The sequence below is a fragment of the Gorilla gorilla genome, chromosome 12 (genome assembly GCF_029281585.2).
Source record: "Gorilla gorilla gorilla isolate KB3781 chromosome 12, NHGRI_mGorGor1-v2.1_pri, whole genome shotgun sequence".
Classification (NCBI taxonomy): domain Eukaryota; kingdom Metazoa; phylum Chordata; class Mammalia; order Primates; family Hominidae; genus Gorilla; species Gorilla gorilla.
In genome coordinates this window covers 51785528-51912867 of record NC_073236.2, presented here as the reverse complement: position 1 = coordinate 51912867, position 127340 = coordinate 51785528, and the positions used below count along the sequence as shown (strand labels likewise).

General features: G+C 39.3%; 1 protein-coding gene and 1 gene segment (V, D, J or C); one reads left to right on the top strand and one right to left on the bottom strand.

Moving 5' to 3' along the window:
- Positions 1-40604: 40604 nt before the first annotated feature.
- On the bottom strand, positions 40605-112959 carry LOC134756433 (immunoglobulin kappa light chain). 3 transcript variants are annotated; one of them, XM_063695722.1, is made up of 4 exons: positions 112917-112959; positions 112252-112548; positions 45338-45388; positions 40605-41130 (listed from the first exon to the last, which is right to left on the bottom strand). In XM_063695722.1, exons 1-4 carry the CDS (start codon positions 112930-112932, stop codon positions 40808-40810), a joined length of 687 nt encoding a protein of 228 aa, XP_063551792.1. In that variant the 5' UTR covers positions 112933-112959; the 3' UTR covers positions 40605-40807. The 3 variants fall into 3 exon arrangements, 1 of the variants encoding a protein (XP_063551792.1); XR_010129927.1 differs by lacking the exons at positions 45338-45388; positions 112252-112548; positions 112917-112959 and adding an exon at positions 44673-44970 and having other exon boundaries at positions 40998-41130; XR_010129928.1 differs by lacking the exons at positions 45338-45388; positions 112252-112548; positions 112917-112959 and adding an exon at positions 45146-45327 and having other exon boundaries at positions 41044-41130.
- Positions 67584-70001, top strand: LOC101150519 (immunoglobulin kappa variable 4-1-like). The segment is given in 3 exon segments: positions 67584-67681; positions 69164-69303; positions 69524-70001. Coding segments are annotated over 2 exon segments (384 nt in total).
- Positions 112960-127340: the final 14381 nt, after the last annotated feature.

Genomic DNA, 127340 nt, shown 5'->3' with positions numbered 1-127340 from the left:
TAACAATTAAATGTGTGCCTTTCTGAGTATCATGATGAAATCTTGCACTGTTCCACCCTGTGCCACCTGGGACATCATCCCAGTGAATCATCCTTTTGTTCAGCACATCTACACTGTCTGTGCCACCCATGTTAGTCACTTTGTACCCGTCTAGGCTATCAGATTGACTGTTGTGGTACTGCAGTGCTTGCATTCAAAGAATCCTTATTTTACTTCGTAATGGCCCCAAATTGCAAGAGTAGTGATGCTGGCAATTTGGATATGCCAAAGAGAAGTCATAGAGTGCTTTCTATAAGTGAAAAGGTGAAAGTTTTCAACATAATAAGGAAAGAAAAAAATATGCTGAGGTTGTTAAGATATACAGTAAGAATGAATTGTCTATCTGTGAAATTGTGAGGAAGAAAAAAGAAGTGCATGCACAGCATAATCAGGGTTCAGTACTATCTGAGGATTCAGGCATCCCCTGGGGGGTCTTGGGACTTATCATCCTGAAATAGGGGGAACCACTGTATACTGTCTTAGGTATGCTGAGGAATTGTTAACTTTGTATACATGTGATAATGTGAGAAAATTTGCGAGGTTTTCTGGAAACATACTGAAGTGTGTGGAATAGAATGACATGATGTCTGGAGTTTGCCTTAAAATTCCTTAGTGGGGACAAAGGCTAGATGAAACAAATGTGGTAAGATCTTGATAATGCTGGAATCTGGGTTATGGCTACATGAGGGCTTATAATACAATATTTTGTACTTTTAAATATGTCTTTAATTGTTCAATATGGAACACTTCTAAATGATTTTTTGAGATGATGCAACAACATAAAAATTAATGATATAATATTAAATGAAAGCATCTACATCCAAAATTATTTGTAGCATATTATATATATATATTTTTTTTTGCATAAAATTTATGTGGGATATGGAAGAAATAACCTGTCACAGGGATTGTGATAGGGCCTTGAGAATGGAGTGATTTTTTTCCTACTAGCTTTTTCTTCAGTGTTGCTCCAAGGATTTTACCAGGAAGAAAATTTAGGGGAAACACATCAGAATATGCTTGATCACAGGGCATTGTGTATTCTCCTAACACGGAAGGCAGTGAAGGGGAATACAAGGAATGATTTACTCTTGCAGAGAAATGTCTTCATTTTGGCCTGGTAGTAAACATACTAAGATAAAGAGTCTTGGTTCCATAGGAGCCTAGCCCAGGATCCCTCCCTGCCCAGAAAGACCAATTGTCCTCACCCAACCCAGGACGTCCACCCAGGAGGAGTTATGCTGCTGGTTCTTACCAGAACTCTCCAGGATTCAAATGTTTTGTAAAATCCAAACAAGGAAGACAACAGGAACACCAGGGAGATGAGAAACAAGGTGAGTGAGACATACATCACCCATCCTTGCAGCAATGGGTTTGCTACCTGGGTGGTGGCTACCAGGATCCAGACCCAGAACCCAAATATCTGGAAGATAAAAGCATAAAAGAAGGAGCTTCATTAGCCAGTATGGAGCATGTTTCCCTTTGCAGGGCATCTCTTTTCTGTCTCTAGTTAAAAGCTCAGGTGAAGTTAGGAGGGAACCAAGGGGGAAATGGAGCAGGAAGCCTGGCCCCTCTGAGTCATGGTAAAGTCAGATCCGATTGTTAGGAAATTCAAGGGGTTGAAAGGCATGGGCAAGGACTTCATGTCTAAAACACCAAAAGCATCAGCAACAAAAGCCAAAATTGACAAATGGGATCTAATTAAACTAAAGAGCTTCTGCACAGCAAAAGAAACAACCATCAGAGTGAACAGGCAACCTACAGAATGGGAGAAAATTTTTGCAATCTACCCATCTGGCAAAGGGCTAATATCCAGAATCTACAAAGAACTTAAACAAATTTACAAGAAAAAAATCAAACAACCCCATCAAAAAGTGGGCAAAGGATATGAACAGACACCTCTCAAAAGATGACATTTATGCAGCCAACAGACACATGAAAAAATGCTCATCATCACTGGCCATCAGAGAAATGCATATCAAAACCATAATGAGATACCATCTCACACCAGTTAGAATGGTGATCATTAAAAAGTCAGGAAACAACAGGTGCTGGAGAGGATGTGGAGAAATAGGAACACTTTTACACTGTTGGTGGGACTGTAAACTAGTTCAACCATTGTGAAAGACAGTGTGGCAATTCCTCAAGGATTGAGAACTAGAAATACCATTTGACCCAGCCATCCTGTTACTGGGGATATACCCAAAGGATTATAAATCATGCTGCTATAAAGACACATGCACACGTATGTTTATTGCGGCACTATTCACAATAGCAAAGACTTGGAACCAACCCAAATGTCCAACAATGATAGACTGGATTAAGAAAATGTGGCACATATACACCACGGAATACTATGCAGCCATAAAAAAGGATGAGTTCATGTCCTTTGTAGGGACATGGATGAAACTGGAAACCATCATTCTCAGCAAACTATTGCAAGGACAGAAAACCAAACACTGCATGTTCTGACTCATAGATGGGAACTGAACAATGAGAACACTTGGACACAGTGTGGGGAACACCACACACCAGGGCCTGTTGTGGGGTGGGGGTATGGGGGAGGGATAGCATTAGGAGATATACCTAATGTAAATGACGAGTTAATGGGTGCAGCACACCAACATGGAACATGTATACACATGAAACAAACCTGCACTTTGTGCACATGTATCCTAGAACTTAAAGTATAATAAAAAAAATAAAATAAATAAATAAAAAATAAAAAAAGAAATTCAAGGGTTTAATGCAGAAATCGTGAACAGAGGGACTCTCGACCAACTCTGGCCTGTGAATGTGTCTTCTTGGCTCAAGCAGTATTGGCATATACACTTTTAAACAATTCTGAATAAGTTGCCAACATTTAAAACAGGATATTTCACATGGAAAATCCATATTTGGGTCATTTCTTTAGAAATCCATGGGTCCTGGCCACAGTGTACCCATTTCTCAGGTCAGAGTAGGCTGGAATGAGTTGTGACTGTCTCTTTAAAAAGGACCTGGAGTCCTCAGTGGACCACATCCCCTCACCCCATTAACCTCACAGCATGCTGTGGCACATTCCCCGTTGCTCACTGACACTGTGGAATTGTTTACTAATGAGATAGAGCTTATTTTTGTATGTTTGTTAGCCATTAATATTTCCTCCTCTGTAAAGTCTTTTTTTAATCAGTTAAATATTTTAAAATAGATTTTTCTTTTTCTTATTGATTCATAGGAATTCTTGTTAATAGTGCAAATTTCATGGGCTGTCATAAACATTGCAAATATATTCTGCTAGCACTCACGTACTTTATGGCTTCCTTTGATTAATTAAGCCTGTAATTTTAATGCAGTTGAATATGTCAATCGTTTATTGACTATGTTTTTTATAAAGTTTAAGAAATTCTTCTCTATTTTGGGAGTCATGAAGATATTCTTGCATTCCAGATTTTCCTCCTGACATAATTTACTTTCTTCCTGAAGTGCACCCTTTAGTAGTCTCTTTAGTGAAGGTCAGTGGCTAGTAGTCAGTTTGATTTACTAGAAAATGTCCTTAAATTTCCCCTGACAATTATTTTCTCTCCACACTTCCAAGATATATTTCCACTGCGCTGTATATTTTTTCATATGATTCTGTTGTATTCTGGCTTCCATTGTTGCCGTTGAAAGGTCAGCTGTCAGTTGAACTCTTATTTTGTAGGATTCTGTCTTCCTTATTTGGCTATATTTAGTCTTCACTCTGTCTTTGGCATTCTGCAGTTTGTGAAACAGTGATACCATGTGTCGAGATGTGGATTTTTTTTATTACTCCTGCTTGGTATTCATTCTATATTCAATATCTGAAAATTCCATTCACTTGACCGTAATAGCTTGATTCTGCAATTTGTCACTTCCATTAACTTCCATTCTTGTTCACTTCTTTCCTCTTAGGTTTAGTGAATTTTGATTGGAAGCTCACATCTGTGGAGGTAGCTCAGTTCTGAATGATGTATTAGAAACTTTCTAGACCAAACAACTTCACTCACTTTTTTTTTTTCTTGAGAGAGTCTCTCTCTGTCACTCAGGCTGGAGTGCAGAGAGAGGTTCAATCATGGCTCACTGCAGACTCCAACTCCTGAGATCAAATGATCCTCCCACCTCAGCCTCCTAAGTAGTTAGGACTACAGGCACACACTACCACACCTGGCCAATTTTTGTTTTAGTTTTTGTAGAGACCAGGTCTTGCTGTGTTGCCCAGGCTAGTCTTAAATTCCCAGCCTCAAGAAATGTTCCTGCCTTGGCCTCCCAAAGTGCTGAGATTACAGGCATTAGCCACTGTGCCCTGCCTTCACGCCCTTCTGTATAGCTCAGCCAAAAGATATACACTTCAGTTCTGCTTTCCAAAACATATCCCTAGCTTTCTGGAACCAGCAGTTCTTATCTTACAACTGGCCAATACGTAGACATAGATATGTCACCCTTTCCCTTCTGAGGCTTCCACTTGCTGTTGTCTGGCTGTTGTCTTTGAATTTATGGAGTATTCATGGTCTCTTAAGGAGAAAAAAGAAAAGGGAGATGAGAAGCCAGAAGAGAACAGGAAGTTGACCACAAGGCAGAGACTCCTCAGCAAGGAGTACAATCACAGCTTTACAGGGCCGGAAAACAACTCCAGCAGCGTGGCTGCCTCTTAAAGCACCAGTTCTGGTAGCAAATTCCTCCTTAACAATCAATACCTAAGTGAATTTTGGAAGTCCTAGGCTGGTCTGAGACTGCCGGAGAATGAGTCAAGGCTAGATTGTCCCAGGGAGGGGGTGGTGAGGGATGGAAGCCGCTGTCCTCTGGCTCCCCGTCAACTGTGCTGTTGCATGTCAATCCCAGTGACAAGGGCTTCTGATGCTTCAGAAAGGTACCAGGGCTCAGCTTTAAAGCGCTTGCCAAGAAGCCATGAGAAGTGCATTAAGATGCTGGCACATGAACAGCACCCAAACAATGCTGGTTATTAGTGATTCACCAGGTGCTTTACAGTTAATAAAATACATTCACTCAGACTGCCTGGTTTAGTCCACACAACAATTCTAACTCCCTTAGAAAGACCAGAGAACTGCCATTTGATACCTTCCACTGCTTACTGCAAGCTCACCTGCACCAGGCATGGGGACAGCAAGGGAACCTCAGCCCCATCTTGCCAGTCAGTGCCTGCAGAGGGGTCCCGGTGCCCCTTTTGCCATCAGAAGCTTCCCTGGCCAGACACAGCCATATGCATGTTACTTACATTTGCACATTTAATCTTTGCCACAGTCCATGAGATAGTCTGTACCAGAGGGAACTGGGGCCTGAGGTCACACAGGCAGTGCGTGGTGGGACTCAGACATGGTGTAGGACACTTGTGGTTCTTGCCCCGAAACCAGATTTCAAGGCCAAGGGCGGGGCCAGATAGAGGCTCCTAGAATGTGCCAGAGGGTGGCCTGCTACAGCCTCAGCCAAGGTGGGCCTGGGGCATTAGGGGCCTTGATGGGGATATCACGCCTGCAGTCTCAGGGAGCGCATCAGCGGCCTCCTCTCTCTGGATTCCAGCTATGGCTTGGGGATCCCTGTCCTACCTTTCACAACAGGCCAGGGGCCTCTGAGTATTTGGGAATATGCTCAAACATTGTGGGAACCTTCCTGCAATGGCTTCAGTGTTGCAGAATCAATGTTCTGCCGAAGAAAGTCATTCACTTCTTATTTCTACACCCCTCTACCTCCTAAACAGTAGGAGGGACCAGAGCCAAGGGCTGCAGGTGGCTTTAAACCCAGTAGACTTAGTGATCTCATTTCTGTCTCCAGTAGCCTAGGTTGGATTCCTTATAGTTGTGAAAACTTTGAGTATTTGTTTTTACTTTTTCTTAAAGCTCGTATGGTGGCCTAAACTGCTTTCCCGTTTTAATGCTTATTTTTGTATCTCATCAGAGCTGGAGATATTCTTCAATGGTTGAGGCTGGCCCTAAAAGTGGAGAAATATTTGATTACAGTGAGCCATTTACAGCAAGTAGATTTCAAGCACAACATTGGCGAAATCCTTTTCTATAAGAAACACTGTCTTATATAGATTTTCCAAAAGGCTGAACTGAAACTTGAAAGGATGTCTTAAGGAAAGATGGATATTAACAATAGGTTTTTAAAACCTATTCTTCTCTAGAACATGGAGAAGAGCTCCTTCATGTTTAGAAAGTTGGTTAAGAACTAGAATATAAGAACTGGGGTAACAACACCCAGATTCAGCTTCCAATCTGGAATCTGGAAGTCCAGGAAGAAAGGGCTGATGCCAGGTTTGGAGAGGGAGGTTGAACCTGGATGTTACCACACCAGATAGAGAGAAAACTTCCAAAGGCTCCTCAGGTCCAGTCAAAAGGACTCGGCAGGCTCCTGTTGGCCAAAGATGGGACCGCTTGGGCTTCTTATAGCTACAATGGATTGGAATGCACCAACTAAGGTGAAATCCACGAGTTCAAAATGATACTTAAAACAAAAATTTCTTTGGTCACTTTCGGAGGATGCTTATTATTTTGAAAACTGCTTTAAAAGAAAAAGAAGCCGGCAAAAAATGTGTTGTGGGGGCAAAGAGCTTCTGAAATACGCGCATACCTGAGCACTACCCTCTGGGCAGCACTCCAAGTCCTGCTACTCCTAGAACCCTTTGGGGACTTCAAGAAAGCCCCAGGGTCTGGGTCCTGCCCCAGAGAGTCTGCTTGAACAGGTAAGGGAGCCTGCGTTGTTGAGAGTTCCCCAGGCGGGGTGGCCAGGGCTGAGAAAGCCTGAGGCCAGCTCTCTGCTTCTACTCTCACCTCCAGTCCATGCACCATGCAGCGCCATTCCTACTGGGTTTGAATCCCAGCTCTGCCTGGTGGGTAGGTCATTTAGCTTGTCTGTGCCTCTGTGTGCCTGTCTATCAAATAGAAGAGGTGGGGGTCTCACTGGCCCCTCTATCATCTGGCCCTTGTGAGGGTTTGATGAGTCTGTCTGGCACATGGTGAATGTTGGCTGTAGTAGCCATAACCATTTGGAATGGCACAGAGGGCAGGAAGAGACGTTCCATGAGAAAGATACAGAGGAGGGAATGTCTAAGAGAGGCCTCTCTAAAGGATGGGAAATTCACTTTTGGAAAGGAGAGATGGGAGATCAATCAGCTGGGTGGGCGAGATAATATTTAGAGGGCACAGACCCTTCTTATGAGTTGATGATGGCTTTGGTTACCAAGAAAAATGTACCTATACACACACACAACTTTTGCCTACAAAATCTAAGGACTCACAGACCCCGCAATGTCCGTCTGCAACCCCAACAGTTGAAGTCCATTGCCACCTCCAGGTTAAATAACTGTCATCAACGACTCTATTATTTTGGCAATATTGATCAAAACATTAAATGCCCATACTCTTCAACTAAGTAATTTCACTTGATGGAATTTGTCCTACAAATGATGCATGTGAGGAAAATGACAACTATAAAAGTTGTTTATTGCAGCCTGTTGATTACAGAAAAGCTAGGAAATGACCTCTTCATCCACAGGGGACCAGTTAAATCAATTGTATCTACAGAGTGAAACACTCTGCAATCTTCAAAAAAAAAAAAAAAAAAAGAGAAAATTCTATATCCCAAAATGGAACAAGAACAATCTCCAATAATTTGTAAAGGCACAGACCAGTGTACCCAGTGTGCTATGATTTGTGCAGAAAAATAAGAAAATGCATGTGTGAGTGTCTGTGTATATGTGCATTTGTTGAAGGTGAACAGAATATTTCCAGAATGAGACCCAATCAGCCAGTCAGTGCCTTGGTCTCGGGGAAGCAGAACCTCTTGTCTTGGAGACAGTTTTGAATGTAGGACCATATTCATGTTTACATTAATCCAAAACAAATAACAGGTACATTTAAAAAGAAAAGAAAGCCGCGTGGGCATTGGAGGCTCACGGAGAATTCTGAATGGGAAGAGATAAGGAGGATGGCCTTTGGGGAGAGTGGATCTGCTCACCTGAACAGAGCATCTGGAAGCCCCTCATGGGTGGGAGAGGGGCTGCTGCAGGGGCCGGGATCACACACTGAGGTTCTGAGACAGTTGCTGCCTGAGTAATGACGCCCTGGGAACCGTGAAGGATATGTCAAAAAGATGCATGGTCTCAGGTCTGTGTGGCCGGGCCTCCAGGCCATGGCTTGGAGGTGTGGGTTTGGGGTGGGGCAGACAAGTTGCTGAGAAGCAAAGAGGTGTGCCAGGGGTGGGTACCCGGTGGCAGGTTTTTCTGCATAGCTGGGCATTGCTTCAGCATGGCAGGTTTCATGTACTGCCAACCCCAAATTCCTTTTCTTACTGCTTGTCTTAATTTTCATGACAGCTTTGCCTCTCCTTCTCTTCCCTGGCGCTTAGGTGACCACAGGCTTCATAAAGCCTAAAAAACTTCAGGCTGAGAGGAAAAGACCCCAGTCAAGATGGGTGCGGCTGTTGTCATCAGCACACAGGTGAGCCGGGGTCTCCTGGTCCCACCACGGGCCAGGCAGTAATGGGCTCTGTAAAGGACACACATGGGCGTTGCCCACGGCAGGAACCTGGATGTCCCAAAGGCTCCCTCTGCCATTGTGATGTTTCAGGATGAAGGAAACGATTGTCCCTCACATTCAGGTGTGCAGAGTGCATGCTGTTTAAGTCCAGGCTCTCTTGTCTACTATATACCTCTCTCTCTTTTTAAAAATTGTGGTTAAACATATATAACAAAATCCACCATCTTAACCATTTTTCAGTGTACAGTTGAGTGGCATTCGTGTTCATTCACACTGTCGTGCACCCGTCACCACCATCCATCTCCAGAGTGCTTTCCATCTTGCAGATCTGAAACTCTGCACCCATTAAACAACAACTCACCAGTCTTCCCTCCCCACAGTCCCTGGCAACCACCATTCTACTTTCTGTCTACACTGGGTACCTGATATGAACGGAATCATGCCGTATTTGTCCTTTTGTGACTGCCTTTCTCGCTTAGCATAATGTCCTCAAAGTTCATCTGTGTTGTAGCATGTGTCAGAATTTCCTTCTTTTTCAAGGCTGAATAATATTCCACTGCATATGTGTGTCACAGTTGGTTTATCCACTCATCTGCTTATACACACTAGCGTTGCTTCCACCTTTTGGCTATTGTGAATAATGCTGCTATGAACACGGGTGTCCAAATAGCTCTTCGATGCACACTCCCGAAAAAGAAAAAACAGCTGGGTGCAGTGGCTCACACCTGTAATCCCAGAACTTCGGGAGGCCAAGGTGGGGATCACTTGAGCCCAAGGGTTCAAAAGCAGCCTGGGCAACATGGCAAAACCCTGTCTCTAAAAAAACACAAACATTACCCAGACATGGTGGCACATGCCTGTAGTCCCCACTACTCGGGAGGCTGAGATGGGAGGACCACTTGAGCCCGGGAGGCAGACAGCCTTGATTTTGCAACTGCACTTCAGCATGGGTGACAGAGAGAGACCCTGTCTCAAAAAAAAGCGAAAAAACAAGATAAGGCTTCTCCTGGGGCTGTGCTTCAGACCCCATTAGGCAGTTGCTCTGCAAAATGCCTCACAAGTCACAGCTCTGTCAAACAGATGTGCACATGTTCCTGCCACTGTAGCATCCCTTGGGGGTTTGGTTCTGTTCACGCAAAATGAGTGGGAGTTTGGTTCTGAACACGCAGCACTAAGGGGACCTCAAAAAGGACACCTTACAGCACGAGAACTCAAACAGGAAGGCAGAGTGTCACCTTGCTTGACCTCAGCTGGGAATGTGTGTTCATGTCTGGCAACTCAAGTTTTTCGCTGCTCTGAGCATGTCAATGGCTGTGAAAGTGCCAAGTGTATTAATTTGGGGGTTACAAATACATCTTAGCAAGTGGGTGAATTTGCAAATACAGAATCCAGGAGTTATGAGGGTCCACTGTATTTTCAGTGTCAAAATTATCTTCCATCAAGTTGATAAAACCTCATTTACTCAATTAGGCCCTAGTCAGGGTATGTGAAGTGTTCTAGCTTTTTCCTGTTACAAATGATGCTGCAGTGAATACCTTGCTGCAGAGAGAGTTCTCTCATTATAAACTGTTTCTCTGGAGTGAGCTCCCCAACTGGGCTCTCACCAGTAAGGGGATGTCGCTGCCCACGCCATTAGGCTCATCACATTCCCTACTAGGGACACATACTTGACTTAGTCCTGGTCAACGAGACAGAGGGAAAGTCTACCTGGTGCCTAAGAAGGGGGCACAGGGCACAATGGTCCCTTTCTTGCTCTGGCCATTACTGTGCAGTGGTGAACCTGGAGCTACGAAATGGAGGAGGAGAAAGAGGAAAGGAGCCTGCATCCCACATGACACGACCGAGCTGCTGACCCAGATCGCAGGACACGAGACAGTGCATTTCCCTTCTATTAAGGCCAGTCCCAGCCAGCGACAGCCCTTTCACAGCACTGCTGAGGAGCCCCTGGGATTCAAGTCTGTGCGGGTCACCCATACCCCTCACCCTCTCTTCAAACACTCCACTGCTTCACCTGACTCCCAGGCCAAACTCAGGACACCAACCCTCTGCCTTTATGCCGGGCTCCCCATGCCTCCACCACTTCCCCCAGTCCTGGGACTGGCAAACTGTGAGTGAGACTCATTCATGGATTGTGACTTCATTTAGAGGATTATCAACCGGCATTAAGAACTGAAGCCGACGGGGCATAATGGCTCACACCTGTAATCCCAGCACTTTGGGAAGCTGAGGTGGGAGGATTGCTTCAGGCTAGGCATTTGAGGCCAGCCTAGGCAACAAAATGAGATCCTGTCCCTAGAAAACATTTCAAAAAATTAACTGAGCATGGTGACGCACACTTGTAGCCCTAGCTACTTGGGAGGCTGAGTGGGAGGATCCTTTGAGCCCAGGAGTTCGAGGCAGCAGTGAACTATACTTGTCAGCCTGGGTGACAGGGCAAGACTCTTTGTCTCTAAAAACAAAACAAAACAAAAAGAACTTAAGCAGACTAGGATATAAAGTATAGGAGCGTATTGTGTACATGAACGGGAAATACTGTTTCCTGGATCTTTTGTTTCACTTACACACACACCCACACCCGCCTGTAGTGTACCAGGTTGCGATGGAAATCTCTCTCTTTCTGTGGATGAGTTTGTGGAAGCCCTTGCTCCAGCATGCCCTCCTTCCTGCCCACCCCTGGACCATTCCTTCCCTTCACAGCACTGTCCCATGGGTAGGCCACAGCCCAGCACAGGCCCCAGCCTGGCGACTGCAGCAGGAACCCCATCCCAGGGCCTGAGGGGCCATGCAGGGGTCTGGGTGGGAGTGGGAGCTGAGGAAGGTGAAGGGAAATGTGGTGAGATGACAGGCCCGCTGTCAGGGAGAGTGGGAGGAGCCCTGGAGTGACCTACCTCTGTGGGGCTGGAACTTCCTGTATCCGAGCTAGGGTCTTCCACACGCATGCTCCTACCCCAAGTGCCACAGCTGGAGGTCAGGGACCCAGCCAGGCTGTGCTGGGTGCTCCTGAGCAGGGCTCACCTGACTGCAAGTCTCCCTGTGGGTGGCTCAGAGACCCAGAGCCCACCTGGGTGCTGCTTACAGCCCATGAGGCAGCTCCCACCCCCGTGTCACTGGCCCTGCAGCCTCATGAAGCCTTCTGAGCAGCCATCCTTATCTCCTTTGTGCTTTGAATACGGGAGGATGCTGGCTCTAAAAGGCAGAGGGGCATCCTCAGTTACCCAGCAGGGGCGTGGCAGGCCTGTCTCCAGTACCCCAAGAGGACCCTGAAAACAAGTAGCATTGCATGAAAGTTCCACACTCCGCAGTTCAACCTAGCACACTTACAAACCCCGAGTCACTGCGTCCTGGCTCATGGAGGGAGAATTTCCTTTTTCTGTGGCTTTAAGGCTAGCAGGAAATTGCCAGCCCAGGCCCCTAAGGCCTCCAGTGAGGGCCGGGTCTCATCTCCCACTGGATAACAGTGTTGGCGGGAACTTCCATCCAGCACTGGCAGAAACTCCCGTCGCAGCTGCTCTTGACTGAGCAAGTCATTTAAGGGGGTCCTTGGCACTCATAAGCACTCGCAGAATGGGGCTGGCAATGCGCCCAGCCTCCCTGGGATGGGTCCAGAATGGTAGGAAGCGCAGTCCAGGAGGGGCCCTGAGTTAGGGCCAGGCATCCCCATTCCTGCTTCCTCCTCCCCGAGGACCACGTCTGCCCATTCCTCTTTTATTTTCTTTTGGTACATATATATATATATATATATATATATATATATATAAAATTTTTCACACCATTATAATTCCTCTTTTTAAAAAAATATATACGTATGTATAACTTTCTTAGTAATTTCTGTAGTTACCGAATCTGGAAGGAAAACTAAGAGGCCACGAGGCAGGCCGTGTGATGGAAGGAGTGAGGGGAGAAGGAGCATCCATGCAGAGGGAACAGCATGTGCAAAGACGAGGGTCAGTGAGGACGTGGTTTGTACAGGTAAATTCGAGGAGCTTTGAGGGCTGACAGGTAATGCTGGCTCTGGGGAGTTGTTGGGAGAAGAGAAGGGAAGGGAGGAGCCGTGTAATGAAAAGCTGTGCTCACCATCACTAAGGACTCTGGACTTAACCTGACAGTGGGGGTTTTAGGCAGTGGAGTGGCATGATCAAAGCCATTGCTGGCTGCAGGGAGGAGGCTGGGATGAATGAGGCAGAGTTTGGGCTGGGGCATCCGTTATGAGTCTATAGAAATGGTTCAGGGAGGAGTCTCAGCTTATTGTAAGGCTTTCTTTAAAGTTGATGGAATGTTTTCTTCCCAGTTTCAAGGCACAGCAAGTGTCGGTTGTGAGAGATGCTTCTGCTACCACTTCTATTGCTCACGGCAAGGCAAAATGTCAGTCTAGATTCAAGGAGGTGGAGAAAGAGATTCCACTTCCTGATGAGAGAAGGAATGAATGCAGAGTTTGCAACTCGTCTGTTAAAGGGAATGACAAAGATGCAAGAAGAGTTAAACTAAAGTTCATTCAGCTGGCGGTATCCAATCCAGTGGTGGGTGGCAGCAGTGCCAGGAATAGCATTCAGGCAGCAGCATTAATAGTGACATTTTTTGTTTTTCAGAATGTTTTAGGGTAGAACCTTGGCCATATTTCCAGCTTACCAGTTTCCCTTGTTTTCACCTATTTTCTGAGCCTGATTTTTCAGACTTCCCATTCACTTTGGAGTTGCATGATATCCTTTTAATAAATGCCCTTTCTGCTTAATTTAGCCAGAGGCCACTTCTGTTGTTTGCCTCTAAGGGTGCTGACTGATTCTTTGGTCAATAAGATAATCACTAAGGGCTGTACAGTAAAATAAACAAGATAATTTACTAAAGAGGAAATGTAGGTGGGTAATAACTCCTGAGAAATGTCTCACCTCACTTACGACAAAAACAAAACACATCTGAATTAAAACAGTAACAACCAGATGCCTTTTTGTTTTTGCCTTTACAATTTGCAAATTCATCTAATCACAGCTGCAGAGGGTATGGTGAGACAAGCTTTCTTCTACTGCTAGTGGGATAGTAAACTGACCTAACCTTTTTTCCTGTAGATTTCTTGGCTATATGTACTAAGATCTTAAAATGAGTTATTCTTTGTCACTTCCAGGAATTTAGTCTAAGCAAATACTTAGAAGTATGGAAAGAAATTTATGCACGAAGGTGTTCATATTTTAGTAAAAATTGGAAACTTGAATGAAATGAGGCAATTAAGATGTGATATAATAAGATAATAAGCAGAAGCAACCCTTTCTTAGAAAGGTTTGTAAAGAACTGAGGATTGGCCAGGCATGGTGGCTCGCGCCTGTAATCCCAGCACTTTGGGAGGCCAAGGCAGGCAGATCACAAGGTCAGGAGTTCGAGACCAGCTTGACCAACATGGTGAAACCCTGTCTCTACTAAAAATACAAAAAGTAGCCAGGTGCGGTGGCAGGTGCCTGTAATCCCAGCTACCGGGAGGCTGAGGCAGGAGAATTACTTGAACCCGGGAGGTGGAGGTTGCAGTGAGCCGGGATCATGCCACTGCACTCCAGCCTGGGTGACAGAGCAAGACTCCATCTCAGAAAAAAAAAAAAAAAAAAAGAAAGAGCTGACTATTATAGGAAAACCTTAATGGAATAATATTGAGTGGTACATTTTTAAGTAATAAATTAACCAAAAATTATACATGTGACATTTGTCATTCATGATCCAGTGGGGAAAATAAACTACCCTGGACATTTTAAACAAAGGGAATTTATTGTGGGAAATGCTTCACAGATGAAGAGCACAGACCCAATCATCATGGAAGCAGCCCAGAGATGAGTCACAGCAGGAAGCCACTCCACCATCAGGGCTGCAGAAAGTGGCATTGGGAGAGCCCAGAGGATGGGCACTTGGTGGCAGCTAGAATCATGGAGGAGATGCAGCTACTGATGCAAAACTGCTTCCTGAAGGAGAGAGAGGGTCAAGTACCCTGCCTTATCCCTTCTTTTCACTACCCTGTCTCTTGCTGGTGTCTCCCACCGGCCATATCCAGCCGGAAGCCAATTGCCAATGGAACCATGGACAGGAAATGGATCTGAGTAGATGGACAATGACCACCACACAGCATGATCTCGACTAGATAAACATGATGCATGTTAAATGCTATTACTTTTGCTGACAGGGCGATATATGGCTTTTAGTTTCCTATGTTTTTCTGTATTTTCTAAAGAAACTGAACAATATTATTAAAATTAAATAAATGGAAAGTGTGTTTGTGGCAGATACAATAACGTTTTTAAAAAGATAATGTGTACGTAGGGATAGATGGGATGTTGTTAAACAACAGACTTTTATATGCTGTGTCTCCCCGTGCTCCCTCCAGCTCTAGTCAGTGGCCCTAAAAGGGCTAGTGTCCTGGCTGCATGGGGCCAGCAGGGGGCGATCCAGTCTAGCACAAGGCCTTCCTTGACCTGCGGACTGTGGCTGGGATTTCCTTGCATTTCAGAGCAGGACCCTAGGGCAGGTGTCATCCTGTCAGCTAGCTCCTGCCCCCAAGAGGTTTGTCTCTGTCAGCCTCCATCTCAGAGCTGACCCTTCCTCCCATTTCAGGCAGGCTTTTACCAGGACTCATGAGAAAGCCAAGCCAAGCACCACTGGCACTCGAGGGTCATTCCTTGTCCCTTTGGGTGATTGGCACGGGTGTCCACTGAGCCCAGAGCCTCACTGTGCTCATTATGTGTAGCCTAAGGGCACTTGCATGGAGGTGCCAGTGGTCACTGCTTAGAGCTTTCAGCCCTAGATGGCGTATCACAGTTAATGCTCCATAAAACCCATCATGGCTTTTCCCTAGTAAGCCTCAAATCGCTGCAAGCAAGGCTTCATATATGAGAGTTTCTGCTGTCTCCTGGAGCCGTCTCACCCAAAGCCACTGACTCTGGGAGACCAGCCCAGGCCACAAACCAGCAAAGCACCAGTTATAGTTAGAGCTGCATTATGAAGTGGCCAGAGGACATTTCTTTGCAGTGAGATGTGTATCGTGAACGTTTGGGGCCTGTGCTCGCCTAGTCCTCATCTTTGCTCTTCTAGGTACACATGGCCATCCCATGGCTGCAAATGTTAGCTGGGCTGGGCTCCCTACTTGCCTCAAGCCCCTTCATAGACCCTTCAGGCACATGCTTTTCTCTGGACGTTTACAGACAGGTCCTCAGAGGTCAGAGCAGGTTGTCCTAGGGAGCAGGGAGGCTTCCTGGGGAGGTCAGACTCCAAATAGTGGATATGGCAAAAATGCAGCTGCAGCCTCATGAGGAGTCGCCCTGGGCTGCCACTAGGGCTCCCACAGTGTGCGCTGCCAACCTGCTGCCCGTGCAGAAACTCTGGGGTAAGAGCTGGCTCCTGGAGTCCCACCCAGGCTGTGTGTCCCTCACAGTCTGCTCTGTGTCTATGTGTGTGTGTTGGGGGGATATTATTGGACAATTCAAGGGAGGCTCAGTGAGGAGGAAGGAAAATTTCATGTAATTCTTTCTGGTTTGTCTTTCTCAACCCCCTCCTCCTGCCTACTCCTTAACTGAGAGAGTGTACTATTATTTGTGTGACCCTTTTTTTCCTCCAATACACATAGAAGGTTGTATAATTATGCTTTTCTGTTTTGGAAAATGACTTAAAATCATGTAAAGAAAAAGCTTACTTAGGTGAAATGTAGATAAAGAGATTGTGTCAGCAAAATATAATTCTTAAGGGTAACAAGGGCCATGGATGCAATTTTAATTGTGAAAAATAAGCAGGATTTCATCAAAGTAAACTACTGCAGGTGAGAAAAGTTGAACTGCTGTAAATAAGCATTATCCTGGGCTGATAATGCTTACAAATGTTGATCCTGAAAATTCTTCAGGTACCTTTCAGAGCTGAGAGTTGTGCTCTCTGGGGTGACACTCAAAGGAAATTGGGTCCTTTTTTAAGCATAATCTTCTTGGGTTTTTAGTACATTCTTATTTTTTATTGAAATATACAATGAAAATTCATCATAATACACTCTTACTCCTAAAAGAGATTGCTGTATCATAGGACATGTGTGCATATGAAATTTTATATTTATGTTGAAAAGTTTTGAGGAGAAAAGAAGAATCCTTTCTCTAAGTAACTTTATAGATTTTGTTTTTAATTGCACGCATACAACAAGTTCTCATTAATTATAAATTCAGTTCGTGGGCAAAATATATTTTCTGTGTGCCCCTTTCTATAGGAAACTTGCTGGATTATTTTTAATTCTGAGTCTGTATCTGAGTAATAATGACAATAAGTAAATGATCCCAAATATATTTATATAAGTAAGAGATTGCATTCTAGAACTTATTTTTTTGAATAATTTTCTATAATTAAAATGACAAACACTTTTACAATCTGAATTTCATAGTAAGGATAATTCTAAACAAATTTTGAAAGTTTTGGTTTTAGAAGAAGTTCAAGAACTATTTGGCTCTGCACGGAGAGCTTATACAAGTTGTACCCCTAAGCCCTAGCTTCTTGCTATGCCTTTATTAACATACCAGTTTTGGGGTTAAAAACCTACTTTAGAGCTAAAATATTTTATTAAAAATTTAAAAACCCTACTTTAGAGATAAATATTTTATTAAAAATTTCTCAGCCTGGGGGATATGGAGTGGTAGAGAGAATTACTTCCCATGGCTACTCCCTTGCACTGTTTGAATATTTTACCAAATGCATGCATTGCCTTTCCAAAAGAAATGGAAATATTTTCAATAATCAATCAGTAAAATTTCTCATGCTTTTCAGTTTTTTTATACCTACTTTTGCCTTTTTGAATATTCTCAAGAATGGAACTAGACAAACGTAAGTGATAAATTAGAGAGAAGTGACTTTAACTTAAACATGCATCTGTGCCCAGACATACCCTTGTTAATTTATTAATATTTTAGACAATTGTCAGAATCTAAAGTATTTCCAGTTCTCAATCTAGAATGGCTAAACTTATTTTTGTGGTTCTACATGCCACTTGACAATAAAAGATCATTTATGATTCTAAGAAGCATTTGTCTCTCAGGTGGCATTGTAAATCAGTACAATCTTTTGAAAAGGAATTTAGTAACACATTTCAAAAGCCATGAAAATTCCACTCCCTTTAAGTGAATGATTTCAGTAAATTTAAAAGTCAAACATTAGAAGGCCATGCCATGTTGCCTTTCACAAAAATAATTCTGCTACCATCCCTGGAAGCTGTTGTTAGAAGGTCATGTTCAATAAGCTTACAATGTTTTCCTGATCGTTGTTTGTGTGACCATTAAAATTTCACCAGTATTGGGGAATTTTTACCTTTCAGATCATTTAGTTCAAACTGTTAGGAAGCAATTAGCTCTTATGTTCTTCTGGTTAGTGAAAGTATTTTACTTTGGGTGCAGGAGTAGGGTCTCTGGGGCCATGGAATGATCCACACAGGCCCTGGCATGGGAGGGACTGGTTCCATCTCAGTCTGAAAATCAGACAAAGGTTTATTTCTTACTTCTGCTATGCAATGTTGGCAGGTTGTTCTGACTCTTTTCCAGTTCCTGAATATTACTTCTTGTATAATAAAAATGATATTCTAAATAAAAATTTTAAAGACAAAAATTTGCAATCTTGCAGTTTAATGCAACCATAGTCAGCATTTTTGTCTGTGTTCTCTTTTCAATCTTTGTTTATAAACACATATGTTTCTACATAGAGCTGATTGTAAGAGGTATAGAATTCCACACTTTATAAATGCCTTGTTAATTTATTGTTTTCCATGTTGTCACATAGACTTCAGGGGCCTCCTCTCAACTGACTGCAAATTACTCGCTGAGTTGGTGCCCCATTATGTCCTCGGTCATTTCCCCTATCGTTGAGCATTTAGAACTTTTCTAATGATTGACTTTTAAATTTCTTGAAATTATTGAGTTAAAGGGAGCAGAATTTTAGCAACTTTTGTTATGTGTCACTAAATCCCTTTTCAAAAGATTGTACTCATTTACAATGCCAATTAAATGTTTTACAAGTATTATTTTCCAACTATGTGAGGATTATTTTTGTTTATTTCCATACATCTCTCTCTCTCCTCTTCAACCAGCCAAAAAATAAAAATAAAAATAAAAATGAAAGTACTCAAGGGTGAGTTAGGATATAGACATACATATATGCTTATGTGTTTACATTTACTACGAATGTCTAAGCTTCAAATATTGAATTCTACAGATATTCTCTCACTGAGAAACAAGAATAACTGACTTATCCAGGCTGCAAGTCTGGTGCTTGTTCTATTTGATAGTCTGATGCTGTAAGTTTTTTGTCACAAACTCTGAAGAGTAAAGTGGAAACTTTGACTTTTTGCTTCTGATTGCAGATTTCTATCCAAAGAGGGAGTTGAGGGAAATTCTTCCTGTTGTCCTAATTACACAGTACTAAGTGAACACTGGATATGGAGTCAGAAGGGAAAGTAGACATGTGAGCCCATCACATATGGAGAAAACACTTTTGGTTCCCATTGTTGGCAGGGACAGGGAGGCAGGCCATGTTGCCTTTCACAAAAAAAAAAAAAAAAAAAAAAAAAAAAAAAAAAAATTCTGCTACCATCCCTGGGAGCTATTGTTAGAAGGTCATGTTCAACAAACTCGCAAAGTGTTTTCTTGATCGTTGTTTGTGTCACCATTACTCAACGTTGTGTAGAATGTAGTCAGGTGATATTATCCCCAATTTTATACCGAGACTTATTTTACGTGGATTATATGACTCAGTCAGAATCGCATCAAAGCAGAACCAGAACCAAGTTTGTTTTCAACTCCAGTGCTTCTTTCCAAAGTTTTATTTCCATTGTCAGCCACTTAACTATTTTAAAACATATCTTTTGGAGTAGGGATCTCTCAATAGGAATCCACAGCAAAGATGAAGAGAAAACTAGATCAGTTGCCTTGGCAATTTTGTCCACTCAGACCAGGACATTCAGGGATTTCTAGATTGAATTTGTGTTACCTTCCGACTACATTGTTGAAATAATCTGGATCATCTCCTAATCTTGCTCTTGGACTCTCTAGGTGTATTCTCAGTGTCTGTGAGGGAGGGCATGTGTTTTAAGCAGTAAATTCCTAAAGGCCTGTGGAGGCCCAAGGCCATGCACACTGGGGGAGTTGTGGATCAAGTTGCATGATGGGCCCAGTCTATTTCTGGCAGAGCTGTTATTTTAGCTGTTATTCTCTTTGGCCAGTTATCTTCCTTAGAGTAGTGCCTGTTTAAATGCTTTTTCATTTGGTGAAATCTAAAAATTTGTCTCTAAAAGGCATGCTGCCAGGCCTCTTTTCATATTAAAGTGGTCGTCTCCACATTGTAGATAGTAAATCATGTTCAAAGAAAAGACCTTAAAAATTTTTCATATTGCCTTGCAGAAATCACAGTATTTTAGATGTGTTGGGGAGCTTCACAATCACTCAGTTTAACCCACTCATGTTACAGACAGGGAAACTGAGGCCTGGTGACTTTCCCAGTTATTAACAAGGTAGTGACTGAGAAGGGACTTCAGTTCGCTGTTTTTAATGACTGTATAGTGAGCATCTGATGTTTGGTCTTCTACAGAAAGGGAACAGAGTTGACTAAAGTGAAAATACCCTAGTTCAGAAATCAGAGGCAAAAAAATTAATCATAATCACAACAGCACCTTACAGTTGTGGAGTCCTTTATGGTTTTTAGACTCTTAGACACAGAGAAATAGAGAAATATAAATATGGAAAATAAGGTTTATTTGATATTTTATAAAATGGAACCCTAATTCACCAACATTTTTACCCCTTTATAGTACTGCAATAATTTGTTGTGAGACTGAAATCGTTTCTGAATTATCAGAGGAAGAAAATCATTTAAAAAAGGAAACCAGAGCTACTGGCTCTATCTTACTTCAGTCATGGTCTTTTAAAATCTATTCAATTTATTTTAACTAGACTAATTCATTCTTAAAGTAAGTCAGCTAACATGGAATTTTCTGAGGTTACTTAAACAATTTTGGCAATTTCCTTAGCTCTACATGAAGTATTTTTATTTCTTCTTCTTCTTTTTTTTCTAAAGAAATAGTGTTTGTGGGTCTTGATAACTGCCCACAACAGATTTTAAATCATCTGGTTTTGATAGAGCAAGGGGGTCTAATGAATGATTGAAACTAACATTTACAAAATCTTTCAAATTTGAGAGGCAGGTTCTTGGAAGAAGGAGGATACAACAGAATGGCCTCTGTGTCACTGGTAGGACTCTGAAGACAGGACTTATTGCCTATGTTCTGACATGAAGAAACAGACTAGTGAAGTATGTTATCAAAACTTTGAGAATTGTAAAGCAATGTTCACAGGTAGGTTGATAAAAGTAACAGAAGAAGTTATGTTAACCTAGGTCCGACCCTAGGTGCTGTCATGTTGTCACTACCTTCATAATAAGCTTCAAAGAGGTGCTCTGTTATTATCTTTAAAAATTACAGATGAGGAAACTAAGGTTTAGACAGTGTTAGTAACTTGCTCAGGGCCAGTCACTCAATGTGTGGCAGAGCTGGATTCCAAGTCAGTGCTGTCTGGCTCTAAAGCTTAGATTCTTTTCATTGCACTTTTATTATTAAACCAAAGAACTTATGATTAAAATATTTTCTGCTTTCCTTGACAATTTATTTCAAGATCTAACCATTTCTTTTTCCTGGACATACTGAGCAGGGAGCACTAGCTCTCAACTTCCTTGCCTCTACCCTCTGGCTGGGCTGCACCTTCTCCTGCTGCCTGTTCCTCCTGCTTCATCAGCACACAGTGGGACTATACATTAGCCAGGGTGTTAGACAGGCCCTCCCTGGACCTTGTCTTACTTTCCCCCTTGTGTTATGAGGACAAACTCTGTAGTAACTACATTGAGAATCTTAGGAGCAAAGGCACCCCACCCCCATGGGGGCACGTCAGTGACATTTGGCTCCTCCATTTTGCTTAAGAAACCTGTGACCAGACCCTCACCCCAGGCCCATAGTGAGAAAAGCCTGTTTTCGTTTCTTCTTTCACCAAGCCCATCTGGATACAGCAGGTGCAGGGCTAGGCTCTTAAAATAGAAGCCCTTGTTTCATGTGACGTGGCACGGTGGAAACTCCCTTGCTTCCTTGCCTGTTGATCAGATTAATGAAATGATGAAGATCTCTCCCCTCATCGTGGTGTTTTATTGACTTCCTGTCATTGTCAGTTGACCTTTCTAGTTTCTTCATTTGTAAAATACAGGACTTGTTCTTCATAACCTCAAGGGTCCCTCCTATCTTTGATAATCTGTCTCCATGCTTCCGATTAGGGGTCAGATTTTGGAATTTACCATTTCTATCTTGTTTATTTCTCCCAGCAATATTATTCCAGCAGAAATAGCTGGGACTAAAACTTATTCTTGGTTAAAGCACATCATCTCACCATCTTGACATCCCATTTGCTCTATACCATCAACCATCTCTGACCCTGAACCCCAGTCTCCTTCTTTGTAAATTAGGAATAATAATACCTTATTCATGGTGTGAATCATATGAGAGAGAGGATTTAACATTGCTTAGCAAGTGATACACGTTAGGCATTCAGACAATGCTTGTTCACTTGGGGTCAAATAATAAGGTCCATTTTCTCTTCATGACTTCTAGCTATTGATTAGCTTTGAGGCTGAAAAATAAGTTTAAGATGGGCCCTCTGACCTCAAGAGGCTATTAATATTTTATCTTCTTTTTAAAGCTATCTCCTATAGGAAGGAAAGCTAGCAATATTTTGGATAAGACAAAATAAATACATATGAAACAGAGAATGGATTAAGTCTGGAAAATCCTTCCAATGCTACACCTAGGACAAGGTACCCCATGCAGAGCAGGTAAATTCTTAAAAGGATGGTCTCTGAGTCAAATTTTGGAGAGTGAAGTGCCAGCATAGCTGATCATCGTAAGAAAAAGTCAAGACTGCAAGTTATGGGTTCCAACAGTGGAGAAAAGGCTAAGGAAATTATGCAGTATTAGTAAGATAGAATGATGTGCACCATTCAAAATGGTCAATATGATGCATAAGTAGAAAAAAGAAGTGCTGTGAAACAACAGCAAGTGAAAGAATTTGAACACAAAATTCTAGTAATAGTGTCAATGACCCTATGGCTATGTATGAAGATACTCAGATAAATGTTAGAAAAGAATATAATGTGGGAAATGAAAATAATAGATGTGTTAGGGTTATGGGTTTTTGGATGAATTTCAAAAACATTCCTTTTATTAGGCTTTCACTTCATAAGTCAAACATTTTGAAAAATTTCACATTGCATAATGACTTGGATTGCATAATATACCAGTTCCTGGGCGAAGGTTCCATCTTTCTCTGGGGCAGGATTTCCTCTCTGGTTTTCATCGTGATCTCTGCCTTTGAATGGCTTGCTTTTTCTTTTAAGAGAAAAAAGTATGACAAATCCAGTAGGTGATGGAATCCTCTCTCTTCCGTTTATATTTCTGTGGATCTTCCTTCTCAAATTGCCTATAACCTCATATTGAATCTGAAGAAAGGGAGAGTTTCTAGGAGCCCTGATATAAGGGCTCAGGGATTTGTGCTGCCATTTCTTTAGAAAATGCCTGGTTTTCCCAAGAATGGGTCAGCTCTATTGGAGGTAACTATTCCTTCAAGGAAAAGCAGTCAACTTAGCAAACAGGTAATTCCAGAGGTGATTTACATTTTACTTTGGCAGATGGAGCCTTCATTTTCAATAGAACTCCCTGTGAACTTCCTTTAAAAGTGTTTTGACTTTTCTGGAACACATGGACTCCATGCAGTGACGTGCCCGGTAGGCAGTAATGCATACTTAGGGCTGGCCTTCCACAGCTTGAGTAGGTGGGTTCCCTTTAAATGAAACAATCTGAAGAGATGCAACACAACTGTGACCCTTGGTGGTCTTCCAGCTTTTAATCTGATTCAGGCCACTCATTTCAACCCTATGCAAGCCAATTTGACGCAAATGAGTCCAATCTAACCAGTCCAAAAAATACTTGGGTGTTTGTGCCAATAAATCTAACGATCAAATCATTCCCCCTTGAATTAGAAGTTAACAAGACAGGATAGCTCATACTGCCCTCTAGTCATTCCTGCCACCATTAAGAAGCCTGGGGCTCTTTCTTACCACATGTGCCAACTTCTCAGGGCCTCCTTGTCTAATTTTGCTTGAGAATGTAGAGTAGAGGAAGGAGAAATGGACAGACAGCCTAGAGAAGTGACTTACAGTCTGGGTTCAGCTCTAACTACTAATAGTGTTGAGGAAGTCAGTCAGCTTCTCAAAGTCTCAGTCTCCATATTTGTTAAAATAAAGAGGGTAGTCTGGTTTTTCTGGCCCCTTCTCTCCTGTCCTCCTAGTCTGTGAATTCATTTTTAGCTTTTTAATGCAAATTTTTGATTCATTAGAATCTAGCTTCTTCACTCTGCCACTTTTAGTTGGCTCTTCTTAGAGCATTAGTGCCCAATTTGCACTGTTAGAATTTTCCCTTGTTTGTACCCTTCAAAATTTTTCTTTTTTTTGGCAAGGATTGTATTTTTTTCTTTTTAACTGGCTCCTTGAGGATAGATGCTGTGATATCTGTGTGCTTGTATGTCCTCAACTGTGCCCTGCACTCTTAGGGCCCTTGTCAAAACAACACATTTCTCAGTGATTCTGAGACTCTTTTTCTTATCTATAGAAGTCATAACTCAAGAGTAAAATCATACCAATATTTTACATAAACCCTAGAATTTTTATAGATCTATTATTTCTTTTTAGAGTACATATTGGAAGTAACTTCACAAGGAACATTTTCTTTACTTTTTTTTTTGGAAAAAAGATCTATTCTTATAACCAAATGAGGTTGTTTGGCAAATTTGTCTGGAGAGACACACACACTCAGGGCAAATAGGCACTCCTTTCCTGGGCAACTCAATTACCGCTTGCCTCTGGTCAAACCACTCCACAAATAAAGTGGACTGATCCTCTTGACTCTATCTGTAAGTGCCCATTGTGTGTGCACAGAGCTGGTGAGAACGGCCATGGTGCTAGGTGGGGGTGGTGTTGGTGGAGTTGGACTAGATTATCTGGGATCATGTGAAATGAAAATTCATTTCTAGCTGGCTGGCTTCAGAAGGTGCCATCTTCTATTTTTATATGAAGCATGCTTTGGAACTCAGGGCAACAAAGGGTGGGTGTGCTGCACAGGACAGCAGAAGAGTGAGCTGACTGATCCCTGAAATCACAGTTGGAAAGTGGATTACCAGCGCAGTAGAACTCTTCAGGGAGGCCTGGACCATCAGGTCTAATGGTGTTGTTCCAGGTGGGTGGTCATGTGGAGCAAAAAGATTTGAAATCAGCGAGCACGTACCTGAGAGATGACTTTTCCACTTGGGCAAGTCTCTTGATATTTCTGGTCCTGTTTCTTCATCTGCAAACTGGGTTAGTAATGTCCCACTCTGTGAGTTGGTGCATCCAGATAACAAACAAACAAACCCACACACAGAAAAACAATCCCCATAAATGCCCTATAAACTTATATTAATCATCAACAATTCATTTATTTGTTCACTCATTTATTCGTTCACTCATTTATTCAACAAATACTCGTATGACCAAAGCACTGTGCTTTGTGCTAAGCTCTACTATAAATATAGAATTGTATAAAGATCAAGGTGTAAAAATTCTAGTTCAGGTCCTCAATAAATGATACGTGAATCATAGACTGAAACGTGGAAGTAAAGTAAGGAGGTCTTCCACGACTATTGTGATCTTCAAATGTTCTTTTGGGTGCAGAGTTTCCCCGGGAAACTGCCAGTTTCTATAATGGACAAAAGACTTTGCTTTTCAGGAGTATATATTTTGATAGGAAATAAAGATAGAAATACTTGGAACTTAGACAAATTAAATACATAAATGATGGATAGTATGTAGGGAATACAGTACTGTGGGGAATCAAAGAGAGGGTGAATTCTGGGTGAAATCAGGAGGGTTTCTCATTATTCACAGATGATCTCTTACAGGAGGTGGGACTTTTTAGGTCAGCTGGAAATGGAACCAGGCTTTCATGTTCAGATATACTTGAAGATAAACAACTCATAAGAATTATAAGACTAACAGCTTCGTTAGTTTACATTTGACAATTTATTTGTGCCTCATTATTTTGGGATGTGTCAAGAATCTGATAACATGGGGGATAATGCTATTTGCCACTGTAATATCAGGTAGTCCTAGTGAAAATGCAACTTTTAAGAACTTGTTTAATTGTATCTACCAACTCTTACTGCAGAATATAGACTTGAAAGAAGCACATTCCTTTTTCTTACATAATCATTAGGGGTTACTACATTTCTGAGCAACAAGGCTCAAGAGTTTCCAATGGAAATGTAATTTCAATTAGAAAACCAAATTGAGGTTGAGGGTGGAGAGAGCCAGCTGCAGAAGGTATCTGGACAGCAGCATGTATCTGCAGGCCTGCGTGTGTGCTAGGTTGGGGGCAGGGAGGGGTAGATTGTGTCATTTTCCGCATATGTTTATTTAGCTTCTCCTGTTTCAGGGACTTTGGGTTTTATTAATAGTCAATTTAGGATATTGTGCCTCCGTCCTCAAGCATTGTCAATCTTAAAAGGATGGGTGGGAGTGGTAGGCATTAAGCCTCAGAATCTTCTAGCCCTTTGGCTGGAGTGGTTCTGTCTGCTATTGCTGCAACCTGAGGAAATCTTTCAAATTCTGGGTGGGCTGCTGTGGTTAATATAGTGGAGACTCTAATAAAAATTATGTCATCCAGCAATAGAGCTCTGGTGCAGTGAGTGGCAGACTAACTGATGAACATCTCAATGCACAGCAATTCTCAGACGCCCTCCGCCAGGACACTTAGGGAGGGCCTCTGGTTACAATGCTCTTCAGAGCCTGCCCAGTCTGTCTCTGTTTCTCTGTCTTTTCTTTCCTTTCTCATGATTCCCATCACTATTATTTTTTCTCTTTCTCTAAGGTCTGTATATTATCCTTTCCCCTAGTTCTTTGAAAAATTTACTTCAGTTGCACACACAATGGAATTAAATGATAAACATCAATTTTCTAAATAAAATGCTGTGTACACCCACACTCACACCCACAGAGTATTTTCTATTTCTTAACAACAACAAGAAAAACAACAAAATGCATAGTAAGAATTAAAAAATCTGGAGGAATATCGGAGGCCAGGGCAGATTATTTGTTTAGATTAGTGATCCTTAATCCAGAATTTCCTCACATCTAGATTATTGTCTGGTGGATGACAAAGGAAAATATTTATTGGAAACCCAATTGTGGATCCTTGAGAATACAGTAGAAAGAACAGTGAAAATTGAATGGGAAAAGGTGAGAAAACCTTCTTATTCATGTCCAGGAACAGAATTGGGCTTGAATTTGGTGGCTGCAGCTCTGAAAGGACTCAAAGTGAGTGTCTGTAAATCCTGCTCAGCAACACGAGGACAGGGGTTGCCATGTCCTCCTCTTCCTTATGTACCTTCCCTCATCTGCCTCCCTATCTCTAGCACATGGACCAGGGGCTCATAAATGTCTATAGGTTGGAAAAATCTAGGAATACATGTGGGGTCAGAAGTCGTAAGAGATTGGGTTGAATATATTCTGATTCCCCAAGTTGTTTTTGTCTACTTATTTTCTTTTTCTTCTCTGTGATGGTTCTTTTTTTCTTGTTATTTGTATCTTTGCACAATGAAAGACAAAAAAAAAAATAGTTCTAGTCACTAGAAGACTTCAGTAAACACGCTATCACTTACCTGCTTATGAACCAAGAGGTTGGGAAGGCAGGTCTCAGTTGGCATGTAGCCCGAGAAGAGTTTGTCACATCTTAGAGTCTAGAACCTCCTTTCCCACAAAGATACAAAACACACAGTTAACTCACTGGTCTTTTGGCTGGGAAGATAGCTGAATGATAGCACCACTTTAAATCATATAGTGATGACTGCTGCTGATGATGCACATTTCTTTTCAGTATGAAATATTAGTTTTTTGGGAAATCCAATGTTCACCCTAATCTTGCAGCATTTTGTAATTTCCATCATGGCACCAAGCAGGAGGCAGGATGGGCTGAAGGGAAATACACTGAACTGAACTGAATCCTTAGGCCTGTGGGTGAGACACAGTATTGGCAGATAGTGCCTTCACCTTGTGGCTCAGTTTCTTCAGGTTTCAAAATTGAGAGACTTTTTTCACTTTTACATGTTAAGTAGGTAAGGATGAATGGAAGGATTGTGATGTATTGCATATTGGAAGAAACAAAGGTATCAGGTCAAAATTAAGAAGGGTTTCTTTGTGGAATTACTGCAGGGAGAATATCCACTGAGCTCAGCCATTGAACTCAAGAACCTGTTAGTAATTAAGAATATGAAAAGACTGTGAATTGAGCACCTTCTCTGCACCATGCCCCGTACAAAGTGGATTATACACAATATTTCATTTGCTGTTCACAGTGATGTTGACATAGAGGTTTATTGTTATTGCTTTATTATAAACTAGTAACCCCAAACCAAGAGGGGATAAAAAAGTGATAGATTCCCATGTGAGAGCTCACTAACCCATGGTATCCCAATCAGAGGGCTAGAGCATTGGAATGACGTGTGAAGACACTGTTGATGTTAGGTAATTCCCAGGTTGGTTAATGTTTGGGCAGGAGGGGTGTAACTTCTCTGGCCTCCAATATGTGTTAGGCACCCCTTCTGTGTGCTTACATAGAGCTCTGTAGGCACTCCTCTCAGCTCCATTTCTCCATGTTGCAATTTCTGGTTATTTGTTTATACACTACTCTAGGAGCTCCTTGAGGTCGAGAGTTCTGTCTTGTTGACTATGTTATCTGCAGATCTTCATAGAGAGTCAGGTACATGGAAATGCTAATACATTTCTATGGAATTAGTGAAGGTGGACATTCATACATCCAGGCATATGAACAGGTTTTTTTCTGGAGTTGGTGTTGTTTGGTGTAGAAGGGCTGTCAATGAGCCTTATGCCTTGAGGAAGGATCAACAGATGGGTGGATAGAAGTACAGATGGTTATATGCATGGATGGAAAGGGAATATGGTAGAAGAGAATGCTTCTGTCATGGGCTCTAGGAAGTTTACTGAAATATATTCTGAAAGGTTGATATGTATAGTTCATCCTTATTCTTCCCAGCCTCTCTTTTCTGAGATGAACAAACTATTCAACATAAATGGTTTCTTGCTGCTCTTAAATATTTCCAGGACACTTCTGAGTCTCCTGAAGCACCTGCTTGCTCACAACTTCATTCTCACGTGCAGTCTGCATAGGTCCTGTTACCATATCAGAACTCTTAGAGGACACTTATTCTGGGCTGAGGTTTTCCACGGTGAGAACTCCAGGACTGGAGATGGAGCAGTGCATTTAGGTGAAGTGATATCAAACAAGGTTGGGGTTGGTGTTACTTCCCATCCCAGTGCTGGACACAGCCTTGGCCAGGTTCTGTTGCGACCCCAGGTGCACGGGGCCTTGGGAACTTCTGAAAGGGTGTGGAGTGCTCCACCCAGCCCTGTTGGAGGAGGATGGGAGCGAAAGCAACAGATGTGCTCAAGGTTCTGTTTTCAGTTCCCCAAAGGGTCTTCTCCTTGACCAAAGCAGTGTGACGGTTGCTATGACAGTTGCTATCTTGGTCCCTGGGACTCTCCCTCATAAGGTAGCATTACTTTTTTTAATCTTCTCAGGCAAGTAACCATGAAACTCTGTAATAACCAGTCTGAGGTGGGGCTGGTTGGGGGCATGTTTGGGCCTGAGTACTGGGATGTGTTGGTGGAAGATGCTGGGGTACCAAGAGGTACCTTTGATTAATGAGTTATTTTTCCAAATTAGACCAACACTCCTCCTAGTTGTCTTAGGCTTGATGACTCTCCGTTTCTGCAGAAGTTCAGAATTCTTCCCTTGAGATGTCTGCAATTAGTTCATTGTTGCAAATTATAAAAACATAACAGGTAGAAAGAACACTGACCTTGAATCTCAAATCTGTCTCTACCAGGTCATGTCATTCAGTCTCTGCTTGGGTCTTCTCATGTGGTAAATGAGAGATTTGATTTCCAAGCTCCTTTTCACTCTGAGAGTCACTGATGTTTTGCCTCTGAAAATGGCAACCATGAAGAGTAGTTATTGAGAAACGAGCACCGTGTTTTAGAGTTAGGGCTCTTGATCAGGCTGCCTCATTTTGAATCCTGATTTGGGAATTTGTGATGATGTGATCTTGGACATGGTATTGACTCTCTCTAAGTCTTAGTTTTTTGTTTTTTTTTTTTTGTCTGCAAAAGAGGGTAAAACAAGCTAGCCCAGAGGTTGCTGGAAGATTCAGTGACACGTTGCTTGTCAGTGTTGAGACATTGTATCCATTACAACTAACATAGAATAAAAACCTGTTACAAGTTGGCATGGGCCGAGTTGCCAGCAATTTCATACATCTCTTTTATGCCTATTTTGTTTTTCATTTTGATCATCAATATTTTAATGGTGTGTCATAAATTAGGGGCTCTTTCTTATTTGTTCTTGGACCCATGGTGAAATAAAAGCTTGTATATTTTTTTAGAAGGATTCATAGAGATGAAAGGCCCTTACTGAACATTCAGTCTGACCTTATTAGTTTTAAAGGAGCTGACTGAGACCTAACTGTTATTATTACAAACTGATATTATTGGAAACCAACACAGAACCTACCATGTGCAAAACTGTGGGAAAGGCTTGGAAGTCTGGGTTTGACAACCTGAGTTTAAATAGTGATTCTTTGTCTTACTAGCTCCGTAATCCCAAACACGTAATGCAATCTTTCTTAGTCTGTTTCTTCATCTATGAGACAGGGCTAATGAGAAACATCTCAGTGTATGGTATGACAGCAAAGGGGGTCATACAGGTGACAGTGCTAGCAAATGTCAGTCCCCTCCTCTTCTCTACCTCCCAACTCCCTTGACCCTCTCCTCTGTCATCCCTTTTCTGGCTGCGTGCAGAGAATCTTGCTAGCTTTAGGGATACAAAAGGTTCCAGAGTTGGGAGACAGACTGTTCTCATACAGAGATCGATAACCACATGATATGGGTAGTAAGGGCCATTCAGATCCTGAGAAGAGTTTGGCAGGTCAATGGAGGGTGGAAAGGATGAGAGGAACTGGGGAGAGAGACAGAGAAAAGGGAAGGAAAAGAAAGGGAGAAAGGAGGACATTTTGTATCTGAGAACAGGAAAGGAGCAAGTGGAATGGAAAAAGGAGAGGGAAGGCAGCAGGTGAGGGCATGTCTGTTGGGGTGTTTATGGAGGGTTTTTTCAGGGAAAGGGTCTGCAAATGGAGCCAACAAGAAAGGAACTGGCAGGTGGTCAGGATGTCCTCCTGTGAGAGTCACTCTTCTCCCCATCCTCTCTCCTCTTAGCTTCACCCTCGCTAGACCTTTTCCTTGCTCACTTCAATTTTCAAGATTTTCCCAAGCTTCTAAACCTACAAAATCTAAGCAACACACATCTACTGGAGAAATCACAAACAGTTCCCAGCCCTCCTGTGGACCTCTCTGCATCTGGGCCCTGGACACCTCTTTCTCCTTTGTTTCTGTGGATGAAACATCTGTGTTCCTAGCTGAGGATGACACCTCCACCTGTCTTCACCCACCCTTCTCACCTACTCAGCAACATTGCTCCAGCAATTTCTCTTCTCTCCTCTTCAGCACCAGCTTTTCCCTTTCTACCAAATCATTCTTATCAGCACTTAAACATGCTGTCATTTCTCTCCATTTAAAATAAACCTTCACCTGCATATCATGTAGAACTATCAATAAGAAAAATATTAAAAAATAAGAAAATAAAGAAAAAAGATAAAATATATCCTCTGTAGAGCCCCTTTGTCCTTCCAGTGACCACCTCATTTCTCTCCTTCCCTCTTCTAATTCTCTCCTTGAAAGCATTGTCCATGCATGCTCTCTCCAATTTCTTTGCTCTCATTCTCTTTTGAACCCATTTGGATCAGACTTTTGCCCCTGGCATTCTATAGAAACTGCACTTGTCTAGTTCACCAGTGATTCCCAATATGGCTAAATCCAATGGCCCATTTCCATTCCTAATCTTGGTTGACCTGTCATCAGCAATTGACACAGTTGATCCATTTTTTTCCTCTTTGTAACATTTTTCCTCTTGGATCCTAGGATAAAAACACTCTCCTGTTTTTTTCATCTCCTTCTCTAGCCAGTCTATTTCAATCTTCTTTTCTGGTTCCTCCTCATCTTGCCAACTTCTTTACGTTGGAGTGCCTCCTGGCTCAGTGCTTGGATTTCTTTTGTGGTATGTCGTTGCTAGGTACTCTCTCCCAGTCTGATGGCTTTTTACACCATGTGTGTGGTGATGACATCACGTTTGTGTCTCCAGCACTAACCTCTTGCTTCTGAATTCTAGACTCTTATAGCCAGTTGTCCATCTGACATCTCCACTTTGTTGTCTAATAGACATCTCAGACTCAACGTACCCAAAACAGAGCTCCTAAAGTTTCAGGAATCGAGACTGTGTCTATTGACATAAGGATAATAAAATTGATCAGGGGAATTAAATAAAATAGAAATAGACCAAACTTACATTGTCAGTTGACTTCCAACAAAAGCAACAAAGCAATCTAATGGGAAAGAAAAGTCTTTACACAAATAGTGCTGGAATTTTCAGCAGCTCATGAAATGTATATATATTTTATGAAAAAAAGTAAAAATAAAAGTAAAAAATAGTGCTGGAACAGCTGCACATCCACATGGAAGAAATGAACCTTGACCCTTACCTCATGCTATACACAAAAATTAATTCCAGGTGAATTAAAGTTGAGCTCCCAAACCTATGCCTATGTTCTATAGACTTCTTCATTTCAGTTCAGGCAACTCTATCCTTCCAATTCATCAGGCTGAAAACCCTGGATTCCCCCTTCAATTTTCTCTCTTCCCCACATCAACACTAGCAGTGCTTCCTGGCAGGGCTACTTTCAAAGTAGCTTCATCTCCCACTTGGATTATGTAACAGGCTCCCAACTGGGGTTTCCACACTTCTTCCTTTCCCACCCTGGATGGGTTATTCTCATCAGATCACCCAGAGAAATCCTGTTTATATATGTCAGATGATATTATTATTATTATTTTTATTATTTTTGAGACAGGGTCTCACTCTGTGTCCCAGGCTGCAGTACAGTAGCACGATCACAGCTTACTGCAGCCTCCACCTCCCTGGGCTCCCTACCTCAGCCTCCCAAGTAGCTAGGACTACAGGCACACACCACCACGCCTGGCTAATTGTTTGTATAATATTTTTTGTAGAGACAGGGTTTCCCCATGTTGTCTAGTCTGGTCTCAAACTCCACCCACCTCAGCCTCCCTAAGTGCTGGGATTACTGGCGTGAGCCACCGTCTCCGGCCTCAATATTATTATTTTGCTCAAAGCCTACCAGCCTCATCTCACTTAAAAGAAATGCTTCCTGTGACCCACAAAACCTGACATGACCTGCCCTCCCTGTAACCCTGTGTCATGAGCACTCCGGGCACATGCCCACCTCAGGGCTTTTTATTTGCAGTTCCTGCTGTGCTCTTACCTATTTATCCACATGGTTTACTTCCCACTCCATTTAAATCTTTACCTGAATGCTACCTCCTTACTGACACCTTTCCTGATGACCCTGTCGAAACTTATAACCCTCCTCCAACAATTCCTGCCCTTGCTTTAATGCTCTGTTTACCCCGTCATTATCTAAAATACTATATTTTAAAATTTATCAATCTTTATCATTTATCTCCCCAGCTAGACGATAAGCTTCACAAAGGCAGGGAGTTTTACCTGTGTGATAGCCTCAGGATCAAAGACAGTACCTGGCACATTTCAGGCATTCAATACATACTTATTGAATGAAAGAATAAAGTGTGGCCGGGCGCGGTGGCTCACACCTGTAATCCCAGCACTGTGGGAGACCGAGGTGGGTGGATCATCTGAGGTCAGGAGTTTGAGGCCAGACTGACCAACATGGTGAAACCCTGTCTCCACTAAAAATACAAAATTAACCGGGCATAGTGGCACATGCTTGTAATCCCAGCTACTCAGGAGGCTGAGGCAGGAGAATCACTTGAACCTGGGAGGCAGAGGTTGCAGTGAGCTGAGATTGCACCATTGCCCTCCAGCGTGGACAACAAGAGCAAAACTCCATCTCAAAAAAAAAAAAAAAAAAAAAAAAGACTAAATTGTGATTGAGGTTTACAGATGACTGGTCAGTGTTTCCCATATCCCCAAACTGTTTTCCTGCTTGATGCTATTATTTCATGGGGCAAGTTCAATTTCCTTATCCATTGCTTGACTGTCCAATTAGATTGGCAGAGCGTTAATGGCAAGGACTGTGGATCTTATCTTGTACTGTTCTATATCCTCCACTATTGCTGCCATTGTGAGGGGGAACAAGGGAGTGGCTTCCCTCCGTGCAGTTCCCTACATCATATGTCATATCATACAAATATATTAGTATTTATAAATATATTAGGTCTACCTCCTTCTCACTCTGTGCAAAATAAGTCATATCAATATCTGAGTTCTAGTATATTCATATTCTTGGGCAATTATGTAATTATGGCTTATGTTGTCATAACTTCTATGCCCATATTTATAAGAAAAAAATATTGAGAGCATTTCCAGGAACATAATTGACTGGAAGAAGAGAGAGTGGTAGGACGGGCGCGGTGGCTCACGCCTGTAATCCCAGCACTTTGGGAGGCCGAGGCGGGCGGATCACGAGGTCAGGAGATCGAGACCATCCTGGCTAACACGGTGAAACCCCGTCTCTACTAAAAATACAAAAAATTAGCCGGGCGTGGTAGTGGGCGCCTGTAGTCCCAGCTACTAGGGAGGCTGAGGCAGGAGAATGGCGTGAACCCGGGAGGTGGAGTTTGCAGTGAGCCGAGGTCGCGCCACTGCACTCCAGCCTGGGCGACAAAGCAAGACTCCGTCTCAAAAAAAAAAAAAAAAAAAAAAAAAAAAAAAAAAAAAAAGAAGAGAGAGTGGTAAAAAGGAATTAATAGTGAGCTAACTATCAGGATATACAAGCCCAGCCTTCTAGGATCTGGATAACCCGAAGCAAGAATTTCTCTGTCAGTTTTCTTATCTGTATAATGGTGAGAGTGGGGGTGTTGAAGTAGAAAAATCCTTTGATTAATATTTATTCTAATCCTTGACGAGGTGCTCAGTGTTAGTCCAGGGAACTCTATCTTATTTCTTCATGGGCCAGCTTAATGTCAAGATCCAAAACTCTTGTGTAAAGCTTGGGACCATTTTCAAGGATACGTTTAGTAGTTTACAATAATCTAGATAACACTGACTGATAGAAATATGCAGGAAATACAGAAAATTATAATGTGATCCACATATATAATTTAAAAGTTTTCACTAGCCATGTTATAAAAGTAAAAAGAAATCTGTGCAATCAATTTTAATAATATTTTTGTTTGCACCCAAGATATACAGGGTAATCTCAACATGTAATCAATATAAAACATTAATATTTTACATGTATTTTTTGTACAAAATGTTAAAAATTGGATGTGTTTTTACACGTATAGCCCATCTTGGTATGGACTGGCCTTATCTCCAGAGCTCAATAACTCTGTGTGGCTAGTGGCAGGATATTGGATATCAAGTCTAGAACATATGTGAATTAATTCAAGGTTCAAGCACATTAAGGCTGAAAGAGTTATGACTGAAGAACAAGTTCAAGGAGGAAATCAAACAATAGCCAAATTTCACTGAGCTACTCCTTCCATTACTAATGATAACAAATATTTATAGATCCCTTAGTATATACTAGGCCTGATGCTTAGAACTTTATATGAACTGTTTCATTTAATCCTCACAGCAATCTTACAAGACCTCCATCCGCTTTCAGATGAGAAAACTGAAGCACAAAAGTGCAGTAACTTGCTATTATGACTTGTGAGCATATTTTCCCAGGCAATTATATGCACAGGATGATGTAGGGAAAGCAGCCCAATAATTTATTCACTATGTTTCTCCATGCTCATGGTAAGGGCTGACTTGATCCCTGGTGGTCACCCACTTGTGCTCCCTCAGTGAGGGAAGGGCTGCAGAGCCCCTGGCCCGTGTCCTAGTGACTCAGGCTTGAGATCTCCAGCAGCTGCTCTAGTTGACAATTTAGTTTAGTAAAATGTTAGATCCTACCCTGATAACTGTTATAAAAAATCCTCCTTCCCCTTCCCAGCACAGGTACCCAGCCCAAGGGGCACTTTCTATGGAAAGATGAAAAGAACTGGCAAGCACTTGAGCTCACTGGGGGTGCAGGTTTCAAGAAAGAACAAAGAGAGCTGTTAGGTTGAAGAGACGCAGTTGAAGAGTTAAGTCTTGGAATTGTTAATACCTGGAACAAGGCACGGTGTGAAAAGACAAAGAAACACACAAACATCAATCTGTCCTCCTCTTTTCTCTTTCTGTTTCATTTCTTATCCTCTGTCAGTCAGACTTTGCTTCCTCTTTCTCCTCCTTCACCTCCTCCTCCCTGCCCTTCCCAATTTCTTTCTATCTTCCATTTATTGTTCTTCCAAAATTCGTATACTCATCCTCTCTTCTCCCTTTCTCTTTTCTCCAAAATAATATGTTCAACTTATTGACTTGCTCAGGGACTTGTGGGGGCGAATGTATTAGCACCAACTCTAGGAAACATGGCGAATTCTAAAAACTTGTTCTCATAGAAAAAAGAGTTAAAAATAGAAAGCTACAGTCCAGTTTTGAAGCCACAGAAGACCTCACTCTGATGTATAGACATTAGAGTCAGAAAAAGACTTTGAAAAGACCAGTGAAGCTCCTTGTCCCACAGACAGTGTGAGGGAGGGACAAGGGGAATTGTGTGCCCAAGCGTACTTGGGATGGTGTAGGTGGCTGATAAGAGTGTCAGTGGAGGTGGTGGTTAGCATTTGGAGTGCCCCAATCTTGTGACACTTAACATTTATTGTTATACTAACCCCACTGTCAACTACCAGGAAGTTTTCATTTTTCTTACTATGTCTTAGTCTCCATGGCATCCATAAACTGTTTTCCCCCAATGTCCAGGCATCGTTCCTCTCCCACAGTTGATGTGTGGCTCTGTGCCATGGGTGTGGGCCTGCCTCTTCTCTCTCAGAATGACCGCTGTTTCATGCTTGGTGAGCCACGCAGTATGCCAAGCTGCCGTCTCTGACCTGGAGAAGGGACACCCATCCTACCACAGGTGGGGCATATCATGGGATGTCCTTCCTGGTTTTCCTTGGCAGACATATTTTTCTCACTTTTTTTTTCTCTCCTCCCTTCTCTTTTTCCCTCCCTCTTTGATTTCTTCTCTTTTCCTTTTCTTTCTCTTGCCTCACTTCTGCCCTAGATCTACCATGGGACCCAGGGAGCTTTGGAGCCATGCAACCCAGAGTGTGCTAAGCTTTTTACTCATGCTATCTCTTTTAATCTTCACAATTCTTTACCTATCAGGCATTACCATCATGATCTGCACCTTACAGGTGAGAAAGGGAGGCCCACACCGATTAAGAAATGTGCTCAGGGCCACACAGCCTGTACATGTCAGAGTAAGGGCATTCTCATGCCAAGGTTCATTTTCAGAGCCAAAAGCATACCACGTCTCAGGAGAAGCAGGCTAGATCTCTTGTCTGCTTGGCTTTTAACTCATGCTGACCTGAACTTTCTGGATTTGAGTAACTCTCAGACCTGTGGAGCCCGATTTCTGTGAGTGGATTTTGCCAGCCACCTGGGGAGGTGAACCCTTGCTGGGGTATGGCTCATCAGTGTAGAAGGGAGTTCCTTCACAGGTACGCTGTCTTCTCGGCCATCCCCATTGGAGTAGTTTCTTGGGTCTGCCCTAACAAAGTACCACAAACTAAGAGCCGTAAAACAACAGAAGTTTATTCTGTCATAGGTCTGGAGACAGAAATCTGAATTCAAGGCACAGGCAGAGTTAGTGTCTTCTGGAGTGTCCCACATCTCTCCAGCTTCTGGTGGCTCCCAGCAATCCTTGGTGCTCTTTGGCTCTCAGCTGCATCCCTCTGGTCTCTGCCTCCTTGGTCACGTGGCTTTCTTCCTATGTGTCACTGCATCTCCAATCTCCCTCTTCTTATAAGGACACCAGTCATTGGATTTAGGGCCCACTCGGATCCAGCATAAAAAAAAAGTTTAAAAAAAATTATTTGGAAATAATTATAGATTCACAGAAAGTAGCAAAGACAGGATATAAAGCACAGAGGTCTGATGTGTCCTGCACCCAGTTTCTCCTGATGGTTACTTCTTACGTAATTACAGTACGATATTAAAACCAAGAATTTGACATTGATAAAATAAGTGTGTACAGTTCTATGTCATTTTATCACATGTCTAGATGCCTGCAACTACCACTGCAATCAAGATACAGATTTATCCCATGATCACAAAGATCTCCCTTTATAGTTTCGTCTACTCTTCTTTCTCCACCACCCTAACCCCTGGCAACCAGAATCTGTTCTCTATCCCTATAATTTTGTCACTTCAACAATGGTACATAAAAGGAATCACATGGTTTGTGACCCTTTGAGATTGGCTTTTTTCACTCAGTAGAAAGTCCTTCAGAATCACTCCAGCTGTTCTCTGTATCAACACTTCGTTCCTTTTTATTGCCTCATAATATTCTATGGCATGGATACATTACAATTTGTTAGGCCAGTTGCCTATTGAGGGATGGGTTGGCTCTTTCTAGCTTTGGCTACAACAAATAAAGCTGCTGTGAACAATCATGTATGGGTTCTGTGTGGACATAAGTTTTTATTTCCTGGGGGTAAATTCCCAAGGAGTATAATTCCTGGGTCATATGGTAGGTGTCTTTTGTTTAGTTTTTCAAGAAACTGACAACTATTTTCTAGAGTAGCTATACCCTTTTATATTCCCACCAGCAATATATGAATGATCCATTTTCACCGCATCCTCAAAAACATTTCAGTATGACCTAATTTTGACTTGATTACCTCTGCAAAGACCCTCTTTCCAAATAAAGTCACATTTATGTGACCCATTTATGGGTACCAAGAGCAAGGAGTTGAGCATACCTTTTTGAAGGACACAATTCCACATGCAGCACCTGTCTTCACTTGCTTAGGTTATGGGTGGGTCTCACTTCAGAGTGTTATCTTCTGAGAAGAAGGTTTGAATTCATAACTGGATTATGCCTGCCTTTGATTGTTCAATTTGGCCCCCAGGGATGAGTGAGCAAGTTCATGTCATTGGAAGGGACATTACTGAGTCTCACCCCTACTCAAACCTCCAAAGTTTGAAAGATTTGATAATCATCAACATTCTCAAGAGGCAGAAGGGCAAGGTGCTTCCTTATGTAGTTTTTCCATGACTGTCTTTCCCCACTGTCCCAGTACTGACTGGAAAGAAAAACAAAGCAGGACAAAGGGATTGTCAGTCATTTGAGGGAAGGGATGCTGTGTTAGTTACTCCTGAACCCCTTCAGAGTGTAGGCAGAGAGAGGTACTTAGAAAAGTGTGTTGGATGGATGAGTAGCTGAGAGGGGCAGGGCCAGAGTGCCCCATAGAATGAGGAAGAGTCCTCATTTACGTGTGCCCTTCCCCCTTCCCAAACATGTGAGTGTTCATACATGGGTTTCCAGTGTCTGGGCAAGGTTAATTCTGTCCTCTATCCTCCTGCTGAAGGTCTGTTTCATTTAATTTCTATGTATGTGTGCTCCTAGCTAGCCAAACAGGGCACAGATGCCAGGAAAATAGCAGGCCTGTTGTTTTGTTGAGCACCTTGAGCCCTGGAAGGCAGACTCATTCAGGGCTCAAGAGGGCAGGATTAGGCAGGTAGCTATTGATCCCAGGCCCCCCCACTTACCAGCTGTATGGTCTTGACCTATTACTTATTCCTCTCCACCTCTTCTATCTATTAACTGGGTATAAGATGTTCTTTATGTGAAGTTATTTTGAAGCATAATGTGTATACAGAACAGTGCACAGATCATAACTACACAACCCCACACGAGGAACAGAACATTACCAAGACCCCAGAAGCCCCTTCTTGTCTTCTCCCAGGCACTAACTCGCCCGCCCCCAGCTAAGAGTAATTTCCATCCAAATTTCTAACTTTATTTTTACCTGGTTTTGAACTTTATATGGATGAAAACATACAGAACATATCTTTTGCATTGAGTTTCTCTTATGTAACATTATTTTTATGAGATTCATCTGTGTGAGTAGGTATAGTTGTAGCTTGTTAATTCCCCTCTTTGGGTATTCTAATGTATAAACATACCACAGTTTAATAACTCATTCTATTGTTGGACAATCGGGCTATTTCCAGTTTTTGGCTTTTGTAAATAAAGCTGCTTTGAACATTCTTGCATAGTTTTTTGGTGGGTGGGGACACTCAGTCATCTAGAAGTGGGATTGCTGAGTTATAGAATATATTTGTCTCTCAGCTTTATAGAACCTTTGCAACATTTTAATGAATGTTTTTAATCTCACAGTATAGTGTGGATTAAATTAGGTTGTGGAAAGTACTCAATACGGCCCTTGGCAGACAGGAGTCCCTCAGTACATGTTTAAAAATGTAAATAAGGCATGACATTCCATTAAGTCTAAGTACCATGATGAACTTAAACATTTCCCTATTGTTTGTTTATTTAATTGCTTTTATTGTGTTGTTATTTTATATCATGTTGCAATGAATGATTCTCTTTTTAGCAGGTTTCTTCTTTTGAAAAATTTGCTTTGGTTGATTCTCAGTGAATTGAATCAAAGGATATATGACTGTAAGACCTGTCACCCTTAAAAAGGACTATGAGGGCTTGCTGAGGAGGGGAAAACAAGGAAGCAAGTCTCTCCTACCATGGCCCAGGGGACTGTGAGGAGAGAAGGCTTGTGGGTTTGAGGGAGGACTGTCTTGCAGAGGATGATAGGGTAAAATAGAATGAAGGATGATTTTTATAAATGGTGATGCGCCTTAGGACAACTACATATTTAGTCCCTTATAAGAGAAATTGAGTAGTTGGTAAAACAACAGATAATAATTATTAAATGAGGAAAGAGAGAAACCACAGGTGCAAAGATTCACTTTATTTATTCATTCTCCTCCAACATTAGCATAATTAAAGCCAAGGAGGAGGAGGGGGGTGAGGTGAAAGATGAGCTGGAGGACCGCAATAGGGGTAGGTCCCCTGTGGAAAAAGGGTCAGAGGCCAAAGGATGGGACGGGGTCAGGCTGGAACTGAGGAGCAGGTGGGGGGCCTAGGGCACTTCTCCCTCTAACACTCTCCCCTGTTGAAGCTCTTGGTGACGGGCGAGCTCAGGCCCTGATGGGTGACTTCACAGGCATAGGCTTTGTGTTTCTCGTACTCTGCTTTGCTCAGCGTCAGGGTGCTGCTGAGGCTGTAGGTGTTGTCCTTGCTGTCCTGCTCTGTGACACTCTCCTGGGAGTTACCCGACTGGAGGACGTTATCCACCTTCCACTGTACTTTGGCCTCTCTGGGATAGAAGTTATTCAGCAGGCACACAACAGAGGCAGTTCCAGATTTCAACTGCTCATCAGATGGCGGGAAGATGAAGACAGATGGTGCAGCCACAGTTCCTGAGGAAAGAAGCAAACAGGATGGTGTTTAAGTAACAAAGTTCTGCCCTTGGGTGTGTTGTTTGCGGATAATCACAGGGCATGTTAGGGACAGACAGAAAACAGCATGCTTATCCCGGATAATTATAGCAAGGAGACCAAGAAGCGTATTTAAAATCTTGATGTTTTGAGTTTCTTCCTAGCTTCCCCCTATTCCTTAATAAAGTTCTAAATTGTTTTGTTGGAGCTCTTTGCAGCCATTCTGAGGCCTTTGCATGTTTTTCTGACCTTGCAGTAAACTCAATGCTTTAGGCAAAGAATGGCCACATCATCCGACCCCCTCAGAGTTTAGAATTCAGAACAGGTCTGAAGAAGACCAGGCAGCGGCTGAGTCAAGGAAAGCCTCCGCCCGCTTTTATTTCCCCTGTGCCTCTTCCAGGGCTATGCTGGGATAACAGGCTCCCGGGGGTTACTTTGGCTGGGCTGGGCTAAAACCTCCCTGCAGAGCAGGCCCTGAGCCCTGCCTCTGTGCCTGGGTGGTGTCAGCCCCTCCACCTTCTGACTGTTCCAGCAACTCTCTAAGCCCTCCCAAAGGCCTCAAGGCCTGTAACCATATGCAGCAATTTTCAGCCATACCAGGAGAGGTCAACTGTAATCTTGGCCACCTGCCTAAGAGGAAGTGGCTAGCTTCACTTCTGACCCTCAGCAACTGCCAGGTGGCCTCTTGGAAATCCCCCTCTGGGGGATTCCACCCGTCGGGTGGGAGAGCAGTAGTTAAAATATAAAATAAGAGTCTTTTGCCGGGAGAAGTCAACAGATAGGGAGAAGTCAGCTGATAACAGAAATAGTTTTTGTTTTTTTTTTTTAAAAACTAACCTCACTGTTAACCAAGCAGTTCAACATGAAAGACTGAACCTTTTATGTTTAATATTTTCTTCTCTTTTAATCTTCATAACTAATTTTTTTCAGATAATTGTATAAAATAACCATGGTAGCAAAATAATGTGATCACTGGAAAATAAGCAGGGAAAAACATGCTATGAAGATACTCCTATCTGGGTGAATTCTTGATAGCTTTACATTTTTCATCTGGCATTTAAACATTAAACAATTAATGTATTTGATATGAAAATTATTTCAAGTTATTAGTTTTAATAGAGTTTAAAAAGTGTTTAAAAGAGTTTTCAAAAGGCTCTAAAATCATTTTGAAATAGTTTAAAACAGTTAGTTTTGAATCCTTGTAAGTTAGTTTTAATAGAGCTTTAAAAAGGCCCTAAAATAGTCCTATCAAGTTGTTGCAGACCAAAATAATCTCCTTAAATATCACTTTTGAGATCAGCTGGGGTAAACGACAGCAACACAATGACAAATCATTAAACTATTTTAGAGATTATGAAATTAAAATACTCAGATTAAAATTTCCTATCACAGAATTAAGGTACTGGAAAATATGTTTAAGTTTTTATTAATCACATTGCTATAGGTTTAGATATTTTGTAAAACTGAAATATAATCACACACTGGCAGCTACATTTTTGAAAATTAAAAACATGGTCACAAATATATCTTATTTTAAAATCAGTTAATATACCTTAATGGTATTTAATGCCAAATTCAAAGTGAATTGATCAAGCCCTCAGTGGCCAGGTTATGGGTGTGATTTTTACTCTGAAAGAATTACATATTTCTTTCTTTTTGGTTGAGCTTTTGTTATTTAAATACATTTGATGAGAGGGTATTGAAATAATTAAATAGCACTGAAAAAAAAAAAAAGCTTTAAATTCTTTACAATCCCCTAATGGAAATTTTCACTAATGAGATATCATAATGAATGTGAATTTTATTTCTGAAATCTCTAATAAATCAGTCTTCTCCCTGGTTTTCCCAGCTCAGCGCCCATTATGTTTCTGTTCTCTTTCCCTTAGTGGCATTATTTGTATCACTGTGCATCAGGAAAGCTGGCTACGGCAGCATTAATCGGGCAGACACGGGGTGGCCACGGCCACTAGCGGCAAGGCGGCTGCCCCAAGAGCACGGTGGCATGGCCACCAAAGCCACTCAATCAAGAAAGACCGCGGCTGTGTCTACAGCTCGCGGTGCCACGGCCTTCTTGGCGGAATAAAAATGTAGACAAGTAATAACAGAGGATAATGAAAGAATATACTCTTTAAAATATTTCCTATTTTGTTCACAGACTCATGGTCATTAAAAAATGCAATTATTTACTTTTTTTCATTTAAACACATTTCTTTGAGATTGAGCTTTTGGGAATAACCACCTTTCCACCATTACAATAAGAGATAATTTCATGTTTAGTCTAATGTACAAATTGGATTTTTTAAAAATGAGCTCTATCTGTGAAGCTCTTATTCCTATAGCATGTGTCTTTTTGAGTTTATTACTTATTACAGACTCTAAAAACAACATTGCTGCTGATTTTCAAGTAAGCTGCCTCTTCTACATAGCAAATAGGTACACTTCACTTTTTCCTGATTTTTCTTAGGGCGTGCTATTGATTTTTATAGTTGTCTGACAAAATAATTTATCAAACAAAAGGGAGAAAGACTAAAAAAAATTTTTTCCACTTTTCTGTATCATGCATAATCAGCAACAACCAATACAATATTTGGCAAGAGTGAACAAAAATAAATTTACTTTTGCTCCTTAGAAATACAAGGGTTCCTTTTTAGTTACACTTTTTTTTTTTTTACTTTGTGTCATTCAGTTTAGAGCAACTTAATCTTTTTTTCTCCAAATCCATTTTTGAAGCTGAGTTTAACTTTTGCAACCCATGGCAAATCTTAAATGCCCTCATTTACCCATCTTTACAAAACTCCTATTTAAGCCTCTAAAAGTCAATACTGGCTATCAGACCCAAATTTCAGAAGACAATAGTGAAAAATTACTTACGTTTAATCTCCAGTCGTGTCCCTTGGCCGAAGGTGGTCCACAGTGTTAACTTAATTACTTTCCCCTTAACAAAAATCTCTTTTCGCTGTTAATATCACTAACCTGACTGATGCAGAGAAAATCTTGCAATTGAGATGCCTCACCTAACTGGCTAGCGCTTGGCTGTTCCTTAAGATGAACTAATTTTCTATCCCTTATTCATCTGACTTTTTGAAAGAATCTGGTACTCTTTGGAATTGACCTGAGCTAATATCTCAAACACAAAAATGCTCCAAATTTACAACCTTGTAAGAAAAAGCATTAGGAAAGTGCACTTACGTTTGATCTCCACCTTGGTCCCTCCGCCGAAAGTGAGCCACAGTGAGGGATCTCACCCTTTCCCCTCAACAAAAACCTCTCTTGAAGCCAATCATATGAGATAGGCTGCTTGTTCAGAGAAAAATCTAGCTATTTCTTCCCCATTTCCCTCGTGAATCCTATTCTCCTCTCAAACCCAATGATTTGTCTATTTGCTCAGCTTTTTAAGTTCATTTTCTGGTGTCCTGCTATTTACTTCTGGGTCACCAGGTTTATTTAACCAAAATATCACAAAACTTGCACAAATGATACAATGGCACTAAAATCTCACGAATAATTGAGACAGATGTACTTACGTTTGATATCCACTTTGGTCCCAGGGCCGAAACTGAATCACAGTGATTCGTCTTAACTTTTCCCTTTACAAAAACCTCCCTGAAAGCTCAGCAAGCCTCTTTCCCCCAATGAAGTTATTTTGATTTAGAAATCTTAAAAATTAGCCACAAGCTAGCCTCCTGTGGAACAATTTCCCCTCCTCTGTACCTAACCTGGGAATGAAGTTTGTTAGATCCCTGGCATCCGACTAATGAAAATCCACACAAAGGAACACAAAGTAAACTAATTAGCAACAGTGATGAATCAGTGGAAAAAAGTACTTACGTTTGATCTCCAGCTTGGTCCCCTGGCCAAAAGTGTACACACAATGGTTCCTCTTAACTTCCCTCCTATACAAAAACTCCCTTTCTGACAGTTGACCAAGGCTCTGTCCAGAACATGTTATGTTCCCCAGGACATTTCTGAAGCTATTACTTAGACAAGTTATTCTCACCCAATGACTGAATCTTGCTTGCTCTTCAAAGAAAATGTGCAATCAATTCTCGAGTTTGACTACAGACTTATCTTTATCTTTTTCCTGAAGGATATCAGAGGCTGATTGCAGAGTCAGCTTATAGATCACTTCATAGACACAGGGAACAGAAGACACAGACAACTGAGGAAGCAAAGTTTAAATTCTACTCACGTTTGATTTCCAGCTTGGTCCCTTGGCCGAACGTCCACCACAGTGAGAGCTCTCCATTGTCTTGCTGAACAAAAACCCTTCTCACCAAAGGGGAACAGAGTCCTGGGTCAGCTGCTGAAGCTCAGCTCCCTTTTCAAGCAGGTGTGGAAGCCCTGAAGCTTCTCTGACATAGCATGTGTTTATTTTCTTAGGTGAGATCTAAAATCCAAGAAGAGAATATATTTATGTCTATGGCCTGATAGTTCCTTTCTTTAGCAACTTGCCACATCTGGACTGCTTATTATTTATTTATTTTTTAGAAAGTAGACTGAATGTTAATTACAAAGAAAAACAAGCGATTAAAAAAAATGGCCAGTTTTTTTGTACTTTCTTTTGGGGTGGGCTGGGGGGCTTTTGCAAAGGATAAACTTCATTTAGTGTAATTATGGTAATCATCAGCTTCTCAATGAGTAATAATTACAGGTTGTCTTACTATTTTATCTTCTCCTTTGCTGCAATGTCATTTAAAAAAAGGTAGACTAAATATATATCAAATTAAGGCTCATAACTTTGAAATGCATTTTGAAATGTAGCTCCAGATGGTATACGAAACCAAAGTGAAGATTAATAGAGTAGAAAAGTAGACTTTACTTGGTTGGTTTGTCTGTTTTCACAGCACAGGAAGAGCTCAGCTCTTACTGAGCTGGGCCAGGCGCATGCCATCTTTGGAGCTGCCATGGAGTCCCAGTGTTCCATAGTGTTTCCACAGTAATCTCATCAACAACACTGAAGACCTTTTCAGTATTTTCTTTTGAGTCCAGCTCCATTTTTGCAGCCTTGTATCTCTCTTAACCTTCCTTCTCCACCCCTTCCATACATTACTCCCACCTTCCTACACTCCTTAGAGTTTTTCTATGGCCTCCAGCTTTTACAAGCACTCCCTCTGCTTGGGAACATCTTTGTCCACCTGGGTTAGCTTGTGAACTGCTAACTGTCTTTCAAAATTCAACTGAAGAGAGACCTTCTCTCAGATTAGCCCTGAGCAGGCGACCTGAATTTACAGAGTACAGAGACAGGTCACTGGGCCTAGAGTATCTACTTATTTTTTAATTTATTTATTTATTTTTTTGAGACGGAGTCTCGCTCTGTCGCCCAGGCTGGAGTACAGTGGTGTGATCTTGGCTCACTGCAAGCTCCGCCTCCCAGGTTCACGCCATTCTCCTGCCTCAGCCTCCCGACTAGCCGGGACTAAAGGCGCCCGCCACCACGCCTCGCTAATTTTTTGTATTTTTAGTAGAGACAGGGTTTCACCATGTTAGCCAGGATGGTCTCGATCTCCTGACCTCGTGATCAGCCCACCTCGGCCTCCCAAAGTGCTGGGATTACAGGCGTGAGCCACCGCGCCCAGCCGAGTGCCTGTTTATTTTTACCTGCTTTCAGATTCTCTTCTACCCTTCTAAATTATAAGCTGTTTGATGTTTTATATGCCCTGTATTTGGGAGGCTCAGTCCAGTATCTTTACTTAGCAAATGCTTAACAAACATTTTCAGAATAAATTTAAAAAAAATACATAATTGAAAATCAATAATAGATCAGAGGTGCTATCATAGACCAAAGACTAATACTGACTACCACAACACTAACTTTTACAACAGAAATCATAACTACAATTCTAAAGATTAGGGGTAGGTTTATTTGATTCTGTCACTGGCAGCTTTGCTAGTTGCCTTGAATAGCAGAATTAGCATTTGGTCTCACCAGAAGATGAGGAATGAGAGGGATCAAGTTAGAGGTGGAGAGGTAACATTGGCAAGTGAAATTTAATGTGCAAAATAGCTGACCAAGGGCATAGTCCTTTTTTAAAGGGGACACAAAGTGATTTTCTCTGCAGACATACACGCAATACCAATCATAAAGGGTGACATTTATTGAGCACTTACTAAGTGCCAGACATTGTACATGGATCATCACATTTAATTATTCCCAAGACTCTATGAACTAGGAACTAATATTATCCCCTACTTTGTAGGTGCAAAAACTTGAGGGCAGAGAGGTCAAGGAACTGGCTTATGGCAGTAAGTGGCAGAGCTGTGACCTAAACTCAGATCCCATGGATTTAACTGAACTATATGCAGATTATACTCCAAGAGTAAAGTCACCCAACGGAAGCAACAAGCATGACAGGGAATGCTGGGATGGGGGAAGGTAAAAGGAACTCCTTAGACTGGGATAAGTGTGTACAGACGTATGTATAAGACTACGCATGGAAATATTGTTTAAAGAGTGAAAAATAACTAAAATCCTCTTTAATAGGAGTTTGGTTAAACTGTGCTAGAGCTTTACAATGTAGCACAAAGCAGACAATAAGAGGAAGACGTAGACTTCTATATAGTTACGTGGAAGGTGTTTGTGAAAATGCAGGTCACTGAAGAGTATGTGTGGTGAGATATCATGACCCCATCTACATTGAATATATATGTATATAAATACGGGCTGAATTTTAAAAGACACATAAATTGTGCTTGGTAGTTATCTCCTGGGATTGCAGAGGAGGAACAATGACACTTTATGCCATCTCCTCCTACTCTTCTGTATGGTGATGTGAATATATTCATTTTATAGTTTTTAGAAATAATAAAACTGTGCTAATTTTGAAAAACAGTAAACTCTGACATTGCCTATTAGCATTCTCAATATTCCTGTGCAATGCATAAACATAACTTTTTAAATGATATGTACACACATGTGTGAGTTTTCTTTGTCAAATACTTTTCTATAGTCTTTAAATCAAGCGTGCCAAAAAGATAAAAGCTTTCCTGTTTCAGTGTAGGAGATAGTCGTCTGCAAATGAAAGAGATGTAGGGGATAGAAACAGGAATGAAAAAGATGACTGAGCTGTTTGAGGGACTTATGTTCCTAAGTGAGCTAACTGGAAATCTAATATGAACAGTGCAACAGAATAACTATTGTAAAGCAGTATTTGTAAACAATAAAAGATGATTATCATAAGTACCATTGTTGCAAAAACTATTTTATTGATCACATGCAGTGGGGATCTGTAGGAATGATTGTTGTGATGTTTGCTGTAACATAAAATGAAACATGGGAAGTGGCTGAGATCTTTAGGATGTGTGTGGTTCATTTTTTGAAAGCAAATGTTGTCTCAGAAGCATCTGTGAGACTCTGCCAGTATCCACCGTTCTACAAAATACCTGTGATGGACATTGATAAGATTGATCTGTTGAGGAAAGGCAAGGTGTCAGTAAGATAGTCTGAGAGGTTCTTGGATTTCATGTCAAAGAGTGCTGGAAATAGAATTTCTTGGGGAGCATTCCAACTAACTCATCACTGAAGGTGCTTTACATTGAACCCTCAGCAAAGTTAGATTATCAGAAAAAAAAATATAAACTGCTGTGGAGGGGAGAGGAAGGAAAGTCAGGGAGGGAGGGGGGCAAGGAGAGAAAGAGTGAGAGAGAGGAGAGAAAGAGAGAGAAGAGAGAGAGAGCACAAGCACACATTTCAATGCACATCTATAAATCATCTTGAAAACTACTGATAAATTATTTTAGCAATGTTCCTCAGATGTAACATTTCAAGAAATATCATTTTTGCTTTTTATTTGGCATAATTTACTAGCCAATTTAGGAAGTTCCCCTCACATCAGTAACATACAGTACATCACCCAGTATGTCAGGGGACACAGTGGCATAAGTTTGCCTTTTGCAAGGTTTGAGGGATGGCCATTTCCCTACCTGACTCAGGAAAGTCTGTAGCTGATATCCATCTTCAAGTTTGTGGTTCTTTCTCTCTATATATATATTTGAGCTCGGCAGTCATGCTGGAGTCCAGAGTAGGTGATTCTTTCTGCTTTAGCTTGACTCCTCCTTAAGATTGTAACTCTCTCAGTTTTACATTTTTTGTCAGACGTAAGCTGATATTCCACAAGGAGAGGAGGAAGTTCTGTGGTTCACATCCAGTGGTGCTTGGAACCTGATTGGTTGTCATTCTTCCAGCTAGTTTGTCACGAGTGGATATCTGTCCTGGATTCCCAAGGATCAAGGCTGCCCCATTAGCCAGGAAGTAGGGAGATAGAGGAGGTCACTTGAGAAAGAGCTGCTTCTTTGCTGCCTCCATGTTGTTGTGTCTGTTTCCTCTCATATCTGAAGACAGATGTGCTGGCAGAAGCAAAGTCCTTTGTCCGGCCATGTGCAAATGCATGGGACATAAATATGAACAGAGATTCTGGTCCCACTCTAGAAAATGTAGATGTTCATCTTGTTTCCAAGGGGACAGTAAGGCTGCAGGTGTTTTTTGACTTCCTTGAGAGAAAGAGAAGATAGCAGCAATTGTGTCAGGGCTTACCATCCTAGGAGGGGTTCAGCCACCGAGATTTACATATTCAGTGCTGTGGTTTTTGTTTCATTTTGCAAGAGGAACGAACCCCTCAAGCTCTGTCTTAGAGTTCCCTGCCCTCCCTGTCTACCTACTTGGCACCCAGCCCCTATGTTCTCTTCTCGTATTAAGGCATAGAAATCATGGGCAACTACTCTTCAGGCTGGCTCTGGATGAAGCTGAGAAATCGATGAGTTTGGGCTTAGTTTTGCAGAACCCCAAATGCCCTGATAATCCTGGCTCGAAGGGGTGGCCAGCCCCTCCACACCTGTGGGTATTTCTCGTCAGGTGGGACCAGAGACTGAGAAAAGAAATAAGACCCAGAGACAAAGTATAGAGAAAGAACAGTGGGCCCAAGGGACCGTCACTCAGCATACGGAGGACCCGCGCTGGCACCGGTCTCTGAGTTCCCTCAGTATTTATTGATTACTATTTTCACTATCTCAGCAAGGGGAATGCGGCAGGAGAACAGGGTGATAGTGGGGAGAAGGTCAGCAAGAAAACATGTGAGCAAAGGAATCTGTGTCACAAATAAGTTCAAGGGAAGGTACTATGCCTGGATGTGCGCGTAGGCCAGATTTATGCTTCTCTCACCCAAACATCTCAGTGTAGTAAAGAACAACAGAGCAGCATTGCCGCCAGCATATCTCGCCTCCAGCCACAGAGCGGTTTTCTCCTATCTCAGAATAGAACGAATGTACAATCAGGTTTTACACTAAGACATTCCGTTCCCAGGGGCATGCAGGAGACAGAGGGCTTCCTCTTATCTCAACCGCAAGAGGCCTTGCTCTTTTACTAATCCTCCTCAGCACAGACCCTTCACGGGTGTCAGGCTGGGGGACAGTCAGATCTTTCCCATCCCACAAGGCCATATCTCAGGCTGTCTCAGTGGGGAGAAACCTTGGACAATACCCGGTTTTCCTGGGCAGAGGTCCCTGCGGCTTTCCACAGTGCATTGTGCCCCTAGTTAATCGAGAACGGAGAATGGCGATGACTTTTACCAAGCATACTGCCTGTAAACATATTGTTAACAAGGCACATTCTGCACAGCCCTAGATCCCTTAAATCTTGATTCCATACAACACATGTTTCTGTGAGCACAAGGTTGGGGCTAAAGTTACAGATTAACAGCATCTCAAGGCAAAACAATTGTTCAGGATACAGATCAAAATGGAGTTTCTTATGTCTTCCTTTTCTACACAGACAAAGTAACAGTCTGATCTCTCTTTTCCCTATCCTGGCTGAGGCTAGAGCTCCAAGTCTAAGAGGGAGGATAGGAGGCGGACAGACCAATGGAAACAATGAATGAACAACAGATGGAAGCAAGGAATAGTGTGGATTTTTGAGTTCATTAGCGCGTCCTCCACTCTTTCAAAGCCTCCTTTGCAATGACAGAAGAAATATAAAAATGATAATGAATTTATTTCGTGGTTGGAGAATCATGAGAGGTCCTATTAGAAGAAAAAACTTTGAAGAACACCACAGAGATTTAAACCATGTCATTGAATTCATAGAGAAACTGGAATTTAGAAACATTTTTTCCATTGCAAAAACAGGAGGCGTCCTTGAAGCAGCCAGTTCTAGTTTTCCCCACAGAGCCCCAGAAAAGCCGTACTTCAGAGCTATCGGGCTGGGAATGGTGATAGGTGGGCAGTGGAGAGTGGAATAACACCTGGGTCATCTCTCTGCTGGTTACAGACAGCTTGGCCCTCATGCTTCAGGCCATGGGAATAGAGATTGATAGAAAAAGGGGGCAAGTTAATAGGCATTCAATAGTAATGGGATTTAAAAAACCCTCCAAAACCACTAGAAGGAAAAGAAATAGACAAAAATAATAAACCAATCCAGCAAAGTTTAGGAAAAGTGAACAAAAAATTGAGGTAAGCACGATACATAAAAGTACAAATTAAGTTTGAAGGACCAAGTCAAAATATACAGTCACAAACTATTGTGAATGTTAAATTATTTAAAACTTTAAATAGTTTATCTAAAAATAAAAATAAACCAAAAAGATGACTATGTATCTTTTCAAGGATATTTGATTCACTAGAGAAACAGTTCATTTGCTTCCTATTTATGATGATTAAAAACTAGATTGCGAAAGTTAGATGTTAATGTAAAGAAAACTTTATGAAAATGATAATGGATTTTTATCTAGTAGAAAAGATAACCCCAATGCGTATGGTTTTATTGCTCTGTAGGACATTAACAAGTTGTGCATCTTATTTAGCAAACTTATTCTAACATTAGTAGATGTGAGTGTGTGTGTGTGCGTGTGTGTGTGTGTACGTATACATATAGGTGTGTGCATGTATGTGTATATGTATGTATGTAGGTATATATGTATATACTAGCAAATGATAAAGTTGGTTCAAAGGACGATGTACAGTAGTACCTCCTTATCCACAATTTTGTTTTCTGGGGTTTCAGTTACCTGTAGGCAACTGTAGTCTGAAAATATTAAAAAGAAATTTCTAGAAATAAGAATTTACTCATTTTAAATTGTGTGCCTTAGTAGCGTGATGACATCTCATGCCCTTCCGCTCCATCCCAGCCTGGGACTGAATCATCCCTTTGTCCAGCGTCTCCATGCTGTCTACACTTACCCTCCTGTTTAGATGCTTAGTAGCCCTCTTGGTCATCAGATTGACTGTCATGATATCCTAGTGTTTGTGCTCAAGTAACTCTTATTTTACTGAATTGTTCTATTTTATTACTAGTTGTTGTTGTTAATCTCTTACTGTGACTAATTAATGCATTTTATCATAGGTAAGTATGTATAGGAAAAAACATAGCATATGTAGGGTTGTGCAATAGCATCCACTGGGGGGAGAATTTTGCTAAAGTTAGAACAGAGAAGACTGTCCAGAAGAAAGAATTTTCTATACTTGCCACCTTTTTTCTGTTTGGTGTCCTCATGTAAGTCTCAGTGTTAACGATCTGTCTCCCCACCTCAATCACTGCCCTCTGTCTCTGGAAGGAAATTCCCCTTGGGCTGAGGCCAGCAGGGTGCCAGACAGGAGACATCCAGTACCCACTCTGGAAAATTTCATAAGATATCTGGTTCTCCACCTTCTTCAGGGACCTTTTATCATATCTCATGTGCCCATGGCATTTGTCACTGCCATCTGCACAACACTGAACTCCAGCAACATCAACTGAGAAGAAAGAGAGAGAGAGGGAGAAAGAGAAAGAGAGAGAGAGAAAAGTCGTTTGTTGATTGAGCCACACAAATTTTTTTTTCTAATTAAATTATATATCCAGGTAGCTGCAATATGCTACAATCCCAAATACACATATTTATTAAATATGATTCAAAGAGCATTCATTAAGTACTCTGTATCAAGACACAATGTAAAATAAATGCAAAATTACTGGTGATTGTTACGCCTTTCTGTGGGACTCGACTCCCTCTGGTTGGAGGTACTGTGTGGGAGCACGTGAGCTCCAATCAGGTGGTCTGGAGGGAGCAAAATGCCGCTGTTGGAGGTTAAATATGAAGGGAAATAGCAGTAGGCATCGGATAGCATAGAATGAAAATAAAAGAGCATATACTTCCAGTGCCTGTTTTACAGATTCCTTGTCTTTTTTTTTTTTTTTTGAAGACAGAGTCTCCCTCTGTCGCCCAGGCTGGAGTGCAATGCTGTGATCTTGGCTCACTGCAACTTCCGCCTTCTGGGTTCAAGCGATTCTCCTGCCTCAGCCTGCTGAGTAGCTGAGATTACAGGTGCGCACCATCACGCCCGGCTAATTTTTGTATTTTTAGTAGAGAAGGTGTTTCACTATGTTGGTAAGGCTGGTCTCGAGCTCCTGACCTCGTGATCCACCTGCCTCTGCCTCCCAAAGTGCTGGGATTACAGGCATGAGCCAGTGCGCCTGGCCTCCTTGTTTTTTAAAACTAGTTCAAACCCTCAACTCATAATTTGGGAAATTCAGGTCATAGGATGCCCTGTTATTTATAAGGTATCCAGCAATGCATGGAACAGAATATTTAACTTTTAAAAAACTTATATTAGGTTGTTGCAAAAGTAGTTGCTGTCATTTTCTCCTTTCTTTCTTTCTTTCTCTTTCTTTCCTTTCTTTTCTTTCTTTCTCTTTCTTTTCTTTACTCTTTCTTTCTTGTCTTTCTGTCTTTCTTCCTTCTCTTTCTTTTTCTTTCTCTTTCTTTCTTTTCTCTTTCTTTCCTTTCCTCTTTCTTTCTTTCTTGTCTTTCTTTCTTCTTTCTTTCTCTCTCTTTCTTTCCTTCTTTCTTTCTTTGTTTCCTTCTTCCTTCCTTCCTTTCCTTTCCTTCCTTCCTCCCTCTCTCTCTCCCTTCCTTCCTTTTCCTTCCTTCCTTCCCTTCCCTTCCCCTTCCTTCCCTCCCTCCCTCCCTTCCTTCCTTCTCTCTCTCTCTCTTTCTTTCTTTCTTTCCTTCTTCCTTCCTTCCTTTCCTTCCTTCCTCCCTCTCTCTCTCCCTTCCTTCTCTTTCCTTCCTTCCTTCCTTCCTTCCTTCCTTCCTTCCTTCCTTCCCTTCCCTTCCCTTCCCCTTCCTTCCTTCCCTCCCTCCCTCCCTTCCTTCCTTCTCTCTCTCTCTCTCTTTCTTTCTTTCTTCCTTCCTTCCTTTCTTTCTTTCTCTTTCCTTTCTTCTTTTGTTGTTGTGTTCCAGAACGATTTAGTGTTACCTACAGTTCCCAGAGAAAGAATCCTGTCTTGAGGGGTGGCTGGGGCAGGGCTACTACTCTCCCTGCTCTGTGCTCTAGTGGCCAGGTGGATCAGCTCCAGCTGCCAGGCCAAATTTCCAAGGGAATGGAATTCTGTCTTTTTAACAACAACAAAATAGGTGCTTAGTAAATATAAGATGCCTTCAGCTTTTAGTATATGCGTAATCATAAATATAAATTTGTTTAAAACCTGAACTATTCTGATGTTCTCACTGGCTAGCCAAACTTAAAATGTGTATTTGGACTTGAATTTCCCACCAAGGGTGTTACTAGCTTCTTTACTGTTGCAGCTGCCTTTTGTTTTGTTTTTGAAAGTTTAAAAAAATACGCAAGGGGGCTTTTGCTTCCTGAAAGATGGAGTAGAATTACTTTTACCTATTTCTCTCAAGTAAAGTAAAAACCCCGGACATTGTACTTAAAGCAAACTTATGAAGACTCTGGAAGGTGGAGAGAAGAAGGCAGACCAGTTAGGAACATTGGGACCCAAGGAGCGACCCAGCAGTGCATTCCCCGGGGTTTCTTTTTGCCTCATCCATTCCAGACTTGGTTCTGGAGAAGTTTGTCAACCCAGAAACACCAACAGGCCCAGAAAAACATAAAGCCCTAATAAAAAGCTGGCTCTCTCTAGTCAAAGGAGAAAGAAAGGGGAAGCCCAGTAAAACAATTCTTAGGCAGTAACGGCTCTGCTCCATTCAAACACCCTAACTTCTCCTTCCTGAGTGGCAAGAGAGGAAATTCGCTGAGATGAGTTTAAATGAGATCCAAAGCCTCATAACACAATACTCCAAAGTCCAGATTTCAACTGAAAACCACACATCCCAACAGGAACCAGGGGAACCAGGAAAATCTCAGCTTTGATGAGACAGTTAAGAGGCGCTAATACTGACATGACAGAGACGTTAGAATTACCTGACAAGAATGTTAAAGCTGCCATCATAAGAACACATCAAACTCAACAACACCATTAATGAGTAAGATCATAAATCAACATTGCTGGAAAACTCCAACCAGCACCAGCAGAATGCGCATTCTTTTCAAGTGCCCATGGAACATATACCAAAATTGCCATATACTGGGCCATGTAACAAACCTCAACAAATTTAATAGAATTGAAATCACACGAAGTGTGTTCTCTGACCACCTGGAATCAAACTGGAAATCGATAATAGAAAAATAATGGGAAAAATGCCAAACCCTTGGAAACAAAACAACACACTTCTAAACAATCCATGGGAGATTTCAAGGAAAATAAAAGATTATATATTGAATAGAATAAAACTGAAGATGTAACATATTATAATATCAAGGATACAGTAAAAGCCCAAAGAAATGAAAACTTATCCCAGAAAAATGAAAACTTATGTCAGCACAAAAATGTATATAATACACAACTATTCATAGTGGTTTTGTTTGTATTAAAAAAACTGGAATCAGTCAAAATGTCCTACAATAGATTAATGGTAAAACAAACTGCGGTACATCCATCCCATGGAATAATTAGTATTAAAAAAATAGTGAGTTGGGCACGGTGGTTCATACCTACAATCCATACCTACATACCTACAGCACTTTGTGAAGAAGAGGTGGGAGAATCGCTTGACCTAGGAGTTTGAGACCAGTGTGGGCAACATAGTGAGACCATGTCTCTAAAAAAAATTTAACAAAATTAGCTGTGTGTTGTGTCCCATGCCTGTAGTCCTAGCTACTTGGGAGGCTGAGGCAGGAGGATGCTTGAGCCCAGGAGTTCAAGGCTGCTAGAGAGTGTTATGATCTTGCCACTGCACTCCACCCTGTGTGACAGAGTGAGACTCTGTCTCTAAAAAAAATTAAAAAAAAAATAGTGAGCTGTTGATACACATGACTTGAATGGATCTGAGGGGCATTATGCTGAGTATAAAGGTCACATATTGCATGATTCCATTTACATAACGTTTTTGTCTTTTCAAAAATATTGCAAGGGGTACTTCTTGGTTGCAGGGTGTGCGCATTTTTCAATTTACAAATTGGCCTCAAATTCGTGTATTAAGTTTCATTCCCACATTTGCAATGATAGGTCCTCCATGGAGTTTCCTCACTCTACATCCTTTCCAAATACTTGATATTATCAAGCTTTTTTATTTTTTTCCACTTAAATGGTCAATACGTTGTATTTTATTTTTGGTTTCAAATACATATTTGTGTTTTCTGATCACTCATGAGGTTGACCATTTAAAAATGTTAATTGGCTATTGGGGTCTCATCTGTTGTGAATTGCCTGTTTTTAAGATATGCCCACTTTTTTATTGAGTTTCTTATTTTTTTCACTATTGCATAGAAGTTTTCAATCTTTCTTCCCTCCTCTTATTCTTTAATAACAGAATCCCAATTTTTTTACAGAGCAACAGTGTCCCAGCCAAAAATCTAATTCCTCAGCTTCTTTGCAGTTAGGACTGTTGAGACATAATCTGAAATCTATTGTGCATTTCTGGAAAAATTTTGCTTGATGGACAGAGGCACCACTGCTTATTTCTCCTTTGTGTTCTATCTTCTTCTATCTGGAACTTGGCAGAAGCACCCATCTTGCAGGATGAAAGTCACAAGCTAGAGTGGAGGAGCAGGCAGGGAAAGGACCTGGGTCCTACAGCAGCTGTCTAGCTCTGAACCACCTGCCTCCAGAGACCGCCTTGGTGAGAAAAATGTATCTCTTTATCTGATCAAGCTCCTCTAGTTAGATTTCAACTACATATAGCTGAGTGAATACTGATGAATACTGAATAATGAATACTGGTACAACTTTCTAATATCTTCTCTTAGAGTTCTGCATTGAAGTTTTTAAATAAGTTCAGTCTATACCTTTCTTTTCCATTTTCAGTCTTCAATTTTGACTTCAAGATAATTCTAGTCCTATGGTGTGATTTATGTTTCTAAATAATGGCATTTACCCTCTTTCACTATTCCCTGGAATTGGAAAAAAATAGGTTACTTATTTATTTATTTAGGTTTTGGTAAAACTTAACCATATGTTTAACAGGACCTGGACTTTGATTTAAGCAAACTTAGGGTAAAAACAGTTTAAAGACAATCAAGGAAATTGGAATAGGAAATGGGTATTGGATATTAGGGAATTACTCTCAATTATGCTGGGAATCATAATGGAATGGTGGTTGTTTTTTAAAAGTCCTTATCGGTTGGCAACGTATTAATGATTGGCTGAAAAATACTGCCAGTGTCTGTGTGTGAGGAGGTGAGAGAACAGAGTAATTGGATGGCGGGGAGGCGGTAGTTGAAACAAGGTTAGCAAAATGTTAATTTGTGAAGCTTAGGGTTCATTATACTATTTGTGTATATTCATATTTCTATAAACATTAAAAATGAAAATAAAGTGGTCTCATGTTGCTGACTGTAACTGTCACACTCTGTCAGCAGATGGCAGTGTTGTATAAACCATGAGCCTACATAGGCCTAATGGATCATTGTGCTTGCTAAGCAACAAAATCAATGATACAATATAAGCCAGGTCAGATTTTATTGCTTTTAGACAAAAGGGCAAGGTAAGATTTGCAGAGTAAAGAACAGGTACAGAGTAATAATAAATTATTTAAAAAATTCTAAGTGATTCATTAAAGTCTTATAGACAAGTTAGGTAGAAATGTACGTAAAAACCCCATAAACCTATAAACTTACTACAATTATAAAATCATTTGGTCTCTCTCTCTCTCTCAAACTCTCCCCTTATTTGCATTTTAAATCAGTATTTTCATACATATATATTTGCAAAACTTTATTGATTTTATTGATGAAAATGACTTGGAGTTAGCTTTAAAACCTTATACGATAAACATAAATATTATTCTGTAGTTCTTTTTACCCAGCTTTTAACTGGCATAGTTTAATCTATGAAAACAGCTCCATATTTTAAAAGATTCTCTAACTATGACAACAGGCAACATTTCACAGATGATAAAATGTCTTATCAACTAATACCTAATATTTTAACTTAGGTTATATACAGTAGCTTTAAGAACCAGTTGTAGAATTTGATATATAGAAAATAATGTAGACCCTGTCACTGGGCAAACTTATGGTGGAATCATTTTTTGTGTTGTTGTGGACAAATTAGTTATTCTTTCTGAACCCCTGTTTGGATATATATTTTTTAAAGCCCATAATTTGGGCATCCTCATAAAGTAGTGACGTCTGAAATTAAACAATCAATGTAAGAGAGCTAGTTTCCTTTCTCGGCAAGAGAATATGACTCTAAACTTTATGCCCAAGTTAGACTATTTTTATCTTGCCTCTTTCCCCTAGAATATTTGGGTTTAATTAAAAATTTACAGTGAAATTAGAAAAATAAAAATAAAAATCGAAAATCAAATTGAGATAAAATAACAGTGGTAATCAAAATAGACCCCTATTTTGATCTAAAAAAGAAAAGAAAAAAAGATAATTTGGACATCATAAAATTAAACTTCTGCTCCTCACATGGCACGTTAAGAAAGTAAAAGGCGCCACACATTGGGAGAACATATTCATAAAACACAAATGTGAGAAAAAGTCATATGCAGAATATACAGAGAACTCTCAAGTCCACAGTAACAACACCCCAATAAAAACTCGGCCAAAAATTTGAAAGGATATGTCATCAAAGAAGGTATATAGTGAAGTTACAATACTAGGCTCGAGCAAGTAGAACCCTCATTCACTGCTGATGGGAGTGCAAAATAGCACAGCAACTTTGGAAAACAGTTTGGCAGTTACTTATAAAGTTCAACATACACCTACCAGATGACTCAGCAGTCCCAAAGCTAGGAATTCACCCAAGCGAAATGAAATCCTGAGTTCACACAAAAACCTGCATTGGAAAGCTTACAGCAACTTTGTTCTTAGCAGCCAAAAATTAGAAATGACCAAATGGCTTTAAATTGTTAGCTAGATAAACAATCTGTGGCGTATCCACACAATGGAATACTACTCAACAATAGACAGTGAACTAGTGCTACACGAAACAGCATGGATGAATCTCAAATGCATTCTCCTAAGTGAATAAGTGAACAAAGCCAGACTCAAAAGGCTTCGCATTGCATGGCTCTATTTACATGACATTCAGGAAGAGGCAAACGATTGGATCGGACAAAAACCAGTGGTTGCCAAGGGCTGGGGTGAAGGAAGGGGCATAAAGGAACTTCAAAGGATGAGGGACTTGTCCTATATCTTGAATGTGGTTGTGGTTACACAGCTATGCATTTGCCAAAACTTATAGAAATATACATGAAAAGGTGGCTTTTATTGTAATTTATACCTCAGTAAACCTCACTTAAAATAAGCAGTTTTTGATTGAACATAAAATCTGGTTCTGAGCTTCTTGGAAACCGACTAAATGAAGATGATGTGTTATGTTACATAACTTTCATCTAGGGGAAAAATTTCTAGTTTCTACGTGTGACTGAAGGTTTTCCTGGGATAAAAGTTGAAGACAATTTCTATCTTGGGGCATTGCATAGGAGCTGCTAAATGGATAATATTGGGGGCACTGCATAGAAACTGCATTGGATAATGCTCTCAGTAGTAATTTCATAGAGAATAAAAAACAGAATTTGTATGCTTTTTTTTTTTTTTTACTTGTGTAAATCTAAGCGGTACAGGTGCAATTTTGCTACATAGCTATATTGTGTAGTGGTGAAGTCTGGGCTTTTAGTGTATCTATCACCTGAATCATGTACATTGTATCCATTTAGTATTTTCTCATCACTCAACCTCCTTCCACCCTTCCACCCATCTCAATCTCCAGTGTTTATCATACCACACTGTATGTCCATGTGTACACATTATTTAGCTCCCGCGTGTAAGTGAGAACATGTGACATTTGACCTTCTGTTTCTGAATTATCCACTTAAGATAATGGCCTCTAGTTCCAACCACATTGCTGCAAAAGACATGATTTCATTCTTTTCTTTATAGTTGAATAGTAGTTCATTATGGTATGTGTATACACACGCACACTCACACACACACACACACCACGTTTTCTTTATCCAGTCATCTGTTGGTGGACACTTGGGTTGATTCCATATCTTTGCTATTGTGAATAGTGCTGCAATAAACAAGTGAGTGCAGATATCTTTTTTATATAATAATTTATTTCCCTTTGGGTAGATACCCAGTTGTGGTATTGCTGAACCACATGATAGTTCTATTTCTAGTTCTTTGAGAAATCTCCATAGTGTTTTCCACAGAAGCTGTACTAGTTTACATTCCCACTAATAGTGTATAAGTATTCCCTTTTCTCTGCATCCTTGCCAACATGTTATTTTTTGGTGTTTTAATAATAGGCTTTCTGACTGCTGTAAGATAATATCTCATTGTGGTTTTAACTTGCAATTCTCTAGTGATTAGTGATTTGAGCATTTTGTTTTTTGTATGCTTCTTGGCCATTTGTATACTGTATTAGTCTGTTCTTATGCTGCTAATAAAGACATACCCAAGATTGGGTAGTTTATAAACAAAAAGTGGTTTAATTGACTCAGTTCCACATGGCTGGAGAGGCCTCACAATCATGGCAGAAGGCAAAGGAGAAGCAAAGGCACATCTTACATGGAGGCAGGCAAGAGAGTGTGTGCAGGGGAACTCCCCTTTATAAAATCATCAGATCTCATAGGACTTATTCAGTATCATGAGAAAAGCATGGGACAAACCTGCCCCCATGATTCAATTACCTCCCACCAGGTCTTTCCCATGATATGTGGGGATTATTACAATTTAAGGTGAGATTTGGGTGGAGACACAGAGCCAAACCATATCATATACCTTCTTTTGAAAAATGTGTATGCATGTCCTTTGCCCACTTTTTTGGTGGGGTTATTTTGCTGTTGTTGTTGAATTGTTTGACTTCCTTCTGAATTCTGGACATTATTTCCCTGTAGGATGCATAGTATGCAAATATTTTCACCCATTCTGCAGATTATCTGTTCACTCTATTGATTATTTCTCTTGCTGTTCAGAAGCTTTCTAGTTTAATTAAGTCCTGTTTGTCTATTTTTGTTTTGGTGCTTGTGCTTTTGATATCTTAGTCCTGAATTCCTTGCCTAGATCAATTCCAGAAGCATTTTCCCTAGGTTTTTTTCTAGTGTTTTTGTAGTTACAGGTCTCATATGTAAGTCTTTAATCTGTCTTGAGTTAACTTTTGTATTTGGTGAGAGATAGAGGTCTAGTTCCATTCTTCTGCATATGGCAATTCAATTTCCCCAGTATTGTCTATTGAAAAGCATCCATATGACTATTTCTTGTATAAATGTTGAATGTGAATAGAGAAGATCAGATGGTAAAGCTGGTATGTGGCTTTGCCATCTGTAAACAGACGGTGGACTGTCCATCTGGTGGTGTCAGAGGGTGGCCTCCTAGGTATTCACCTTGATGAAGTTAGCAGAGCAGAGGCCACACTTTTAGACTTGTGTGCTCACAAACCCTTGGATGCAATTTCAGAGCTGGATAGATTCATTCTATTGCAAACCAACATGTTGATTTATTCATCTGTGCCTAGAAATCTAACCATCCTGTAAACGTGATGACGGCATCCTCTGGCCAGCATGTTTCTTTCTAGTTGGAGGCTTGGTGTGTTTGATGGAGCATCAACTTAGACACAGAATTAGAATCCTAACTCTGCATCTTATGAACTGGGTGTGACATTAGGTAAATTACTTAACTTTCCCCAAGCCTCAAATTTCTCATCCGAAATGTGGAAATAATAACATTTCTCTTATAAACTTGCTGTGAGGAGTAAATAAAATAGTGTTTATGAATTACTTAGCATAGTCCCTGGGCATGTAATTTCTTAGTAAGTACTAATTTTTGTTGGTTAGATCCAGTCACAGGGGAAGCAAATTTACAGATATGTGGTTCATGAGCAACAGATTTTCTGGATTATTGTCTTACACACAGTAACCAGGCTGATCTTTAAAAATCACAAACAAGAAACAAATCAAATTATTCCCCTGCTTTAACTCTCTGGAGGTTTCTTATTGTACTTAGAAACTCATTGTCATGATCCCTAGGCCAACACCTGTGGTTCCCACCCTTGGCTGATGTGCATAGAATCTCCTGGAGAACTTTGAAAACTACTGGTGCCCAAATTGATGCCTAGAGATTCTGAAGAGCCTGGTCTGTGTGGGGACTGGGCACTGTGACTTTTATGAGCTCTCTAGATGTTTCCAGCATGATCTTGCCCTGACCCCTCCCTCCTGTCTGTGTTTCTTATTGGGCCTTCTTTCCTTCCCTGCTCCTATGACTGGGACCTCCCTTCTAATCTTTGAATGTGCTGAGCTCTTCCTTCAGGACCTAAAGCCTCTTCATTCCTGAGCTGGGTGCTACCACCCCTTCCATGTCAAGCTCACATTCCATCTTCATTATGACTCTGGCCTCTGGTCAGAACTTGGGGTGCTCTTTCCATTCAGGAAGCTGGGGCTTGGAGGGCCGGGACTGCACCATCAGAGTCTTTTGTTCCTGGTTGTAGTTGGAATCTCGTGCATTTTCATGTAGAGATTTCACTGTTTGCAGGGCCCATCTGGTCTTCACAGTGAAGAGAGAAGTCTTAGCTGTTCAAAAGTCATGTTGCTATTGGAGCCCCTGATATGTGGCCCAGACTATGGTAAGGCAAGTGAGGCATTGCCTTGGTCATAAATTTTAAGGAGGTCCCCCAAACTCAATAGTCAAGATAAATAATATTTTAATGTAATATTTAAACAATCAAAATTAATGCAAAAAATCCATGATGTAAAACAAAATCAGAATTTAGGTCAATTCCAGGTTGATTTAGTGAATAAAGAGATATCAATAGGGATTGCTTTATTTTATTGTATTTTATTTACTTAATTTTTTTTTAAGATGGAAGTCTCGCTCTGTTGCCCAGGCTGGAGTGCATTGGCACAATCTTGGCTCACTACAACCTCCACCTCCTGGGTTCAAGTGATTCTCCTGCCTCAGCCTCCCAAGTAGCTGGGATTACAACTGCCTGCCACCACTCCTGGATAATTTTGTATTTTTAATAGGGACGGGGTTTCACCATATTGGCCAGGCTGGACTTGAACTCCTGACCTCAAGTAATCCACCCGCCTTGGCCTCCCAAAGTGCTGGGATTACAGGCCTGAGCCAACACGCCCAGCCACGGACTGTTTTATATTTGTGGTTAAGGGGGATTTGAGGGATAATTTGAGTCTGTTCTGCTTTCTTGGGTTGTGTTTCTCAAACTGGCTTATGGGGATTTCCAGCGATGTAAATTTTGTGATGAAAATATTTTATAGTAAAGCACACAGGGCCATATTGTGGAAAGAAATGCCAAAATTTTATGAAATTTTAAAATAAGTCAGGCTCAACTACTGGAGAAGCTGAGGTAGGAGGATCGCTTGAGCCCTGGAATTGGAGGTTACAGTGAGCCACCATGCATTCGAAAGCAGAACAGAATCAACTTATCCCTCGAAAGCGCTACAGCCACAATATAAAAGTCATTACTGATATCTCTTTATTCACTAGATAGATCCTGAATTGTCTCGCTCTGTCTCCCAGGCTGGAGTGCACTGCGAGACCTTGTCTCTAAAACAAATAAATAAATAAATACAAAAATAAATACAAACAAAAACAAGCTCAAGACTTTAAAGAAATGATACCCCGGAGCTTTGAGACCAGAGACTCCCGAGTTACACACATTTTCTTCTTTCTGCCACTAGGTGGATGCAGTGGAGCGGGTTGAGAATCACTGTCATAAAGCTTGTAATTAAAGAACATCAGCGTGCCAGACAGTGGAGCTGCTATAAAGTGCAGAGTAGCTACTCCTGTGCTATACTTGGTCGCGTATGAGAGGCAAGTGAATGGAAGGGAGGCTCGAAACAATGGGAAGAGCCCTAAGAATCAGGTCTGATGAACTTACATAAACGGCCTTGCACACAACTTTTCTGGCTGAACCTGCACTTCCCATAAGTCAAATGCAAATGTTGGAAGGAATATCTTGCGAGGTTCTTTCTAGCTTGTACAGCCTGAGCTATTTTAAAGGAGAAAAGCTGACGAGAAATCGTCCTTGGAATTTGCAGTGCATAAACTTGACCAGCAAAGGGCAGCAGTGCACACACCTTTTAAAAAGTAACTTTCCAAATTTTCTACTGCCATGAGAGAGTTCTGATTCTACAAATAGGAGACAGTGTTTGGACCACTTAATAACAACCAACCATAAAAGTAAATTTTCTTTTTATTAAACCTTTTAATTTTACATTTGTAAACAGAAAAGAAATCCTTATTTTGTTGGCTCTGAGACATCACTTTCTTGGTTCAACTCCTTCCTCCTGACCACTGCTTCTAAGTCTCCTGTGCTGTTTTCTTCTCATCTCTTCGACCTCTACTTGTTGGGTTACCTGCCAGGGCCCAGTCTGCCTTCATTGATTTAACTCATTGCTAGTAACCTCGCCCTGTTTCCCAGATTTGCATCTCCAGCCCGGACTATTCCTCCGAGGTCCAGAATCACGCATATTCATCCACCTGTCCAAGGGATATTGCCAATTAGAGGTCTAGCAGGCATCTCAAATGTCTAATATGTTCAACTCTAATCCCTGATTCCCGCCTGCCTTCCCCATCTCAGAAAATGTCCTTCCAAATTCTCTAGTTGCTCAGGTTAAACACTTGCAACCACCTTGATTTCACGTTTCTCCCACGCCTCACATCCAATATGTTAACAAATCCTATTTTTTCTACCTTTGAAACATGACCAGAATCTGACACTTTTCACCACAGTTGCCACTGAGCCTCTTGACTATTATCAAGAAAGGAGGTGTGTTCTGTTTTGTAAAGATTATTAAAAGATGTTAAATTGGGACTTTTTTTTTGTATTTGTTTTGTAAGGTATCTCAAAGGCCAAGAATAATATAATGGATATTGTGTTCTCTAATGGAACGATTCATTTTCTCTCCTCCTCCACTGCCTTTTTGAGGATGGTGGAAATATTGGAGGCTTTTCAGAGTATGAAACGATTTTATTGCTGTTCACCAGGTGTCAGGAGGGTATGGTGTGGTGGGCCTGGGAGTGGACTGTTTAACCCTAGAACTTAGAAACCAGGGTCCCTGTGGAGCACAAACCCTAATAGGTCTTGGTGAGTAACAGAATAGATAAAAGAGAGCTCAGTCTAGTCATAAATCCTTTGACCAGTAGCCATTCATTGCCATGAGAAATTCCCCAAGAAGACACCCACCTCTTTTTCAGGCAATTCTGTTTACTAGATTCTGGAGGATTCGTTATCATCGAAGAACCCTGCCTTCTAGTCAGATGGTGCATTAGTCAGAATTCTTTTTGCAAGTAACATAAGTCAGCCGTAACACATACAAGTAGAAAAGGAATTAGAAAAAGAAAAGTAGTTATACTAATGTGAAAGAAAAAATAAACCTCAGGGCCCCAAAATCACTAAACCAACAGGGAAAGTCAAGCTGGGAACTGCATCAGGCAAACCTGCCTCCCATTTTATTCCTAAATAAGATAGCTACAAAGAAAAAAAAAGCTACATACCTCCCTCACAATTTGCCCACAAGGGAATTCCTTGTGGACAAAGAAAGGACAGAGCTCAAAGTCATCCCTCTGTTCACTTCAGACAAATGCATATGCAATGCTTCTTCTGCCCTATTGTTTCAATAAGCCAGACTAAGGCCTAAATGACCATTTCTCTACCTGCCTTTCACATGTGAAAGGCTGATCAGAGACTCAAAACAATGCAACCCCAGCAGGAAGCCCCCTTCCCTGCCTTGAGTTGTCACACCTTTCCAGAGTGAAGCAATGCACATCTTATACATATCGATTGATGTTTCTTGTCTCCCTAAAATGTATAACACCAAGCTGTGCCCCGACCCCCTTGGGCACATATATCAGGACCTCTGGAGGCTTTATCATGGGCTTGTCCTTAATCTTGGGAAAATAAACTTTCTAAATTAATTGAGATCTGTCTCATACTTTGAGTTCGCACTAGGTTGTTCACAAAGACACAAGGAACGCTGTAGATCCAGGATGGGGCTATGCAGGTGGAAAATGTACCTTTGATCATGTCACCAAACCAGTCCAGGGATACGCCCAAAACATGCTTGGCAGCATGAGGCTGCAGTGTGCACTGATGACATTACTGCTTATGGACTTGGTCTCACTGCTAGTGAGAGTCATTTTCTTGATTACTTTTCTCAAATTTGGGTGAGGTGAATCTGTAGCTCCACAAGATGGTGTAAAGTGGGCAATGTGAAGCCATGTAACCTTATTGAACATCTTTTTGGAGTGTCCATTTTATTTGAATGTTTCATGGAAAAAAATTATATTAAAATTTATACACACATAAAAGGCACAAGTTGTAATATTTACTATGAGAAGAAAACAGGATTTAAAAGATAAGCTTCAAACTGCACAAATAGCAGTGGGGGAGATGAAGATAGTTATTCACTTCCCTCTGCTGCTTATTGTGAACTATAAGAAGTCCCATCCTAAAGTGTCTGATGAAATACACGGACTTATAAGAGCAAATCTATGCATATATCTTATTTAGCCTTTTCTGCTAGACTTTGGGTTGGAGAAGTGATGTGAGAAGGTGGAAAGAGCACAAAATTAGGAGTCAAAAGGCCTGGTTTTAGCCTCAGTTCTGCCATGAACTAAGTAAGTGACCCAGGTTAAGACATTTCTATCTGTGCCCTCTAAGATATTTCTTTACATCAAAGAATGCAGTAGATAATTTCTAAGGTTCTTTTTGGCTTTTAGTCTCTAAGTCATTGGAATGGAGACGTTAGGTGAGCATTCTTCTTTGGAGCTGTAGAACATTAGTTTGATCACCAGAAGACACAGGATCCCACGGTGATATAAGATTATAGGAAATGAACAAAACACAGTCTTCTCTCATGAACTTCTCTCACAGTCTTCTCTCACTTCTCTCTCTCTTTTCTGTTTTGTGTATTTATATTTTCCATAATAGGGTAGGTTATACCATTGCCCCAAATCTCATGGCCTAGCACCAACAAATGCTTATGTCTTGCTCATGCTACATTCTTCACAAGGACCAGAAAGGTGCTCTGCTCCATGCAGTCACTCAAGGATCCAGGCAGACAGAGGTTCTACCATCTTGTATTTGCACCATTTGGAGCACATGGCCTCTTAAGTTGCTTCTACAGATAAAGGATAGACTGGAAAATTCCGTAAGATCTTTTTCCTGCCTCAGCCTGCAAAGGATGTATGTTACTTCCATGCCTATTTCATTGGCCATAACTGATTACATCTGTAAGGAGACTGGGACATATAGGTGAGCAAATGGAACATATAGAAAGTAATAATGTCTCTAAGATAAATATTTACAATTCACAAATGTACAAAGAATTTTATAGATGCATCCATAATTCACATTTTGTGTCATTATCACCATTTTCTCCTAAACTACATAAAACTTATTTTATATATTGACATGTGCTTCATATTTATCATTTATCACTGCCTGCTAATTTTCATCAGGAGCATCAATGACTATTCAATATTCTATTATATTTATGTACCATAGTTAATAAATGTATTGACATTTAAGTGATAATTTATTATGGTTTTTTGCTATTATAACTTATTGAATTGATGAAATGACATACCTTTATTAACTGATTTTTCTAAGATTAATTTCTAGTTCCAAAAGGCTTTCCACTTTGGATGGTAAAAAGGGAGATAGCATTTCTACTTATATGCATAAATTAATTCTAGGTAGTGAATTTTATAGATTAATTTCTAGTTCCACAAGGCTTTCCACTTTGGATGGTAAAAAGGGAGATAGCATTTCTACTTATATGCATAAATTAATTCTAGGTAGTGAATTTTATTTATCTGGGAATAATTTTTAGATATGGCAACTCTCATTCATTTTGACAAGAAAAATCTAAAGCTCATAAACCCTGAATCCTATATGCTTACTCTCACAAAAATCTCTAATGTCCTGCTGGGATTTATCCACAGTTTAGATTAGACCTGGAATACATATGGTCATGCAACAATGATCTTAGAATGGGACTTTAACTTGGCTTTAGGAACTGAGGCTGAGAGTAATAGAATTGATTTTTTTGTGTGTGTGAAGCTCCTATTGTAATAATGAGAATACTTTGATTCACTCAGTTAAAGTTTTCCCCTGATTTATTGTGTACGTACAATGAAGGATCAAGAAAGAGAAATTTTTAAATGGAAGCATTAGCCAGACAAGTTTGACCTCACAGTTTTACTAGGGGATATATCACCTAGTTTTGGATCTATTTCTAACATCTTAACATTGTGAAAAGAGTCTTGGGAACCTGGTTAAATCCCAAAGAATGCTGCAATAGGAGGTTGGCCCTTATGAGTTATTTAATATCTTGAGCTGCCTTCGGAAAATGTTGCTGAGCAGGCATTGAAGAGTATGAATAAAATTTATTGAGAATTTGTTTATTATGATTAACAGAGGTAAAAGCCAGTATATTACTGATTAATATAGGTAAAAGGCAGTTAAGAAATTGGGAATGCTTTCTCTTCTGCTTTCTTCTATGATGCACAAGGTGTTTCACATTTATGCCCCTATGAAAATTACTAGGCAGTCCTAGTCATTAGATCTTTCAGCAGTTTGTAGTTTTAGAGCTTCTAAGTTGACTTCTGTCTTTTCTATTCATACAATTACACATTCTGTGATGATATTTTTGGCTCTTGATTTACATTGGGTACTTTCACAACCCACTGCTCATGAAATTTGCTTTTGTACTCACTGATTGTTTTTGCATAGGCCCCTCCAGGCCACGACCAGCTGTTCGGATTTTATAAACGGGACCTTTGCATTGTGAACTGAGCTACAACAGGCAGGCAGGGGCAGCAAGATGGTGTTGCAGACCCAAGTCTTCATTTCCCTGTTGCTCTGGATCTCTGGTGAGGAATTAAAAAGTGCCACAGTCTTTTCAGAGTAATATCTGTGTAGAAATAAAAAAAAATTAAGATATAGTTGGAAATAATGACTATTTCCAATATGGATCCAATTATCTGCTGACTTATACTACTACTAGAAAGCAAATTTAAATGACATATTTCAATTATATCTGAGACAGCGTGTATAAGTTTATGTATAATCATTGTCCATTACTGACTACAGGTGCCTACGGGGACATCGTGATGACCCAGTCTCCAGAATCCCTGGCTGTGTCTCTGGGCGAGAGGGTCACCATCAACTGCAAGTCCAGCCAGAGTGTTTTATACAGCTCCAACAATAAGAACTACTTAGCCTGGTACCAGCAGAAACCAGGACAGGCTCCTAAGCTGCTCATTTACTGGGCATCCACCCGGCAATCTGGGGTCCCTGACCGATTCAGTGGCAGCGGATCTGGGACAGATTTCGCTCTCACCATCAGCAGCCTGCAGGCTGAAGACGTGGCAGTTTACTACTGTCAGCAGTATTATAGTACTCCTCCCACAGTGCTTCAGCCTTGAACACAAACCTCCTCCCCATGTGTTGGGCCAGTAGGTCTTTGCTGCAGCAGCTGCTTCCTCTGCACACAGCCCCAAACATGCATGCTTCCTCTGTGTGTCGGGGAGGTCACTCTCTTGATTTATTCGTTGGAGTGTTTGCAGGGCCCAGGATAAAATTAAGAGATTTGACTTTTGCTGGATCTCTTTTTGTAGAAGATTATTAAAGCAAAATGTTGTAAAGATCCCTTAGAGACACTGTCAGGAGTTTTTGTGTTACAGGAACCTGCATGTTTCACATGGACACAACACATGACCGAGCCAAATAGATTTATCTTTACTCTCTAGAACAGGGTCCACTCAGTTTTACGCACAGATGGGTCAATTCTTTCCCCTATGTGCCTCCTTGACTCTGGAAAGTTTCTACTTGGATTTCTAATTCTCTTTTTTCTTTCTTCATCTGCAATCCTTCCCAGTATTAAACCTTGATCGTTCCTATTCATAGCCTCACACATAGAAGGTAGTGTCCCTCTGTAGCTTTTTCCTTCCAGAGACCTTGTTTTCCAACAAAACCCAACTGGTCAATGTTGCTGAAAATTCTTGCTCACTCCACCCCCTTTTGTTCTGCCCTTTTTCCCCCTCAGTTTCTTTCCATCATATTAATACTTTCATAGGCAATTTTCTAATTCTTTATTACTCTAGAAATATGTGACAGCATTTCTCATTGCCTTTTACAATAGTTTGCCAACTTTCTTCTTATTTATTTATCATTTTTCTATTTTTAATTTTCATGGTATATAGTAGAAAGATTACATATATACATATATATACACTCACACATATATATATATATACACATATATATATATATTTATGGGGTACCTGGGATGTTTAGATACAGGCATGCAATGTGTAATAATCACATCATGGAGAATGGGGTCTCCAGCCCCTTAAGCATTTATCCTTTGTGTTACAAACAATCCAATTATACTCTTTTAGTTATTTAAAAATGTATAGTTAAGTTATTATTGACTAAAGTCACCCTGTTGTACTAGCAAATAGTAGGACTTATTCATTCTTTCTGAGTATTTTTTGTATGGATTAACTATCCCCACTTTCCCCCTACTCCCCACCCCCGCCCACTACTCTTCTCAGCCTCTGGTCGCTATCCTTCCAGTCTCTATGTTCATGAATTCTGTTGTTTTCATTTTTAGACTCTGCAAATACATGAGAATAAATGATGTTTGTCTTCCTGTACATGGCTTATTTCACTAAATGTAATGACGTTAGTTCCTTCCATATTGTTGCAAATGACAGGCTCTCATTCTATTTTATGGCTGAATAGTACTCCATTGTGTTTATGTACTATATTTTCTTTTTCTGTTCATCTGTTGATGGACATTTAGGTTGCTTCCAAATCTTAGCTATTGTGAACAGTGCTGCAACAAATATGGGAGAGCAGATATCTCTTTGATATACTGATTTCCCTTGTTTTGGGTATATACCCAGCAGTGGAATTGCTGAATGATATGGTAGCTCTATTTTTAGCTTTTAGAGGAACCTCCAAACTGTTCTCCATAGTGCGTGTACTAATTTACATTCTCACCAACAGTGTACAAGAGTTCCCTTTTCTCCACGTTCTTGCCAGCTTTTGTTATTGCCTGTCTTTTGGATATAAGCCATTTTAACTGGGGCGAGATGATATCTCATTGTAGTTTTGATTTGCATTTCTCTAATGATCAATGATGCTGAGCACCTTTTAATATGCCTGCTTGTCATTTGTTTGTCTTCTTTTGAGAAATGTCTATTCAAATCTTGTGCCTATGTTTGATTGGATTATTAGACTTTTTCCTATAGAGTTGTTTTAGCTCCTTATACATGTTATGGTTCTTAATCTCTTGTCAGATGGATAGTTTGTAAATTTTTTCTCCTATTCTGTGGTTGCCTCTTCACTTTTTCGCTTGCTTCCTTTGCTGTATAGAAGCTTTTAAACTTAATGTGATCCCATTTGTCCATTTTTGCTTTGATTGCCTGTGCTAGTGGGGTATTACTCACGAAATCTTTGCCCAGAATGATGTCATGGAGAGTTTCCCAAATGTTTTCTTGTAGTAGTTTCATAGTTTGAGGTCTTAGATTTGTCTTTAATCCATTTTGATTTGCTTTTTCTATATGGTGAGAGATTGAAGTCTAGTTTCATTCTCTTGCATATGGATAGCCAATTTTCCCAGCATTATTTATTGAATAGATTCTTTTCCCTAGTGTAAATTGATGACATCTTTGTTGAAAATGAATTGACTGCAGGTATGTGGATTTGTATTGCAGGGTTCTCTATTCTTTCCATTGGTCTATGTGTCTCTTTTTTATGCCAGTGCCACTCTGTTTTGGTTACTATAGCTCTGAGTATAATTTGAAGTCAGGTAATGCAATTCTTTCAGTTTTGTTCTTTTTGCTTAAGATAACTTTGGCTATTGTGGGTCTTTTGTGGTTTAATATAAATTTAAGGATTTTTTTTTCTATTTCTGTGAGAAATGTCATTGGCGTTTTGATAGGGATTGCATTGAATCTGTAGATTGCTTTGGGTACTATGGAAATTTTAACAATCCTGATTTTTCCAATCCATAAGCATGAAATATCTTTCCATTTTTTGGTGTCTTCTTCGATTTCTTTCATTGGTATTTTATAGTTTTCATTATAAAGATCTTTCACTTGTTTGGTTAATTCTTATGTATTTAAGTGTGGTTATTGTAAATGGGATTATTTTTAATTTTTTGTCAGAGTGTTCACTGTTGGCATATAGAAATACTGTTGTTTTTTGTACGTTGATTTTGTATCCTCCAGCTTTTACTGAACTGGTTTATCAGTTCTAAGAGTTTTTTAGTGGAGTCCTTAGGTTTTTCAAAATATAAGATCATATAATCGGCTAACAAGAATAATTTGACTTCTTCCATTGAATTTTTGATATCGTTAATTTCTTTCTTTTGTCTGATTGCTCTAGCTAGGACTTCCAGTACCATGCTGAATAAGAGTGGTGAAAGTGGGCATCCTTGTCATGTTCCAGATCTCTCAGGAAAGGCTTTCACTTTTCCCCCATTCAGTGTGTCTGTTATATATAGTTTTTATTGTGTTAAGATATGTTTCTTCCACATCCAGTTTATTAAGCGGTTTTTACTTATTTATTTTTGTTTGTATTTTACACATCACTTCTATTGGCCATTCCTAGCTCCAAGAGGGTCTGTGTTGATGTTGTTATTGTTTTCTAATAAGGAAAAAGAGGAAAACTGAGGTTAGAAGACAAGTAGCCACCTGTGCACAGGGTCAGACATAAAGTCAAATGATCACTGATGCAGCTCTGGTGATAGGCCTCTCTGAAAAATCGCCAAACTTAACGCCAAATCCTAAGGACTCCATACCTAAAACCCCCTAAAATGAGATCAATGAAAATGAGCAGTGGGCAAAATTGGGACCCATGAGAATGTATCCAGTAGGATCATGATCAGTGAAGCAAATGGGTTTAACTTGGTTTTCCTGGTTTATTATTATTTATTTCCTGGTTTATTATTATTATACTTTAAGTTCTGTGATACATGTGCAGAACGTGCAGGTTTGTCACATAGGTATACACGTGCCATGGTGGTTTGCTGCACCAATCAACCCATCATCTACATTAGGTATTTATCCTGATGCTATCCCTCCCCTAGCCTCCCTCTCCTCCGACAGGCCCTCATGTGTGATGTTCCCCTACCTGTGTCCATGTGTTTTCATTGTTCAACTCCTACTTATAAGTGAGAACGTGCAGTGTTTGGTTTTCTGTTCCTGTGTTAGTTTGCTGAGAATGATGGTTTCCAGCTTCATCCATGTCCCTGCAAAGGACATGAACTCATCTGTTTTTATGGCTGCATAGTATTCCATGGTATATATGTGCCACACTTTCTTTATCCAGTCTATCATTGCTGGGTATTTGGGTTGGTTCCAAGTCTTTGCTATTGTGAATAGTGCCGCAATAAACATATGTGTGCATGTGTTTTATAGTAGAATGATTCATAATTCTTTGGGTATATACCCAGTAATGGGATTGCTGGGTGAAATGGTATTTCTGGTTCTAGATCCTTGAGGAATTGCCACACTGTCTTCCACAATTGTTGAACTAATTTACATGTACCAAAACAGATATATAGACCAATGGAACAGAACAGAGGCCTCAGAAATAGTGCCACACATCTACAACCATCTGATCTTTGACAAACCTGACAAAAACAAGCAATGAAGAAAGGATTCCCTATTTAATAAATGGTGTTGGGAAAGCTGGCTAGCCACATGCAGAAAACTGAAACTGGATGCCTTCCTTACACCTTATACAAAAATTAACTCAAGATAGATTGAAGACTTAAATATAAGACCTAAAACCATAAAAACCCTAGAAGAAAATGTAGGCAATACCATTCAGGACATAGGCATGAGCAAAGACTTCTTTAGCATTTTTTTGATAGAGTAGCACAGGTAAGTATCTGTCTGTTTTTTTTTTTTCCAACTGTATTTCCTTCTGCTCTATTTTTTTCTCTCTCTGCAACTTCAAATATTTGTAAATTAATTATTGAGAAAATAATAATAGTAATAATAATAATTATTATTATTTGAGACAGGGTCTCACTCAGTCACCTAGGCTGGAGTGCAGTGGTGCAATCTCGGTTCACTGCAACTTCTGACTCATGGGTTCAAGCAATTCTCCTGCCTCACCCTCCTGAGTAGCTAGGTCTACAGGTGTACACCACCAAGCCTGGCTAATTTTTGTATTTTTAGTAGAGACAGAGTTTTACCATGTTGGCCAGGCTAGTCTCAAACTCCTGACCTCAAGTGATCCGCCCACCTTAGCCTCCCAAAGTGCTAGGATTACAGACATGAGCCAACGCTCCCAGCTGAGATAATGATTTTTTAATCAAATAATTAAGTTTTCTTTCTGTTCCCTATATATTGATGTATGTTATATATTGTCATTGAAATTTTGATTGTACTCACCATGGGATATCTTACTTTGGAATAGGCAGCATCTCAAATACAATTTATTTCCTTTGGCAGAAGGAGGATTATTTTGTTGTGAATTCAAACCTTCATTAACTTTAGTGTAACATAATACCATAAGTGACGTCTCCTGTTATTAAATCACAAACAGTATTAGGAATGAGAGGCTGAGGCAGGAGAATGGCTTGAGCTCACAGGTTTGAGGCCAGTTTGAGTGACACAGTGAGACCCCTCGTGAAAAAAAAGAGAAAATTTTAAATGCGGTATATTTAAAACATATTTCTAGACATTTATTACTGGTATATGGAAATCATGTTTATTATCTAATATTATAAACTCTGACATGATCACTATCATTTCTTTAGTTTTTATAAATTTTCAGCATTTGTGTGATTATGTCATATGTATTTATTGATTGACATAGAACTTAATGTCTTATAATATAATACAGAAGTGGACATGAGTATATTATAATTTAATTAAAAAATGAAAGAACTTCCACTTAGAAGATCACCATAGCTGTTGCTATAAATGCAGAAATAAACACAAAGTTAACTAAAAATTCATGTGTATGATGACATCGGAGAGCTACAGAAGACACAAAGATTAGATGACCTAAAATTCTAGAGAAGAAATAGACCTCTGTAGGTGAGGTAAATCTGAGCTCTCATTTAGTTCTTTTTGTGTGTGTGTGGTTTCCATGGAATCTATTTAATCAAAACTGCAGAAGATTCTAGAAAAACACATTTTTAACCAAGGACTGCAGATGATTCTAAGTTTTGAGTAAAAGTGTGGTTGGGGGAAACAATTTTCTGCTTTATTGTGTGTCCGAGTACATACATGATAAAAGTAAAAGCCAGGGAATGGAATAAAACATCGCTTTATATAATATATTAGTAGATACCTAAATACAATATGGTCTTAAAAATGAAGTCATATGTATATAGTTGTATTCCTAAGTATGTTAGTCCCCCCTCATCCACAAATCCCCTTTCTGTGGTTTCAGTTACTTATAGTCAACCACAGTCTAAAACACATGAGTACTGTACAAGAAGATATTTTGAGAGCGAGAGAGACCAACCAGATTCACATAACTTTTCATATTAGATCTTAGTGATGCAAATTAGATCTTACTGATACAAATGAGACATTGAATTAAGTCTTTCTCTCAGTCTGACCCTTAGAATTGTCTTTTGTAAGATTTTAAAATGCATCAAGTAATACTTACATATGTAACAGCTGACCCCTGAGCCATCACTGACACAGATGGTACCAGGACCGCTGTGCACAGACAGGTTTTCGACTCTGAGTAGTAGACACAAGTTTGCTGTATTTGCAGCCTCCACTTGAGGGCTTGGGGGTTGCCTGGCCTGGCTACACTGATAGCACAACTGGCTTTGACTCTATCCCCAATTCCCCTTCCTCCCTATCCCCTATGCAAATCCCAATAATTCTCTAGGTGATATCCTGGGGATTTCCTTGGGATATTCTTGGTCTTCATCCTGCCTTAGAGAAAACTGATCCTCAGAGGCCTCACCTCATCCAGAGTTTTAGGTTTATCCTGACCCAGACTCTAATTCCAGGGCTATCCTCTTGAGTTGGAGGAAGAAATGGTGATTTTTAAAAGATAATCATCCGTGGCATCAGTAGTCAGAGGCTTCATGCTGATGAGCTGTAGGAAATAAGATCAAATGGCAGCAAAAGGGTGGAATACGGAAGTTTCCAAAATAAGAATAAGGTATAGCCCATTTGGTTCACTGGAAATTAAAGAGACCCATGGCCTTGGACAATGATGTATGTGTGAGTTACACACCCTTCAAAGAAACATGGTGTTATCTTTGTGTGTCTGCATTGAATAGCTTGGTCATATAACGGTAATAAGAATGGCAGCAAAATGCCCAGTCATCGCCCAATGAGCTCATGAACAAAGTGATCGCAGTGGCAGGAATGGAGCTTATGCATGGCCTCAGTAAAATGGACTTTCACTCCCTACAGCTGATCTGGCTGTGGCCACAGCCGAGTGTCCAATCTGTCAGATGCAGAGACCTACACTAATTCTCTAATATGACACCATTCCCCTGGGTGACAAGCAGCTACGTGGTGGCAGGTTGATTACATTAGACCACTTCCATCATGTAAGAAACAGCATTTCATTCCTACTAAGATAGATGCCTACTCTGGATATGAATTTACCTTCCCTGAACACAGTGCTTTTGCCTGAACTATGATCCATAAACATACAGAAAGCCAATAGTCCTAAGCAAGTTTATATTCTCTGGACACAGTTTTTAGCTGCTGCAATCAAACATGATTTAATTAACTTACCATGGGTAAGTGGCTTCTCTTCCTTAGCTAACAAATGTGCCACTCAAAAACTTAGTTTTGCGGCAGCCTCATTTTCATTTTTTAATTTTGTGAATAAATTGTTATGAACAGCTATTGTGTTTTAAATTTTTCTAATTTTTACAAATCATGAATAGGTATTGGATTTTGACACATGCTTTTTCTGCACGTAATGATATAATCATATGAAATTTCTTTCCTCTCAATCTGTGTATCTTTAATTTCCATTATTTTTCTTATTATATTGGCAGAACTTGTAGTACTATGTGGAAAAGGAGGTAAGAGGGAACATCTTTTCCACATCTTAGCAGGAAAGCTTCTAATTTCTCACCATTAAATATGGTGTTATATGCAGATTTTTGTAGATGGACTTCATGACTTGCATCTACAAGAGGAAGTTCTCTTCTATTCTCAGTTTACTGAGAGTTTTTTCTTTATAATTAATGAGTATGGGATTTCTTTAAATTCTTTTTCTGCATTTATTGATATGATTATGTATTTCTTCTTAATCTGTTAATATGATGGATTACATTAATTGGTTTACTAATGTTGAACCACCCTTGCAGATGTGGAATAAATCCCAATTGGTTATAGTATATAATTCTTTTTAGATATTGTTGGGTTTGATTTACTAATATTTTATTGAGGAATATTGCATCTATTTTCATGAGCAATATTGGTCTGTAGATGTTTTTAGTAATTTCTTTTTTTTGGTTTGGCATTCTGATTATGCCGGTCTCATAGAAACAGGAAGTATTCTCTCTTGCTTTTCTCTTCTGGAATATATTGTAGAGAATTGGTATAATTTCTTCCTTAAATATTAGATAGAATTCACCCATAAATCCATCTAGGCCTGGTGTTTTCTGTTTTGAAAGCTTATTAATTATTGATTCTACTTCTTTAATAGATACAGGTCTTTTCTGATTTCACTATTTCTTCAGTGTGAGCTTTTGTAGATTGCATTTTTCAAAAAGTTGGTTTATTTCATCTAGGTTATCAAGTATGTGGGCACAAAGTTATCTATAGTATTCTTTTTACTATTTCTTTTTAGCATACATAAAATCTATAATGATGTCCTCTTTTTAATTCCTTGATACTTTTCGTTGCTCTGAAGTCTGGTCTGTCTGAAATTATTCTGGTTTTCTTTTGATAAGTGTTAGCATGGTATATCTTTCTCCATCCCTTTACTTTTAATCTATATGTCTTTATATTTACAATGGATTTCTTGTAGACTACATATAGTTGGGTGTTTTTTGTAATGTGTGCTGACAATCTCTTTTAATTGGTGTAACAATCCACTGATGTCTAAAGTGATTATTAGTACATTTGGATTGATGAATACTGTTTGTTATTTCATATTTGGTGCTCTGGTTCTTTTTGCTCATTTGTTTCCACACTTTTTTTCTGTCTTTTGTGATTTCAATTGAGCATTTTGTATGATTCCATTTTCTTTCTTTTCTTAGCATATCAGTGATGGTGATCTTTTTTTTGTTTTTTTTTTTTTTACTTTTTAAGTAGTTGTACTAGGGATTGCAATAAATGTACAATTAATCCAAGTCAGGTTTTATTTACTTTTTTATGTTAATTTTTTTATTAGAATGAAAGCTATAAATAAACACATTACATACAGAAAACTTTTAATATATATTCCTATGTGTAGATTACACAAGTGATGTTTGAATACATTCTTGTTATTAAGAAACTACAATGAAGTATTTAGATTAAAAAGTAAAAGTCACTCTTCATACACCACTAGTGGTCTTTCTACTGTTCCAGTGATTTAATAAAATAATTTTTAATTGTTTTGCCAAAATATTTTATTATTAAATAATAATTTTTCATATTTATGGGGTACATGTGACATTTTGATATATGTGTGTGTGATAAACAAATCAAATGTGTAATAAACAAATCAAGATATTTAAGACATCCATCACTTCAAACATTCATAATTTCTATGTATTGAGAATATTCAAAATCTTCTCTTTTAGCTACTTTTAAATGTACAATGTTATTGATAGCTATTGTCACCCTATGATGCTATCAAAAACTTATGCCTTTTCTCTAACTGCATGTCTGTACCCATCAACCAACCTCTCTTTATTCCCCCCTTCCCAGCTTCTGGTAACTATTCTACTCTCTAGCTCCATAAGATCCACTACTTTAGCTCTTACATATGAGTGAGAACATGAAATATTTGTCTTTCTGTGTCTGGCTTATTTCTAAGTCCACTTTTAATTAACATTAAATGTTTCATGGGTAGTGCAAATATGTTATGATAATAGTAGCTATTAATCAAAATTCTATGTATTACTGCTGTTATATAATTGTGTGGCTTAATAAATTGAAATTAAATTGAAGTATAATTAATTTTAACTCTCCAGCCTGAGTATTAAAACAGTAACTACTGATGCTTAGGCAGTAAGCACTGTGAGTAAATCATTACAAAATAAAAGCATACTCATAAACATTGTAACAAAACATATCAAGGAGTTATTATAATTCTCCCAAGAGTTTAGAATCTCCATGTTTGAAAATTGCTGTAATAATGCAAAGCAATTTTCCACAGTATTAGAAGTAAAAACTAAGTTTAAATATTGTTATATTTGATAGAAAAGAACATTATTCTCATATGAAGATTCAAATTATCAATTATTATTGAGAAAAACAATTTAAAAATTATTTTTTCCTTGTAATGGAGGATCCAGTGATATGATAGAATGCATAAGCAGACATTTTGAATTATATGAAAGCTGATCTTGCTATTCATGTTACTATTATATTTTCAAAGTAATAAAATATTTTTGAGAAAATTCTCTTCCTGTTTTAAGAAGCAGCCCTGCATTTTTATTTTGCACTGGGGCTCACAAATTATGTAGTTGGTTCTGTTTTCCAGTAATACATATCAGATACCAGCAATGCTGAAGTTTGGAAACTTTCTAGAATGCTTTTTGTTTCATTAGCAAGAGTCCTCCACCTCCATGATTCCCTTTGCCTTCTAGAAGAATAAAATGGGAAAAACAGAATTTTACTATTAAAAAAAAAACCCAGAAGAGTAACATCACTTTCCACTCAAACTGACTACACTAATCTAATTTCTCATTCTTTATCTCTTTTACACTAAGGTATACCTGTAATTTTCAGAGTTCCATTTTCAAAGACTGCTTATAGTTTTTTAAAATATGCATTTATGGTATAGAAAGAAAATCATTTTACGACTACCAGGTTCCATTGAAAAGTAATTAATACACTGTAGTCAAAATAAAATAAAAATTTTAATACATGAAAACAACTATCGAAATGTTATGAAATTATAGTTTAGTAGAACTAACAAGTGCATTAATGCAAAAGAAAAATAGGGCTCAGTAATCAGGGAACCAAGTGTGCATTGTAAAAGTGCAGCCTCTCTGACACTGGGTTTCATCACAGGTAACAGAACAGGATGCTTGATGCAGGGAACAAAAAAAGGCAATTGTTGGCAATGTCAGGAATATTGCCATGGCGTCTACCACTGGTGGGTTACTGAGCATCAGAACCACAGAAGAGGTAACACTGAAGCCTGCAGAATAATGAGTCTTGTTGCAGAAATGCAAAGAAAAAGATGATAAATGCACACCCAGGAGGTTACGTTAATTTTAACCTTCTGAGTGTGCACAGCTGTGAAGATAAAACTATGCACAGCTCATGGGTTAGGTTTCACACAGTCTGCCATTTAAACACTCCCTATGTCACCATCATGTACCATATAATTTGCATATTTGTCCTTTATATAACCCTGTAATATGTTTGTGGCCATAAAATCTATGCTGTCAAACTGATTAGGAACTGACTACCACCTGCAGGTCAGGGCCAAGGTTATGGGGTCCCAGGTTCATCTCCTCAGCTTCCTCCTCCTTTGGATCTCTGGTAAGAGAAACACTTCCTCTCCTCTGTGCCATCAAGTCCCCTGCATCTCCACAAAAATAATATATTTTCATAAGGAATTGATTTTCCTCATTCTCTGCAAATATGATGCATTTGATTTATGTTTTTTACTTTGCTCCATAATCAGATACCAGGGCAGAAACGACACTCACGCAGTCTCCAGCATTCGTGTCAGCGACTCCAGGAGACAAAGTCACCATCTCCTGCAAAGCCAGCCAAGACATTGATGATGATATGAACTGGTACCAACAGAAACCAGGAGAAGCTGCTATTTTCATTATTCAAGAAGCTACTACTCTCGTTTCTGGAATCCCACCTCGATTCAGTGGCAGCGGGTATGGAACAGATTTTACCCTCACAATTAATAACATAGAATCTGAGGATGCTGCATATTACTTCTGTCTACAAGATGATAATTTCCCTCTCACAGTGATACACCCTGTTACAAAAACCTCCAAGTGCTCTCGGTGGGATTGCCTCAGCTGCTGCTGAAAATGTTCAGAATGTGGAACTGGGTGGCCCTGTGGTGTTTATAAGGCTTCTCCAGGCCCATGCAACTCACTTCCTTTTCCTTTTTGTTTCTGTGGTTTCTGCTGCCCCCATGCTGTGCCTGACACACTTGATATGGCAAAAACCAGGACAGCCTTTCTCACATTGTCCAGCTGTGCCAACAATTTCACTTCCAAGCAGAGGTAAATTCTCATGGCCAACTCCCTGTCTTTTGCCACACTCATCATTTCCACCTCCAAGAAAAACAAAACCAAAGACCAAAATGCATCTAGCTTAGATTCCAAATAGTAGCATTAAAGGAAATTGTCCCTCCCTATAAGCATTCTCACCCTCATCCACACAGTCATCGTGACTCTTCCCTAACCCACTGAGTGCTCACCAGTCCTCTTCAGTCCCCTCCAGTGATGGGGAAAAGCGAGTGATAGATATGAGAGCAACATGTAACCTGGGTGCAGACTCTTACTAGTCAGGTTTGCCTCAGATTTCAAGTATTTATCTTTCTTTTATTTTCCATTTTTTTTCTTAATTATATTGATCAGTAAGATGTCTCATTTCTTTTTTTTAAAGATACTTGTTCTTTTAACACAATTCAATTCTATAATTCCAAATTTAAAGAGATACCCTGTATGTCTTTGGCATGTGTTATATCTGGACAAGTTTTGCGTTATCCCCTTCATGCCACTGCTCAAATCTTACCTGAAACCCCACATATTTTTCCAAAAACCTGAAAACTGTGTAGAGGTTGAGGAAATTAAATTTGGCAAATCACAATACTTGAGGAAACATGTATCTTTTTATCTTCACTCTCTAATGTTCAGGTGATGCTGTTTAATCGAGCATTTGCTATTTAGAATCACCCCTCTGAAACTTGTGGGAAAACAGCACCAGCAAGGTAGTCTTCATGTTTTGACCTCATTATTCCCGGATTATGCTAGCCTTCATGCTATTGTTCTACTACAGCCACTACCTGAAGAAACCTCATGTAGGATTGTTTCCTAATGAAATATGAAGATTTATCTGCAATTATCCCTAACTCTGCAAACTTAACTGACTTCTCAGGTTAGTGTTTAATAGCCATCAAATAAGGAGTGGCTGAAATAATATTACCAAGGAAGGAAATAATTGGATCATAGAAATGAGGACTTTGTGGTTATTGCATGGTGAAGACCAACAAAGGCCATTGCAACCAGTAATAATATGCACAATGATGAGCTTGTAGTTAAGAGCAATTTCTGTCTTAGATTTATTGTCATTGAACTGGGCTGGAACCCTGGAGGGCAGGGTAGATGAATGATAATCAAAAACATGATTTCATATGTTAAGTTCTTTGGAAGGCTCAATTTCGGAGATTTCTCCCACTTTCTGTAAGAGCAGACATCAAAGAATCTGATTCTGGAATCTTGTTTTTTCTCTTACAGCTCTCTTTTTTTCTACTCTAATCTCTTTTCCACTTCCAAGGACATACATTGATAAATATGGTCAACAGAATATTAAGGTGATGTCAATATTAGTGACTACCCTATAAGAGGGAACAGAAACATTCGTGTTTGCAAGCTTTTAGTCCTCACTTAAGCTTCTTTCTTGAGTAATGTAATCGCTCCCCTTAATGTCTGGAGCAGACATTAATAAGAATAATAAATAGTATGTTTAATCTCAAAGATGGTGAATACAGAAAGTGGTCAGAATGTGAACAACACAATTAAGTATTTAGCTAAAAATAAAACTATTGAGTTTTGTCAATTCTTATCAAGTCTTCTCTAAGATTGAAGCTCCAGGTTTTAGTGAAAATCCTGTCCAGGAAATATTACATTATATTCCCTTTCTCTCTGTTCCCATCTACCTTAGGCTCATAGTGACATGAAAGCAAATTTCCATCTTCTGGGAATATATAAACCCGGATTATTTCTTTTTATATAGATGCTCTATCCCTTGCCTGTATGCTATTTTCTTACTGAGTCACTATCTTGCACCATGTACACAACCCCCAGTGGTTTATGATAGGATGAACCTATTGAAGCAGCTAGCAGAGAAAAGGTTATTTATGTGGTTAACTGTGTACGCTTGTTGGACATTCCCTGGGTCTCTCACACTGTCACCACAGCAGCATTATAAAAACATCATCTATCTATCTCTCTATCTATCAATTGATCTATCTGTCAATCTATCTATTGTCTGTCTAATCTATCTCCATAAACACACAAACATACTCACATTTGTGTGTGTGTGTGTGTATACAGAAGAAATGATAAAAGTTATATATGTCTTATGTCCCAAACTTTAGAAAGGATATGTAACATGTTAGCAATCTTTGAACACACTTGCTGGAATATAGAGTAAAATACATTGTTGCTGGTATATCAAACTGTAGTAGATAATCCTTCTGATTTCCAAACAGGGTATACAAATGTACCTTTCTACCAGCAATGTATGAGGTTTCTATTGTTCTACATGTCCACCAATACTTGGTATTGTAAAACTTTTTAGTTTAAGCCTTTCTTCTACATGTGTAGTAGTATCACTCCATAATTACGATCTGTGTTTGTGGGATTATATATGGATTATATATGCTTGTAGGGCATTTGACCATCCTCTGGGTTAAAATTTCTGTCAAATTCTGCCCATTTTACTAATGCATTTTCTGATTTAGTTGAATAGATATGTATGAAATATATATATAACATATGCGTGATATATATCAGCGTGTATCTGCCTATCACCCATCCATCTATCTATCCATCAATCAAGACACACTGAATGTTTGTGCTCTGCCAAAATTCATATGTTGAAATCTTAATCCCAATATGTTGATCAAGATTGAGCCTTGGCAGGTAATTAGGCTGTTAGGGTAAAGCCCTCATGAATGGAATTAATGTCTTTATAAGAAGAAGTGAAGAGACCAGAGGGCTAGCTAGCTCTCTGCTTTTAGCCACATGAGGATGCAAGGAGAAGGTCCTCTACAAACCTGGAGTCGGGCTTCACTATACACCAGATTGGCTGGCACCTTGATCTTGAACTTCTCAGCTTCCAGAATAGAAAAAGTTTCTGCTGTTTAACCCTGTCCATCCCCCAGTTTATGGTAGTCTGATATAGCAGCCTGCACTAACATCTGTATCTATATCTATAAAATTATAGATATAGATAGAGAGAACCAGTATTTTTTCGCATTTGTCTCTGTCTCTGGTTTACCTTTTTACTCACTTAAGTCTGTAAATGGAATCATTTTCTTAATTTGTTTTTCAGATTGTTTATTATTATTGTAGAAATGCAACTTTTTTATTTTCTGTCCTGAAACTATATTTAATTTATTTATTAGTTCTAGTATTTTTTGATAAGTTTTTAAAAAAATTTTATTTTGCTTTAAGTTCCAGGATATATGTACGGATGTACAGGATGTGCAGGTTTGCTACATAGGTAAACGTGTGCCACGGTGGTTTGCTGCACCTATCAACCCATCACCTAGGTATTAAGCCTTATGTACATAAGCTATTTATCATGATGCTCTTCCCCTATCCCCCAGTGTGTGTTGTCCCTCCCTGTGTCCATGCATTCTCATTGTTTAGCTCCCACTTGTAAGTAAGGACATGAGATGTTTGGTTTTCTGTTCCTGTGTTAGTTTGCTGAAGACAATGGCTTCCAGCTCCATCCATTTCCATGCAAAGGACATGATCTCATTACTTTTTATGGCTGTATAATATTCCAAGGTATATGTACCACATTTTCTTTATCCAGTCTATCATTGATGGGCATTTGGGTGGATTTCATGTCTTTGCTATTATGAATAGTGCTGCAATGAATGTACATGAGCATGTATCTTTGTAATATGATGATTTACATTCCTTTGGGTATATACCCAGTAATTGGATTGCTGGGCCAAATGGTATTTCTGGTTCTAGGTCTTTGAGGAATTGCCACACTGTCTTCCACAATGGTGGAACTAATTTATATTCCAACAGTTTAAAAGTGTTTCTATTTCTCCACAGCTTCACCAGTGTCTGCTGTTTCTTGACTTTTTAATAATTGCCATTCTGACTGGCATGAGATGGTATCTCATTGGGGTTTTGATTTGCATTTATCTAATGATCAGTGATGTTGGGCTTTTCTTCATATATTTTTTGGCCACATATATTTTGAGAAGTGTCTGTTCATGTCATTTGTCCACTTTCAATGGAGTTTTTTGTTTTTTTCTTGTAAATTTGTTTAAATTCCTGGTAGATTCTGGATATTAGACCTTTGTCAGATGGATAGAGTGCAAACATTTTCTCCCATTCTGTAGTTGTCTGTTCAGTCTGATGATAGTTTCTTTTGCTGTACAGAAGCTCTTTAGTTTAATTAAGTCACATTTGTCAATTTTTGCTTTTGTTTCAATTGCTTTTGATGTTTTTGTCATGAAATATTTTTATCTGGGTATGCTGAAGAATAGTGTTCCTAAAAGTTATATATTATATATTATATATATATTATATAATATATATTATATATTAATATATATAGTTATATATTAATAAACAAAGAGTTAGTGAGAGCACTAGAAGCAGAGAATATATGTAAGAGTTTGTTCAAAGCAAGGTCTTAAATTTTAGTCTCATTGCAAATTTGGATTCTATTCCTCTTGAACGGACTACTGAAGAAATATAAAGACCATGAGAAAGCACGAAAATATCTGCTTTGCTGCCTCAAGGATGTTTAATTGCCCCATTGATTCTCTTGGGAAAGAATTCTCCCATTGTTGCTCATTGATTCTCAAAGATTAGAAGTAAAAATAACTTAGGGGATTTGTGACTAAAGTTCCCATGCTCAGAGATACTGACCTCCTACGTGGTGTTGAGTTTACCTTAATTCTTGAAGGATGCTTAACTTTGAAGAGAACTCTAGCTATATGGCTACTTTTTCTTATCATTTTAAGGAAATTTTATGGTCTCTGCTTTTCCTCATTTATGTTTAGAGGTTAGCTATTAATCTTATTCTTGTTTCTTCAAAATGAGAGAATTTTTTCTGATTAAGATTTTTTTGTTTGATCAGTAGATAGTAAAGTGTGACATTATTTATACAATGTAATACTACACAACAAGAAAGATTAATAAATTGCAACAACTTGAATTTTTACAATAAAATTAAAATGACACATATCTATTACCTAAAACACATCTGAGAAGCTAATTTATAGAAATAGAAGTATGCATGTGTAAAGATACAGGTAAAATTGTATTAACTAATCCATTGATTATATTAGCAAAACCTGAACATAATTTAATTGCCCTTCAATAGAAATGTTTGAATAAAGTATAGATTTTCTACACAATCCAAAATGTGATGATAAAGAATAGGTTATATTTTTCATCTCTTGATCTGGAGATAATTTCTTTAGAAATGTTAAACATAAATTCCCAAACATGTTAATTTATGAGCCAATATTTGAAAACATAGAAGCAGAATTATGAAAAGTAGTAATTTGTCTTTTCTATCTTTACAAATATGGAATCATTTTACATCTTGTGGGGTTACAATGAAGAAAAAAAGCAGTTGTGACAATGGGAAAAATGTATGCGTAACATACAGCAATGTTCGCAGAGATGAATGAAGTTATAGTGACAAATGAAAAATGTAAAAGGCAATTTGATTTATATTGAATATATATATGTCAGGAATATGGAATGAGAGGAGACAGGTAAACACAATAAAAACTCTGACCAATGCCTGAAATAAGGATATTACAGAAATAAAACAATGCTATTTAAACATCTAAAAACAGCATAATAATCACTAGAATTAAAAAAGATCCTGTGTATGTGTGTTCATTCATAGAAAGATGGAAGTCCCTACATTATTATTAATATTTTCACCATCAGAGAAATAGGGTGCTACTCAGAAAAATATTTTTTAAACAATTGACCTAAATCATATCAGGTAATGAGATATTTCTTGAGTCCAGGCATAATCATGTAAATGCATGTTGGTTAAATCCTTGGACTTGTAATGCGCATTACAACTTTCAGAACTCCTCTCTGTTTAGCATTTATAGGCGACCTTCTGACTACATCAAACTTCATCTAATCACATTTTACCTGCACTGAGAACTTTTGGTGGGAAGTGAGATGGAAAGCCATAGTGTCATTGCATATTCAGACCTCAAGAGGGAGCTGAGAGATCATGCCTTGAGGAAGTGATTATGAAAGAGTCCCACAGTGGAGGATTCCAGAGCTCTGTGTGATAACATTGCCTATCCACTGACCCACGCCCTCCCCAAATGTGCAAAGAAAGTCCAGCTGCCAGAAGCCCTTATCAGTGTGCAGATTCCCCATAATCAACACTCCTTTGCATCCACCATATCTGTAGAGGAAGTGCAGTTCCAGGCTCAGCTCCTCAGGTGTCTTCTACCCAGGTGAAAGTCCAAGGTCGATCAGTCACAAAATCAGTGGAATTTTAAAATTGCTTTATTAAAGTACAGTGTCAAACCATGAAAAGCATCTATTTTAAGTGTGCAAATCACTGACTTATGGTAAATTTGCAAAGTTGCAGATAACCACAGTTTAAACTTACATTTTAATCATCCCCTGGAGGATCCCTTATGCAGACCGGCAGCTATTTTTATTTCCACTCCCAGTCTCAGGCATTTATTAATCGACTTTCCCTCTATTGATTGCTTGATATGAACATTCTATATAAATGGAATAATGCATGCATGGTCGTTTCTATCTGGTTTCTTTCCATTAAACGAAGTTTAGTTTCATCCCTGTTTTAGCATGTATCAGTAGTCCATTCCTTTTTATTTTTGGATAGTATTCCGCTGTACGGATATATCACATTTTATTTATCTATTCACAGGTTGAGAAACATTGAGGTCCTTTGCACTTTTTGGTTATATGATGATCAACGATGCTGCTATGAATATTTACCTGTAAGTCTTTGTGTGGACACCGGTTTTGATTTTTCTCAGACAGACCTCTACAAGTGGAAATGCTGAGCCACATGATAAATTTCTGTTTATTTTTAAAAAACTGCCAAACTGTTTTCAAGAGTGGCTGCAGCATTGAACACTTGCACCAACAGTGTATGAAGCCTTCTTTTCTGTCACATTCTCACCAACTTTTGTTATTGTCTGTTTTTTAAATTATTAAAATCATTATAGTGTATATGGAATGGTGCCTATTGTGAATTTAATTTGATTTTTGTTAATGACTAATAATGTTGAGCACCTTTTCATGTGCTTACTATCTGTTCATATATCTTATTCCATAACATTTATACTAAAATATTTTATTCATTTTTAAATTGGGTTGTCTTATGACTTATATATTCTGGAAATATGGCGTGTATCAGATAAATGGTTTATAAATAATTTCTCTGGTCGGTGGTTTGTCTTTTCATTTTCTTAATGGTATCCTTTGAAATGCAAATGTTTTGAACATTAATGAAACCTAATATATTAGCATTTTCTTCCATAAGTTGAGCTTTTGATGTTGTAACTAAGAAATATTTGGTGAACCCAGAAATGGAAAAGTTTTAACCTAAAGTTTTTATAATTTCAGCTTTTAGGAATGGGCAGAAGCTGGAAACATTCCCCTTAAAAACTGACACAAGACAAGGATGTCATCTCTCACCACTCCTTTTCAACTGAGTATTGGAAGTTCTGGCCAGGGCAATCAGGAAAGAAAAAGAAATAAAGTGCATTCAAATAGGAAGAAAGGAAGTCAAACTATCCCTGTTTGCAGATGACGTGATCCTGTATCTTGAAAACCCCATCATTTCAGCCCCAAAGATTTTTAAGCTGGATAAGCAACTACGGCAAAGTCTCAGGATACAAAATTAATGTGCAAAAATCACTAGCATTCCTATGCACCATTCATACATTCATACGGCATTCCTATACCCCAACAACAGTTATTCCGAGAGCCAAATCACGAACTCCCATTCACAATTGGCACAGAAAGAATAAAATACCTAGAAATACAGCTGACAAGGGAAGTGAAAGATCTCTACAAGGAGAACTACAAACCACTACTCAAAGAAATCAGAAACAACACAGACAAATGGAAAAACATTCCATATTCACCGATAGGAGTAATCAGTAACATTAAATGGTGGCTATACTGTCCAAAGCAATTTATAGATTCAATGCTATTCCCATTAAACTACCACTGACATTCTTCATAAAACTAGAAAAAAACAATTTTAAAGTTCATACGGAACAACAACAACAAAAAAGTCCTGAATAACCAAGGCAATCGTAAGCAAAAAGAACAAAGCTGGAGGCATCACACTACCCAATTTCAAATTATGCTACAGGGCTACAGTTATCAAAACCACATGGTACTGGTACAGGAACAGACACACAGACCAATGGAACAGAATAGAGAGCCCAGAAATATGTCCTCACACCTATAACCATCTGATCTTTAATAAAGTTGACAAAAACAAACAATGGGGAAAGGACTTCCTATTCAATAAATGGTGCTGGGATAACTGGCTAGCCATGTGCAGAAGATTGAAACTGGACGCCTTTCCTTAAGCCAGATACAAAAATCAACTCAAGATGGATAAAGTATTTAAATTTAAAGCCCAAAACTATAAAAACCCTGAAAGACAACCTAGGCAATACCATTCAGGACACAGGCACAGGCAAAGATTTCATGACGAAGATGCCAAAAGCAATTGCAACCAAAGCAAAAATTGACAAATGGGATCTAATTAAACTAAAGACCTTCTGCACACCAAAAGAACCTATCAACAGAATGAATAGATCCCTACAGAATGAGAGAAAAATTTTTCAAGCTATGCATCTGACAAAGGTCTAATATCCAGCATCTATAAGGAACTTAAACAAATTTACAAGAAAACAATCAACCCCATTAAAAAGTGGGCAAAGGATGTGAACAGACACTTCTGAAAAGAAGACATACAAGCAGTCAATAGTCATATGAAAAAAAGCTCAACATCACTGATCATTAGAGAAATGCAAATGAAAACCACAATGAGATACCATCTCACATTAGTCAGAATGGCTGTTATCAAAAAGACAAAAAATAACAGATGCTGATGAGGTTGTGGAGAAAAAGGAATGCTTATACACCATTGATGGGAGTGTGAATTAGTCCAACCATTGTAGAAGAGAGTGTGGTGGTTCCTCAAAGACTTAAAGTCAGAAATACAATTTGACCCAGCAATCCCATTACTGGGTATATACTCAAAGGAATATAAATCATTCTATTCTAAAGGCTCATGTATGAGTACTTTCATTGCAGCACCATTCGCAATAGCAAAGACATTGAATCAACCCAAATGCCCATCAATGATAGACTGGGTAAAGAAAATGTGGTACATACACACCATAGGATACTATGCAAGCATAAAAATGGACGAGATCATGTCCTTTGCAGGGACATGGATGGAGCTGGAGGCCATTATCCTCCGCAAACTAACACAGGAACAGAAAAACAAACACTGCGTGTTCTCACTTATAAATGAGAGTTAATGATGAGAACACATGGACACACAAGGGGGAAAAACACACACTTGGGCCTATAGGAGGGTGGAGGGTGGGAGAAGGGAGAGAATCAGGAAAGATAACTAATGGATACTAGGCTTAATACCTGGGTGATGAAATAATCTGTACATCAAACCCCCATGACACATGTATACCTGTGTAACAAACGTGACCATACTGCATATGCACCCTTGAACTTAAAAGTTAAAAAATAAAATAAGATCTCTGATCTATTTTGATCTAGTGTGCATGGCAAGAGATCAGGGCCTAAATTCGTCTTTTCACCTGTAGATACCAATTGAAAATCTATCCTTCCTCCCATTTAATTTCCTAGGCATTATTTTAAAAAATAACTTACCAAAAATGTAAAGGTTTATTTCTAGATTCTCAATTCCATCCTACTGATCTATAAGTTCATTTTTGTGCCAGCACCATCTTGTCCTGGAAACTGTAGTTTATAGTTGTTCTCTGCTTTATAGTATAGGCGATCCTTGGACAACACTGATTTAAGCTGTGCAGGTTCACTCATACATGGATTTTCTGCCACATCTGAAATAACAAGACCAATCTCTCCTCTCCCTCCTCCTCAGCCTACTCAATGTGAATACAATAAGGATGAAGACATTTATAATGATCCACTTTCACTTAATGAATAGTAAACATATATTCTCTTCTTTATAATTTTCTTAAAAACATTTTCTTTTCTCTACATTACTTGATTGTAAAATACAGTATATAATACATATAACAGTCAAAATATGAGCTAATCAGCTGTTTATACAATTGGCAAGGCTTCCAGTCTACAACAGGCTATCAGTAGTTAGATTTTTGGGGATTCAAATATTATATATAAATTTTCTATTGTGCACAGCATCCGTGCCCTTAACTCCCACATTGTTAGAGGGTCAACTGTACATTTTGAAACTGGAAATTTTATGCCCTCCAACTTCAATTTTCTTGCAAAATTGTTTTGATTATTTGAAGTCTTCTGAATTTTCATATAAATTTTAGAATCAGTTCACCAAATTCTATAGCCTACTGGGATTTTGACTCAAATTGTGCTGAATCTGTAGATCACAGTGGAGAGAATTATCATCTTAATAATACTGAATCTTCCAATCCATGACCATGAAATGTCTCTTCACTTATTTAGATCTTCTTTAATGTCTCTCAGTAATGTTCTATAGTTTTCAGCATATCTCTTACTTTTTTGTTAAATATATTCAGAAGTATTTTCTTCTTATCAATGTTTGTTCATTGTCTTTATACTTTATTTTCAAGTTATTGATCGACAATAGCCAATCTTATTTGTGTATTCTGTATTTGTGAATTTGCCTGCCAGCTAAAATTTAATACAATCCCAAAGTCAATACATAGAGTGCTTTTATTCTCATTTGTGGACATGCACAGAGTGGCAAAAAAATTGAGCCACTGAACACACATGTTCCCAACTGAGGTTTAACAAAGCCACACTCTTCCATCTTGTTTCACTTCTCGTACTGTAAACAAGTGTCCTTTTGCTCAATTTTGCTCTTTATGTTGGTAATTTTGTGGTTATAAATGTTCCTCAAATATAATAATGCTGAATTGCTGTTTAATGTTCCTAAGCACAAGTCTGCCATGTGTCCTACGAAGAAAATATGTGTGTTAGATAAGCTTTGTTCAGGCACAAGTCATAGTGTTTTTGACCATGAGTTCAATGTTAATAAATCGTGTGTGTATGTGTGTGTGTGTATGTGTGTGTGTACAGGAAAATGCCTTGTTTTATTGCACTTCACTTTGTTGCTCTTTGAAGATACTGTTTTTTACAAATTGAAGGTTTGTAACAGCCTTGGGTTAAGCAGATCTATCATCACCATTTTCCCAAAAGAATATGTTCACTTTGTGTCTCTGTATCACGTTTTGCTAATTTTCACAATATTTTAAACTTTTTCATTATTATATCTGTTAGAGTGATCTGTATTTAGTGATCTTTGATGTTACTATTATAATTGCTTTGGGGAACCACAAAACACACAAACCACACTTACTCGATAAACGTATGTGTGGTGACTGCTCCAGTAACTGGCCGTTCCTTGTTTTCCTCTTGTCTGGCCTCCCTATTTCCTGAGACACGATAATATGAAAATTAGGTTAATTAAGAACTTTATAATGATCTGTAAGTGTTAAAGTGAAAGAAGGTCACACGTCTCTCACTATCAGTCAAAAGCTAGAAATGATTAGGCTTAGTGAGCAAAGCATGTCAAAAGCTTAGATAGACCAAAAGCTAGACCTCTCGCCCCAGTTAGCCAAGTTGTGAATGCGAAGAAAAAGTTCTTGAAGAAAGTTAACAGTGCTACTCCAGTGAACACATCACAAATGTCTAAAAAGCAACATAGCCTTATTGCTGATATGGAGACAGTCTTAGTGATCTGGATAGAAGCTCAAACCAGCCACAACATTCCCTTAATCCAAAGCCTAATCCAGAGGAAGGCCCAAACTCATAGAATTTATGAAGGCTGAAAGAGATGAGGAAGCTGCCGAAGAAAACTTTGAAGCAGCAGAAGTTGGTTCATGATGTTTAAAGAAAAAAAGCCATCTCCATGACATACAAGTGGAAGGTGAGGCAGCAAAGTGCTGATGGAGAACCTGCAGCAAGTTATCTAGAAGATCTAGCTAGAAGTATTAATGAAAGTGGCTACACTTAACAACAGATTTTCAATGTAGATGAAACAGTCTTATGTTGGAAGATGATGCCATCTAAGACTTTCATAGCTAGAGAGGTTCCTGGCTTAAAAGTTTCCAAGGACAGGCAGACTCTGTTATTAAGACAATGCAGCTGATGACCTATGTTAAGTCGAAGCCAATGCTCATTTACCATTCTGAAAATCCTAGGGCCCTTAAGAATTATACTAAGTCTATTTTTCCTGTGCTGTATACATGGAACCACAAAACCTAGATGACAGCACATCCGTTTAGAGCATGGTTTACCAAATATTTGTTGAGACCTACTGCTCAGAAAAAAAAGATTTCTTTCAAATATTACTGCTCGTTGATTTACAATGCACCTAGTCACTGAAGAGCTCTGAAGGAGATATACAAGGAGATGAATGTTGTTTTCATGCCTGCTAACACAACATTAATTCTTCAGCTCATGCATCAAAGAGTAATTTTGACTTCCAAGCTTTATTGCTTAAGAAATAAATTTCATAAGGCTAGAACTGCTGTAGATAGTGATTCCTCTGATAGATCTGGGCAAAGTAAATTAAAAACCTTCTGGAAAGGAGTCACTATTTTAGATGCCATTAAGAAAATTTGTGATTCATGGGAGCTGGCCAAAAGATCAGTATTAACAGAAGTTTGAAAAAAGTTGATTCCAACCCTCATGGATGATTTCGAGGGGTTCAAGACTTCAGTGGAGTAAGTAACTGAAGATGTGTAAAATTAAAAGAGAACTAGAATTAGAAGTATAACTATGTAACAAACCTGTATGTTCTGCACATGTATCCCATTTTTAAGAAGAAATAAAGAAAAAGAAAAGAAGCGGAGCTTGAAGATGTAACTGAATTGCTGCAATATGACAGTAAAACATTAATGGATGAGGAGTTACTTCATACTGATGAGCAAATAAAATAGTTTCTTGAGATGGAATCTACTGCTGTGAAGATGCTGTGAGCAAGGTTACAATGACAACAAAGGATTTATAATAGTATAAAAAAACTTAGTTGATAAAGCAGCAGTAGGGCTCGAGGATTGACTCCAATTTTGAAGGAAGTACTACTACGGGTAAAGTGCCATCAAAAAGTATGTCATGCTACAGAGAAACCTTTAATTAAAGGAAGATTCAATCAATGCGGAAAACTTTATTGCTGTCTTATTTTAAGAAATTGTCACAATCTCCCCAACTATCAACAACCACCACCCTAATCAGCCAGTAGCCAACAGCATTGAGATAAAACTCTCAACCAGCAAAAAGATTACTCACTGAAGGCTCAGATGATTATTACCATTTTTTAGTAATGAAATATTTTAAATTATGTACATTGTTTTTAAAACGTAATGCTATTGAACACTTAATAGGCTACAGTATAGTATAAACATAACTTTTATATATATGCAGAAACCCAAAAGTTTGTGTGATTCACTTTATTGTGGTATTTGCTTTATTGCAGTGGTCTGGAACCAAATCTACAGGTATGCCTATATGTATATGCCTACATTTAAGACTTCATGAGATATATATAATCTGTTTAAGATACTCATACAAAAAGTTACCTATTGATCAGTTAATGAAAATGTGACCATAGGCTCATAGGAACATAAACCAGTACTACCACTAGGACCAATGGTTCAATATTTGTTAATTCAGCATTTGTGACTTTACAGATATCTATTGAAACATAACAAAATGTAACTGTATATGGAGATAAAATTTATTTCTGCATATTGCATATTTTATTGTGTGACTTTGCCAAAGTTGTTTATTACTAGTAGATTGTATGTGTAGTGGTGGGGGACATGTATTCCTTATCATTTAATATACATACAGGATTATATTTTCTGTAATTAAAATACTTTTACTCTTCTTTTAAATATTGATATACTTTATTTTTCATTTTTTTCTTGCTTGATTGCTTGACAAGAACATCCAGTGCAGTGTTGAATTGAGTAGCAAGAGTGAATATCCTTGTCTTGTTTATGACATTAGAAAGAAGGCATTCTATCAACTTTAAGTAGATGTTAACTGTAAGTTTTTCATATATATCCTTTATAAGGTAAAGGAAGTTTCCTTCTATTACAAGTTTGTTGAGAGCTTTTGTCATAAAAGAGTTTTGAATTTTATCAAATATCTTTCTCCATTTATTGAGATGATTACATTTTTTATATTTACTCTATGTGGCATATTACTTTATTGATTTTCAGATGTTAATCTATCTTGCATTGGTTAATAAATCTCATTTTTATTATGGTGCATAATCATTTCTATATGCTACTGGATTCTATTTAGTTATATCTTTTGATAATTTTTTCGCATGCATTAGTAGGGGATATTGGTCTATGGTTTTCTTTCCTTGGAATGTCTTTGTTTGGCTTTGGTATTGGGGTAACACTGGCTTCATAGAATGAGTTGGGAAGTATTCTTTTCTCCTATGTATACTGAAAGAATTTAATGAAGATTGGTAATATTTATTCTTTAAATTCTTGATAGAATTCACCAGTGACGCCATGTAGTCTCAGTTTTTCTTTGTTGGAAACTTTTTAATTTCTTCACTTGTTATGGTTCTATTCATATTTTCTATTGTTTTTGAATTAGTTTTGGGTTATCTCATCTAAATTGCCTAATTTAATGACTTATTATTGTTCATCATATTCTCTTACAGTATTTTTAAAGTTTCTGTAGGATAGGCAGTTGTACCCCTTATTTCAATCCTGATTTTAATAATCTTGGCCTTCTCTTTTTTTCTTCAAGAGTCATAAAGATTTTTAATTTTGCCAGTCTTTCCAGAAACACAACTTTTGCTTTCAATGATTTTCGTCTTTTACTTCACTGATTTATACTCTATTTTTAAAATTATTTTCTTCCTTCTGCTTGCTGTGAATCTCGCTGGTTCTTCTTTGTCTAGTCTCTTAAAATAGAAACTACCCCATTGGTTTTTCGATATTCTTTCTTTCTTTACTATACAGGTAATTACAGGCCAATATTTATAAAATTATTTATTTATTTCAAATCTTCCACTCTATAGATGAAACCTTCACCACTTCGTCACTCAGGAAGCAACAGGAGAAACATGAGAAGCTGGGATGAAAACACCATTTTGAGGAATCTGTTTGTCTGATGCTGGTCAGAACCTATTACCAGAGGAAGCTTCCTTATTTAATCCCCTTAGGACAGGGGCCATTTGAGAGAAAGAGAATAAAAGCAAACAAAACACTTAGGCAGTATGACAGTTTTAGTGGACAACCCTAAGTTGGCCCCATGATACAGAACCACTGGTGTTCCAAACTGTGTAATTCCCTCTTCTTGAGTCTGGGCAGAATTTTTGACTTCCTTCTAGCACACACAATATTGCAAAGGTGAAAGTATTTTGCAGATGCAATGGTCCCAAATCAGTTGGGTTTGAGTTAATCATAAGGGAGATTATTGTGAGTGGATCTGACTTAAGTAGGTCAAAGCCATTAAAAGAGGGACTGAGCTCTCCTTGTTACCAAGAAATTATCCTAGCTGGTTTGATTATTAGTAGCCCATGTGGCAGGAAACTTAAGATGTTCTCTAGGAGCTTAGGGTGATCTCCAGCCAACAGCCAGCAAAAAGCCAGGACCCTCAGCCTTAGAGTTACTATGAAAACAATTCTGTCAACAACTTGAATGATCACGGAAGCAGACTCTTTAAGTCCCCGGATGAGAATGCAGCCTGGTCAACACCTTGACTGCAGCCTGTGAGACCTTGAAGAGAGGACCCAGATAAACTCTGCCCAGGCTCCCGACTCATAGAAACTGCATGTGAATTATAAACGTGTATTATTTTAAGCCACTAAGTGTGTGATAATTTGCATGGGCCAACAGCCAACTAATAATAAAATTTTATATGTAGCGAGATAGGGTTACAAGGGTTACAAATTTAGAACCCAATGTAAGTCTTATTAGACTGAAATGCTGCAAAAGCCTATTTTGCCAGAGTTTCTCTGCTTGCTTTGTGGAGGATGCAGAAGACTGACGGAGGCCAAGGTAGGGATGGAGAGGCACATAATCACCAATCTTTCCATGATCGTGGCTATGCACACCTGCATTTCTGGAGTCCACTCTACCTGCAGTGTTAGAGCAACTAGAAAAGCAAAAAGAGAAGATGAGAAAAAAAACCTTAACAATGGACATGGAAAATATCATAGAAAAAGGACATGACCTGTAATCCCAGCACTTTGGGAGGCCAAGGCGGGTGGATCATGAGGTCAGGAGTTCATGACCAGGCTGGCCAACATGGTGAAACCCCATCTCTACTAAAAATACAGAAATTAGCCGGGCGTGGTGGCAGGCACCTGTAATCCCAGCTACTTGAGACATTGAGGCAGGAGAATCACTTCAACCTGGGAGGTGGAGGCTGCCGTGAGCCAGGATTGTGCCATTGCCCTCCAGCCTGGGTGACAGAGTGAGACTCTGTTTAAAAAAAAAAAAAAAAAAGAAAAGAAAAAGGACATGAACACTGCATGAAGAGTAAAGGACAATTTATTAAAACTAGAGCTGAGAATCTAACTTTTGGGAAAGTCACAGAGATAGAGACATCTAAATAAAATAAGCAGAGATAACTACCTCACAAGTCTTAGGTTTCTAAAAACTAGAAAAGCCTTTTCATGTGGGTTCAGCAAATAAAAGTGGAGAAAAGTCAAAATTCAGGTGAGAAGGTCACCTATATCTGAAAGATACAGAGCTAATAATTTTGACTATTCAGAGCATTTTTTAAATGACTACAAAGTTTTCTTAATGTTTAAAATTCTTCTATTCATAGGGTCTTTGACATAAAAAATATACATTGAGAAGTAGAAAACTTCTGAGAGGTCCTGATACAGTAAAGAAATTATTAAATTATAAAACTGGCTGTGACACACACGCATGCACACACACACACGCATGCACACACACACACATCAATTTAAGGATTTTCTCTTTGATAATTTGACCCCTTTGTTCAAACAAGCCTATGACAGCAGGCTGATGGACCTGCATAAAAAGCCACATCTGAGGGATTTGAGCCTCAGGGAGCAGCTGCCTGGGGAGGTTTTTGTTTAGACCTAAAGCACTGTGGGAGGAAAATTCTTACTCTGCAGACAGTAATAATTTGCAGTATTATTAGCTTCCACAGGATTAATTGTGAGGGTGAAATCGGTCCCAGACCCACTACCGCTGAATCTGGCTGGGACCCCAATGTACTTTATTGGATGCTTGGTAAATCAGGAGTTTAGGAGGTTGTCCTGGTTTCTGCTGATACCAGTGAATTAAGTTTATTCCCAAGAAACTGACGCACTCACTGGCTCTGCAGGTGATGGTGGCCCTCTGTCCTGGAGACATGGCCAAGGAGGCTGGAGACTGGGTCAGCACAATGTCCCCATTGCAGCCTGAAATGATAAAGACAAATAAATTATATCAGATATACTGAGACTGTCCCCATGTAGGCCCATGCATTGGTGACACTTGTAACCACAGTCATATGCAACATCTTGAGTAACCAGAAAACAAAAGATAACTGGGGAACTTACAACCTACAATGAATGCCCTAAATCCAACAACCAAGAACCCAGAGACACAAAAAACAATGATGGCCACATGAGTTTGCCCGATGTTTCCCTATACCCCCTCACCTGGAGCCCAGAGCAGGAGGATACACAGCAAAGGAGCCCCGAACCCCATCTCTGAGAGCTGAACTAGAGGCTGCTCCTCAGGGGCCCTGACAAGCTGTCTTTAAGGATGCTCTGAGTAGCTTGGACCGTTGTCTAATGACCCAACAGGCAAATCAGCTCAGAAAAGTTTGAGTTGGTGCTCAAAGGGGACACCTGCTCTTATTTCACCCAGTGGGAGTTGGGGCTAACAAAACATTTCCTAGGGTAGCTCAAGCATGTCCCAAGGGATTTGGTGACCTTTTCTATTGGATCTTTGCCTGCCAGTCTACTTGAGATGCCATGTGGAGGAGTGTACTGGGGCTGCCCTGCCATTTGGATATAAGTTATTTCAGAAATACTTTTGATTTTTCAAAATTCATATTTTATATCATTATCAATAATAATGCATTTTAAGTTATCATTGTCAGAAAGAGAAAGCAAGTTGGGTGGGTTTTATGAAACTGGTTCATATGGGAAGGGGAAGTTTGTTCCACTGAGTAAGTGGTATTTAAAACAAGTCTATAAATGTTATCATGATCTGGAAAGGATGAAGGGGGTGAGCATGAAACCTTGATGAAGACTGGTAACCTAAACTAATCAAGGAACTTGCCTCACTGTGGATAAGGCAGGGTCTCTCCATCTGCTTAGTCCTGAAACCAATGCTGTATCCACCAGAGGCCCTCAGAGGCAGAAGAGTCATTGTAGTGGATCCTATTCAGAGTGGAGAATAACCATCCCCCAACTCCCACTGGTTCCATCTGCCTTGCCACTGGAAGCTGGGGCTAAGGAAGTCCATCTTCTCCTACAGCAAGATATGGTGTCCACACCAGTCAGCTGGCACTCTCACCCATCCATAGGTGAAGGTTTTCCCCCAACAAAACCAGTCTAAAATGTCTGGAAGAAGGGACTGCATCTTCAAATGTGCAGACACCAACACAAGGCTACAAGGAACATGAAAAGTCAGGGAACATGATGCCAACCATCACTTCTCTATGAGCTCCACTCCAGGACTCTATTCTGTTACTTGTGATGGAGTTCAGGGCCAGAGAGGTCCCTCTATACTGCTTCCAACTGTGCACTTGGGTCCCTGATTACTCAGTTATATTTTTCATTGATGTTAACATGCATTTTAGCTCTACTTAACTAAAAGTTTTCTTTTATCACTCTGGGAATTGTTTTTATACTTTTAAATTTTTATTTTATTTTATTTCAACTAAAATAAACTAGTGGCTTCCCAAAGGATCTAGGTAGAACTAAAATAATGGTCTTTCTACACCTTAAATCTACATTTTTATAAACAGTTGAAAATGAACAGCTGAGAATTACAGCTACACCTTAGGGCAAAGGAGATGAAGAGTGGGAACTTAGATTAGTGTGTTGAGTTTGAGTGGAAAGTACTATACCCTCCTGTTTTTCCTAAATAATTAAATTCTGCTTACCTAGCTCTATTCCCCTAGAAGAAAGTAGGAATAATGGAATTTGAGTATTCCTTGAAAAAACGAAGAACATTTTCAAGAAATTTAAGAAGTTTTCAAACTTTAACCTTTCAGATGTCTAGTAGATATCTCTGGAAAACAGGGCAAGCATCAATTTGTGGATTGAGAAGAAAGGTAAAATATTTCAGAGGAGCCAATATGCCATGAGAAAAGTCCTGAAAAACTCCACCTGAACCCTTGGCACTTTCGTGCCATGATTAGGGTTGGGACAATCCCTGAGCTTTGCCCCCTCCTACAACTCTGGGTGGAGGAGGACAGAAGTAGAGGTGGGAAGTAAAAGGGGTGAAATTTGCATTTTTTTATTAGGCCACCTAGATGACCGATCATTAAGAAGGCTCTAGAAAATAGAGACAAACTTGACCACTTTAAATTGTTCACTGTCCCATCCTCTGTCTTCTACTCTTTCTCCAGCAACCAAGTGATAAAAAGGCCCTACTACACACAACCTGCAAGGATACAGTCCTCAGACTCAGATCTGGGGTGGAGGTAGGGAAGGTAATAATAAAATGCACCCACATGTGTTTGGAGCAATCAAGAAATATTGAACTATACCATATTTTGGCAAATAAAAGACTTGGGTAAAGCAACCCCATCGAGGATAAGTAATTTGAAATGAAATAATACTGAAAATTACAAATATACCATGGGAGAGGGCTATATGACTGACAAAAATACATAGCAAGTAAATAATAAATTAGATAACTCTTCTGAAAATGATGTACTCTAGTAAAACAAAAGTATTTTCTGCATCAAATGATTGTAAATTTAGAAGACACACCAAAAAAAAAAACACTTAAATTTATTTTCAAGGATGAGATAGCAAGAAAATAATAGGTAAAATAAATGTGTCTGGTTACAGGTACAGGATTAAAAAAGTAAAGCAGAACTAGTAATTTTAACATAGATAGAAAAAATGTAATAAGGCAAAGAAATAAATGGAGTCAAAGACACATAAGGTAAGCTTAGTAAAGGGATAAAGTTCAGAAAAAAAGGCAAAAAAATTACAGATAATTATAGAAAGGATAGAAAATAGGCACCCAATATACATGGATAATTGATGTGTTTTAATTATGGAATTTAATAAAATGGCATATGAAATAAAATGTAATAACATAATGACCAGAATGTCAATATGTTTAAGTGAAGATATGTTAAAACGCCCCATCATAACATATATGTGAATTACATATTTATTAAATACAGAAATATTAAAAGATAAATCTATAACAAAGAATTTATATGAATATATATCTGACTTGGTATTTAAAGAGACTATTTATAAGCCAGAAGAAAAAGGAATTCTAAAAGAAACAAAAAAATATAAAAAGAAAGCAACAGAAGCCTAATATAAAGTTTCTAAGTAGAAGTTTTAAATCAATGTCAAACACAAAATTATACACTGAAGAAAATCAATACATGTAAAAATAAAAGTAAACTATAACAATCAAAGACATCTTGCAAAATGATAAAGAAAGCAAATTTAAATTAGAAAAATAATCCATAAAATGAAAAATTAATAAATTGGACCTCATCTAAATTGAAGTTTTTGATCTGAAAAAATATCTCTATTAAAGGGATGTAATAAATTGAAAGTGGACTTGTGTAATTTAGCAAATGAACTCTTGAGCAATTATCTCAGAGAAATAAAACATTATTATACAGAAACTTGTACACAAATGTTCACAGAAGCTTTATTTATAGTAGCTAAATCAAGGAAATTACCCAAATGTCTTTCAGTAAGTAAATAGTTAAATAAACTGGGGTAATCCATATTATAGAATACATTCAGAAATAAAAAGCAATAAACAATTGATATACCCAAACTTTGATGAGCCTGAAGGGTATTATGCTCAGTGAAATAAGCCAATCTCGAAATGGTACTTATTGCATGATGTCTTTTATGTGGTGTTTGCCAAGGGTTAAGGATGGGGTAGAGAAGGTGAGTGCAGCTATAAAAGGGTAACACCAGGAGTCGTGTGGTGATCATTTAGCTGAGTTTCTTGATTACAGTGGTGGTTATAGAAGGCCACATAAATGATTCATTCACATCGAGCTACACACACATAAACACAATCACATAAACAAACAAAAATTTTGTGCGTGAGTAACTTGTGAAAACTGAATAAGTTCTATGGATGACACCAATGTTAATTTCCTGTCTTTGGTATTGTACTATAGTTTGAAAGATGTCAACACTGGAGGAAGTTGAAGATGTATGAGACTTCTGTATATTTCTTTGCAACTTCCTGTGAACCTATAACTATGTTATAGTTAAAAAATAAAAAGTAAAAAAAATCTTAAGCTTTATTACTTGAAAACCTTGAAAAAAATGAATTGCCCTTTTTCTATCAAATGATTGGCAAAAAAACTTAAAGCCTTATGCCTCCCTCTGCTGGTGGGAATGGAGAGGGATGGAAAAGCCATTCTTTGTTGGTTGCAATGTGGATTTCTACAGTTTCCTAAGTAATCTCTGCTCACTATTGGAGTGAAATTTAAAATACGTATACTTGTTGGCCCAAACTTACTACTAAGAAAATTGCCTGTAGAACTAAAAACTCCGTGTTGTCTAAGGAAACATCTGAATGCCTATCAGTAAGAGATGGCTAAATATATTGCGCTATTTTCATATTATGAAAAATTATGGCTGCCTCTGCCTCTGCCCCTCTGTCCCTCTGCCCCTCTGCCTCTGCCTCTCTGCCTCTGCCTCTCTGCCTCTGCCTTTCTGCCCCTCTGCCCCTCTGCCTCTGCCTCTCTGCCTCTGCCTTTCTGCCTCTCTGCCTCTCTGCCTTTCTGCCTCTCTGCCTCTCTGCCCCTCTGCCTCTGCCTCTGCCTCTTGCTCTCCCTCTCTGCACGGTCTCCCTCTGATGCCCAGCCGAGGCTGGACTGTACTGCCGCCATCTCGGCTCACTGCAACCTCCCTGCCTGATTCTCCTGCCTCAGCCTGCCGAGTGCCTGGGATTGCAGGCGCGCGCCGCCACGCCTGAGTGGTTTTCGTATTTTTTGGTGGAGACGGGGTTTTGCCGTGTTGGCTGGGCTGGTCTCCAGCTCCTGACCGCGAGTGATCTGCCAGCCTCGGCCGCCCGAGGTGCCGTGATTGCAGACGGAGTCTTGCTCACTCAGTGCTCAATGTTGCCCAAGCTGGAGTGCAGTGGCATGATCTCGGCTAGCTACAACCTCCACCTCCCAGCCGCCTGCCTTGGCCTCCCAAAGTGTGGAGATTGCAGCCTCTGCCCGGCCGTCATCCCGTCTAGGAAGTGAGGAGCGTCTCTGCCTGGCCGCCCATCATCTGGGATGTGAGGAGCCCCTCTGCCCGGCCGCCCAGTCTCGGAAGTGAGGAGCGCCTCTTCCCGGCCGTCATCCTGTCTAGGAAGTGAGGAGCGTCTCTGCCCGGCCGCCCATCGTCTGGGATGAGGGGAGCACCTCTGCCCCGCCGCCCCATCTGAGATGTGAAGAGCGCCTCCGCCCGGCCGCGACTCCGTCTGGGAACTGAGGAGTGTCTCTGCCCCGCCGCCCCGTCTGAGAAGTGAGGAGCCCCTCCACCCGGCAGCCGCCCCGTCTGGGAAGTGAGGAGAGTCTCCGCCCGGCAGCCGCCCCGTCCGGGAGGTGGGGGGCGCCTCTGCCCGGCCGCCACCCCGTCTGGGAGGTGTACCCAACAGCTCATTGAGAACGGGCCATGATGACGATGGCAGTTTTGTCGAATAGAGAAGGGGGAAATGTGGGGAAAAGAAAGAGAGATCAGATTGTTACTGTGTCTGTGTAGAAAGAAGTAGACACAGGAGACTCCATTTTTTTCTGTACTAAGAAAAATTTTCTGCCTTAAAAAAAAAAAAGAAAAATTATGCAATTTTTGAAAGAAAGGGTTAATTTCATACAATTGATCTGTTTATTATACAATATCAAGTGTAAAAGCAGAAATACAAAAATGTTTTTATAACACATAATCCAGTGTTTCAGAACCTACAATAATAACCACAGAACTGTAGCATACACGATATAGTAAATTTTTTTCATATATTAAATATGATTCACGTTTCTTGGGGTGACTATAGTTTTCTCACTAATAGAAGAACAGTAAGTTGATTAAACCAAAAATCATGACACAATTATATAGGGAGGAAGTCAGAGCACTCTGTTCTTAAGCTCTGCTCTAGGGAGAAACTATTTAACCAGCCTAATGTGCTACATACAGTTTTATTATTTTCTAACTGACTGGGGAAAGAGAAATACTCAACTCCATCCAGCTCTAGCATCCTGTCCCACCTATATGGGTGGAGAAGGAAGCAAAGAGACACTTGTGATGTTTACAGTCCACAGACATAAGCTCACTAAAGCACTGAACCCTAAGCATAGAAGTATAGAATGCTTCTCTTCCCCTACACCTTACCCCCATATTATTAAAGGCTTATTTCTAGCACTTCCCTTCACCCAATATATTTTATCTGGCTATCAAGTAAAAATTATAAGGCATAATAAAAGGCAAAAAGTCATGGTTTGAAGATACCAAGCAAGCTTCGGAACCAGACATGGCAGGGATATTGTAATTTTTAATAGAGGAGCAATGTAAACTGAAAGATGAAGATCCCAAGAAAAAGCAAAAAAAAAGAAAATGCTAGAGATTAAAAAACAAAACTAAACAGAACACTGTAACAGAAAGGACTGGGTATGGCTGAGAAAAAAAAAGTCTGATCTTGAGAGTATATTAATAGAAATCTCCAAAACTGAAGAGAAAAGAGAATAAAGACTGAAAACCAAAGGCCCAAGAACTCTGAGACATATACAAAAGGCGTTACATTGTTTAACTCTTTTTCTCTTTAGAAAAAAAAAAGTGCAGTTTGCTGCCAGCATTCATGTAATTTTACATAAACACACTCTTTAAGGCTGAAGCAAATCTGACTGATTTTCAATGTGAAATAAAATATAAAATCCGTTCTTGGAATTATTTCTAAACAGAACTTGTCTCTAATCCTAATATAACAGAAATGTATATGATAATCAGTATTTAATAATTTTTAGTGTGGTAAATTTCAAAGCACAGAACAACATAAAGCGGAATATCACATTCCACACAAAAATATCACGTTTCTCTTCAGATTGTCTTGCTAGGCTCGTCTTTGCACAAGCAGCAAACTTTGCAGTGACCAGTTGGATTTCGTTTCCCTGATGTTGGTGATATCTCTTGGGGAAAGGTCTTCCATACAGGCAAAGAGGTATGACATCATCAGAGCAAGGATGACCTGGAACACTTTGCTGCCCTGGCCTGTGATGCTTTAAGAGCATTTTTTCAATCAACGTCAGTCTGAAGTTTATATGGCTAATCGTGTGCTCAGGATTGTCCTTCTTGAACAGGGTGTAGAGGTTCATTCAGCACTGTAATGTTTAGAAGGTGGTGAAAGAATTTCTTAGACCAAATCTTGTGCCCTTTGAAGAAGTGAGCATCAAATCAGCTGAGTCCACTGCTCCCATCTTCTCACTATAGTCCACAGTGGCATATAACTTCTTAGTTTTCTCTCCATTTCTGTTGTCTACTTCAATCACAGTATCATTGTGGAATGTTGACCACATTCTCACCTTCTTCTTTTTGAGGTAAATACCGTAGCTGCAAGTGCTGCCAGCAAGTATTCTTGGGCAAAAGGTAAATGGGTTAATGGACATGAAGAAAAAGGAGGAGGACGGGGTGGAGGGGTGGTAAACAAAACCATATTGAGTGAAAATTTTTCTAAATTAATATCGGATATCGAACCACAGATCCAGGAAGATCAGGAAACACCAAGCAGTGTAAATGCCAAAATAAGCAAATAAGCAAAACAAACAAACAAACAAACAAAAACAAAAAACACTTGAGCATATAATTTTTAAACTATAGGAAGTCAAAAACAAAGAAAAAGTATTGAAAAGGAGAGAGAGAGAGAGCATGAACATAAGAGAAACAAACCTTTCATGTAGAGGAGCAAATATAAATATTGCATCCAACTTCTTCTGTGAAACAGGAAGCATTCTTCACTTCAATGCAAGCAAGAGGAGAGTAGAGTGAAGTGTGTCGTGTTGAGAGAAGAAAACCACCAACCTAGGATTCTGTTTTCTATGAAATCATCCTTCAAAAGGAAATGATAAATGATGGCTTTCTCAGACAAACAAAAATTCAGAAAAATTTGTTGCCAGTAAACATGCTTTGTAATAAATAGAAAAAGAAAAGTTCTTTTGAGACAAGGAATATAGTATAGGTCAGAAATTTGAATTTACATAAAAGAAGAGCATCAAGAAGAAATAAGTGAGGGAAACATTAAGGAACATATTTTTCTTATTCTTAACTGATATAATTTTTTTCAAAATAATAGTAATGTGATTATTATGCATGCTGATGTATACATTTACATATATAAATATACACGTATACACATATGCATACTTATTTATACTTACATATAAGTGAAATGAATGACAATAATGCAACAAATGGAAAAAATTAGGAATACTTTGTTATTATCAGGTACTCACATGACCTATGAAATGGTATAGGAGTATTTGAAAGTAGGCTTGGATTAGTTGTAAATGTATATTGAAAACTTCAGAGCAACACTAAAAGTGGTTAAAAAAATCTAATATGCTAATAAAGGAGAGAAAATAGAAGTGCATAAGATGCTAAATTAAAACCATAAAAAAGCAGAAACAAGTAGAAGATAAACATAGAAAAAAAAACACACCAAACAATAAATAGAAAACAGTGAAAGTGTGGTAGACATTAATCCAAGGCATTGATAATTAGTTGGAGCATCAAGTATCTAAATGTACAAATTAAAAGATATGTTACTAGAGTGTATCAAAAAGGAAGATTCAACTATATGGTGTCTATAAGAAACCTAATTAAAATATTAAAGCACATATAGATTGAAAAGTATATGAATGGAGAAAGATATACCATGCTAATATTAATCAAAAGAAAGCACAAGTAGCTATATTAATTTCGGAAAAGAAGATCTCAAAGCAAGGAAATTTATCATGGACGAAAGAGCATTACATATGAAAAAGGGGCCAATTCTTCAAGAAGACAAAGCAATGCTTAACATATGTGAGCTTAACAGCAGACTGTCAAAATAAATGTGGCAAAAACTGATAGAACTACAAGAAGGTACAGCTGAGTCCACGATTACAGTTAAAGACTTTAACACTTCACTATCAGAAATGGATAGATCCAGTGGGCCGAAAACCCATAAAAACAGTCAAACTCAACAACACTATCAATGAACTACGTATAATTGCCATGTGCATGATATTTTGTCCAAACACATATTTTTTCAAGATCACATGGAATATTCTCTGTGATAAACTTAATGCTGGGTCATAAAACACACAGTAACATATTTTAAAAAAATAGAAATCATTCAGTGCCTTCTCTCAAACCACAATGGGATTAAAATACAAATCAATACTAAAATGCAGACAATACCCAAATATGTGGAGATTAAACAGCACACTTCCAAATAACAAAAGAGTTAAAGAAGAAATCTCAGGAGAAATTTAAGAAGATTTTGAACTAAGTGGAAATAAAAACATGACTCATCAATATTTGTGGAATACAGCGAAAGAGGTGCTGAGAGGGAAATTTATATTATCAAATGTATAAATTAGAAAGAAGAAAAATCTAAAATCAATAATCTAAGCTTTCACTGTATGAAAGTAGAAAAAGAAGATAAATTAAATCTAAATTAGGCAGAAGAAAGGAAATAAATATTAGAGCAGATATCAAAAAAATTGAAAACAGGAAGTCAACAGAAAAAAAAAACATTAAAAGCTAATACTATAAAAATACAAATAACATTGATAAGCCTCAAGCCAAGCTAAGGAAAAACAGAAAGCACACACATTACTAACAGCAGAACTGAAAGAGGGGACATCACTACAGATCCTATGAAGCTTAAAAGGATATTGTACGACTATTATAAACAATGCTATGATCCAAACTTGATAACTTTGATGAAATGGATGAAGTCCTTGAAAGAAGCAATCTACCAAAACTAACTAAAAGAAATAGACAGTATAAACTGCCCTATATATATTGTGGTGATGGATTCATGGGTGTGTACTAATCTTCAAACTCATGAAATTGTGTACATTAAATATGTACAATTTTTTGGTATGTCAATTATCTCAATAAAATGGTTTTAAAAATCTCAACTAGCAGAGGGATGATATTCCCCAAATGCAGATTGTCTAGAGTGGATTCCTGGCTTCAAGGCACTTGTAATGAAAGCTGGTTGTCTTTTCTAAATAACTATAAATTGTCACCCAGAAGAAGTCAAATTCATGGCTAACCATTCTGTTTTACAGGTTCAGAGCAGGCTTCGTGGACGTTTTTATCCTCCGAATTTATACATTCTCTCTAAACATTGGGAGACGTTAGTATGTTTACATGTCTGACTTATCTGGGTTGTCAAGATCCCATTTTTGATCTACCTAATATGAATTTGTATCCAAATGTTTAAATTCTTTTTCTTTCCTTTTACTTGAAGTAAATACTAGAAAGTCCTACAGAGGTACTCAACCCAACCATAAAAATGAGTTTGAGAATCATGTGTTGGAGATGAAGGCTTTTTATCTGTAAATGCTAAACTTTCTGCTGAGCCCTGCTCACCCATGGACTAACTGGATAAAGTGAGACAATAATTCCATTGTCTACCTGAGCATTCCCCACCTTAAAATTTTTAACTGCCTCTAACATCTCTGCTCTAGGCTCACTCTTGAAGACAGGGTCCTCTATCTTGAAAAGAAGTTTTTCTCAAAAGCCAGAGCTTGTTTAATAATTTTCAGTTTTTTTAATGTGAGATTTGTCTATTCCACCTTGTAAGAAAATTTGATTTGCCAGACAAATGAAAAGTGGAAAACTAAAGAAGAGTTTAGAGATAGAATCAAGGACAATAGCATTTTAAACTGTGGTTACATTTGTCTTTGAAATAAGAATTTGTATAAATATACCGAAATAACAAGGTAAATAATTTTTTTGTATTTTTAATTTAGATAAGATAGTTTACTTGCAGAAAAATGGAGACTATGAACCTAGAATTCTCAAATTCAATGGTTTTTCTTCCAGTTTAAATAATTTCAAGAATCTATAAAATACTTACATAAACTTTAAATACAGAAACTTTAAGAGCTTCAGAAAAAATCAAGGACCAAATTAAATCCCTTACACTAGTTTCTGACATCAACCAAAATTGTGTTTTAACTACTGTGTTTTATTTCCAATGAACAACAATCAAAAACATTAGATAAAGTAAGATGCAATAGGTGAATGAATTGTTTGGTGGTCACTCTTAGTTATAATGAGATAATAATGAGACAATATCTTCATCAGAAAGTGGAAATGGTGACTTTCTGCCTTAAGGGAGAAGGGGACTCACAGTTGTAAACTTCCCCTCCGTCTTGATCTTTCTTGTGCAGGAGCCGAGGGTAATCCACTGTTTCAGTGGTCTTTGAGCAGCAACAGTCCTCATCTTTCTGTAATTCTAGAAATATTCATACTGGGCTCTTCTAAAACACTTTTTATGCCAAATAGAAAAATAAAGATCGGTAATAAAATAAAAAGAAATAAAATAAAATAACTTATGAACTCCTGGAAGTAGTTGTGGGATAAAATTATAAAGTTTAACAAAAAACTATAGCCTAGAACAACTTACTAAAAACTAATTTAGTCAAATTTTACTCTTATTTTATATTCTTGCCCTCACAAATTAGGAATTTTCTCAACCCAAAGAATGATTGCCTTTCTTATATTCTGGAATCTTAACAGCCATAGGAGAAATTTGAAACTATGAGAATTTATACTAACCAGTTATCCTAGGAAATCTGGTTACACAAAAATTAACTATTTAGAGTAAAATAAAAGGAAAAATTTGTTGATACCATGGAAATAATTAACTGAATATTTGCTGGTCAATAAAGCTAATCCTAAGTATGCCCCTAAATAACAGCGACATCATTGTTTCTGGATTAATGCTAAGTTTTCAAGATTCATTAAAAGTAATTTGCCTTGGATTCAGACTCATAGTATTGGTCATAACTGTAATTCAACTACCACCAGAACTTGTAGAAGACAACAACAAAAAAGAAGGGATAATGAGAAATATGTTATGAAATGTATCCCAATGTTAACATTTATGAAGGAGAGGTAGGTGTTTTATGAATATCTATTCTCATAGCACTAAAATCTTCAATTTGATAAGCAAATACAAATCTTTAAACCAGAATTTGGAACAGGGTAAATATGGCTCTCATGAATTTGACTTGACTGTGTCCTGGGGTTGTATTGACATAAGGACTAGATGGAGGTACATACAGCAGAAGTAATGAAAATTATAATGTCAAATTTTAGAGCCTCCTAACTAAAGCACTAGCTCAGATACTGTATAAAGATGAAAAAAAAGTTATGTGAAAATGCCCTGGAACTGTTTCTGGACTGCCTAGTAACATCCTGGCTGTGGTTGGATGGCTGATTTACCCCAGCTGGAAGTATCAATATTGTACAGCTGAAATTTGTGGGCACTCTCCTCTGCAGTTGTCACCAAATGGCTTATACTTTTATTTTCAAAATCCACTTGCAATTCTAAGAGCTCTCCTTTTCTCTCACAAAAGGCAGTTGAGGCAAATCAAAGACTTTTGGGATAAAATGTTATCTCCGCTATGAATTGACAAAGTCTATTTAGATGTTTGCAAACTAAACATTTTCACTAATTGCTGTGAGTCACACTCCCCCTGAGTATAGCTTGTGTAGAATGCAATCACAGGTATGTAAGCGGAGGTTTGGTATAACCGGTATGGAGAGGTAGGAAGTTAGAAAGTGGGAAAATACCAATTTCTGAATATTACCAAACATTATCGTGTTAAAAATATAACAAAACCTGCTAATCCTAACATATACCCAACCTTTGTAGCCATGAGTATGCCTCAATTTTCTTGCTGTTATGCTGACTAAATCTCATTGACAAATGCAGGAAACACAGGGAGGATCAGAATGCACTTTCCAGGTAGCTCTCTCTTCTGTCATGTCTAGTTGCTCAGAGAGCACTTTGATCACCTTCATTCTTCTGCTTGAGCCATGTGAAATAAGGCTGTTACAGTGATGGGGCCAGAACAGTCTGGATCTTCCTGCAAATTATTCCCTGCAGTCATCTAACATCTACCTGTGAAGCCAACTCAGAATGTGCCATGCAGGCAGTCCATGTGCAAACACTTGTGGACGGCTGGGCCATACCAAGTAGGGAGGTTTGTGTTCAGGGTTTTACCACTGTGTGAGGACCTTGCAGACCCTGTTCACAGCAATAAACCCCAACATCCTCAGCCTCCACTTTGCTGAATTTAAGTGTGAAACCTGTCCCTGACCTGCTGCCACTGAACTTGTTTGGGACTCCATAGAATTTGTTAGAAATTGTGTAGATAAGAAGCTGTGGAGACTGGCCTGGCTTCTGCAGGTACCAATCCAAATATGTGTTTCCATCACTATGCAGGAGGCTCTGACTAGACCTGCAGGAGATGGAGGCCGGCTCTCCCGGAGGGACGGGCAGGGAGAGCAGATGCTGGGTCATCTCAATATCCCCACTGGATCCTAAAATAATAACAGTGAGAAGTACAAGGTTACATACAAACAATGTGAGACATTTTTATAATTTAGTTTTATTGTATACGTTAGGCTACTTTTTTGTGTTTGATTAGATTCATACACTACATTTATCCAATATCCAAAAATAATCCAATAATTAAAGGCACAAAGTGGCCTCTTTGTTTTTGAAGTTCTCGACAGTGAAGTTCTTTTTCCTTGTGGCTCGTTCTTAGTTCTTACAGGTCTAAATATTAAATTCCCTTTGCTGGAGGACAAGAAATCTGCATCTGACATGTAGACAGAACAACAAATGGGAGGCTGCAGATTCCCCAGAGCTCACCCTCCAGTCCCATTCTCCTCTCTTCTGTCCTTACCAGAGACCCAGAGCATTAGCAGCCCCAGGAGCTGAGCAGGGAGCCTCACTGTGAGAAGGTGAACTGAGGAGTCCTGATCAGTCAAGGCAAGGTTAGAGCTGAGCTTTTATCTCAGACTCACAAGGGAAGGTCTTCCCTAGGGAACAACATGCAAATCCCCTGGTGAGTGAAGCAGTGAAGAAATATCCAGTTGGGGTCGAAGAGTGGGCTTCTTATGTAAGCAAAGTGACACAAAATATCTTTTGTGTTGATGAAACCAAAATAAAATATTGGTGTTGTCTGGCTTAGAAGGGTGACATTCTGAAATACCATGAATCAATGTGGAAGACACTGTGGCTGCAGCCTGTCACTCTTCATTGCTGATGCAATGGAGATTCTGATGATGAAGATGTGTATCAATCTTTAGGTGGTGAATAGGCTTTCTTCTTGGCTCCACCCAGCTAATTCTGAGGAGGAACTAGCTCTCACTAACTCTGGTGCTCATTGATAGAATGTCTCTAAGTATCAGGATGAACTCAAAACAGTTCCAGAGTTATTTGGCTGTGGTTGCAAGGCTGATTTCCCTCAGCTTGTATTTCACTGTAGCTGGTATTTCTGGGCACTTGGCTCTACAGCTGCCATTAAATGGCACTAAATGATGCCCCAGTGAATAAGCTAGCTGTAATGTGTGCTTCATAAACAAGGAGAAAATTAGAGTTCACGGGAAGAGGAATGCATATTCCATTCCATTGCATCTAATGCGTGTCGTTGTCTTTGAAGGGAGGAAGGCCTTGGTAGGCCTCTTTGGATTCTAGAGGCAAGAAATTCTGTACCTTGGAATACTGTACTGGCTCACTGACTGACTGATACACGAGTCAGCCAGCCTTGAGTGGGACCCGGGGTAAAAAAAGGGCTCTGCAGCAGGTTCAGCCTGTAGCACAAGCAGCCCTGCCTCTCAGGCCAGTGCAGATGCAGATGAATTGGACAGCACAATCAACCATCTGGACATAATTGACACTTCGAGAACACTCCACCAGCACAGCAGATTGTATAATCTTTTCAAAAAATTTACTAAACTAGACCATATTGTTACCAGAAAAGGGGATTTTGATTCAAACTCCAAGAGAGGATTCTTGGATTTCATGCAGGAAGAAATTCAAGGAAAGTTGGAAAGTGCAGTGAGAAGACAGAGTTTATTGAAAATTACTCCATTACAGAGTAAGGCATCCTCAGAAAGCAAGCAGAGGAACATACCATCTTTGTTTTAAGTTTTTCTTATATAGGAGTGTTGTCTATGTAAAGACTAAACTAAGCTGTGCCTACATGCGGATGAGCAGACATTGCGACAAAATTTATTATTCTGTTGATTTAAGGGAAACTATTCTTGACATTCTAGTGTGTTATCTTGGAAATGAGGACTGTGTCTTGCAAAGAAACATATTCATTGGGGCAATGTGTTATCAAAAAAAGATTTTATCTACTTATGATCCAATAATTAATTTAGACTGACTTCAACAGATTTTTTTAATGACAAAAAGCAGAAGATGGTATAAGAGGAAGATACAACAGAAAACACAAGCTATTATAACTCTTGCTTCATGGGTTTTTACATATCTATTAGACATATGCTGGGTATATGTGTGCAATGATAATCTACAAACTGAATGCTAACTAGCTTAAGGAATGCCTGTATTACACTGAGTCTTGCCCACTTTTCCAATTATAAACAGAAAGCTACAGTACTATTTGTATGAGTATCAAAACTTTTAGCTGCCTGAGAGAGAGGTAAAGAAGATTTGCTGAGATAAAAGCCTTGGAAGTAGTAGAGATTTGTCCTATGATGTTATGGCTGTTGCTGTGGTTGCTGTTGTTAGGAAGTACAGTGGGAGTGAAAGCAAGATTTACAAGCTCTGCTCTTCCTCATACTCACAACTCCCTCTAGAGATGGACAGATGGTGGTACAGGAATCTCCGACACCTCTTAGAAGTCTTTTGCTCTTTCCAGAATGTTTCCTGACAAGTATTGTTTTGAGTCACAGATTAGGTGAAACTAGGTGTAGAAGAAAGGACTAGAGCAAGGGAAGAAGTTTTCCATCCCAGACAGTTGTTGTAGGAACAGGGAAATGGAATTTTTCATAGATTTATGCCACATTTCTATCATGTTGGGGAGAGAGGCATCAAACCAGGCTCATTCCTGAAAGAATCATTACATTATTTTAGAGAGAAAGAACTACAAATTTCTTGTCAAATAGATGTTTAAAATTCAAAGCTATTGATTTTTTTTTTTTTGAGATAGAGTCCGCTCTGTCATCTGGGATGGAGTGCAGTGGCACGATCTTGGCTCACCACAACCTCTGTCTCTCTGATTGAAGCAATTCTCCTGCCTCAGCCTCCCAAGTAGCTGGGATTACAGGTGCGTGCCAACATACCTGGTTAATTTTCGTATTTTTAGTAGAGACGGGGTTTTGCCATATTGGCCAGGCTGGTCTGAAACTCCTGACCTCAGGTGATCTGTCTTCCTCAGCCTCCCAAAGTGTTGGGATTACAGGCTTGAGCCACTGCACCCAGCCCTACTGATGTATTAATATTATTCATCTTCTTGAATACACCAAGTAGTAAAGTACAAATCCACACTTTAAGCTTGAGATTTCTACTCCTATGTAAATTATAATAGTGAGGAACAAAAAAATTCTCTATTGGTGGGGAGATGATGTTTGACAGTGGTCAGTTTGTGAAGTGGAGGCTTACGTCACAGTACTTTTTACAGTATTGCATATAAACATGAATGTCCTCATACCCAGAAGAATCAGCATTTCTCATGAGCCATATTACCACCAAGAAAGAAGTGAATTGAAGCCTGTGACTACTTGATGAAGGGTGTATAAAGAAGAGGGAAAGAAAAAGGACACAAAACACAATATTGTAAGTGGAAAGGAGAAAGTCATTACATAGCCTATAAGAGTAAAAAAATAAAGAGAGGATATTATGAGTAATTTTATGTCAACTGACTTGACAAAAGTGGTGCAGGGCAGGTTCTTGGCTTCACTCAGGAAGGAATGCAGCGTAAGCTGGTGGTAGAAGAAAACAGCTTTACTGAGGTGGCAGTGTTACACCTCTGTGACTGCTCTTGTGGAGCAGAGCTACCCCATAGGCAGTGTGCCAAGAGCAGTAATGTAGGGCAGTTTTGCAGTCATGTTTATCACTGCTTTTAATGACATGCTAATTAAGGAGTGGGTTATTCAGAAATAACTAGAAAATGGGCAGTAACTTTCAGGTGTTGCCATGGCAATGGTAAACTGATACGGCACTGGTGGGCATGTGTTATGGACAGGTGCTTCCAGTGTCTCTTCCTTGTGTCACCCACTCTTCAATCTGGTCCAGAGTTGAGTCCCACCTACCTCCTACCTCATTGCCCCTCAGAGATTAGATACTCCTCCTTAATTTTAAGGGGACTGCAGAAGAGCAGAGTCCCTTTTCTGTGAGTGCTTCCTTCTGACTTTATGGGGGCAGGCCTTCCCTAGCATTTGAAGAGTAAAAATCTTTGGTATCTGAACTAAGGGGCCCAGTGGCAGGATGCTTTCATTTATGGGGTCAGAAGACAGAATGGATTGAAAGACTTATGACGGACCGTATCATTTTTACATGAAATTTAGAAGATATAAACTTTACTAGGAGGTTAAACAAGAAAATTATAATTGGAAGAGAGAGAAAAATTAATGCTCCTATGTCCACCCACAGAACCAAGTTGTTAATCTATGTGTTTGCAAAACAACAGCCTTAAGTTTTCTAGGTTTTATAAATGGAGGTTGTGGTGTCCACCTTTTGTGCCTGCGGGATCTCATAAGAAACAGGTTTAATCCTGGACAGCTAGTGGCTTCCTGAAGCCTAACAGTAGTTGGAATAATTAAGAATATCTGGTAAGGGCCCCTTTATTCTGATTATTATTGATTACTGGGGGATCATTTTGTTGTTGTTGTTGTTGTTTTTTGAGACAGAGTCTCGCTCTGTTGCCCAGGCTGGAGTGCAGTGACACAATCTCGGCTGGGCTCACTGCAACCTCTGCCTCCTGGTTTCAAGCTATTTTCATGCCTCAGCCTTCTGAGTGGCTGGGATTACAGGCATGTACCCCCATGCCTAGGTAATTTTTTGTAATTTTAGTAGAGATATGGTTTTGCTATGTTGGCAAGGCTGGTTTTGAACTCCTGGCCTCAAGTGATCCACCCACCTCAGTCTCCCAAAGTGCTGAGATTATAGGCGTGAGCCACTGCACCCAGCCAGTTCCTTCTTTTTAAGTTTTTTGTAAGACTAAGTCTTTTGGTTAAACAGAGGAGCTATTATTTTCTTTTGTGGAAAAGGGCACTATTTTATTGTCATAATTTTAAAAGCCCTTTTGAATCTGGCCTACATTTCAAACAGAGGTGGAGCAAGGTGTGTCTGACTCCCTGTTTCCCACCATGGCTTGAGTTAGATTTTTTTTAGGTTTCTTTGGTAGTTCCTTTGGCCACAGAGCTTGGAATGAAAACATTTATAGCCAATTAAATATTTTAGGCCAGACAGCATGGAGGTGGGCAGGCACTCATTAGCCCTTAAGCAGGCAGATCATGAGGTCAGGAGATAGAGGCCATCCTGGGTAACATGGTGAAACCCCATCTCTACTAAAAATAAAAAAAAATTAGCTGGGCATGGTGGCATGTGTCTGTAGTCCCAGCTACTCGGGAGGCTGAGGCAGGAGAATCCCTTGAACCCAGGAGGCAGGGGTTGCAGTGAGCCGAGGTCGCACCACTGCGCTGCAGCTTGGGCGACAGAGTGAGACTCCATCTCAAAGAAGAATATATGTATTTTTAAAGCTGTATAAAAATAAAAAAGTAAAGCCCCAAATAAGGTTATATATGTTAAAAAACCAAGTACGTAGAATACTACTATATTGGGGGAAAACATTGCTTCCAGAGACCTCTAAGACAAAACACTTTAGCATCAAGCCCGCAACAACAGTCAGAACTGGAGGTGAAAAAGTCACAGGAGCTGATGAAGAAGCAAAAGGAGACAGCAATGATCTCAGGCCTTTTTAAAGGGAGAATAAGCTGAAAGCAGCAAAACACAACAGTTGAATCTCTAAGACACTAATCTCAGAAGTTTTAAAAGAAACTCATTATTGTATCAAAGGCAAAATTTTCTGTTTTACTTTTCGTTTGTTTGTTTTTTGAGATAGTCTCACTCTGTCACTCAGGCTGCAGTGCAATAGCGCAATCTTGGCTCACCACAACCTCCGCCTCCCGGGTTCCAGCCATTCTCCTGCCTCAGCCTCCCAAGTTGCTAGGATTACAGGTACATACCACTGTGCCTAGCTAATTTTTGTATTTTTAGTAGAGATGGGGTTTTACCATGTTGGCCAGGCTGGTCTTGTACTCCTGACCTCAAATGGTCCACCCGCCTCAGCCTCCCAAAGTGCTGGGATTACAGGCATGAGCCACTGCACCCGGCCTGTATAATTTTCAATAATGTAGCAAATTAATAACTTAAGAAAACCCAGTTTCAATATGCAGACCATTTTCTAGAAAGTGACTGGGCCATCATTGTTCTCATCTCAGATTTCCACTTCCTGCAGAGAAGGTGTAAGAAGAGGTAGCAAGACATTGTGAAACTAAATTGTAAGCATTTGTTAGTGAACAAAATATGACTAAAGCGCTACTTTTATTTTTTTTTAATTTTTATTTATTGTTATTATTTTTTGAGACAGAGTGTCACTCTTTTACCAGGCTGGAGTGTAGTTGTGCGATCTTGGCTCACTGCAACCTTCGCCTCCTGGGTTTAAGCAATTCTCATGCCTCAGCCTCCCAAGTAGCTGGAATTACAGGCATGCATCACTATGTCCAGTCTATTTTTAGTAGAGACAACACTTCACAGTGTTGGCTAGGTTGGTCTTGAACTCCTGACCTCAAATGATCTACCCACCTCGGCCTCCCAAAGTGTTGGGATTACAGGCGTGAGCCACCATGCCCGGCCTTAAAGCAATATTTTTATTAAATAAAGTGTAGAAGAAAAAGTGTAAATAAAGTGACAAAAAGAAAACTCAAGGCCGTTATGGAAAATGATAACTTTAGGGCAGAAAACAAGAAAAGGCAAACCAAGATTCCCATAGGGTGAGGCTCCAATCCACAATCCTCAGACAAATGTCAATGCTGAAAACCCTGGAGCATCCAGGGAGTGACCAAAAATACCAAATGCTGAAAACCCAGAGTACCCGAGTATCAGCCTATGAGTGTCCCCACACCAAATGCCACGAAACCCTGGAGTATCCAGGGGCTGACCAGTGCAGAAAATCCTGGAGCCTCAGTGGGGTGGCCAACAGTGAGCCCCAAAGGCCTGGTTGGGGTCATAGAACAATGTGACTCTGGCTTCTTAGAGTAAACAGGAGAATTCTTACATCCAAATGTCCTGCCTTAAACTATTGCACAAACATAATTAGCATGGAGCCAAAGCCAAAACTGCAGAGCAATCACATATATCAGGGCAGAAAATAAGATAAAATGGCTAATGGATAGATAAAATGGCATTAGAGGAGAAATGACTAAGAGAAGGAGCAATGAGCATGTAGTCAGGTGTGCTATGGGGGACTTCAAATGGACTATCTAGCCAAAGGCCTTATTTCCTGGATCATCTGACATAGGGCAGGTGGGTAGATGGGACACTTACAGGTGTGCAGGAGCCAAAATGGTGCCAAGCAGTGTCTAACATGAGGCCTGCGTGAAGATCTCTCCAGGCTCCCCAGCTTGGGTGGGTGAGCTCCCGTGGGTGAACTGGTGCATGGAGCGGTTGGCCTGCATGAAGCAGTGGCTCTGTGGCCACTTACCTAACTGCTCAGCTCCGCCGCCTGTCAGGAAAGATGATGGCTCTTAAAACAGCCTTTGGCTAGTGTTAACAGCTCTGCAATGTTAGCAACTCTGTAGCTTTGCTCGCTGTAGTGCTGATCCCCATCACACCCTCTCTCACTGATCACTGTCTTGCCACTTCTCCAATAGCTGTCTCGCCCGTTGCTGATCGCTATGTCCATCTTCTCACAAAATGCCATCTCTTGCTGTCTCTTGCTGTCTTGCTTCTCTGCTGTTTCCACTGACTCACTGCCACATCAAACGCTGCCTCTCACCATGTCCCATTTATCCTCCCTCCTCATTAAACATCCATCTTCATGTCCAGCCCTTGCATCACCAGGCTGATGTCTCTGTCCTGGGCCAGGTACTGGAGAGTATTGTTCCTCCATCTTCACCAATAAGCCATGGTTCTCTCAAATCAAACCTTCTCACTGCACCAATTTTGCCAAGAAGGTTTGCTGTGCACTGGTTGCCAACTTACCCAAATCTGGTGAGACACAGCACCCATGCACAACCAGTTACATGAAGTGGATTACTACTTACAGAGAGTCAGCCAGAGAGAGCACAAAGCTGCGGGGGCCTGATTGACACTAGACTGCCTGTACCCCACAAGGACTGCAGCTGAGGGACCCTGGAATACAGCCCACCCTGGGTTTTATGTCTTAGAATCACATGACACACTGGGCTAGAGTGTTGAAGGAATTCCTGTTTCTAGTAGGGACAGAAATGGAACCCAGGCTGTTCTGGCCAATCATGCCCTATCTCAGAATGTTACGTTTCCAGAACTTTCTACGGTTATTCTAGAAAACTACAAGCAAGAAAAGGAAGAGGACTGGGTTGATTCAAGACAAAATGAAAACTATTCTGCAAATACCATAGTGAAATCACAACTCAGTAATCTTTTTGTGACTGGCTTATTTCATTTAGTGTAATGTCCTCTAGTTTCATCCATATTATAGCATGTGTGAGAATTTCCCTTTTTAAAAGGTAAGTAATATGCTATTGTATGTATATACCACATTTGGATTACCAGTTCCCTCCTTTGTGAATATTTGAGTTGCTCTACCTGTTGGCTACTATGAATAATTCGGTTCTGAATGTGGGTATACAAATATCTCCTGAAGTTAATGTCTTCAATTACTTGGGTATATGTCCAAAAGTGGAATTGCTGAATTATATAGTATTTCCATTATTAATTCTTTGAGGAATTGCCATCTGGTTTCCCACAGCAGGTGGGCCGTTTACATCACCACGACAGTGTCCACAGGAGTTCCAGTTCCCTAAGTTCTCACCAAGACTGGTCATTTTTTGTTGGAAAAAAAAATCCTAATAGGTGTGAGGTGGGTTTTGTTTTTATTTTTCTAAGGATTAATAATATTAAGCATCTTTTCCTATGCTAGTTATCTAATTATCTCTAAAGAATATTCTCCAGAGAAATGTCGATTCATATACTTTTCTCGTTTTTAATCAGGTATTTTATTTTAATGTTGACATGTAGGACTTATTTTTATTTTTATGTACTAGATATTATTAACCCCTTATCAGATATACGATTTACAAATATTTTCTTCTATTCCACATGTTGCATTTTCACTGTGTTGGTTATGTCTTTTGATGCCCATTTTACATTTTTATGTAGTCCAATTTATCTTCTTTTCTACTTTTGCCTGTATTATGGTGTTAAAGGTGTTAGTATTCAAATGTCTATAAATACTGACTTACTATGCTGAGAAGGTCACTCTAGACCATCTCTATGATGGTGGAGCTAAGAATTTTACACTCTCTCATTTTGTACCAGGGCAGAGTGCAGCTAGGTGAGAACCCAGTGGCTTTCCCGAGCTTATTTGTCTTGCATTTTTGGCGACATGGATTGTTGTTCACATTGGCCTCCTCTGGCAGGTCCACCTGGAAAGCATTATATTTAGCAAGAAAAAAGGAGGCTGTGAATGATGTCAACTGTGTATATTCCCTGTTGCAAGTGTCAAATCCATGAAGCATAAAAGGATTTACTAGAGGATATTCAATTCCTTGCAAAGTGTTGAAAAACCTGAAGGAATAGGCTCCAGGCAAAGCCTCTGGAACAATTCCAAGAATGGCACTGCTGGCGCAGGCTGGGGAGGAGCTCCTGCTGCCTGAGACTCCACATTCAAGCTGTCTCCTGCAGGAAAGAGAGCAGTTCTTCTCACTACTGCCCCCTGAAGGACAGCCGCTCTGCTATCAACTACTAGAGACCTGACCCCTTTCCCTGCAGCCCTGCCTGTGTTGATTACATCTTCATGTCAGACTCATGTAGATTCATCTGTTTTCAAGGGTACAGGGGTTATTTCTGCCCAAGTCCACCCTGTGGCTTTCTATCATAAATACACGTTTCTACACTTGAATTTCCAGGAATTACTAGTATCAACAGCAAAATGCTACAACCCAACATAAAGATTTCCTTTACAAAGAACATCATGCTCCCCACGTAGCATTGTGCTCCCCAAAATGTGGGGAAATTCCAATCTGTTCATCCCAACACCATCTAGGAAAAAATGTTCTTCTCTCATGAGCCATTAATCTGTCAACTTATTGTTTAATTTCTGGCCTAAATTGTAAAGGTGGCTAAAAATAGCACTTTGAATTTTTTAAAGAAAGGATATATAGAAAATATTAAATTATTTAAAATACATATATGCATGACACATTTAGTTATTGTCACCAGCTTCTTTCACATTTATTTTATTCTCTAGTTTCTGGCAATACTTTCTCTATGGTAGAGTCTGGAAAGGCTATTCCTCATGTCCTTGGCTTCCTAAGTCCCATAGGTGGTGAAGAATGCCCATCAGCTGTGTTACTACAGAGTGCTTTTGGATTGAGATGAAGGAGGGGACGTGCCTGATCTCACTCAAATGTGCTCAATTTCCTCGTCTGGGTCACAGCCAGGCAGCACAGTCCTATGGGCACAATATCTTCACTCTCCAGGTTTCTATCAAAATGAGAGTGTCCTTCTTGACTGTGGAAAACACGGGGCAGGGAGAGGATCAAGAAATAGCAAAAGGTGTATTTGGAGTTGCCTGAGCTGCCACTCTGGTTTCCCCAAATGTTTTCAATCCATTTCATTCATGATAATAAACAGCTTTCTGCCTAACCAGCCATAATCACTTTTCTTAGATCCATCTGATTCAGTGATAAAACTAAAGAGAAAAAATAAATACAGTTTTCAACGTTTAAGCTGACCATGTGGCTGTCTCTGGTGTTTACACCTCCATATCCCACTATGCATTTCATCTTCCCTTTGCCTCACTGGAGATCCAAGTGCAGGGAATGCTTCACATGACTGTGATCCCTAGAACTTCATCCTGATGACTGTTGAAATCTTCTCTGAGTTTTACCAGTGGAAATGGCAATAAATAGAAACATTCCAGAAGGTCCCCTAGGGTCCATATTTTCTGTACTTCTTCTCTAAAATATGTAAAATCAATTCCATTTGCTCTTGCTTTATATTGTCTACATCTATGCGCCCAGCACACACCCTAAAGCCCTGTGTTGACAACTTATCCAGTATTGTATTAAGTCTAAATGGTCACATGCTTATCATATCATTTCTTCCAATTTCATGGAATAATTGTCATGTCAACTCTTTGGATTAAGAACCATCAACCAGATAAGCACAGCCCTGAGCAAATAGAAATAGAATATTTCAAGCTGTTCAGTTGGCATAACAGTGATGAGTCTACGGCTCATTTTCAAGATATAAATATTCTATTTATGGGAGTAAAAGCACGAATCATGGTTAGTGTTTCAGAGCCTCCACCACATCTGACAGCATAGCAATTCAACAGCACAAGATTTGTGTGCCAGCTTTGCTTGACTAATAATGTTTTTTCCCCTGTCTATAGGGAAAGCTACACCTGTGCACATGACAAGAGCATGAGCTACACTTTTTTCACTTTTTTTGAGGTAAATACGTTGCTTGATCCAAAGCCATATTATGGAATAATTTCCTGACTCTGATGAAAGCATTTGGAAAATCCTCAAATAATATTTATGCAGAAATACAACCAAAAAGAAAGGCAAATTCATATATAGGAAAATAACCAGTGCCCTCCTCATGTTACATGAGGTCCGCTAGTATCATCTGACCCCAGCTGTTCATCTGAGCCCTGATGTGTGGTACAATGTTAGGGGTTCAGGAGGGGTCATTCTTCTTGGCAAATAAGGTGTTCAGAAGAGCCAGTAGCCCTTTAAGTCTCAGTTAGTTGAAATTCATATTATAGAGTTCCCACAGGGACCTCCATAACATTGGTTCATGAGACTCCCCGGTAAAGCTGGGAAAGGTGACTGACTGAAGTCCATGTGTTGAATCATCCTCATTATTAAAAGCCCCTGCTCATTAATGGCATTTTGTTTAATATTCACTGGGAAAGCATTTTTTTTTAAATTTTGGCTCATCTTTGAAACGTCTAGTCATAGCTCTTCCAGAATCACTTTGTCTGCAATCATTTTGTTGCATTTCTTTGAAGGCCTGATGATCTGTCAAAACCAACAGCCAAAGTTATTACATTGCTGTTATGTTGGGAAAAGCTGAATGTTGGGAGAAGCTGAGGCAGGGCTTGCATGTTTGACATAATGTAAAAGAGTCTTGGAACACGTCCAGGGTCCAGGGTCTAAAACCCCTTGTGGCCTTTGGAACACCAAGCTCTGTGCTAAAGGGTGGAAGGCTACCCTGATGCACCATAATCTAAGCCCAGGGCATAAAACCCCTCGTGGCTTGGATAGAATCCAGGACTCGTGGCTCTGGAATGTGTCTACACTTGCTGGCTGCGTTCTCCTTGCTCTCCCAGGATCGATTGTATGTTGAGTTAAAAGAACCTGCTCTCCATTATCTCAAGTAGCAGAGCAAATGCTAAACCATCACAGGCGTAAATCATGTGCTTAATGCAATGCATCCTTTTGGCCTCCACATTCTTACCATGTGTTTCTTTGTTGGATTACCAATAAATAGCATGGGATCCCAGGGCTCAGGGCCTTCTCAGCCTCCATACACTACGATGGTCCCTGGTGCCCACATTTCTCTCTCAAACTGTCTTTTTCTCAATCTTTGACTCCACCAGACTTTGTCACCCCCACGACCTGGTGTTGGGTCTGATCACCCCAAAACTGTTATCATTGCAATGTGATCATCAGATGTAACCCTTGCAGTTTACTCATTGTTATGATTTTTACATTTCCAGGGCTTCCTTGACAATGGCACTAATGTGATGCCATCCAGCATCCATTGTTGTGAGAACTCTATTTGGAATATCACCATTGTGGGCATGAACATAATGGAGACTTTCATAGGATGCAATGTTTAATATTCAACATTAGTCAAAATTTGTTCTAGTCCTACCCTTGGAGCTCTATTGAGTTGGAAAAATATAAATAAATTTATTTTAAATATAATATAAATGTAAATATAAATAAATTTAAATATAATATAAATATAAATATAATATAAATATAAATAAATTTAAACATAATATAAATATAAATATAAATAAATAAACAAACAAAAAAATTTTCTGTAGCAAGAGTAAGAACTATATGTGGTCCAGAATACCATTATTTTATGGAAGGTTACGAAAAATTTTAAATGTATTTAATTCAGATAAGAATTTTATAAATATGCATATATTGCATATATGATAGAATAAATGTACTTAAATATGAATACTATATATATTTGTTGGCAACATTTTATCAAAAACATATATATTCACTTCTATGTATCTTATATACATGTATGCATACTTTTCCATAAATAAGATAAATTTTAATTTTTTATTAAAATACTAATTAGTTTTAATTTTGTCTTTAATTTTCTTTTAATAACTTCATAATTTGATTACTGGATATTCACATTTAAACCACCAATTTAAGAAAAAATACATGTGTGTACATATAGGTAGAAGTGTAAATACTGTATCAGGAAGCTTTTATGAATTAATGATTGGTAACTGGTTAAATACACAACTCAGTGACAGAAAACAGTAAACATTTGTTTTCATGTTCATGGATGCTCATGTTCACAATCCTCTGACTGATCAAGAAAGGGCTCAGCTGAGTGGATCCTCTGCAGGACACAGACCTCATCTTCAGCCTGTAGATATCAATTGTCTGAGGACTAAGCTGAACACCAGTGACTATATATGATACAAGATTCTTGTGGCAGGTCACAGGAGTGAACAACATCCCAAACCAAACTGCACAGTTGAATTTAAGTCCAATAATTTCTAACATAGCTTCACTTATTTTAAATATATTCCTTAATTTCAGTGAGTACAAATTTTCAAGAAAATGTTTACTCTATTTAATTATAGAGGTGTTTGATCATTCCATGGACAAATAATTATGTTTTCATCCTTTACAATCTTGAAAATATTTGCAAATGTAAATTTGCATTAATAAGAAAATAAAGCTGGATGTGTTTTCAACATGTGGCTTTAAATATAATTTTTTAAAATGGCCTCATTGGGGGAAAATCATTTTAACTTATATGAATATCCTTTTTTGCCTCTCTTGTGTTCTATAGAGTGGCCCAATAAGAGGTCCTCCCATGAGATTTGGAATCAGAAAAGGATGGCTCAATATTCTCCATTGGTACCTAGGACAGACACAGTGACAGAGATGAGGACTGGAGAAACACCTGGAAAGATGCTGTAGGAAGCTGAGAGCATCAGCACCCCCACCCCTAAGCTTCCAGACAGGACTGAGGACCACATGGTTAGATAGCCCATACTTCAGGGCAAGATGCATTCAGTTTTCTGAGGGAGCAACAGAGATTCCTGCTTCTAATATCAACTTTCCTGACTACTATATCCTTGGCTTTGAAAGGTTGTAGTGGGAAAGTTAATCGTAGGAATTGGGTCATTCTTGTCATACCCAACAGAGCCAAGAAACCAGGAGGGAAAGACACTCAGGGTGCAAAATATTGTCTGAAGAATGCAATTGAAATAGGCCCTATTATCCCATGGAACTAATGTTTATGGTTTTTTGAAGAAACATAGAAATTGACTCCTCCAGTCTTAAAAACTCAAGATAGTTAAATTTTTTTTATCTGAGTTCTTTTGTCAGGAAACCAACCATCAGGCCTCCAGATACTATCAAAAGGAGCTGAAACTTACATATCACTGAATCGGGACAGTGAGACATCAGACTCTTCACCCATTGTGATTGCCTCACTGACCTCCTGCTTCCTGTTGACCAAATCATCTTCCTTACCCCTCCCTAATTCCTGTTTTCCCACATTTCTTCCCTGCTATATATACCCCTCATTTTAGTAGTCCAGGGAGATACATTTGAGAATGGTGTCCCATCTCCTCGGCTGCAGCACCTGATTAAAGCCTGTTCCTTGGCAATACTTGTCTTAGTGATTGGTTTTCTGTGTGGTGAGCAGCAGGATCTACACTGAATCCCTGGCATTTCAGTAACAAAATTATCTGCAAGCTTCACTGCTTTTGGCTTATTGTAACCTGAAATAAAATTTATCCACAACTTCTGAGATAACTTGATATAACTGTAGGATTCACTTTGTCCACCACTGCTTCCCAGTCTGA

Coding starts and splice junctions, on each gene's coding strand:
- LOC134756433 (XM_063695722.1), bottom strand. Junction 45,389..112,251: donor GGTTTATTGCTGTGAACAGG/GTCTGCAAGGTC, acceptor AAGACAATGGAG/AGCTCTCACTGTGGTGGACG. Junction 41,131..45,337: donor GACCAAGCTGGAAATCAAAC/GTGAGTAGAATT, acceptor TTCTTTCCTCAG/GAACTGTGGCTGCACCATCT.